Below are 143,337 nucleotides of genomic sequence, written 5' to 3' on the forward strand. Positions count from 1 at the left end.
ACATAAACACAATGACATGGAAAACAACTAAAAATAGATATGACATCATAAAAAGACCAAGCAGGGCTACAAAGTTACTGAAAGATGTGAAATTCTCAAAAATGACAGAAAACCACCAAAAAGTCACATAAATAAGTTAAAAAGGGCTACAAGATCATCAAAAATGTTTGTAAAGTGACCACAGCGAGACACAAATGATCATAAGGAGATAAGAAACAAACAAAATAAGTAAACAATAAAAAACTGATATAAAATGATCAAAAAGATGTAAAATTGATTGACGGAGTGACAACCTGTCTCTCCCTGTGGCTGCTGGGATGGGCTCCTTTTTGTTTTTTGTTATAAATTTGCTTCATGGTGATCTCCTCTGTTTATCTTCAGCTCTGCTATCACTGAAAGCACTGAGGAGAAACCTGAAGCAGGTGAGACTTTAATAACACTACTGAGCTCATTCACACACACCTGTGTGTTCATGGCCCTAGTGGCCATTAGAGGAACTGCAGCTTTAGAGGTACGTTCACTAGTGTCCCGCCTGCTCACTCAGGTATTGTCTCTGGCGTGGATTTGTTTGATGTCCTTTGGAGCAAAAGCGATGCACTAGCAGAGGAGATCCTCCACTCGTCCTCCTTCCTCAGAGAGCTGCAGTCTGGTCATGTGACAGAGCAGTGCTTCACCAGCTTCATGCAGCAGGAGGCGCTGTATTTGACCCGAGTGAGAAGCACTCTGGAGGTATGAGGTCGCCATGTTTATCCCAGAATCAGCGGCTGTGAATCCTTTAAATTCTCACAAGCTTTTTCCAGACCAGCTCTTTTCATAGATTTTCAGACTTCGGCTCCTTCTTTGACTTTTCTTGCAGGTCCTGATTGGTAATCTAGAGGAGACTGACGACATTAGGCCACTGCTGCTGGACACACTTAAACTCTACAGCAGCACAAACCAGGTGAAACCATTTTCCTGCAGCAGTCAAAAGAAAAACACACCACTGAAACAAAACACTCCATGCAAAATGAATTAAATTAATTGTGATTCACTTTGTCCTGTCCTTCAGAGCCTCCTGGCTTCACCTCCCCCACAGTGGCTCCATTATCCTCTCCAACTGTACCACTCTGTGGTTTTGGAGGAGCCGGTTTATTGGTTAGTGGCTCTGTCGGCCCGGCCCTGTCTACGTTACTTCCTGGCTCAAGAACTGCTTGAAGAGCCGCTGATGTCCAGGTCCATGACTAACAGCTTCTACCAGGAGTGGAGCAAAGACAGTCTGAAGGAGGTCACCTGGATAAACAGGTAGATCATCATTATTTTCACGTACTGTACAAACATCACGGATGAGTAAATAAATAGACTTAGAGGGACAAAGGGTTTGGTCCAACAAAGAAACAGAAAGACCAAAAAGAAACGTAAAACAACCAAAAACTTCAAAAGGAGTCATAATGAGACAGAAAATTATCAACAAACTAAATAAAGACAGCAAACAACCAAAAAAATGGACACGAAGCACCAAAAAACATCTACAGGCACAAATGATTCTAAGGAAATATAAGGAAAAAAAATAAAATCACCAAAAGGTGACAAAACAACCAAAAAGAGACATAAAACCGCCAAAAAAACATGTGAATGCGATCATGTCAGAAATTGGCACAAAGCAAAAAAATGTAACATGAACCCACTGCACACCACAACAAAGTTTTATTAGAATTCATTCAAAACTTTTCAAACTTTTTTTCAAAAATGTTTTTCGAGGTCAGCTTTTACCTTCGGCTCTAACAATGAAGGTCAAGACTAAATTATTTCCAACCCCAAGTCCTAGCACATGGTTGTGAAACAGGATCATATAAAGCTTTTACTGGTTTTCACATTTGGTGTGACCTTGATTGATTTTGAACTGATTTAAACCGAAGTTAACCCTCTCGAGACAGGCATTGCCGATTTGCAACAGTTAAAAACTAACAACCTGATTACCCCACATACATATTTTATGAGTTGTTTTTTTTTTTTTTTTTGATAATTTTCCCCAAATACCAGATTTTTCCTGTAACTAAAACTTAATTTGAGCCTGAGAGGGTTAAAGTACCTCAGGGTGTTATTGGTGTCTGCCATCACACAAAATTTGGACATGATGTCTTGAAAACTGTGGACACTAGACTGCTAACAAACAAACAGACAGACAAACAGAGCTGATTACATCCCTCGTCCCTTTGAAGGGTGAACAATGATGCAGAAAGGAACCACAGTGAGATCCTAAATGTCCCAAATTTTCCTTTTTTTAGTGTGTGTACCATCTCTGCTCTTCAGCTTTTGAGCTTTTGTGTTTTGCTTTCCTCCTTGTGATGACAACAAACAGCATTTTTTTACTCTCTCTTTCTCTCTCTCTGTGACACAGGTACAAAAAGGTGATAAAGGAGAATCAGGATCATATGGATGTATTTAAAGCCATCAATATCTTCAGAGAGCACATGATGGCACAGAAGGTTTTCTACAAGGCTCTGTAAGAACATATCAGTGCGCCTCTCTTTGTTTTCTGTTGCCTGGAGTTCAGTTTTTAATGTGTGCGTCTCTGCTGCAGGGTCTGTTCATCTGAAGAAGGCAAACAATGAAGGAGTAAAGCAAGGTGGGTCAGCTTCACTGTAGAGTCGGCAAACTGTAAAATGAATTACCTTGATTGTTCTTGTTTGGTTTCAAAACTCAGCTCAGTCTTTCTGTTTTCAGCAGTTTTATGGACAAGTGCATGTTTGTTTTGTTTTGTTTTGTTTTCTGCAGACAGACGTCACTGCTGGGATGAAGGAAACAACTTTAACTCTCTTCAATCAAGAAAGCTTGATCAAACAATCGCTGCGTTCTGAGAAGCTTGGAAAGAAAAGCAACTGGACTTCTTTGTTTCATGTTTCATGTCTGAGGTGAAACATCAAGAAACTCAAAGAAGTCCAGTCAGTATTCTTTCCAAGCTCTTTGGATTACTGTTGTGGATTTGTATATGATTACATATATACTATGTAATCATATATGCTCATATACACTGTATATATATATATATATATATATATATATATATATATATATATATATATATATATACTGGAGTGTTTTATACATTGGCATCACTGTGTTAAGCATCTAACCTACATGTTCAAGTCACAATACTCATATTTTTAGGTCAAATATTATCTACAATTATATTAATGAGGTTTGTGCCACTTGTTTTATGAGCACATGTTGGTCAATACTGCTTGAAATATAGTAATTAGGATCAGTAAGTAACCTTTGACCGTGTTATGGCCAACGGTGACAAGTCCAAACAGGGTTAGTCCAACTTGGCACTGCTAAGTGTGCACCTCTCTCTCTCTCTCTCTCTCTCTCTCTCTCTCTCTGCTCGTCTTCATTGCCCCACATTGTGAACAGCCCTACTATAGCCAATATGGTAAACACACCTGGCCCCACTGAGGATGCACCTGGGATTCTGTTTTCTCACCTCAGGTACCCAATGTCGAGAAAATCCTTTCCTTATCAAATGTAGTTGCCTATTGCTGGCAACAAAACCTGACAAAAGTGTCAGGATGATTAACTGTCAACTGCAGTTTTGCAGACTTTTGGACTTAGTTTTGCCAGAAAAATGACAAAAGGACACAATTAAAAATGATGGATGCTGGGAATAGTCCTCGGAAAGTTGTGGAAAGTTGTGTAACACAAATGTCAGAGATTAAAAAAAAGGAACAAAGTGCAAGTAGGATTGACAAACATATTACATCGATAATTGGGATAATATTGATATTTGTAGAAGAAAATACTTATTAGTTTAAAATTAATATGGTCCAAGTAAAAAGCAAGGAATGGAAAGTTACCCAGCAGCTGGGGGAGAGGTTGTGGACTCTATGAAAGGAGGGTCAGATATGCCCCGACCAGTTTTTTTTTTCCTGTCATTTTGTGTGTCTCTGCTGTTTGTGCTTAAAGGCTCTGTACTCCGGGGTTCACTATGCTTGTTTACTATGTGTGTCTTGCTGTATTGAACTGTCCTTGCTGTTTTAAGAATTCTATCCTTTTCCAGAGGATCTTTTTTTGTGTGATTTGATTTTAATTGGATCTGAAAAGCTGGACCTCCACATCGTTGGCGTGATAAGGTTATCATATTGGCTTCAAAATTTGTTACCCAACATTACCACGACCAGGATGACTGAGAACCTACACAGACAATAACTACATTTTCAATTCAATAAAATTCTATTCTATTGAATCGCACAGAATCACAACAACAGTCCCCTTATTTCGTAAGGCAGACTCTATCTCACAGAGGTGTGTGCTTTGTGGTGGCAGATTTCTTTTCTCATGTATTAATCACATATTTTAACCATTTCACTTTAGTATAGTAAGAACAGTCCTGTCACCAGTTTGTATGCATGTGGAATCTGATCACAAGTGGGGCCCAAGGTTTATTGCACCTTCACAGCAGACTCATTTTCCTCTTGAGGGCTCTGGACATCCTGTTGTAAAGTAGGTGAGTAATAATTGATCTGCTGTGGAAAGTTCTTTGTTTAAGAGTGTCTGTGTCTGCGTATATAAGAAGTAAGGGCAGTGGCCACAATTCAGAGACCACCCTAGTGTTTGGCTGGAGTGGGTCTCTCCATATTGCAATATGTTTATTAAATCATTTCAAAACGCTCACTGGGTATGTTGCAGGTTATTATTCAAATTTGCATAACAGCTTTTTCTGCATCTTGTCACAACCCTGGGTCGTTTGAGCCAGCATTTTGAGTTTTCATATATTTTGATGGTTTATGTTTAAGTTCATTTAGTTATCTTAAGCTCCTAGGTTGCTCAGTTATAGTTCATCGTTTGTTAGTTTCCCCTTGTGTCTTCGCCCCTGTGTTTAAGTCTCGCTTGTCCTTCAGGTGTTTCAGTAATGTCTTTGTCTCCCGTCTCCTCCTCTTGTTTTCATATTTCCCCCTTGTGTCCCGTTCCGTTTGTCACGTTTCCCCCCATTACGTTCTGTTTGTGCTTAGTTATGTCCATGTCTCATCTCCAGTCCCTTTTTCCCTCTGTGTGTAGTTATAGTGTGTGTGTTCCTCGTCAATTCATCATGTTAAGAACACGTGTCGTAGTCTGTCATGTGTTGTCATGTCTGCGTCCCATTATGTTTCCTGTTTTATTTTGAAGAGTCTGGTGTTTCCATGTTCAGCGTGTTTAGTTTTCCTCCCCCAGTGGCATCATTATGTTCATTCATATCAGCTGTTTCCCCATGTGTTTCCACCTCCCCTGATCACCTCCTGTGTGTATTTAGCCTCTGAGTTCTCGTTCGTTCCTTGTCTGCTATGTCTGTTATTTCGCCATGCTCATGCCATGCTTTCAAGATCTTCATGTTCCAGGTTTTTTTATGTTTACCTTTGGTCCTCCCAGTTTGGGTTATTGTTTAGTTTCACCTTTGCCCTTTTGTTTTGTACTGTTAACCAGCCTTAAATAAACAGCTTGCTTTTGTTTAAGATTAAAAAAAATTTTCTGCGTGTCAGCACTTGGGTCCTCCTACTCACTCCACTCAGTCAACTTTCCCGACTGTGACTGTTGAGTCTGCACTTCAGCAGGCCCGCCAGTTCAGACTTATTCCCGTGAACAAAGCAAGACAACAACTTAACCGGTTTTCACTCGCTAGCAAGGGGAGGATCTCAGGGCAGCCCCTCTGCCCTCAGACCACTCCAAAGAACCAGCCCCCCCCCTGCAGCCTTTTATTCTGTGACACACAGTTTCACAAACACACATTGTAAAACAATGTGTGTTTTACAGCAAAAACAGCAAAAACTTTTGGCAATTTAGTGGATGATCTCCAGGGTGTCCTGGGTCTAGCTGAGGGTCTTCTGTCTGCCTGAAAAACCTCGCCCTTAAGGCACCCAGGAGGCATCCTGGTCAGATGTGGATGTAGAGGAGCTCCCAAATGACTGAGCTCCTCACCCTGTCTCTAAGGGAGTGCCTAGACTCCCCGTGCAGATAGCTCATTCTGTTGGTCGCTACACACAGCTTGTGGCCATATGTGAGAGTTGAAGCGTAGATCAATCAAAAGTGTAAATTTGGCTTAATCACTCCATCAGAACCACCCTTACTGATTCTCAGTTCAGTACATGTGTAATTTGGCATACCTCAGCCTTTTGTCCTTGTTTTGCTTACTTACCAACCCAGCCAACCCTTCTGATGAGGCTTTGGTGAACAGTAGATTCACTGTTGTGAGTGATCAACTGAAGTTACAGTGAATCTTTGTCAGGTCTTCGCTATGTTTTCTTCTTATCTCGTAGGGACATGACTTTCAGATACTGTTCATCTGATAAATTGGGATATTCTGAGCTTTCAGCTAGTAGCTCTTTGGGAATCACCTTGATGTTATCCAAAATATATTTTTCTTTTGTCTCAAACTGTTATCTTTGGTATTTTTGTAGAGAACAAATGATGAGTTTTTGTGACAGGCTACTAGGAACAAATTGTCTAAAGATGGAGTTTAAAATTGGGCCTTACTTTTAAAGCAATAGTATTATATATTGTATATGTTCATTTTATTTACGTTGTTCTTTTTAAACATACCTTAACAAAAAGGCCTGGTTACCTTTGCATAAAAATCAGTGGTAGAATTTTCTTTCATTGAGCTATCTATACCTTCTTAATTTGAGTCCATTTCAAAACCTGTACTTTTTTACTTTTGCTCGGGTAACAAAGTTGCTTCAGTTCGTCAGCCTCCACAGGATAATTTCTTAACACAAGTATCTGTACTTATACTTAAATGAAGAGCGTCTGTACTTTTGCCACCTCTGCACAACACACTTGTAAGAGCCACAGTTTATATAAGTTACAAGGCTTTTTGTCAATTTTCCACCAATAAATTATTAAGTCAAGTCATGTCAGCTTTATTTATAAGACATCGTGTCGGCCTTGAAGACCTTGGTGGATGTAAGTCAAATTTCAACAGACTTTTGACATCACTCACTCTAAACCCCTACAAAGTTTTATCAGAATTTATTTAAATCTGTTAAAATGTTTTGAATGCTACCAAAAGCATAAACACTTGGGCAGAGATAACAATGTATAAAATGGCCAAAGGGGACAGACAAAAAGAGACACGCAAAGAAAAACTATCATGTTTACAGACAGAATGACATGAGCAGATCTTTTATCAGTTTCATGTGTTATGAAATAAAAAGTAGCACAAGCATTCAATCCCTGGCTGCTCCAGTCTGCACGCCAAAAAAGTCTTGGGGAAGATTCTGAACCCCGAGTTGCTCTTATGCATTCCTATGTGATGTCAGTTGCTTCTCCTTTCTTTTAGTTCTTTCATCATTTGCCTCCTGGAAGTAACCACTCCCAAAAATGACACCTGCAGATCCACATTCCAACAACATGGACGTGTGAAGCGCTGTCATTTCATTGTCAGTCAGTTTGTTTGTTTGGTTTTATTTTGGTTTGGTTTTTTTTGGTTTTTGGCTCAAGGACTCAAAAGGGGAAGGACCTGAGAGGTGCATGCTAGTAACGTGGCAGCTGCTGTGGATGACAGATGAGCGCTCGAGAAGGCTTTGCCATAGGAATTCTATCTGAACTCAGGTGAGCCGTGAGGTCTTATTCATATATATAGATGTAAAGCTTTGAATGTATTTTCAAACCAATCAATGCCACACTGTCAGCCTCTGTTTGACAGAAAACTTATTAGTGGCCGAAGTCAAGTGTGTTTAATTTCATTACATGAATGTTGTCTTTTTTTAAAAATTGAAACAGCATCAATTATTTCTGTAATCTGAAGCTAAAGCTGAATGCTGATTTGGACAATATGTGTTGTAATTTAAAACTTAATTACAGTACATTTTAATTACAGTACATTTTAATTACAGTACATTTTTAATGCAGACAACAACGAGGACTATAAGGTATGTCACATGCTATGATGTAGGAAAATGACACAACTGCCAGTTGGCATCACCTGGTTCTGTATTTAGCCTGCCAACAGTAAGAGAGAGACACACCTTAAAATGTACTCAAAGTTTAATTAGTCCAGAGATAGTTTGTTAGTCAAGTTGTTTGACTTGGAGGTATAATTCTTCTCACCTTGTGCTACTTGTTCTGTCTTTTAAATTACTCCTCTGTGTACGTTTGTGAGCACTTTCATAAACTTGCTTTTCTGTTTTTTCTCAGTAACCTACATTCGCCTTGTTATGATTACATTGTACTTCAACATTTACTGTTTTTTTATTTTTAACCTTTACGGTGTTCAGTAACTACCATCAGATGTGCCAAGAGCCCTTTTGTGAGTTTGCATATTCTCTGTGGTGGTGCAGATGTTATCAGGGAGCTCCAGTTTTTCTGGCTTGCTTAGAAAAAACATGGTTGCGTACACTCATTTGGGTTGGGTTTTTTTTCTCAATCAGTGATTTGTTATGTGACTTCAGTGAAGATATATATTCTTCAGTCTTTTGAGTGTATTATTATTTCTCAGTGCTTCCTATTTTAGTTATTTATCTTTCTAGTTCTGAGTTACTTTCTCGATATAGTTAGTTCCCAATCGTGTCCAATCTACCTTCGCTCTGTTTATCACTTATGGCGTTATTTTTGTGCCACTATTCTGAGCGCACGTAAAAAAAAAAAAATTGAGCGCACGTAAAAAAATTTGCTGGTGCAAGTGTTGCATTTTGAGGAGAAATTTATTTTGAGCAAAGAAAAGCTAAATTTGAGTGAACAAAATTCATTGCTGTGTGCAAAAAATGTATTTCAGTGTTTGCTATTATCCATACACACACAATAGCAGCCCCTCTCGCTCAGTTTTTGCATTTGCGCTCGCTCGCAATGTGTTGCTCGCGCTCTCAACATTTCTGCCCGTGTGCTCAACTCTTTCTCTACACCGTTATATTTGTGCCACAAAACCAGCCAATCACAGACTTGGATGCAAAAAAATCTGATTGGCTGTTTTGGTCTCCAATCAGCTCAAAATGACGAACTTCAATATCCCAGAATCCATTTCGTCCAAAACTCAAACGAGGCAGTGGCGGAGGAACACAGAGTGGCGGAGTTTGAAATATTACTCTTTCTGGGTCACAAAATAAAGTTTTGAGATATTTTCATGGGAGAATGTAGCTGTGTAAACTTCTAATATTTGCTCGATTTATCAAGACATCACATATTTGCATAAGTACTCTAATGTTTTTGGAGATGCCCTTTCCTTTTCCTGGACAGCTCTTTTAAATTCGAGAAACAGATCTCTTCTGTTGAATATCGTATCAATTTCAAAATTCTCTTGCTTACCTTTAAAATTTTAAACAATCTGGCTACAAGCTATCTATGCAAACACCTCCATTTGTATATCCCTAACAAGGCACTTAGATCTTCCAATGAAATGCTCCTGACGCAACCGAGGTCTTGTCTGAAGTCCAGAGGTGATCGGGCCTTTGCTGTCGTAGCTCCCAGTCTCTGGAATAACTTCCCTCCTTATATTTGTTCCTCTGAGTCCATCCAGTCTTTTAAATTGCGTCTTAAAAGTTATTATTTTAGTCTGGCTTTTGATTCAAACTGGTATGTTATTTCGTGGCTATTTTTTTGTTTTGTTTTGTTTTGTTTCAAACAATTGTCATATTGTTTCCTGCCCTCCTTTTGATTGATTCTTTTTTATTCTGTCTTATGCTATTGCTCTGACCGACTGTGAAGCACTTTGGTCAACTTTGTTGTATTATTATGTGCTATAGAAATAAATTGTGATTTGATTTGATTGTGATTTGATTACACTCAGCTCTCTCTTCATCACGACACAGCATCTACATCACTGCAGCCGCAGCACCAATCTGTCTGTCGATCTCCCACTCCCTTCTCCTGTCATGTGTAACAATGATGCAGGAACTCGTCCCAGACCCAGACCCTCTTGCAACGGTTGTATAAGGATCAAATGGTCGAACACCCCATACTCCCAAAGCACCTCCCACAGGGCACCCCAAGGGACATGGTGGAATGCCTTGGTGGAATGGTGGAAGTCTACAAAACACATGTAGACTGGTTGGGCAAACTCCCATGCACCCCCAAGTATCCTCTGGAGGAGCAGGTCCACTGTCCCACGACCAGGACGAAAACAGCATTGTTCTTCCTGAATCCATAGTTCGAATAATGAACAGCCAGTGCCCTGGCATAGAGTTTCCAGTGGAGGCTAAGAAGTGTGATCCCCCTATAGTTTGAACTCACCCTCCATTCCCCTGTCTTGAAGATGTGAACCATGCTGGTCTGCCAATCCAGAGGTACTGCCCCTGAGCTCCACCCAACATTGTAGAGGTGTGTCAGCCAAGACAGCCCTACAAGATCCAGAGCCTTTAGGAACTCGGGGCAAACCTCAAAGTATTTTGATGATTCTGATTAAAACTAAACGTTCGTCTCTTTTATCTTTGTCTATGTGTCCATATTCTCTTTCTTCTTTACTAACAGAGCCCACTTAAAATTGTGTAAAATTTGTGTGTATTTGTGATACAGGTCCATGATGGTGTGCGTGCTCCCAGTTGTCCTCCTGATTACATCATCAGCCTTGGTGTCCTCCTTAGGTAGAAAAAAATGACTTCAACTCACGTTAAAATGCAGGAATATGTGCACACGTGTGTTTTAATAGGTGTATATTTCCCTAAAATGTCAACAGGGACAGTTTCTTTGCTTTCATGCCATCCTCGGTGGTTCCTGTTCGGGCGGAGATGTTTGTCTTTCTACCCAGTGTGGAGCTCCTGGAGTGATGCCAATGTAAATAGGCTGATAAATATATCATCGCATCATGATATCATGTGTCATTTAAAGATTAACATGAGAATCAGACATGAATTCTGTATACGTTTCTGTGACTTTCTGAAATAGATTTGTTCAAAATTTAAATTCTAAACCAATTTTAATGTGTGTGTCTTTCAGTTTCTGTGCTCTGAGTCTGGAGGTGACCTTGTATCCCTCCACACGCCAGAGGATCTGCAGTTTGTTGCCCAGGTAGCAAACACAAGCGCTCCTCTGTGGCTGGGCGGTTACCAGGAACAACAGGTTAGGGATGGTCATTTTTGCCACGTGCTATTTGGGTCATTTATTGTGAACATCTCCTCCATTTGCCTCTCTGTTTTCTTTTTAAAGAACGGTTCCTGGTTCTGGACTGATGACACGCCCTTCAGGATCAGCAGCTGGATCAGTGGGGCAAAAACAGCAGGAGCAGCTGGGGCTTGTATGGAAATGACACCTAATGGTAGTTAAACACAACACAGATTCATAATAGAGATGAATTGTTGTGTGTTGCAATCAGGAAAAAACCCCAAAATGGAGACACTCCTTATTTTACCAGAAGGAAGGAAGAGAGCAAACTGATTTTTGCTTGTTTGTTCCTGTGCTGCTAATCTTTGTGCATTTAGCCAGCTGAATTCAACAACATATAAGCCAATGTTACACAAGATACCATGGCTGGTTTTCAAACCCGCATAGAGGTGGAATTCAAATGATTACTTATTGTCCTGTTACACTGACCATGAGCACCACAGCCACTGTGCACCAGTCCAACACAGTGATCTACTGTGAATTCACCACAGCACTGCAAACTAACTTGTTTATCCTCGACTAAACTGCAGAGTATTGTGTACTTAGTGTACTTAGTTTGTTTTGCATGTCATTTTACAATATGAACACACAGAACTCAAAACACGTCATACACAGATCCAATATGTGATTAAAAATTAAGATCCAGTCTTTAAAACTGCAGTTTATAAAGCATCACTGAGCACTCATTACCTTTGAATACAACCTCTCTTCTTTGTCTCCTCTCCTGTCCCGTCTTTTTTTTTTTTACATCTTTCTCTATATCTGACAGACATTATCTTGCACTCTTTTCTCTCCCGGGGAAATACAGCAGATAGACGTCTATCTAGCAACACACCGTGTGCTGCTAAATGCACATGTATTGTTGCTGATGTTTGTTGAGCTTATTAATCATATATTGTACGTCCTTTGCCTCTTTCTTGATTTGCAATAAGCATCAGTGATTTTTTTATGTCCATCCGTTTAGGTTCACATCGGTTTAGTTCATGCTGTGTCTGATGTGAGCAAGAAGTAACATAAACATCTGTTTTGACTGAGGAGATAACGTAGCTATTTCTGCCAAGGTTACTGGGTTGTTGTTTTTTTTTAAAGAAAGTTAAAGTAAATAAATCAGAATGTTTCTTGTGTTGCTTCGCACTCAGATGGAAAGCTGCAAAGCGCCCCGTGTGACGAGCTCAAGTTCTACATCTGCTCCATGAATGCCAGGTAGGCAATAATCAGGTTCTTCAAAGTAATTACTGTAAATTCCTGTATTTAAAAGAGTTTAAAAATTTTCCAAATTCAAAGTAACTATTAACATCGTGTGAAGACACACCAACAGGAGCTGAAGCAGGGCAGGGCTCTACTTTTGTGTAATTACAAGAAGGACCTTTAAGTTGACCTTACACTAAACCACAGTGCTGTTAAAGTCAACAAAGTACGGCAAATGAAATCCTTGATGTTTAAAATTTACATTCAGAGACGAGAACACATGTCACATGTACATTTTTTTCCCTAAAATAGAAACAAATAAAAAAAACAAAAGATTATATACTTTAAAACAATGCATAATGCAAGAGACCTGTACTGAAATACGGCCACTAAATGTACCGTCATAGAAAGAAACTCCTAACAGCAAAAAATGCAAAACAGCAAATTAAATCACACAAAAAAAGTCATACATGGACATAAATGATGTACCACAATTTTAGTGAGGCAAAAACAATCATGAACAGGTATTTAAAATTGAATTCTGCAAAAACATTATCAAAAAATAAATAAATAAATAAAAAAATACACAATACAACCTCAGTGACATTAAAAAAACAAACAAAATGAGACAGAAAACTAAAAAGTGATACAGATAAATCAAACAAAGCTACAAAGTTACCAAAATGAGATGCAAAATGACCTGAAGTAACATAAAACCATCAAAATCAGCTACAAAATCACACAAAACAGCCCAAAAAATGTGCACAAAAAAACCACAATAAGAGAAAAATGATCTTCAGGAAAGTAAAAATAACCAAAATGAGACTGAAAAGAATTAGAAAGAGATATGAATACACGAAACAGAACAAAAGTTCCCAAAAAGATGTATAAGATAAACAAAATATACATAAAGCAACCAAAAAAGACATAAAATAACAACAATAACACAGAAAACAACTAAATTATAAAAAGTGATAATAATAAGGTCAAACAGAGGTACAAAGTTATGAAAAGAACATGTAAACTGAATGAAAGTGACAGAAAACCACTAAAAGAGACACAAATAGACTAAAAAGGGCTACAAAAGCACCAAAAATGTTTGTTAAATGACCACAGTGAGACACAAATGATTGTAAGGAGAGGAGAAACAACCAAAATAAGATAGAAAACAATAATAAAGTGATATACGCACAGCTGGCTGCCGGCGGAGCTCACGGGCACATCACTGTAGCCCCCCCTGACCCCTCCTCTGGGGCTCTCCTCAGCTCTTTCTGGGATAGTGGCGCGGTTGCCCCTCCGTTGGTCTTCCTTGGTCTCTTGTGCTCTGAGGGCCTCTGGATGTCTGGAGCCTGGACATCCAGAGGCCTCCCTGTGGCCTGGACATACCTGCTTCATGCCCTGGAGGACGGGGCTGTGGCTCCCCACACCCTCTAGCAGATCATTACATGAAGAAACCTTTTGAATACAAGCGCGCTCATGCTCACAGGTGTACACACGGGTGCTCACAGTCTGTGTCTGTTTGTGTCCCTTTTTAGCTCCTACCTCAAAGCACACTGTGCGCTGTCGATCTTACGTACTGCACCAAAAAAAAAAAAATCATCAAAAAGATGTAAAATTGATTGACGGAGTGACAACCTGTCTCTCCCTGTGGCTGCTGGGATGGGCTCCTTTTTGTTATAAATTTGCTTCATGGTGATCTCCTCTGTTTATCTTCAGCTCTGCTATCACTGAAAGCACTGAGGAGAAACCTGAAGCAGGTGAGACTTTAATAACACTACTGAGCTCATTCACACACACCTGTGTGTTCATGGCCCTAGTGGCCATTAGAGGAACTGCAGCTTTAGAGGTACGTTCACTAGTGTCCCGCCTGCTCACTCAGGTATTGTCTCTGGCGTGGATTTGATTGATGTCCTTTGGAGCAAAAGCGATGCACTAGCAGAGGAGATCCTCCACTCGTACTCCTTTCTCAGAGAGCTGCAGTCTGGTCATGTGACAGAGCAGTGCTACACCAGCTTCATGCAGCAGGAGGCGCTGTATTTAACAAGAGTGAGAAGCACTCTGGAGGTATGAGGTCGCAATGTTTATCCCAATTCTCACAAGATTTTTCCAGACCAGCTCTTTTCATAGATTTTCAGACTTCGGCTCCTTCTTTGACTTTTCTTGCAGGTCCTGATTGGTAATCTAGAGGAGACTGACGACATTAGGCCACTGCTGCTGGACACACTTAAACTCTACAGCAGCACAAACCAGGTGAAACCATTTTCCTGCAGCAGTCAAAAGAAAAACACACCACTGAAACAAAACACTCCATGCAAAATGAATTAAATTAATTGTGATTCACTTTGTCCTGTCCTTCAGAGCCTCCTGGCTTCACCTCCCCCACAGTGGCTCCATTATCCTCTCCAACTGTACCACTCTGTGGTTTTGGAGGAGCCGGTTTATTGGTTAGTGGCTCTGTCGGCCCGGCCCTGTCTACGTTACTTCCTGGCTCAAGAACTGCTTCGAGAGCCGCTGATGTCCAGGTCCATGACTAACAGCTTCTACCAGGAGTGGAGCAAAGACAGTCTGAAGGAGGTCACCTGGATAAACAGGTAGATCATCATTATTTTCACATACTGTACAAACATCACGGATGAGTAAATAAATAGACTTAGAGGGACAAAGGGTTTGGTCCAACAAAGAAACAGAAAGACCAAAAAGAAACGTAAAACAACCAAAAATTCAAAATGCGTCATAATGTGAAAGTCAACCAACAATACCCCCTTTGGTCCCAAAACACAGTTGCGCACTGCGTGAGCGGCTATGACATGGGCATTGTAAAACTGCCACAGCGTCTACAAAAATGCAACGACCGAAATGGCGATTGTGTAGAAAAATAAATAAGTCGTCAAGCTTTAAAATGATGTAATAAACGGTTATTTGTGTTTCTTAAACAATAAGAGACCTTACTTTTGGGATTGCCCTCGTATTTACACATACTGTACAAACATCATGAACGAGTAAATGAATAGAATTAGAGGGACAAAGGGTTTGGTCCAACAAAGATACAGAAAGACCAAAGACAAATGTAAAACAACCAAAAAAGTCACTAAATTGTCAAAATGAGTCATAATGAGACAGAAAATTATCAACAAACTAAATTAAGACCGCAAACAACCAAAAAGAAAAAATGGACATGAAACAACAAAAAAACAACTGGAGACACAATTGATCATAAGGAACTCAAAAACAACCAAAAAAATATTTAAAAATATCAAAAACACACAAAAATTGACTAGAAAAGGCAAATAAAACCACCAAAAACACATGAATGCAATCATGTCAGAAACTAGCACAAAGGAAAAAGTAACAACAACAACATGAGATTTAAAATGACCTAAAAAAATACACAAAGTAACACAAAAGTATCAAACACCTGCAGTGAGACACAAATGATCACAATGAGTTTCAGTTCAGTTTTATTTATATACACCAGTCACCTCACGGCACTTAATATTGTAAGAAACTAAAAGAAGAAGCACTGAACACAAACCTCCACCATGCCGCTCATTCTCTGAACAGTATCTACTTTTAAGGGAATCGTTTTGTATTTCCTATTTATTCATTTTGGTTTTGGATTTTTAGAAGCGTACTACTGTACTACTACTATCTTATGTAATATCATCTAATATTATACTATACTGACATTGCACACGACACATGTAAGAATCATGGTTTCTTAGTTATCAGGCTTTTTCTCAATTCTCCACCAATAAAACGTTAAGTTGACCTTGGGGATCTCAGTGGATCTAAGCCAAGTTTTAATAGATTGTTAACATGAACCCACTCCACACCACGACAAAGTTTCATTAGAATTCATTCAAAGCTTTTCAAACTGCCGTTAAAGCCACCAAAACGTAAACACAGAGGTAATAAAATGACCAAAAGTGACAGACAAAAAGAGAGGTGTAAAGTCAAAAAACGGTGTAAAATGTTTAAAAACAAACTACAAAGATGAGCTACAGAACTAAAAAGTGTGCTGACATCACATTGTATTATCATTATTAACATGGGGATTGCGTTATTTTCACCCATCTTTGGCTGTAAAAACTTGAGCTTTTAAGATATATTTGTGAAGTTATAGCATCATCGTAGAGCGTCATAGTGAAAAATAAAGTGTGTTGCACAGCTCTCTCTATGCCATTTCATGTGTGACATTACTCGACATGGTTTCTTGAAATTTGTTTTTTCGAGGTCAGGTTTTACCTTCGGCTCTAACAATGAAGGTCAAGACTAAATTATTTCCAACCTCAAGGACTATACATGGTTGTGAAACAGGTCATATAAAGCTTTTACTTATTTTCATATTTGGTGTGACCTTGATTGATTTTGAACTGATTTAAATTGAAGTTAAAATGCCTCGAGCTGTTATTGGTGTCTGCCATCCAGTGTTGGTCAAGTTACTTAAAAAAAGTAATTAGTTCCTGAGTGCTTATTACTTCTCCAAGAAAGTAATCCCGTTACTTTACTGATTACTTATTTTCAAAGGGAATTAGTTACTTACCTACTTTTTAAAAACATGATACACAACCTGAATAGGTAATAAAGCAATAGATCTTTAAGCCCAATTCTATTTGTTCTGCATAATCCATCATATAAAAAAATCATATCATATATATCATATATAAATCATCATATGAAAAAGTCTCTTTTAAAACTTGTTTTAATCTTTTAACTTTATGCACATTGCACAAAAATTAAGTTATATGCAACATTCTCTGACTGGAAGAAAATCTTTAACATTTAAACCAATTCTCTGCATATTCCAGCATATAAAATAAAATAACTTTTGTGTTTACACTCACTTTTTCAAATAGATGCAAGTAAAACAGCAAAAAATAAATAAAGTCAAAGATTCAGTGGCACTAAGTTCTGTCACTCTTAAATCTACTGTCACATGTTTAGCAGGAGGTGGAGGTTTGCCCGGTGCCGCAGAGGTCATGTCAGTGGGAGGATCTGTGTGAATTTCACATGCCCGTGGCAGCGTGCTCAGTGCCTGCTCAGATTTGAAGTTTAATTTTTCGCTGTGAAAAGAAGTTTTCTTCCCACACAGAGTGTACAGCGGACGCTAATGTTTTTGTCACTTTTTACAGAATCAAACTCAAAGTAAGGTCAGTACTTCCACGCTTCAAACGCTGCACGGTCGTACTCTCTCCTGCACTCCATATTGTTGATCTGCACACAGCTGTTGTTCCCACAGACGTCGCACACTCGTATGTAATTGTCATGAGACACTCTCACAAACAAAACCACGGTTCAGTAGCGCTGTGTTCTTACGAGAAAGTAACAGTAATCTAAATACTTTTTTGCAATAGTAATCCCTTACTTTACTCGTTGCTTGAAAAAAGTAATCAGATTATGCGTTACTGCCCACCTCTGCTACCATCACACAAAATTTGGACATGATGTCTTGAAAACTGTGGACACTAGACTGCTAACAAACAAACAGACAGACAAACAGAGCTGATTACATCCCTCGTCCCTTTGAAGGGTGAACAATGATGCAGAAAGGAACCACAGTGAGATCCTAAATGTCCCAAATTTTCCTTTTTTTAGTGTACCATCTCTGCTCTTCAGCTTTTGAGCTTTTGTGTTTTGCTTTCCTCCTTGTGATGACAACAAACAGCCTTTTTTTACTCTCTCTTTCTCTCTCTCTGTGACACAGGTACAAAAAGGTGATAAAGGAGAATCAGGATCATATGGATGTATTTAAAGCCATCAATATCTTCAGAGAGCACATGATGGCACAGAAGGTTTTCTACAAGGCTCTGTAAGAACATATCAGTGCGCCTCTCTTTGTTTTCTGTTGCCTGGAGTTCAGTTTTTAATGTGTGCGTCTCTGCTACAGGGTCTGTTCATCTGAAGAAGGCAAACAATGAAGGAGTAAAGCAAGGTGGGTCAGCTTCACTGTAGAGTCGGCAAACTGCAAAATGAATTACCTTGATTGTTCTTGTTTGGTTTCAAAACTCAGCTCAGTCTTTCTGTTTTCAGCAGTTTTATGGACAAGTGCATGTTTGTTTTGTTTTGTTTTCTGCAGACAGACGTCACTGCTGGGATGAAGGAAACAACTTTAACTCTCTTCAATCAAGAAAGCTTGATCAAACAATCGCTGCGTTCTGAGAAGCTTGGAAAGAAAAGCAACTGGACTTCTTTGTTTCACGTTTTATGTTCTTCAAAATGTTATGTGTTGTTTCTCCCCCTTTTGTACCAAATCTTCTGTTTTTTAATATACCTTACCCAGGTTGTTTTTCATAATGAGCAAACAGATATGTATTAGATATGAAACATTTAATAAAAACACTGTAAAATGTTTAAGTTAAAACACAGTAATTTAGGCTGGAAAAATGTGAAGCATGAGAAAAGATAAAATCTGTTATAAAATATGTTATGGGTTAAAGCATGTAAACCTATTCTAACAGAAACCCTAAATAAATAAAATAAAATAAAACCCTCAAATTCTGAATTTGTGCAAAGCGTTGTGTTGCCATTTTAATCCAATGGGAGAAAAACCCATACTCCCTATGAATCTTGTGAAAATGAGCAAGAATACCTCAGTAGGCTGGCTTTTATTAATGCATTTATTCAAGACAACGATACTTACAGTATATATGTTTTGGGTGATTTTAATGCTGATCTCACAGACAGCAGTTCTCGGTTTGCTAACCACTTAACCCACTTTTGTGAAGTGAACAATCTTATCCTGTCTACCAAAGTGCTACTGCCTGCAGATAGCTATACATACATAAGTTAAGCCTGGCATAGTACATCATGGCTGGACCACTGTATCTGTACAGCTGATGGATATGCAGCTTTAGCAAACATAACTATTAGGTATGAGGTAACTGTGTCAGATCATATACCTTTTGGTTTTACTGTGAATGTGGAACAAATGCCAGCAACAACTGGAAATAATATTGCTAATATTGCTAACAGTGCAAAATTAGACTGGTCAGCCTGTAGTGAAGATGATTTCTTAGCTTATCATAGTAATACCGATATACATCTGAACAACATTTCTTTGCCCAAAAAGCTATTTTGTGCAAGGATGTCAACTGTAAGAATGCTGTGCATAAACATTTACTCTGCTCCATGTATGATGATATAGTGACTGCTCTGTATGAAAGTGGTACACTGCTTGATAAACAATATAAGCATAAGAAACCTAACATCAGACCTGGCTGGAAAGAACATGTATCCATGTACCATGATGAAGCTCGCACAGCTTATAAATGTTGGGCCATGGCTGGAAGACCTAAACAAGGCCCAGAATTTGAGCAGAAAAAATGTGCGAATGCGAGATATAAGTACGCTGTTCGCTTTATATCTAAAAATGAGCAAATGCTGAGAGCAGACTCTTTGGCCAGGAAAATGCTGTGATTTTTGGCAGATTTTTGGAAAGAGGTGAAAGCTCTTAATAACTGTAAACCATCTCTACCATCAACTGTTGAAGGTGTTTCTGGGGCAGATAACATTGCTGCATTATGGAGACAGCATTACAGTACGTTGTTTAACTGTATAAAAAGTGATCCATATGAGGACAATTTTGACATGAGTAATGACACAATAAGTGTAAGGACACATGAAGTATATGAAGCCATTCATAGGTTGTCTGATAATAAATCCTCTGGTTTGGATCACATCACTGCAGAACATTTAAAACATGCTAGTTTAAGGCTAGCTCCTCTTCTAGCACTCTGTTTCACTGGGTTTATGATCCATGGCATATTACCAGACTCAATGCTGTGTATTTTATTGGTACCAGTTATAAAGGACAAAGCTGCAAAAGTGAGCTGTTTGGATAATTACAGGCCGATTGCACTAGCCAGTATTTTATCTAAGGTGTTAGAAAGAATTTTGTTTGACAGAGTTAGTGTGTTCATCTCTTCTCTGGATAATCAGTTTGGTTTCAAACCAAAGCACGGCACTGACATGTGCATATACGCACTCAAGGAAATAGTCAGTTTGTATAGGGCTAAAAATTCATCTGTCCTCATGTGTTTCATTGATGCCTCTAAGGCTTTTGATCGAGTGAACCACAGAAAACTTTTTGATAAATTGAAGAGACGGGGAGTTCCTCAATACATCGTGAGAATTCTCTCTTACTGGTACGCTCATCAGAGCATGCAGGTTAAATGGGCAAGTAGTATTTCTGCCCCCTTTGGTGTCAGCAATGGTGTCAGACAGGGTGGGATTTTGTCTCCTTTTTTATTTAATCTATATGTTGATGATTTGTCCATACAGCTGAGAGCCTGTAACACTGGGTGTATGTTAGGTAAAACATTGATAAATCATCACTGCAGGACCCCCCTGCATGTGACGAATAAAGCCTTGATTGATTGATTGATTGATTGATTGATTGATTATGTATGCAGATGACCTGGTTATTTTTAGTCCAAGCAGTGCTGGGTTACAGGATCTTCTTAATGTCTGTACTGAATATGGTGTGCAATATGACATAGAGTACAATGCTGCTAAAAGTGCTGTTTTGATATGTAGAACCAAGCAGGATAAACAGCTAAATTTCCCTTTGTTTAAACTGGCCCAAAAAACTCTTGAAGTTCATAAAAAGGTGAAATACCTCGGTCACTTTATTACTGAGCAAATGAATGATGATGATGACATATACAGACAATGGTGTAAGCTCTATATGCAGGCAAATACTATTGCTCGCAAATTCAGCTTTTGTTCACTTCCAGTTAAAGTGGCTTTGTTTAAAGCGTATTGCACACCGCTATATACTGCCCCCTTGTGGTCATCCTACAAACAAAGTAGCATGCAGAAGCTGCATGTTGCATATAATGATGCGATGAGAATCCTTTGCAGGATACCTAGAAGGGGTAGTGCCAGCCAGATGTTTGTAGCTGTGGGTGTTTGGACTTTTAAAGCACTTTTAAGAAAGTTAATGTTCAATTTTAGAGAACGACTGGATGGTTCGAGTAACAGCATAATTTTAGCACTTACAGATCCGACAGTGAGTGGTTCCCGTTACTCATCCAGTCTGAGAAAGCACTGGTTAAAGTGTTTGTGTATTTATTGATTTCTTTTAAGTAATTGTGTTTTATGTATATTATGTTTTTATATTTTTACTAATGCTTTATATGTTTATATGTATATGTGTGTATGTATGTATGTGTGTATATATATGTATGTGTGCATGCTCGCACATATGCATGTGTATGTATGTATATGTGTGTATATGTGTGTGTGTATATGTATATTTAAGGTTTATACCTTGTGTTGGGGGGGGGGGGGGGGGGTTGTGTGTGTGTTTCTCTCTTGTTTTTATGGACATGAAGTCTGCCAATAAAGATTGAATTGAATTGAATTGAAACCATTGAAACTCTTTATTTATGTGTGTATATGTTTAAAGAACCCTGCATAGTAATAACAGACAGTTTCAAACGGCTGTCTTTGTCTCCCCCTGCAGGCTCAAATAGGATATTGCACCCTTTTAAAGACCTGTGCAAAGTAATTGAGTACTACTACTAGTACTACACTTATCCAACTTTACTACTACCTTACATTATTACCAATGCTACTATTTAGGAATACTTTCATTGCTGTCATATCTAATACCGCTACTGCTTCTACTCTACATTTGCAAAAATGTTTGAGCAAACACCTACAGACCAAGGGCGGATCTAGAGAAATTTTCTTAGGGTGGCATGAGGATGGCAAAGAAATCAAATGGGGTGGCAAAATCAAAGCCTTTTTTTCCCACCAAACACACGCAGTTGGTTACATATGGTTAAAATGATTCAAATGCAGTAAGTATACATGTTTTTCAAATAAATATAGTCTATAACTTAATTATTGTCTGTAGCCCACATAATTACACACTTTAGTTACATAAAACGTGAGTTTTGATGTTATGTACTGTATAGCCTGTATAATAAATAAATATGTAGCCCAATAAGTATAAACTCCAGAAAACTACACAACATGGGGTGGTTCATTTACAAACACAAGTCTAACTTAAGTTTCACTGTTTTTTGTTAGAAAACAATCACATTGTTACAGCTTAAATTACACTAAATGTCAGAAATCTGCACTGTCATGAACAGAAATTTAAACCTAATTTTTCATGATTTGTTGGATTCACCCACTGACGTCTGAAATACAACCGGACATTTTTGACTCCTTTTGAGTTTATGTTTGTATTTCACCCTCAAATTATTTCATTTTATTTTTTCCCCTTGCCTTGTTTGGTATCATTCTTTTCAGCTCAACTGAATTTAGTTGTTTTTTTCACTGACATACTGCATTAGTATTACTGATCTGAAATCACACAAAGAACTTCAAATCCTAGTAGTATTTTTTACTGTAAAAAAAACAAAACACAGACATGTTGAGTAAATATTTATAGCGTAAAATGCAAATATAAATTGTACATTTTGTAAACATATACAACTATTTATCTAAAAATGCAGCCAATACACCTGCCGGTTTTTTTTTTTCATTTTCTACAACCATTTAAAAATATTACTAAAACTAAAATGAGAGAACAATCAGGTTTCGCAATAAGATGCCCCACAAATGATGTGTGCCAGTAAAAAAAAGTTTGTCCACTAAAAGACAGAGGAGAGCAGCACAGGGATAAACCTGCAGGCCTGACAACAGGAGGTGTATCACTCCGCTGGTTTTCTACTTAGTGACAGTGTTTACATTGCAAATGTGCCTTTGTGACATTCATCAGTGCCCTCACTGACACACAAAACAAAACGACTACACAACAGAACAACTACACAAGACAACACAACACACTAAGTATACACTCCACACTAAACGCCAGAAATCTCCCACATCTAAAAACTCTCTCTCTCTCTCTCTCTCTCTCACTCACTCGCTCTGTCTCGCTGTCACTCCCAAAACTTTTCCCTCTTCCTAAACAACCAAATCCCACGTGTTGACTTTTTTTTTTAAATTGGTCGACATGGCACATTTTTCCGCCGATAGGAAAGAGGTGGCTTTTTTTCCCCTTTCTTTACTGTTTTCGCGCTGTCCTTAGAAAACGCTTAAAACACACATACACAAAAATGTGACGACAGTATTTAGAAAAAAGCGTGGCTTATATATATTATCATAACTCTGGATTTACTGGCCTGTAATTAAAATTTAAAAACTTTGAAGTCCGAACTTTCAGTGTGGGCTGAAATAGAGACTCAGCGTGGCTGCAGCTTGTTGCTATGTCAGCTTAAATTAGTCATGTGATTTGGGGTGCAGCGTGTCCGTGGACCACAGAGGGTTAATAACACTCACCTTCCTTCCATTTCCAGAGTGTAACAACCGACCACCTGTGTAAAATCTGTAATTCCCATGGTGTTGTTCAAAATGTGCTCTGGCACAATCATAAGCATCGCTTGCTACTGAAAACAAGAAAAAAGCCGGTCCTGCTATGGGCTGAACCATTTGTTAATGGTGGAGGGGGGGGGGAACACTATGCAATATATTCAGTTTTAGCATTTATATTCACTGTTGATTGTAACTATGCTAAAACTGTTAATGCTATCTTATTTTAATAAACAACACTGTCATATGCAAAACTGGGGTGGCACGGGGTGGCAAGGGATCATTTTAGGGTGGCGCTTGCCACCCCATGCCACCCTTCTAGATCCGCCCCTGCTACAGACAGAAGAGGATACGAAACAAATAACTTTGAATCTCTTCAGGAGTATTCAAGACTGTTGAATTTGATGCATATTTTTAGTTTGAACTGTAACCTATGAATTAAATAATTTTCTTTTTTCTGATATCTGTATGTCAAAATTTCCACTTAACTCAAAATTTGGAGTTCGGTATCTCGAATTTTCAACTTAACTATAACTAAACAATAACTAAAGTTGAAAATAAGCTGAAATTTTATCATAATAACATTCCATTTTGAGATAACTTTCAACCTAACTCTGATGTTTTTTTTACAAACTAACACAGCAATGTTGCAGTAACAGTGTATAAAAACGAAACTAATTGTGATAAGGTTAGTATGCTGCACTATCAAATATCAAATAAAATATTATTTTATTATAGTCCGTTTGAACATGTAATATATTCACAGTGTTGTTGTTTTTTTATCATCGATGTGATCAGGTCCTGGCCTAACATTTTTTATTTAGGGTTATAGAATTTGAAACATCAAGCAGATGTAACAGAACACCAGAGGATTATCCGTCCTCTACTGTAGGGAAATACTTGATAGCTAATTAGCATTCTGCGTCAAAGATTTTGCTAGGAATAACATAGTGTGACTTAGAATACAGTTATTTGGCAATAGCTACTTGCAGCGCTGGCTGTTAAAGAGGTTTAAAAATGGACAAACCCTGGATATTTGCATGAAATTGCTTAATATTAAACACAGAAGTCAGGGTTTTTCTACAGGATGACAGGTTTATGTTAACAGACAAGCTAGCATTAGCTAACATTGAATAGAAAAAACACAATTTAGGGTTAGATTACCTAAATTAAATTATCCTTTTTGCTAATGTTGATCATAATTTCCACTGATGGCCAAATTCCAGTTAGGGCAGATGAGCTTCATTAGATGAAGCTGTTTTTCTTCAAGCTAATCATTACAATTTAGATGTGGTTGAGGCAGCATAGTGGTAATGGCCTTTATTGATTTCTATATCTACTTCACTTCATGTAATACTAACATTAAACCATCGTACTTTCATAGCAAAGATTGAAAAAGAACATTGTGAATACCTTATTATTAATAACATAAGATAACTTTGACTTAATTGCTCTGTTTGAACCAGTTATTTGCAACTGTTTACTTAAAGCAGAAGCCTTAGTTATACGTATTGAATCTGATACGTACGACAATAAAAATATAATGTATTCATGGCCATTTTGTAACGTTATTGCGATAGGGCCCCCTTCTGATGTTTTTACGTAATTTGAAGATGTCAGAGACATTACGTTACATTAGGGACCCCAAGCAAATGTTATTTCCATGGGCATCCTCTGTTGGTGTGTGGTGTCTATTTAACGTTTCATATTAAGTAGTATTAATACAACCATCAACAACCAAGTATGGTGCAATGAATGTTTGTATAAGTTTCTTGTGAGACATCGTGTACACATTGCTCAAGAGTTGTCACTGAATGTGATAGAACTACAGGTCGTAAGGGGAAAATGTGCGTTCCCCGACTGGTTAGTGACTAGTTTATGGAGGTTGCTCACTGTCCCAGGGCGAAGGTGATAGCTAAGAGGTTGCTGCACCAAAAACCTCACGGCTATGGTCACATGGTTTTCTGTAGTTTGGATGGAAGATGGTAACTTGCTTGCAAAACTAACTGCAAGCCAAGTGGTAGATAACTAGAAAAGTTAACTACCGCAAGATGGTGACGCAAGCTGTCGCAGTGGCCCGCGCGCTGCACAATTTAGCAGCTTTCTTTTTATTTTGAGTATTTTTATTTCACTTCTCCTCTGATTAGCAAGAGCACATGTGCAGTACAGTAAAACTGAACAGCTCATGGTTCTAGACCACACAAACCTGCACACTTTTGACAACAATGGCTGGGACTCAATCCCCCCTGATATCCGAAGGAATACGGACTCCAACTTCACGATACAACCGCTGAAGTGGCACAGGTGATGGAGGCATAGGAAACAGAAGATGGGGAAGAGAGCGGGGCTAAGAGCTAAGTTAAGTGCTAACCCACAAAGACCTGCTATTCCGAGTCTCTTCCTCATCAACTCACGGTCACTAAACAACAAGATGGATGAGCTATGACTGCGGACCGCCTCACGCTGTTTGGATTACTGTGCTATGATCACAGCAGAGACTTGGCTGGACTCTTTTACCCCAGACACTGCAATTGTGCTAGCGGGCCCCACTACATTCAGACCGGACAGGAACAAAGAGTCCGGTGTGACAACAACAAAGACTGGTAAAGTGTTCCCGAACCAGAAGCCATGGCTCAACAGCGAGGTGCGAGCTCTACTAAGAGCACAGGACAGTGCCTTCAAATCAGGAGACCAACAAGTCTACAAAGAGGCACGCCAATTTCTGCTTAAAGGGCATAACAGAAGCCAAGCGCAAACACACTGACACCCTAAACCAGTTCTTTGCCCGCTTTGACCAACAAAACAGGGACACCATCACCCATCCTGCTGTTTCAGAGAGGGACAACGCCCCCATCCAGCTGGAGCAGCATCAGCTCAGAGCCACACTGCGCAGAGTCAGCACGAGGAAGGCAGCTGGTCCAGACGGTGTGGCAGGAAGAGTGCTTAAAGCATGTGCAGACCAACCAGCAGAGGTTTTCACCACCATCTTCAACCTCTCACTGTTAGTCTGTAGTACCATCCTGCTTTAAGTCAGCTACCATCGTTCCAGTGCCCAAGAAGAGCATGGGGAGCTGCTTGAATGACTACCGTCCAGTTGCTTTAACATCTGTAATTGCTAAATGTTTTGAGAAACTCACCATGTTGCACATCAAAGCTGTCATCCCTGCAAACCTCGATCCATACCAATTTGCATACAAGGCAAACAGGTCAACAGAGGGTGCCATAATAACAGCTCTTCACACAACCTTCACACATCTGGACAGTAGTAACACTTATGTGAGAATGCTGTTGAATGTAAAAACCTACAGCTGCAAATGGAGAGATGCCAAACTGTGTTTCATTGTTCTGGTAACAGTGACAATAAATATCTTATCTTAGCTAATCTTATCTTAAACAAACAAAAAAATGGAGGTGGTACATCTTAAAAGTAAATGTTGTGCCTCAGCGCTATAGCCAACACACTGTAAGCAAATGGTTTTACTTTCTTGCTTGTATCACACACTTCAGAGTTTCACCACTGCTTGGAGAGGAGTTGCCAAGTGTTTGCAGACAGGTCTTCCATGCAAACTACAAGCACCAGCAGCAATCTGCTTCCGACCGTCAGCAGTCAGGTCTTTTCCTCGTGACCAGCAGTTTCCAGAAGGGTCACTGACCACTCTGGAGCTTTAGCAGTCAGTTTCACAGCAACTGGCGTCAACCACTCACCAACCAGTCAGGGATTGCAAATTTTTTCCCGAGCAACCAGCGGTGGTCTATGGCAGCCCAGTGTCACAGGTCCAAAATGGTGCATAAGTTAATGTCACGTGGTTAGTAGTCAGGTTACTGCAAAAACATGTGGCTAAACAGTTATGGCCACGTAGACTTGCCAAAATTTTAGGTTAGGTATGTAAAAAAAAAAAAAAAAAAATCCAAATTACTATACGTCTAAAGTCGGACACACCTAACTAAAATCTTGAAATGTTGAGATAATAAATGAAAACTAAAACATTTTAAATAATAACCTGAAACCCAAAATTTTGAAATAACAACCTAAAAGTTCATCTTCCTTTGCAAATATTAGCACTACTGGTATTGGTGCCAGCAGTTTAGGCATCGTGTGCAATCTGAGCTGGGAAAAAGTTACTGCTAATACTGCATGCAGCCAACCTGATGCAGTATGTGGAAACAGGTCTGTTAGATCAGTATTCAGTGAGACGGTGGAGCAGCTGAAGGATCATGTCCTCCTTAAGAGTATCCAACATGCAGGTTTCTCCTCATGGTTCGTGCTGATGGAGGCTGTTAACATGTTATGTGCCCTGTGCAGACACACGCTGCATCTCCCTCACACACACACACAGACACACACAGAGAGAAAGAGAGAGGGAGAGAGAGAGCAGGAGGAGGAGGCGGAAACCTCCATCTGCCCTGCTCGGTGACCGACCCGTCATCCTCGGGCTCGGGGAACAGACGGATCGTCTCCTCGCTGTTGTCATTTTTTAATTTTAACTTTCACATCTCTGGATGAGGAAACCGCGGGGGGGATGATGTGACCACGGGAAAAGGGAGAGGGAATTTAACACGGAGCAGATCTTCAGTCTATATATAGGCTATGCCCCGGACTGCACCACCACCACCACCTGCCCCCCCTGGTGCCGGTAAGTCACGGAGGGAAGAAGAGGTGGGAAGCTGGGAGAGAACCGTGGTGTCCCGGGGCGGGTTGGTGCTAGCCGTGCCTGGGTATCGTTGGTAACTGACCCGTGAAAATGACTTTTGAGGTCTCGTGAGGTCGGGTTACCGTTCAGCCATGTTGCAGGAGAGCGATAGGCGAGGGAGGGAGGGAGGAGGTGTGTGTGGGGGGGCCGTTGGACTCTTGACACCTGCCCTTGTTCCCCATAACTGAAGGCAGCGCGAGGGAAAACCGTTAAAATGTGTAAATTGGCAGTTAGGCGGCTCTAAATGGCGTGATGACTTTCTGACTCGGTGTGGCGGGGAGTCGGAGTGCCGTTCAGCCATGTTGCGGGGGGGGTGGGGGGCTGTACAGGAGGAGGAGGGAGGTAACTAGCTAACAGCGGGGCTCCGGGGGCTCTGACTCCGACCGACCGACCGACACCGAGAGGAACGTGAGGGGAAGGGGAGGGGGTGTTGTGGAGAAGCTGGTGCCCGATGATTGTCGCCCCCCTGCCGGATGCGGCGGCAGCAGCAGCCCGCGCGGTGTCGCTTAGAGACGGAGGCAGGAGGCAGAGCGAAACGGGGTCGACGGGGGTAGTGAGTGAACCGAGGCAATGAAGAGCCTGCCAGCCACATTTGATTTATTAAATAAAATTATTTTGTGCAATTTTTTAATTAACAAGGACCTAAATATTAAAAAGATGAAGCAGTGAATTTAGCAGGATTTTTTTTTAATTATAATTTACTATTATTATTTAATTGCTATAAAAAATAAGATTTTTATACACACACACACAAATATATATATATATATATATATATATATACATATATATATATATATATATATATATATATATATATATATATGTATTATTTGCACTTATTAATATTTTTGTGTTTCTGTCTGACTCGATTATTGACTTTTTTGATGTAGTTTTGAGTCATCATGGCGCTAAAATATTTTGATTTGGGGGTGATATTTTGACGGAGGTTTTTTTTGTTGTTGACATTTTTAAAATGAAATGTGATTTATTGTTTAAAATAGTTTTTTCAACAACAATCACGTTCATTTTATTTTAAGATTTAAATTACGTGTGTTGCAGAAAGCCTGTGTTCATTCTTTTATTTTTATTTTGCACATTTAAATTACGTAGATATTCCTACAGACACAGGCATGTTAATTTTTAAATAATTTATTTTACTTTTTCATTGATCTTTATTTTAATTACATTCCTACAATGGGACGCTGATAGATTATTATTTTTTATTCATTACATTTTTATTTACTTATTTATTTGTTTATCTCTTTATTGTTAACCTTCAAATTAAAGTATTTTCCTAGGATGCAGTCAATTTTTTTCCTTTCAGGGGCAAAAAGTGACCAAGGCTAACAGGCGGTGGTGGGTGGAGTAGTTATTGATGATCACTGATCACAACTGACGATTATTTTTTTCAACAGGAAGGTCAGGGCAGGAGGTGACGAGGCAGGGTCCGTTACCATGGTGATAACAGATGATGATTTATCCCCTTATTATTGGGCCTTATCCATTCAATAATTTATTATTCACAGATTCACTTTGTTCCTTTTCTTCTCCTCCTCCTCCTCCTCCCTTTATCTTCCTCTCCCCTGTCCTCTCTCGCCCTTCATCCTCGCTGCTTCCTCTTCCTCCCCCTCTCTCGTCCCGTTCCCCTCCGTTCGTCTTCCCTCCTCTCTCTTTCAGGTCACCAGAGCCAGCAACAGCTCGCTCTGAAGATCAAATCCTCCCTCGTTTCCTCTCTCTACGATGCTCTGCTCACGTCCATATGTTGAAGAACACACTCGTCTTATTTTAGCACCACTACCTTCCTCCTCCTCCTCCTCTTCCTCCTCTCTTGCCCTCCTCTCTTCTGAGTTTTGACTCCCCTTTTCACTCTCTCTCTCTTTGTCTCTCTCTCTCTTTCTTATTTTTTTCACACACGGAAAAAGAAAATGAAGCGTGGGTCGAGTGTGTTGCAGCCTCACTCTGATGCAGCCAAACGACACGCACACCCTGCAAACACACACACAAAGACACACACAGGCGATGACGCACAAGCCGCAGGTTCGAGCCCCTTCCCAGCAGCCACCTCTCTGTTCAGCCCTGATGTCAGCACCAAGATGGCGTCTGACCTCCTCATCAGGCTGTCAGGTAACACACACACACACACACACAGTGGGCTCTAGAGCTGCCGCCTAATGACTAATCAATCAATTGATTTGCAGATTATGTAATAATGAAAAGGATGGTTAGCTCCACCCCTAATGTCCAGAATTTCATCTTGTTTCTGTCATTTTTGTGGATGCTAATTTGTTCTCACAAACACTACAAAAGTATGTGGACAGATCTTTCTACTGTCCTGTCGTGGGAAACGGAGTTGCATGGGTGGAGTGAAACAATAATTTATTACACAAGAATAATACAGTAATACAAGAATAAATGAACAACAAGCCCATTTCCCGCGTGTCGTCCACGTTCCTGTCACTCCCTATACTGTCTTACCTAAGGAAGGCAAAGAATGGCCAAAAATAAAAGAATATATATGATAACTTGCATGGTGTTTATCCCAAAGTGAAACGCTTTATAAAGAAAAATCTAAACATAATACAATGACAAGCTTAGAAAGTAAACCGACCTCCTTCTTCCCGGCCACCTACTCCACCTGTTCTGGTGGGACACAGACGTGTTCACAACCAAAACCAGCTCATATACTATATCACCAAATGTATTCAATCCAAATCATTGAATTCAGGTGTTCCAGTCACTTCCATGGCCACAGGTGTATAAAGACAAGCACCTAGGCATGGATACTGTTTCTACAAACATTTGTGAAAGAATGGGTCGCTCTCAGGAGCTCAGTGAACTCCATGGTGGTAATGTGCAGCCCGTTCTCATTCCCAATCCTTAAAATACTGACAACTTGTCACGTCATGTCTTATGGGAACACAACAGGTAACCTTCCGTGTCCTATGATACGCGCCGGATTGTGGATGAAATTCAGTAGAATGACGCTCCTGGCGGTAACTGACGTTCCAGCTGTGTATTCCAGCCCTAACCCTAACTTTAATCCTAACTCTAGCCATAACCTTAATGGTGTTAGATTTTCCAAAGCGATTAAAGTAAAATAAATGTACATGTGCAGATTGAGTCCAAACGGTTCTCATGTTTCCTCCTTTTTCCGAACGCATAACATAGGAACATGTTGTGGCAGAAAGCATAATATACCGACGATTTGTCACATACAGTAATATGCTATGCTTTGGGAGTGGGAACGTGCTGAGGTGCCTAGTGCACGGAGATCGCCAACTTTCTGCTGAAGGTATCAGTACTGACCTCCAAACTTCACGTGCCCTCCAGATAAGCTCAAGAGCAGTGTGCAGAGAGCAGCTGAAACGTGTTCCCTGGGGTGACGAACCGCCCTTCTCCGTCTGGCAATCCGATAGGCGAGTTTGGGTCTGGCAGTTGCCAGGAGAACGGTACATGTCTAATGAGTTGAACCCTTATTTCCAGTGAAAGGAATTCTTAGTGCTTCAGCTCACCAAGACATATTGGACAATTTAATGCTCCCAACTTTGTGGGAACAGTTTTGGGCATGACCCCTTCCTGTTCCAACATGACTGCATACCCGTGCACAAAGCAGGGTCCATAAAAACATGGATGAGCGGTTTTGGTTTTGGAAGAACTTGACTGGCCTGCACTGAGCTCTGCCCTCAACATGACAGAACGCCTTTGGGATGAATTAGAGCGTGGGCCGACTTCATGTTAAACCCTATGGATTAAGAATGGGATTTGACTCAAGTTCATGTGTGTGTGAAGGAAGTCGAGGAAATACTTTTGGCAATTTAGTGGAAGATCTCCATGTGTCCCCTCTCTATAGACATACCTGAAACACCTCACCCTTAAGGCACCCAGGAGGCATCCTTGTCAGATGTCGATGTGGAGGAGCTCCCAAATGACTGAGCTCCTCACCCTGTCTTTAAGGGAGTGCCCAGACTCCTCATGCAGATAACTCATTCTGTTGGTCACTCCACACAGCTTGTGGCCATACGTGAGAGTTGAAGCCTAACTCAATCAATCTTCCCTTTCACACTGTATTCACTGGGATTGGGCAGTCGTCCCCCCCCCCCCCCAATGTTCAGTACAAAGTTACGCTCATGGGGCAGTCATCCCTTTCCTGCTGGGAATCACATCCTCAAACTTGGAGGTGCTACTCTCATTCCCTCCACTTCACATCTGGGTGCAAATCACCCAGCTGGTTCAGCTCGTTCGATAAGCCCAACTGAGCAGGGAGGTGATCTGGATACAAACCCACCTTCCACTGTGTTTGTACAGGGACAGAATAGCCTGCAACAACAAGACGTGATATCCCATACTCCTGAAACACCCCCCTACGGGAAATAATGAGGGCCACGTTTGGATACCTTCTCCACATCCATGAAACACATGTAATTATGGCTATAATATATGGGTTATTCCACAGGATGTTTCAGTAATTTTCAGTACAAAGCGGTATACTGTGCCTCCACCTAAGACTGAATGCATTTTCACTATCTTCCACTCAGCTCAGGTTTAACATGAAAAATAAAAAGAAGGACGAGGCTGTCTCACCCCGAGTTTTCAAGGTCTGCTAAGGCTATTGGTGCATACTCAAACACACCAATCAGAGAGCATACTGATGTAGAGCCACTTCAGAGATCAGAAAATGTTATTATTAAAAAGGAATTTTTGACCTAAAAGAAAATACGTATTCAGCCGCAGAACATATCTGAGCCTTATAACAGTGGTGGCACAGCCTGTAAGGTATAAATTAGCCCATCAGCATCACTAATAGGTGCAAATAATTATATTCTTTTACCACATGTGAGTACCCTGCAGGCTTTTTATGATTATTTGCTACTTTAACTTTGGCTTTTTAATACAATAACAGCATGTTATGTTGCACTTATGAAATCATAGTACTAAAATAATGAAGATGATTTTGCCTTTATTTTATTTAATACAAAAAAATAAAACAGCTGTGAGGCAGAAGAAAACATTTTGGCCTTGACAGAACGGTAGCATTCAACATCCAAGGAGTGATGGCTAAAAGCCAATGCCAAGGCACTCGGGAAATGAAAATGGTTGAAAAAGAATAACGATAATGACAGTAATAAAGACAAATAAAATTAGTAAAAGGCAACATAAGCAGAATAAACAGTCAGGTTTTAAGTTTCTTTCACGGCTGTCCTCAGGCAGACTGAGGTGTAAACACCAGAAGCTGCTTCACCTCAGGTTTTTGTCCTGCTCTTTGGAGAAACTGAAAGCCCAGAAGACCTCAGAGACCATCGTCATTCACAGATCTGAAGCAAGTGGGCGGCTGCAAGAACATGAAGTACAAGATTTTTTAAATCAATAAAAAAACAAGCATCCAATAGCAGGACTTTAAAACAGGGTGATATGTCACTCTCCAGTTGAATACTATTACTCTGGGTTTAACTCCCATTGCAGTAAATTCCTGCTGCAGGTTTTATCTGCTGGAAATGAAGAGACGTGAGCGTGTAGGTGTCCGCGTACTTCGGGCATGTGTTGCAGGAGCCTGTGCGCTCTCATGAAGGCTTGAGTGCGGTTATCAGGCTGCAATTTGACCTCTACTGTAATCTGTTTACAGTTAACTTGAATCAAATCACTCTCTCTCTCCAGAGGCCACCCAGAAGGCCCAGATGCATCCTGGGAGCCGAGAGGAAGCGGAGCAGCAGGATGAGCCAGGCGTCGCTCTCTCACCGGACAGCCCCGGGGCGAGTCCCGAGCCACCGTCCCTCACGCACACGCCTGACGGCAATGCCGCTACGGACACGCTAGCTTCAGATCTGCTCCGGAAGCTAGCAGGTACGAGTTCGCCAAAACAGTGATGAGAGATACAGCACTGTGTAAAAGTCTTGAGCCAGTCCTTATTTTTTCATGTTATGTAGGGAAATGGATGCAGTGATTTACTGGAACATGTGCAAACATACACAGCAATACAGTATATAAGGCAATAACAGAGTTTGTACAGTTCTAAGAACTTTGGAATGACCACAGTTATTCTTTAAACTCTTTTAGGCACCTTTCTTGTCATTTCTTGAAGTAGTCTTCAGGAATAGTTCTCCAGGACATTCAAAGCTCTCCTTTGGATCGTTCTTCTTTTTGTTCTGTTCTGTTTTCTTCTGGTCTGAGCTCTGAGGAGGCCAATCCATGACTGATAATGTTCCATTTTGTGTTTTTATATCCAAGTATACTTTGAATGCATTGGAAGTGTTTTGGGATTGTTGCTGACAAATGAAGCTGCTAAATTTTGATTAATTATCTCATTACACACAGTGCCACTGATTTTTAGTGCAGTTCTTATGTAGTTTGGCATGCCTCAGCTTTTCTCACTGTTTCTCAAGAATTTCTTCTTGAGAGCCACGCTAACACTGACACAATTTCTGATGGGGCTTCAGTGAACAGTAGATCAATCAACTGAAGGTCCAAGTGCATCTCTCAACTCCTATGTCAGGTCTTTGCTGTTTCTTAAGGACATGACTTTCAGATAAGCCTGCCATTTCTTTTTTTGTCCTCCACTTTTCCAGATTTCCCAGATTTGTTTAAGGATACACTGCACACCATGTCTAGACATGCCAAGATTTTAGATAAAAAAAATCTTTGGGTATGATCTTGTTAGCGCAAAAGTGCTATGTTACGCCTGTCAAACTGTGTTATTTTTAACATTTTTTATAGATTCAGCTAAAAAAATGGAAACAAATAATTGTGTGTTCTTGCAACAGGCTGCTGGTAGCAAAGTGCCTAAAGACACTGATTAAAAATGGTTATTTGCCACGTTGTCTGTTTTGTATTGGCACAACACTGGTTCATCCCTTGAGTTAGGTGCCTTTTTATGCTTGAATGATTCACAGGTCTGCGTTAAGTGGCTGAACAAAAAACAAAACAAAAAATGCTTCTGAAAATGGTCAGGAACAAGGACTGGACTGAAAATGAGTGTAAATGCAGACAATGTACAAAGAAACACTTTGAAAGACCTTCCGACAGCCTGGAGAACTACTGTCAGCACCACAAAATATAAGAAAGTCTGACTTTGAGGCAAATATAGAGAGAAAAGAGTGGTGGTTCAAGACTTTTGCACAGTACTGTAAGTCATTTCTGACTGTTGGCTTTGCGCTGGATTCCAGCCCTGCACTCCCAGTTATAAGCCTTCTGGTGTGGACGTCTTACTCACTTGTATTGGTGAACAACACAAAGTAGAGGTTCTATAGCTTGGAACCAGAACTCAGGTACCAGAGTCCAGTTGAACTGTCTGTTTTGTTTTGGGTTTTTTGTTGGTTCAGGTCAAAAACATGTTACCTCCTCTAGCTTTGAATGAACTTTCACACACTGCTTCTAATCATTTATTATTATTTCTTCCCAATCACAGAGCGTCAGGAAGTGAATGGCCATGTGGTGAGACTCAAAGAAGAAGAAGAGCCCATGGAAGTCGACACAGTAGCCCAGAGTCAAGTAGTAACAGAAGACGTTACTCTGCCTGCCCCGAAAATGGTCAATCATCACATCTTCAGTGTTAAAACAGAAGATCGGGGCCTCACTGGGAACAAGGTGGTTGAGGAGTTGCACCCCAGAGCCAAAATGGCGGATCGGTGTCTCTTTGGCCTTAAAGTAGAAGGCAAGTTCTGTGCTGAAGGATGCCCGCCTGTCTCCGCAATGGCAGACAGTGCAGTCGCTGGAGCCAAACAGTTTCACTTTCAAGTGAACATGGAGGATGTCTCTGGAACTAAGATGTCGGACCACCTTCTAACTGGAGCCAAGATGGAGGACCAGCTTCTCTTTAAAGCAAAGTTTGCCGAGCGGCCTTTCTCTGGAGTCAAGGTGACCAACAAGTTTCTCTCTGGAGTCAAAACGGAGGACCAGTTTGCTTCAGGGGCCAAGATGGAGAACCAGGGTTTCTCTGGGGTGAAGATGGAGGAGCAGCTCTTCTTTGGAGCCAAGATGGAAGACCAATTTACCTCTGGAGCCAAGATGGCTGACCAGTGCCTCAGAGCAGTGCTGTGGCAGGACATGTCAGTGAACCTGGCGTCCACACTGCTGCACCAACTGTCAGGTAACCACACAATTTTTCATGCTAAACTACAGGAGCTTTAAGATTAACCTAGATTAAATCTAAAGTTGATTGTCATGTTTTTACTGGTGAGAGTTGGTCCTTGATGCCGAAACATCAAATCTAAGAATACATAAAGCTGTCAAAAAAACAAATAAACAGAAAAACACAATCTTTCTTGAATATTTGTGAGTTGAATTTCAGAGATATTCTTTTTTTTTTCCTTGAAAATATTTATATGCTCAGTTTTGTGCAGGTCTTTGGAGGTTTTTTCACTAGTAATATAGTGAAAACCCCAATGATTGCCTGTAAGCGAGCACATGGCATCAGCTGACTTCCTTTAAACAGGAAGAAGCAGCTGTGTGAGCCGACGGGCTGCTGCAGAGAGAACAGACTGAGACTTTAGGAAACAACAGATAAGAAACCCTGCGTATCAGAGACGTGCAGCCTCAGAGGTGGAGGTAGCTGCAGAGAGAAAAATGCACATTGTCCACTGTTTGGGTTTTAGCCAAACACACAGGTTGCATCATTTTTTTCGGGTTGTACTCGAATGCGTTTCTTTTTCTGTCGCTTGTCTGCAGAGAGGGTCAGTAAGTCCAACAGTCAGCTGGTGGACAGGATGACTCCACCCATCAGAAGCAGGTAAGTGCACACTTCCATCCATCAATCAGCGGCACATTTTGACCTCTGACCTCAGTCATGACGGTATCCTGTATGTGTGCGTGTTGCTCTCTGTGTAGTCCTGTTTTGAAGGGTAACGACGACCAGCGCCGCTCTTCCCCGGCAGTGATCAGCTCCCGAACTCCTCCACTTGGTAATGCACTTTCAATTTTTCACTTTTCATTTCCAACAGCGTTTAACAACAAGCCCAGACATTTTTATCCACGCACTGCAGCACATGCATACCATTCAGGCTTCTAAATGCTGCAGATGACTTCTGCAGGCTCAGCTGGGAGAGGGATCAGAAACAAGGCGAAACGGTCTTACTTTTAGAGCTGTGAAGAAACAGAGTTTTACGTTTGTGTCCACAGTGTAATCGATTTTTGGGGGTTAGCCTCTCCACTATCAAGGTCTCACTATTCGTAGAGGCCCGAGAAGAGTTTAAACCTCGATTATACCCCGCTCCTGACGCAGACACAAAAACCAGGAGACACGCCAGAGCGGCAGTCATTTCTGTTTTACCTCTGAAGTCTGCTTGAAGGCTGCTGGCGTAGTTGGTGCATTGTAATGCAAATTATCCACAGATGAGTCCATGCAGTCACAAAAACTTGGCTCCAGTGGAACTGCAGTCCCTTAGCGGACTTAGGGATAGAGAAATTATGATCAAGGCTTTAGTCTAGGTGAAGTTTCGAGAAGTTAGATGACCTCTGCTAAAGATCCTGAATGTAACCACAGCCCAGCTGCTTTTATATAGCACAGGGGTGGGGGAACTCCAGGTTTTAGATGTGTCCTTGATCCAACACAGCTGATTTAAATGGCTAAATGACCTCCTGAACATGTTTTGAAGTTCTCCAGAGGCCTGGTAATGACCTAATCATTTGATTCATGTGTGCTGACCCAGGGTGAGATTTAAAACCTGCAGGACACTGGCCCTCGAGGCCTGGAGTTGCCTACTCATGATATAGTGCATGGATGTAAAGTCTCTCTTTATTTGGAGAGCTGACGTAGAAAATTGAAAACTTGCATCTTGGTCAGGCTTAGCTACTAAAAATACAGCTTGGTTAAGTTACGCACTACAACTACCTGGTAAATTTAAGGCACTAAAACAAGTTTAATGACATAATTTAAGAATTACATGTTTTTTGACACTTTATTTTGTAGGTTTCTGTTAATTAATCACACTGACATAATAACCTGGTTTGCACACACAGGTTAAGATTTACATGAGTGTCACAGTGTCTACATGAAAATACAGAAACTCTGCGAGGATGCTCTGCAGCTGGAGGCGGTGTAGCTCCTTGATTATTAACCGTCTCCTGGAGGTGTTTTTCTTTTTTTTATTAATGAGTCACGGCGTTATGGGTTGTTGTCATTGATGTGTTTGCCTGCCAGTCTCTGGGTAATTTGCAGTGATGGAAACTGACACTGTCAGTCAGAGTAGAAGGATTAAAGGAGCTGACGGCTGAAATAGTGATCCAGCGAAATTTACAATGAACACTGGCACAGCAGGAAGGATGTCAGGTACAAGGATGCGAGCTCCCAAACCTCCAGCTGCCTTTTTAACAGCGCACACTTCAGCATTTACAGATAAGCCCGGTGATGTTATGAATTTTTAATGCATTAGTCTGACTCTAAATACCTTCCCTAGTCGGAGAGTATGAGGCATGACTCTAAAAACAAAGCTTCCAAATATAAAGTGTCACTTTTAAGTGATGGTCACTGTTGTTTCTATTAAAGATTAATGAAACAAGGGGAAACATTTGCATGCGTTTGATACGCACTTATTCAGTGTTTCTGACAGACTAAGTGAATATTGTTGGTTGGTTATAGAGACCATCACCAGATTTTATATTTGAAGTCGGATTTTGTGAAAATTTGAATTGGAGCTGCTGATAATGAGCTGACAATCAATTATTCACCATTCAAATCAAAAGCGATGAAGTTTAACGATGAAAGGTGTTTATTTTGGGGTTAGCTGGTGACGCCTTTGATTACATATCAGGATAAAAAGTGTTCATGCTTTTATTTGTGCATCAGTATATTAGTAACAGATTTTTATTTTCATTTTAATTGAAATCTTGATTCCAGATGTAAAACACTGTTTTGTGCAAAAACTTGTTTACCTGAATTTCTACTTCAGAGGTGGAGAATGATAAAGTTTATCTAATAGTCTGTAACAACTTCAAACTTCTAATGACAGAGATGTGGAGCTGTGGCACTAGTCTTGCAGTATTAATTGTAAAAATATGAAGGTAGCTCCATCGATTGGAGTAAGCTATAAACCACTGAGAAGGTCTTTTGTCCAATTGTAGACCACCTGTTCATGGTTTCTCTGTTAGACAGACTGGATTTTAAGTATCATCATAGCTAATTCTGTCACATGCTGGTTTGTGGACCTGTTTTGAAGCCTTGAGTTTGGTGTTTTGGCGTCACCAAGAGCCAGAAGTACTTAGATGTTTGCTAATCTTTTTTAGCTCGATTCATATTCCCTGCTCGTTAGTGCTAAAATCCAGACCAAAAAAACTAGAATTTCACAAAAAATGTCTCCAAGTAACCACCGGTTACAAGTAACCACAGAGCCGGCCATATTATTTGTCAGATAAGTTCATTTAGAAACCAGAATCCAGTTCAGTTATTTAAGTTAGTGGGGGTGAAGCAGAGACTGTTTAAAAGGATAGACGTAGCTTTGGGGTTGGAAAAATAAACCTGCATTCTGCCTGAAGGCCAGCAGGTGGCGATCGCTGTGGTTTCAAAACTGGTTCTCCGATCCGACCTCTGTCAAAGCTTTTCTCTTATTTTGGGTTGTGTTTAATAGAAGATGAAGTTTTTTTGGTAAATCCTGTAATACCAAATGCAAGATTATGAAACCATTAAATGGTAAATGGACTGATTCTTATGTAGCGCTTAAAGTGTGTGCTCATTGGCTAACAATTTATAAAAATCACAAGTCATTGCAAACAGCTAGCCACTTGCATCAGATCAGGTATTTAACTTTAAGCCTTAATAAGAAGCATATTTTGATGCAATAAACGTGCTTATTTCTAACACGAATCTATGAGAATTTACTCACTTTTAGAGGCAGCCTCAAGTGGCCATTTGAGGAACTGCAACCTCTGAGGGTTTTTTTTTTTGTTTTTAAACGTTTTTTATGACCATCATAGCAAAAGTTTAAAACTTGAACTTGTTAAGGTGCTCGACCAAAAATGAAGTCTGAGCTCGTGACTTTATTTGGATCTGATTATCACCCTCTGTGTTCTGCCTGGCTGGCTCTTAGCCACCACAAACACTTTTGATCTCCTCCACTGACAGCTCTCAGCAAACACTCTCACTGAATGTGTGTGTTCAGTTTGCCTGCATTGTCTCTGTATCATTATTATTATTATTATTGCTATTATTATTACTTTTTAATGACTGCATGCTGCCTTTGTCTGCGTTATGGATGCATGCTGCTACCGGAGTGCCCTTTGGGTCTATAATAATAAAGATGGTGGTGAAGTGCGCTGACAGAGGCTACAGTCACACAGAGGTTTAGCAATAATAGCTTCCAGAGGGGCTCATCATTAAGAAGTTCTGCTGTGTATAAAAAGCAAAAATCACGCAGAATAATAAACGAATGCTCTTCTTTTTCCTCACAGAAACCCAAACCAGCCTCAGCAGACACCAAACCACAGGTTGCTCTTACTTTTTCAGGTAACACACACACACACATGCGTGTTTTCACATCTTAGTGAGGACATTGAATTGACATAATGCTTTACCTAGCCCCTTACTCTAACCATACCCTAATTGTAACCTCACTCTAAAACCACATTTTTGAGCCTCAAAAATGCCTTCAAATTTGTGAGGACGGGCGTTTGGTCCCCACAGGTATAGTGGCATGTTTTGGTCCTCACAAAGATGCTTAAACAAGTACACACACACACACACATACACCTTTACTCCTATATCTGTGAGGACCCCCTTTAAGTGCACTCCCTCGCTGACTCTATATAGCTATCTCTAATCTTTGAGTTTCAGCCTGTTTTGGGACTCACTCTTGTTTATAGCTCTGTGAGCGGTGATCCTAAATGTCACAACATTTTATCCAGCAGTAAAGCTTTCGAGCTGTTGTTTTCTGGCCTTCTGGAGAGACTGAAGTCCCCGCTTATCTTCCTGCATAGCTGCAGCTCTGCTGGATTCTCCATCTCAGTGTATTCTGCCAGCGAAGGCGTCTTTGAACATTAACTTTCTGGAGATGTTTAACAAACCGGTGGGAGATTTTTTTTTCATTGGCAGGAAGAAATTAGTACAAAGATTTCAAATCTCTGGATTTTTAAAAAAGTTTTTATCCATGCTCGGCTCGATTTTGGAGACACAACCTCGGCATCCTGGAGGCAATTTTCATGGAGAAAATTATGGTGGATTAAAATGGAGTGTGTCTGTGATCTGCAGGAACTCAAGTGTATAAAACGACACAAATACTTCTTAGTGAGTGTACGTGTTGTTGGTGTGCAATAAGGCTTTGGTCAGAAAGTGGCTCGAGAATGAAGTACGCTCTGTATACTGTAAGCAGGCTAACACACATACTATTTATAGTGTGTTAAACTAATTGAGTCCTTTTGTATTATTCTAGGGCCTTTACTTCACAATATAAAGCACCTGTTTTTGAAGTGTTGTGATTTGGCACTTTAAAAATAAAATTGGAATTGCAATTTGAAGAAATCCAAATTCAAATAAAAGATTGCCCATAAAAGTGTTTTTGGTGAGAGTGGGCTGACTTCATCTACAAAATAAACCTTACACTCACACTAACAACTCAAAAAGATGCTTTTAATATAAAAAATGGCTTCATTATAAACTAACAAAACCGTTACTGAGAGTGTGAAAAGCACTGAATGCTATTGTACTCGGCGTCCTGCTCCTTCTTCTTCTTCTGTTGTGATTTTTATCTGTGAATCAGGGTCCACAATTTTGCGTGAACTCTTACATCAGGATGTGTGACTCGATCAGGAGTAGCGTGCTGCGACTTTTGGGAGCAATTTATTGCATCGTTTTTACAAAACTTGTAAACTACAGCGCTTTTATCTGACAGAGTTAAACCCGAGCCTATTTTTGAGCGCCAGCTCTCAGCCATGCTTCATGGCGGTGGACTGAATCAGCACTTTGACATCCTCGATGGGGTTTTTATGGTCATTTTTTCACAGTTGCAGTTTACGTTTAATGAGAAATGTAGTTTTTCTCTCAGCTTTCCACATTAAAGACACCATCCACTGTGAGGTGTCAGCCTGGAGAGTTTCCCATCGTTTCAGGCCCAAACACTTTTGTCCTCCTGTTACTCTTTTCATGACGGGACTTGTAGTTTTGAGCGCCTCTCTCATAGAGAACCATCATAAAACTTCCAAAACCAGGAACACCTGTCTCCCAGAACTAATTCCACATATGAAACACTGAAACACAGATGAAGAGGTGGGTTTTAAGAGGACATGGAAAAACGAACGAGGTCACCGCTCGTAGTGAAAGCTTTTCTTTGTGGCTCCATTCTGTGAGTTTGTTTAAGGGATTGAAGAACCAGGAAACTGTTAATACTGTTCACCTGATATTTGTCTACCTGTGTCCTCTAATCACGCTAATCACTCATTGTTACATAAACGAGGTTCACTATGATCTGATTATCTCCAGCTGTCATGTATTTCACCTTCTCTTCATGCTAAAAGTGAGAAATGAAATCATTTCCTGGTGTTATGTCTCATTTCTTAAACCCTCTAAGATCTGAAGCCTGTATATAAAGCCAAACCAGCTTTATCCATAAAACACTTTAAACAACAGCTGAACAAAGTGCTTGAGGTTAAAGATAGAATAAAAATACAAAAATAAAATAAAATACAAAAATAAATAAACTAATAATAATGTAATATAATGCACTTTTGAAAACAAAAGTGCATTACAAGCATAATTACAACAAAATAATAACAAATTAAGACCAACTCTTATACCATACATAAGCGGTTCCCAACCCCCGGGCCACAGACTGGTACCGGTCCGTGAGTCGTTTGGTACCGGGCCGCGAGAGTTGAGGCTCGGGTGTGAAATTTATGGTTTTCAGGGTTTTTATCATTAATTCGGTTTCCCTGGACCTTTACCCATGTTGTAGTTGTGTATCTTACTTTGAAAGAAATATTTACGTGTTACCATAGCGACCTGAGAGCATTAAGGGGCAGAGAGGAGGCTGTTACTCTGAATGTTGTTGGCGCATTTCAGGAGGATGCTGCTAATAAAGTTACACAATTACACAGTGAATTCACGTTTAATATCATATTTACAAAATACCACCGTTTTTGTCTTGGTCGTATCGTTTTATTTTGTTGTATTTGTCTGCGACACCTTAAAGGCCGTTCCATGACATTAAGCCGGTCCGTGGCGCAAAAAAGGTTGGGGACACATACATAACCGATGAAGAGGTGGGTTTTAAGAGGTGACTTAAAAATGGACAGTGAAGAAGAATATAAAGCACCAACCCTCCCAGTTCAGACAAGTTCAAAGAGCACGCTAGAAAAACCAAAACCTGCACCTGATTGGTTGCTGTCCTCTCCCACAGTGAGTCCCGCTTTGACCGCTTGGAGATTCATAGACAAACATCTGTTACCGTCAATTATGTGTTACAAGCTTTTGTCGTGTGCTCGCCTTCCAGGTGTCACGTGTGCGGCTTTGAGACCGAAGGACAGGCCCTTTTCCAGAGTCACATGACCGAACACCGCCAATGGGAGCACAGATCCTTCTCGCTGCACTGCTGCGTGTGCGACCACTCGACCAATCAGGAGGCAGAGATGAGGGCTCACGTCTGCACGCACATTCAGGGCAACGCAGTAGAAGTGAGGTAGGTGTAGGGATCCCTAACGACACCCCCCCCCCCCCGGATACGTGACCACACATCCACGTGTCAGCACATGATCACATCGTTAAATTAAAATTTACTATTTTTTATTGTTTTTAAGCAAAACAACCCCAAATCTTATATGACAAATGACAATAATGATATTTTATCTTTTGGACAATCTTTTTACAACAATCTATCATATCAATAGTAAAAATAATCATGTCTGCAGTCTGACAGTACTCCTTTGAGGCATTAATACGACCTTACAAAAAGTTTTCTGTGTATGACTTATTAAATAAGTGGAAAGAACATCTAATAAAACGTACTTTAAACGTAAAATAAAACCTTTAAGGTGAAAGTCGAGGCTGAGGAGAATCAGTTTCTAAATCTTTGCTCAGTTACTGTGGAAACAGACTATAAACTCTGATATGAAGAAGTAAACTGAACTAACCAGTAAGATTGTGAAGACACACAGGTAGAGCTTTTATTGATACATTTAAATTCTTCATTGAATGGATTTAAAACTAATTTGTTGATGTTACGTGTTGATGTTACATGCAGGTGAGTGTGCTTTCTGTCAGCATCCTCGTGTAATGTGTGGGTCATTAACTCCTCCCTCTACCTTTCCTGACTCCCAGATGCCCTGTTACCCTTCCTGCTACAGCTTCCACCTCCAGCAGCGGTGCTCCGGCAGTTGCCACGGCAACCCAGCCAGAGACAAGCACCTCAGAGCATCGCTGCCGCATCTGCCAGAGGTCGTTTCCAGGGCAACAGGAGCTGCTGGTTCACTTCCAGGGTCATCGCCAGGGCAACCAGTACCGCTGTGACCGGTGTGGCCACCTGACCCGGACAGCCAACAAGCTGGTGGAGCACGTGCGCGTGCACACGGGGGAGCGACCGTTCACCTGTGACCTCTGCCCCTACAGCGCCAAGCGGCGGGACAGTCTGCGCCTGCACTGCAAGGTCAAACACGCCGCGCACTTCTTCAACGGGGGCGCGGCGGACGCACCCGCCGACGTGCACACGCACCGGTCATACGTGCATGCAGACAATCAGCGCTCGAACAAGCACGTCCAGCGGCTGCACACACCGCCAAGCGCTCACACCGCTGCATCCTCCTCCTCTGTTCCTCCTCCTCCTCTTCTTCTTCACCCATCGCTGTCCGACCGCGCCGGATGGAGGGATTTGTCTCCTCTACTCCCGATCACGACCCTCATCTCTCTGAAACAGCGCTCTCCTTCATCTTCCTCCTCCTCCTCTTCATCTTTCTCTACCAAACACTCTTTTCTTGGTTACCTCGGCCTGACAACTTCTTTGTAAAGCCTCCCTGCTTTTGGTCCTCCTCTCTTCGTCTCCTTCTCCTCTTCCTCCTTTTCTCTTCTATCCATCCTCTGGACTCTTAAAGCGATGGATGTAAAGCTCTGTAATGTATCCAAGGTACTGTCACTCAGCACTATGTATTAGAATGTCAAACAGCACTGAAAACACACCGATAAGGAACGTTTTTGAATTTATTCAACTTTTGCATCATGCTCGTGATTTTTGCTGCATTCCTGCCTGCTTTAGCCCGTCATATAATCACTGAACTCTTAGCTATTTAACCGTGTGACATATTTATTGCCTGTCTCTCTTGTCCTCCAGAAACCTTGAACTTAAAAAGTCTCATTTTATTATAAATTGTTCTAATCAGAAACACGAGATGCTGTGAAGTAAGGGTCATTTATTGAGATGATGAGATAATGTTGAGGGTGAGATAGTTTGTTTTTCTTTTAAAACACAATGTGTTTTTTAGACATTTTTTTTTAAAAAAAGCAGCTGACTTCAAAAAAACATGATTAAAGGAAGAAAATAAGAGTTGACAGCATTTCTAGCAGCTCTTTAAGGCAATATCTATATGAAGGTTTACTTAACTGTTTACTTTGAGTTCAGCATGCTAACTGTTCCACAGTACAATGCTAATATAGCAGGTATGATGCTAATCGTATTCTATGTTCTTATTTTGTTATGTGAACATGCTAACTTTTGCTAATTATCGGCAGTGAGAACAAACTACTGCTACTACTGAGAATGTCCTTAGTTTGGTATGCTTATATATTAATTTTTGCTAATTAACCACTGAGGCTAATGGGAATGTCTTTAGTTTTATTGTTGTATTATTTGCTTATTGCTGCTGAGACTTCTTTTTTTACTTGGTATAAATGTCTTTAGTCTAGCTTTTTAGTATGGTTATGATGGCGATTTAATACTAAAAAAATGCAGTTCAGCTAAGGGTTATATATATATATGTCTTTAACTTAGATTGTTACTGCGCTAATATTTGCAATTTATCACAACAAACAATGCCGCTTAAATTGATGAGAAGGGTGTTAGTTTAACATGCTGTTTAGCACTAAACACAATATACAAGTGAGGCTGATGGGAATGCCTTGTGCTGATTTTTAGCATTGATAATGTTGACCATATCTTGCTGTGGCATGTGAACATGCTAACCTTTGCTAATTTGCACTAAAAGAAATCACCACTTAGGCTGATGGGATATTATCAGTTTATCATGCTAATTTGCACGAATGATGCATTCCAATTGAAGTCGGAATTTCCAAGTTCCCAGTTGGAATTGGACCGCCCTCTCAAGTTGGATTTCCTGTGTTAATAGTGATGCACGAATGGCTCTACTTTGCTTAGAAGCAAAACTAATCCTGGTATCCCTTGCTTTTCTGACTTTAGTACTGGAATACATTCAAATGAGGAGTGACATCACTCCCAGCATCGACAACCGACTTCTGAGTTAAATGGATTCACCATAAAAATAAGCTATTGATGCTACTGGGATTGAGAATGTCTTTAGTTTTGTGTGTTACGTGCTAACCTTTCTGTTTTGTATAGGCTGAAAGGGATGTCTGTAGCATGTTAGTATCTTAAACTTTCTAAGTTAGTACTATTCACACGCAATATTCCTGAGGGGGTTTGAAATTACATTACTTTAGGGTGCTAACATGATGATTTCCACTAAAGCTAATGAGAATATAATTATGGTACATTCCAGATTAAGTCAAACTTTCAGAATTCCCTGTTGTAATGTTCATCTCAAACACCCCCTGAACTTGGAGTTCCAACTGATAAAGTGGGAGAAACCCCTATATAAAAATCGAAAATGGTGGCAGTGAATGGAAAAAGTAGTGAAACTGTAATACTTTCTATCTGTGCCACTACTGACTTGCTAAATAAGCCATACACAGAGCAGTGAGAACGCTCTGTCCATGAACGCGCTGCAGCTACATTTTTAAGCACAAAAACCAAATATTATTCTGTGTTCCTAGTGATGACATGAATGACTCTGCTTTGCTAAGAAACAAAACAAATCCTGTTTGTCATGCTTTTCTGACTTTAGTACTGAAACACACTAACTCCGGAATAACTTCACTCCAGAGTTCTGAATTAACTGGAATGTGACATTACCTTAGAGCACAGGTGTCGAACTCCAGGCCTCGAGGGCCGGTGTCCTGCAGGTTTTGGATGTGTCCTTGATCCAACACAGCTGATTTAAATGGCTAAATTACCTGATCAACATGTCTCGAAGTTCTCAAGAGGCCTGGTAACGAACTAATCATTTGATTCAGGTGTGTTGACCCAGGGTGATATTTAAAACCTGCAGGACACCGGCCCTCGAGGCCTGGAGTTCGACACCCCTGCCTTAGAGTATTAGCATGCTAACACTGGCTAATGAAAGAAAAAAAAATGCTCACGGCAATTGAGGCTGATGGAAATGTCATTAGTTTTTATTGCTATTTAACACAAATTAAAGCAATGGCTGATATTATAGGTTTAGCTAAAGCTAGTGGGAAATGTCATAAATTCAGCTTGTTAGCTTGTTATTATTTAATAGCTAGCAGAAAACACACAGCAAGGCTAACAGTCCTCAGCTTATTGCGTAAACATGCTAACATTTGCCATTTAGCATTAAACAGAGCATCTAGCTGAGCTGATGAAAGTGTTACTAGCTTTATTATTATTTTATCCTGAATTTGGTTAAAGTCATCAGGATGTTTGCGTCAAGTCTTTAATGCTCCATGTAAATCCATCCAGCCAACAAATGTGGAGATATTTCCAACAGACCAATTCAGAGAACCACACAAGGTTTAAATCATTGGTGTTTTACTGTCTGAGGTCATCTACAACTGTGAGTGAAAGCATTTTAAACCAGATGCTGCAGCCGAAGTATGCTTTTTATAATCTGCTGCTTATTGTCTTAGTCATTCTGATCGTAAAGTCTATATTTTCTGAGAGACCACCTTCACTTGTTATGTCTGACTTTGGTATTGTATTACTGCAGAAAGCTCACAAATACTCACATTTGATGAGAACACTTTATTTTATTTGACTGGTTGCATGAATTATTTAAAGTTACCATCCTTCAGTCTGCTGCTTCCACTTCAGTATTGGAGGATTTTTGGGGTTATTCGTGGTTTCTGGAGGACAGTGATGATACTTCTAATATTTGTGTTGTATATTGATAATGTATTTGTGTTTACATGACTACATGGGGCTCCTGGGAGTCTGAAATGTCTTAATTTAAGGTTGCACTATATGTAGACAGAAGAAAAGTCAGTTTAGAACACTTTAGCCTTTTTTAAACACTTTAAGTGTTGGTTTGTTTTGTAATGTCGCCGAAGGAAAAGTCGAAACCCACAGCCAAATAATTACTCTGCAGATTCAGTCCAGGGGATCCAGTTTTTGTTAAATTATCCAGTACTAACAGCTGATCCACAACTGGTATGGGGCAGGGATAGCTGTTCAATAAAGTGTCGAAAATATGTTTTTTCAATGAGTATTATTTATTAAAGTTTAAAGCCCAAGAGCATCTTTCTTTCCTGAGGCAGGGAATGACTTTAGCTTGAAGACAGTAAAAACCCGAAGTTGTATGACCAAACGCACAACACAACCTAAGCTAATTTAAAAATTCTTTTAAAAGGAAGAATAATGCCCACTATGATTATTTGGTGATTGTCCCTTCTATCTGTTCCTACTTTGATAATAGCATAGCCACAGCGGCCTCACAGTGGGTGAAATGTCTTGCAGATTACAGGATTCAATCAAAATCTTGTCCTTGATTTTTATTAGTTATGACAACAAAAGCTTATTTTATTCATAAAACATAACATTCTTGTTAAAAATTAAGACTTTCCTGTAGATTGTCGGGGCACACAATGACTTCTTTATACTCCAAATCAGAGCCAAATTTCATTGCACATGATGTTTTTGTTATATTTTCCACTGTTTTAATTATTTTTATGACCTGGTGGAAGCACTCACCATGCCATTTATCTTTAGGAAACAATTAAATTCACAAAAGTGATTGTCCTGGTCACAACAAGACAAAGTTTGAAAAGAGTAATATACACTTGCCAGACACTTTACTAGGACTATTTCACAAACCGCCGATCTGCTGGGATTTCCCTACACACCCATCTCTAAACTACGGTTTACAGATGGAAAAGAGAAAATATCCAGTGAGCCTCAGTTTTCTGGATGAAAATGTCTTCTTGATGTCAGACATCAGGGGTGAATGGTCAGACTGCTTTGAGCTGATTTGAAGGCAACAGTAAGTCAAAGAATCACTCATTACAACTAAGGTATGCAGAAGAACAGTGGCTACTGTAATCACACTACATTTTTCAGTAAAGTGGTGTATTACTGCACGAAATTCAATAATATGTTTGCAGTGATGTTGTTACTTGCGTTAAGGTCTTTCAATTATCTGCAGGTTGGGTGGATGGAAAGAAAAACCAACTGCAAACTTGAGCTACATTGAGGTGATTTCAGTTCATGTGTGGGAGGAGAAAAATAGTGGGCCGGTCTGCTGCAGAGACATCGACATTACCTTTATTTTTATTGCACGAAAGAACGAGAGCACAATGGTGAAGTGCAAACTGCACCCAGGACAGAAACAATCACATTATGCTGCTAACACAACTTTGGCTCTTTGCAAACATCAGCGCAGACAGCATGCTAACACAAAGTTAGCAAGCAACCCAGAGTGATGACAAACCTTAGTGCATGCAGACTTCAGTCTAGCAGCCAGAGCCTGAACTTCAACAGAGTCAGTAATGAGCAGTCTGGACTACAGTCTCCATTTGTGTCTGTTCATGTTTTTATAGTAGAACCACGGTGGAAGTCGCTTTGGGCACAACATGTCAAACATGAAGCAGATGGGATACAGCAGCAGAAGACCACACCAGGTGCCTGCAAGATAAGAGCAGGAAAGTGAGGCTACAATTCATATTGAACAATACAAAACTGCAAAAGTGTTGCCTGGTCTGAGTCTCAATTTCTGCTTTAGCATTTGGTCAAAATTTGATTTAAACGCCATAAAATCATGGATCCATCCTGTCTGGTATCGACAGTTAAGATTGGTGATGTAATATAATCAACAATTTTCTGGATACACTGTGTGCTCCTTAGCGCGAACTGAGCATCATTTAAACACCAGAGTCTACCTGAGTATTGTTGCTGACTGTGTCCATCCCTTTATGGCCATAGTGTACTCATCTTCTGATGGCTGCTGCCAGCAGGGTAACACACCATGTGGCAAATCATTTAAAAGCGCTTTCTCGAACATGACAATGAGTCACTGCACTCACTGACCTCCACAGCGATCCAGTGTATATCCTAAAGGAGGAAATAAAGGAAGCAGTGAAACATCTATCCTCAGTATCTAGAGCATGTGACCAGCGCTCATTACAGATGGCATGCATACATGTTGGGCTCTCTTCCCTCAGAAACCTTTAGCGAGTGAATGAAGGCCAACAGGTGTCCTTTATAATTGAGCTCTGATCCGGCAGCTTGTTGAGGGGAGGTCAGGTCTAAGATCACGTTCACCAGCGCTTCTCAGTGAGGAACATTCACCTACACTAGTGTTACATAATGTGTTTGTAAAGCACTGCAGCACGTCAACAAGGCAGGAACCTCATCAGGGGACACTTGGACCCAGAAACGGGGTCGATACCTCATCACTCAGTGAGCAGATTGGGTCTGCTTCAACAGTTGAATTTCACACAAAGCAGTGTAAAATACAACGACACCCTGGAGCTCATCTTTGCCTCTTTTTTTCCTTTTTCTCTGCCGCATCCTGTCACTGTTTGCTGCCATGATCAATGAAGCTTAATTTCATCTGACTCGCCTTTGCCCTCGTGTCTTCCTCCCTCACGTGAGAGGAAGATCATGTTACAGAGGAAGCCGAACCTGTTAACTGGGGCAGGGATTCAGCGTGGCGCCTGGATCAAATTAAAAATAAATAAATAAAATTTCATGGAGCTGAAATATAAACTCTGTCAGATTGGCTGCGCAGAGAGGGAGAGGCAGAGGCAGAGTTTTTACACAGAAACCAGGGATGAAGGTCACACACCACACTCACCAGGCGAGTGGGAGGATAAGTGTCAATCGCCACAGGTCCTGTCCCCTCCTCGCCGGTTGCCACGGTTACCTGGCATGTTGTAGGTCTCCATGGTGGCGTGCGAGCGGCCCCTCTATTGGCCGGGAGCCGCTCTGGCCTCGGCGAATCGCGGAGAAGCGTGAAGGCCGCACTCACACAGAGGTCATTATTAGATTTGAGTAAATGGCATTAGAGGCGAGGAAGAAGAGGAGGAGGAGAAGCGTGTCAGTTAGAGGTGCAGTCAGGCTGCCAAGGACGCCTCACGCGTTCACAGAGGCAGAGAATGTTCACACGTGGACGAATACGAGCACTGAATAATCATTTAAAGGCACTTAGTGCCAATGAATGTGTTGATCTTTTAAATTGACTAAATCTGTCAGCAGAATGTGAATAAATAACTCCAAGGTGTCTGTGGTTGGGGCTGTAGAGATATCAGCTAAAGCTGAGCCAAAGCCAGGCTGTACCTTTCATGTATCACAACATCAGGGGTCAAAGGTGAAGTGAAAGCATAGACGGTGGACACAGATTCTGGCCTGATGGATAAGCTGTCTGTTTAAACATGCAAACAGATGCTTATTTTTCCTTCACTTCACCATTGTTGTGTTGGTATTTAAAATTAAAATTTAATTAAATGTAAACAATTTACTTTATTTCACTTCTATAACTTCATAAATGCAAAAACATGTTAGTAGTGCAACAAAAAATGCTAACTTAACGTACCAAATATCATAAATAGCCGGCTTCACAGTTACAGGATATGTTGCCATCATTATAGGCCCAGATATTCTTTTTTTTGCTTTTGTTTGCTTTGTTTTTTCAGTTGCTGACATTTTTTATTCGTTTAAGAGTAAAAGATGACCCTTGTGCTGCTGGAAGAAGTAAATTTCCCAATTTAGGGTTTTGATAAAGTCTGTGTCTAAAAAAAATTAGTTTTAAAATTTAAAAAAGGTGAAATATATAGTTAAATTGCGCAAATACAAAAAAGTAACTTTACATTTATTCTAAGGTTATTATAGTTGCCTATAACTAAATTAATGTCTGACTTTAATATGCTGAGAAAACACATGAAAATAACATCAAGCCATTGAGGAAATGTCACAGATAAAGACTCTGCTTTCTGACATGCCATAATATTAGTCACATAATGCATTAGAAGTGCTATAAAAACATGAATCACCTGCACAGTTTTATGAAGTATCCACAGAGACCAAAACTGTTCTTCGTGTCAGGCTGTAAACATGTTTATTTCTGCTCTAAAGTTACACATCCTAACATGGGAGTCAGTGGGGAGTGACTCACTGTTGCAGGCAGCCTCAAGTGGCTGTTAGGTGAACTGAACTGCTGTTTTTGGTAGTAAAGGCTTGGCTCTGGTCCCATTTTTTGTTTCAAACCAGCTAGTTTTCTGCTTGATCATTTCCTTTTTCTTTGCATGAAAGTTTTATGGTACAAAGTTTGAACATTTTCTGTGGAAACAAAAAGGCTTGAAAGTGGGTTGATGGACCATTTTTCAAAAGTGTATATTTTCAGAAATACTTTTGCCTCACAGCAAGAAGGTTGTGAGTTCCACTTGACCATGTGGCCTTTCCGTGTGGAGTTTGCATGTTCTCCCCGTGTTTGCGTGGGTTCTCTCCAAGTACTCCGACTTCTTCCCACAGTCCAAAGACATGCAGTTAGTGGGTTTAGTTTAAATGGTGATTCTAGATTGCCGATAGGTGTGAATGGTTGTCTGTATTTCTGTGTTACACTTGTCCAGTTTGTATCCTGCCTCTCACCCCGTGGTTGCTGGGATAGACTCCTAACGGTAAATATGCAAGGCTTTAATGTACTAACTGGGATTCCTGCTAAGCCTGAGAGGTTGGAGATATGGTGCCCCCCGCTGGCTGGTGGAGTTGAGCACCTACAGCATGCACTGTGGTTAGCATTAACTAGAATGCGTATTGTTAACATGGCTTTTAAATTAATGCTGCCTAAATAAGAGGCATCCTTGGGCTGGAATGGCGATCTGCAGGCACAGTCATGAACAGAGTGCCAGTCAACATGCAGCCTCTCTCCGAGCGCTCTACTGGAGTGAAATCGATACCACAGCGAGTCACAGGAAGAGATGAAGAAACGCTGAGGGTTGAAAAAGTGAAAGGGGGACTCAAAAGGACTGAGAGAAAGAAAATAAAGAGTCAAGTGACTGAGGCGCTTCCTGCTATTTCTATATACTTTATTAAGACTATGCTGAGCTGCTGAGATCTGCACATTTTACATTTGGTTCAGGTCATAGATAAATACATAGATAAAATATGATTGTAAAACGCCCTGGAGAAAGCTGAATACAAGACAATAAAAATGGTTCTATAAAGGAAAAGACAGGTTTTAATTTAAATCAAACAGGATGAAATAAATCATTTTCATATGAGTATTTTGTTTATTTATTTATTTATGTATTGCTAATAGCTTTCTAAATTTTTTTTCATAAGAAGAGTTTGAAACGAAATAATTTTAGGCTTTTATATATCTTTCTTTTTAAAAACAATAAATCAATTAAGGGCTCTAAAAACTTCACACCGTGTAATCATACCCACCGTCTCAGTTCAGAAATTACATTAAAAAAATACCTTCATGGGTTTTTTTTTAAATTATGTAATTTTATCACCTCATTGATCAAAGTTTAATTAAATTATAAGCAAGACGATATGAAGCCTCTGTGTGTTCTTAATTCTGCGTTTTGTATACAGTCAGTGAATGCAGGTAAGGATAGATGACTCAAGTACTTAAGACATAAGTAAGCTGAACCTAGTCCAGTAATAAAATAAAACGTGACTCTGAAAGACTCCGTTTTCCTTTGAATTTATAAAAAAAAGGTTTTATTTATATTTACATTTTAATGATTTAATTAAATGTATTATTATTATTATTATTATTATTATTATTATTATTATTATTATTTTACATTTTATTTTATTTCATTTCATTGGTATTTATTGAGTTTGTTTATTTATTTATTTATTTTTTTTAGGTTTCCATAAATGTATTCTGTATCCTTTTATTTTGATAGCAACTGTGGAAGTCTTTGTTTTATGATGAATTATGTCAGAAAAACTGCGAACAGAACTTTTTATTATGTTGTACTAATGTACTATTATTAAATTCATCACTTCAGTAACAAATTTTATACACCGAGGAGTCTTAGAGTTAATTTCACGATGAATAAATCGAGTGTTATTGACAAATGGAGGCTTTTACTTTGTAGAATCTGTTCCGTTCAAGTTTGACAGTGAAGGGGGCGTGTTGATAGCTGTTAGCCTGCGTGCTAACCGTGAGAGCTAAAGTTGACTTTCACTTTCTGAAGCTGGGATTCTGTCAGCGGGATGAACCGGGCTTCCAGGAAAACGAAACTGGACGCTGTCACCGCTGACGCTAACTCATTTTAGCTCGTAGATGTCGTTATGTAACTCTTTTTGGTGGCGATATTGACAACTTTTAGCGCAAAGTTTCGCCCCGCTTGACGTCCAAAACACGCAGGTATCTTTAGCGGCTAGCCCCCTGCTAGCATGGACGGCGGCGGAAGCATGCAGAGTATTGACGAGAGGGGTGTCGAGAAATTAATGGATGACTACTTGAAATCGATCGGTTTGCATCGGAAGAAGATAGCCAAAGACGGGTCCTGTTTGTTTCGGGCTGTCGCCGAGCAGGTAAAACGGGAAAACTACAGAAAATGCTAACGTTAAGTAAGTTTTTAGCTTAGCACAGGTGTGAAGCTGGGCTTGGTCTGTTTGGTGTGCAGCTGCGATGTCCTAATGTTAGCCGAACAAAAGTTATGCCCACAAACTCTGGTTTCAGCTTAGACTCAGACCTACATGTACAAATGAATAAACTTTAAATGATGAAAATTTTTTTAATTGCGGCTTTTTTAAATCGTACTTCCGGCTTGTTTACCCAAAAGTGTCTCTGCTAGGCTTCTGACTGCAAAGGTCAGCTGTTTACAACTTCTTAACGAATTGTAAATGTAATATTTCCACAATATATGTGAGAATATTGATATTAAGTATGTCTGTTTGTGTTTATTGTTGACCTTTGACCCCTCCTGCGTAGGTGCTGCATTGCCAAAGCCTTCATACTAAAGTCAGGGCGAAGTGTGTGGAGTTTCTGAAGCAGAACAGAGACACCTATGAGGCGGTATGTACAGTGTCACCAAAATAAAACAACATCATGGGAGAGCGAAGTGGTTTTACTTTTCGAACTAGAAAGTAGATTTGTGGTAAAAATAGCTGACAGGGAGTATTTTTTTATTTACTGAATTAGAATTCATAGAAAGGAGGAGAAAATTGTATTAAAAAGAAACTGAAACCATATTGTGTGGTTTGAAAAGTAACTAAAGGGAAATAATAAACAGGTTTATTGGTTTAAGCAAATTTGTCAACCCAGTAGTCATCGGGAGGCTTTGGTGTTGATGTTTATTGACACTGGGATGTCCATGTGTCGTGAGATAATCTATTTTCTTTTGTAAACTTCTTAAATCTGCTCCTGGAAAATGACATTCACACAATGATGACAAAACACGACTACAACGAACACTGAAACTAGTCAAACTAAACTGAAACATGCAAATGCTCTGGAAACTGAAGTGAAAGTCAAAGGGTAAAACTTCAATAACTGCACTCATACCTATGAAAAGACATCAAAAACCACAGAATTTAGAGTCAGTATATCATATAGGTTGGACACTGTATATTTTTGTACATTACGGACAATTTCAGTTCTTTATCTGTACATTTACCCATGTATACACTTACCGGCTGCTTTATTTGGTAGTACAGGGTTGGATCCCCTTTTGCCGTCAAACCTGCTTTAATACTTTGTGGCACAGATTCAACAAGGAGCAGGAAACATTCCTCAGGGATTTTGGTTCATGTTGATATGATGGCATCACCTCCTGCTGATTTCCTGCTCAACCGCATCACAAAGGTGCTCTACTGGATTGAGATCTGTGGAGGAAAAATGTTGAGAAAATATTCTGAACCCACTATCTAAATGTTGCAGCAGAAATCAAGACTCGCATTAGATCAGGTGATATTTCTCCAGTCCTCTGTTTACCGTTTTTGGCGAGCCTGTGTTAATTGTAGCCTCAGTTTCCTGCTCTTAGCTGACAGGAGTGACACCCAGTGTGCTTAGTATGGTTTCATGTGTTCTGCATACAGAGATGCTCTTCTGCATGCCTTGGTATTAAGGGTGTCATTTGAGTTGCTGTTGCCTTCCTGTCAACATGAAGCAGGCTGTCCATGACATCATCAAGGCATTTTTACCAAGAGACCTGCCGCTCACTGGATATTTTCCGTTTTTGTTTTCGTTTTTTCGGACCTTGAAACCACAGAGATGGTTGTGCTGAAAAATCCCAGCAGATCAGCAGCTTCTAAAATACTCAGACCAACAACCATGCTGTGTTCAAAGTCACTTGAATCCACTTTCCTCCCTATCCCTGGGCTCAGACTGAACTTCAGCAGGTCATCTTGACCAGTGTGCATGCCTAAATGCACTGAGCTGCTGTCATGTGACCGGCTGACTAGATAATTGTGTTAACAAGCAGGAAACAGGTGTACCTAATGAAGTGGCCAGTGAGTATAAATTCAGCTGGTGACCCGTTCATACTGATTACACACAGCATTCAAACAAAGGTGATTGTTAAACATTATATATATACTTCAATGAGGCGGCTCGGTTTTGTCCCACCTGAGTGTTATAATTAATCCTGGGAGGTGTAAACATCCCCTCTATGAGCTCTGAGACTTCTAACTAATAAATTACATGAATAATAAATATCGATGTAACAGGTGCTTACACCATGTTTGCTCAGCACTGAGAATTTGAACTTATATTATATTTAGAAGTAATTTTCACTAAGCATGTGATTGCATTCTCCATCTGTAACCTGTTACTGTAACTGAGAGGTTGTTATATTTTTTTAATGTATCTAAGTTTAGTTAATAACGTTTTTTTCACCTATTCAGAGACGTTCAGTTGTAATTTATCTTCATGATGGTGTGGCTGGTGGTTGTCGGGGACTTCACAATAAATCAAAACAAATGCGTCCCGAGTCTCAATAAGCAGATGTACCGAAGCCTCCCGACACTGTTTGTTTTGACAAATGTGACGACGCTGAGCGAAACGTTAATATTTCTGGTACTTTTAGGGTTTGTTTTTCCTCTTAAAGAGCCAGACCGAGCTGTTATTCAGTTGCAGTTAAGTTAAATCATCAGTCTGTAAAGTAAGACAAGTAAAAACATGAATAAAAATGGAAGTTAAGAGAATTTAAAAGTTTTTTTTTTCTTTTTTTGTTTAGTTTAGCTTTATTCTCTATAATGATGTCACCCTGTGGCCTAACATTGAGAAAAGAAGCTGGTTTTGCCTCTCACACGAGCCGCAGCTTCTCTATTTATAGCAGAAAATGTGTGAAAGCTCGAGCTTTCGGTCTTGTTTTAATGCATGAAAACAGAGCTGCAGGTAATCATGATCCTGCTCATTACTTTTCACACTAATCGGTGCTTCGTTTAGTCGATAACTAATATAAACTGCCAGGTTTTATTTTTTTTAAATGTCATGTTTTTGTTTTCAACAGCTGAGAACTGAAAGTTAGTGAGTTCACACCAAATGTGAGACAGAAAAGGTTCAAACGTTTCCTGTCTGAGAGCAGATTTTTGGCTGGTTTTGGACCCTCAAACTGCTGTCGAGGAGTCGATTTACTCTTCTGTGAATCACAGATCACGGTTGAGTGACTCTACAGGTTTTCACTCCCTGAGTGACACATGAGGAGGAAATGAAAGCAAAAGCTGCTGCTGGTGGTTTTTTTTTTTGTTTGTTTTTTTATAGTGGTGATAAACTCGCTGTGCTGCAGGGCTTTACTACATTTCCCAGGGTGCCTTTTGGGCAGCTGGCAGAGCAGGAGCTGTGAGCTGCTGTCAGAATGGGGCACAGAGGTGGATCAACAGCATTAAAGCTCCAGCTGTCATGTTGCTGTCTTCACTTCCTGAAGGAGTGGAAATGTTTTAGGTCCCTCTTCATGTAAAAACTTTTAAATAATTTCTTGTGTGTGTTTGTTTGTTTGTTTGTTTGTTTGTTTGTTTTCCACTTGTTTACTTCTTAAATACCTTCATGGAGGGAGTACAGTCTGATAGATTTTTTTTTTTTAATTCATTTTTTTAAAATATCTTTCGACAGCATGTCATTGGCTAAACGGATAAGTTTAGTTACCTCTGACTTCGGTGTTTTAGGTTTTGTGTGGCCTGGTCGGCTGTACACATGTTTATTTCTGCTGCAGAGTTAAACATAGTAACACTGGAGTCTGTGGGGACGGACTCGCGTATCCTTTAGACTCTAGAGGAAGTGGCAGTTTTATTTTGGCTTCATTTTCAGCCTCAGACATCACGTTTTGTTTTGTTTTTTTACTGGGAGAGCTGAGGAAAAAATTGCCTAAAAAAGTCACTGTTGTTTTTGTTTTGCAGTTTATTGAAGGTGACTTTGAGGATTACCTGTGCAAGCTTCAAGATCCACAGGTAAAAACACCACACGCTCTTATTGTTCTCACATGCTGGGTCATTTTAATATGAAACCTCATAAAGTTTTCTCTGTTTTCCAGCAATGGGTGGGAGAGGTGGAGATCAACGCGCTGGCCGCCATGTACAAGTGAGTGAGATCAGAGGTCTCTGAACAGAGAGCTGTGCTTTAACTCGACAGAAAGCCTAGTGGGATTTCCCACAGTTTTTGAGATTTATTTAAGTATTCACTGTGGATAATAAAGCTTTACGCTCACTGGCCACATCATTAGGTACCTATTTAACTGCTCGTTTACACAAATGTCTAATCAGCCAATCACATGAAAGCAGCACTGTCTATTTATGTGTGGAGAAATGGTGAAGATGACCTGCTGAAGTTCAGTCTGAGCATCAGAATGAGGAAGAAAGGTGATTTATAGACTTTGAGCGTAGTGTTGTTGTTAGTCTGAGTAGTTCAGAAGCTGCTGATCTGCTGGGATTTTCCCTGACAACCATCTCCGTGGTTTACAGAGAATCATTCAAAAAAGACAGAATATGCAGGGAACGCCTTGTTAATGTCAGATTTAAGAGGAGAATGCTGATAGGAAGGCAACAGTAACCCAAATAAGCACTCATATTCCAACCAAGGTATGCAGAAGAGCATCTCTGAGTGCACAACACGTTAAACCTTGAAGCAGCAGAGGCCCACACTGGGTGTCACTCCTGTCAGCTAAGAACAGGAAGGTGAGGCTGAAATTCACACGTTTGTCTGGCCTGATGAGTCTCAGTTTCCCCTCCAACATTGAGATGGTACTGGTTTCTTGAACCAGTTTATTATACTTGGTGGCCTCCACAGTCACCAGACATCCATTGGAGGACCTTTAGGATGTGGTAGAAGTGTAGATTTACACGTGGAGTTGAAAACTCTGCAGTAACTATGTGATGCTGTCATTTCAATATGAAGCCAAATCTCTGAGGAATGTTTCCAGCAGCCTTTTAAACCTCTACCACAAAGAATCAAGGCAAACAGGGGTCCAACCTGGTACTAACAAGGTGTATCTAATAAAGTGGCCAGTAAGAGTGGGATACTTGGATATTTTATTCAAATAGTAACAGTAATCACTAATTTATGAGACATTTATGGTTGTTGTTTTTTTAGAAGCTAAAATCACCGCTGTCAGCATCCAGGTTTCAAACTCAGTCTTTTTGAGAGTTTGCTGCTCAGAGCTTTCTTCCTCCTGTTTCATTGGTGCAGGTTTTGAACAGAGGACCAATGCCATGTGAGGTGTTTTTGATAATATGGCAAGCTCCGATGTGTGCAATGATCCTAGTGACACTGTACTGCCACAGCTCAAATTATTTTGATGGAAATGGTCGTAACTCGTTGTCTGTGTCTGTAAAGAGGCGCCACATTTACTTTTAGGTTTTGATGATGTGTTGTTGACTCCAGAAGCTAAACTTGATGAAAATATTTTGCCCCCATGACCTGGACGCAAATGAGCAGAGGAGAATGGACGGATTATATTTGGGTTTTTACCCCGCAGCGTGTAAAAGACTGATGGGGTATTGTTGTCATGATGAGTCTTGGACGAGCTTGTATCTCAGTGACCTCGACCTCAAGGTCAGAGGTCAAGTTTTCTGAAAATCTTGCGATAACTGAAGGAGGAGTCACCAAAGATTTTCACTTTCATACGACAGGAGGATCTAGAAGGAGGCTGAGGGGCAGCGCTGCCGGCTGTTTGGGGAAACTGCACGTAATGAGACAAATAACGTTTATTTAGTTTAAACATGTGCACTTACGTTTTTTTAAGACACCCAGACCTTCATCTTCTGTTTGAACGCACAGTCTGAGACGTTCACAGAGTTTGACGATGATCTGCTTGTGAAATGTTTGTGAATGAGGCTCCAGGATCTTAACAGGTCGGGAACGACCATCAGTCTGTCGACACGGCAACACTTAAAGCCCGAGTTAGGCTTTCAAGGGCAACCAGTCAGGAATGCTCATCTCAGTCAGATATGAAGCAGCATCCTGAGGTGGCGGTGAAATCATCCGAGGTGTGACAGCTTTGACTCTCTGGGTCCAAACATGCGGAAGCTCGTCCTCATTTATAGTCGGAGGAATCTGCGTTCCTGCCCCCGAGTTTAGCATCAGATGGTGAAAACGATGAGTCACCAAAGCTTCGTCATCTCATTTCATCCTCTCCTCTCTCTCTTCGTCTCTTTTGATCTCTTCCTGCAGGAGGGATTTTCTGATCTTCCAGGAGCCCGGCAAGCCAGCCGTCAACATCACAGGCAACAACTTCAAGGAGAAGGTGAGATGGACGCGTTCGGCCAAACATTTAGTTAGAGACACGATTTGCATTTCCTGTCGGAGGAAAACTTTCAGAAAATACAACAAGCTGTCAGGCGGAAGCTTGGAGACGATAACAACGATTCTTCAAATGAAACTGCTCGTTATTTTGTCTTTACTGGACATTTTAAAGCAGAAAAAAAAGATCGGTACATCCCGAAGCCTTTCAGGCTCTTCTCGCTTCAATTTCCACTCATTTATTTACTGAAGCCGAAACGTTTGTTTGCCTCTACAGGTGCAGCTGTGCTTCCTGAACGGGAATCACTATGACAGCGTTTATCCCATCAGCCGGATCAAGAACACCGCGCTCTGCCAGTGTGAGTGTCTGTGATTTCATTTGTTTGTAAAACAAGAAGACCGGAAAAGAGTTTAACTGATCCTGCAGATCCTCTCAGGGAGGATAATCATGAAGAGAAGTCTCAGTGAATTCATAACAAACAGATGAGAACATAAATCAAAATGTGGGCACACAGCAGAGAAAATGAGAGAACAGAGACCAAATTATAAACCAAACACCACATAGTCAGCATAAGGCTGTGGCTTACTGAGGAAACCCTTTGAGCTCAAATCTTCATAACACTTCCCTTAGTCAGTGTGCAAGAGGAGCAGCATGAGTCATTAACCACGGTGCACAAACTGGTTTTGTCTTAACTCTGCTAAAGGTGAACAATCACAGGAGAGCCTGGAAAGCCTATCAGATTAATGGTGCTGTGTGTCCAGCGTTTAACACTGATGTCTCTGTTTGACATCTCTAACAGTAGCTGTCGTCTAATTACTGGCAGTTAATTTGATGTAACGTAAGCTTATAGTGTTTCCTGTCATGTAAATCTGGGTTTCTGAAGTTCAGCGACCCGACAAAAACGACACTTTGTCGCATAAACACAGAAGTTAAACTCAGTCTGTAAACAGGAAAGCAGCTTTCTGCTCACTCAAAACGTTTTCTGTACTACAAACTAGAGATGGACCGATCCGATATTACGTATCGGTATCGGTCTGATACTGACGTAAATTACTGGATCGGATATCGGAGAGAAATAAAAAATGTAATCCGATCCATTAAATATCAAAAAAGTACCTCACAAAACTTGCTACACGGCGTAACTCGGCTCATAACCGTAGCACGTCGGAGCAGTGTGATCACGTGATAGAGCAGCTGTGTGTATTTGTAGCCTCGCTACCAAACCAGCATTTCATCTCCGAGGAAGTTATCCCAGAGAGAAGTAAAGCAAGTGTGTAAGTTCATCTCTGAATGTTTGTAAAGCGTACCCACGTTAAGCTTAACAACCGATATATGGAGCGACTGCCTCTTCTCTCTCCCTCCTGCTGCTACTTCAATTGTGAAACTGATCAATGATCAGCTGATCGGCTTTTCTGTCGCGAGTCCGTCTCTCTTCTTTGTTTTTGGCCCACTTTGCACCAGAAAGAGGAAACCAGCGGCTGAACAACAGCAGCACGTTTAACCTTGATAAGCTGTCGTTAGAATTTATTTAATATTACTTTCTAGACCAGGATCCTTTTCTGCGTAGCTGACGGCTGGTAACTGTGCAGGGGCGGATCTAGCAAAGTTTAGCCAGGGGGGCCGATAGGGCATTAACAGGGGAAAGGGGGGCACAAAGACATACTTTTCTTTCTTATTCTCATTTAAAATGTCTAGCTTTTAATAAATAATTATCTGAATCTTACACCCAAAGTTTTAATCTGATGTAAAATGTATAGAAGTCCATTACTGTATATAGTAACTGTTAAGTCTAATATACCCTAGTAAGCTAGTACTTTTTCCTTTGGGAAGATACCATCTGTGAATTCTGCAATTCTGTAGAAGAAAGATGTTGAATCTATTTAATTATTCTTGAAAAAAAATTTATTTCTGTGCATTTTTTTTCACACTGCATCAAATTAAAGTTGATTACGTCGATTAAGCATCATGAGGTGGAGGGTGGGGGTGGTTCCCTTTTTTTTTTTTTTTGCTGGGAGTTTGCAACCCTATTAGTTAGGTTGCTTAATATTTCTGCTAACTACTCTTTAAAATACCAGAATAGGAAGGATGGAGTAGGTTTAAGTTTATTAGATTGATCAGTGTTGCTGAACTATGAAATATTTTGGGTGCAGTGTATTTTTTACATACAGGTATAACAGAATAGCTTTAGTGTTGTTGTTTATTTCAACTTGAGTATGAACTTATACAAAATGCAGCAAGAAATTAAAAAAACAGTTTTATTGATTAAAAAACACACTATATCGGATTAATATCGGTATCGGCAGATATCCAAATTTATGATATCGGTATCGGACATAGAAAAGTGGTATCGTGCCATCTCTACTACAAACTTGATTCCTTTCACTCACCCTGTCACAGACACACATTCATACAGCACTATCTAACATTGCAACACAGTCAAAACGTGGGGGTTCAGGATACTTGGACCAAAGGAACAGATTGATCTTTCAACCTTCTAGTTTGTAGATGCTTTACTGCCTGAGCTCTTGTATCACTTTCCCCCTTAAATGTTCACGTCGGGATCTTCTATCAAACGTATTTGTTACCTCTGCCTTGAAGGTCACGTTTTTTATGTAGCATTCTGTCTGTAAACACAATATCTCTAAAAGTTGTGAAACCTTGTAGCGGCGTAGAGTAGGGTCATGGCTCACATCCACCCGGCTCAGTTCGTCTTAACTCTACTCGATTACAAGCGTGTCCCACTGAGTGCCAGCTCAAAAAGAGTTCAACATGGCAGCCCGAAACTCCCGTGACGTCATTTGTGTGTCACAGAAACACAACACAACAATGGAGGACATCAGGGTTAGGGCTGTTCGATATAACGATATATATCGGATGACGATATAAAAACGTCTATCGTTTCCTATTACGCTATCGTTTGTTTCGTGGTGTCGTAAAATAAACTGTTTACAGCAATATTTTTTCATGGTTTTGACGGTCACTGTAGTGGCTATATTAATGTCTTAAAGTTCTCTCTTTCTCTTATATTTAATATAAGCACACTACGGACGGACAAGCACCTGTTTTTACGTGTTGTCGTTAGCAACAACGACGGTAAAACCATCGCGGGGCTCCGCTGTCCGCTTGTTTGTTTTCCACATAAACCTTTCACAATAAAGCTCAAGATCCTGTTGAGACTTTTCAAAATAAACTGAATCGCGTGAAAGAGTATGCAGAGAGCTTACGGATGAGAAGCAAAAAAGAGCCGTCAGGTGCTAAAAAATAAACCTTAGACTCAAACTTTGAAAAAAAAAAAAAAAAAACGGTGGCCGTTACAACTAATGTCTAAAAATGTATCGTTTCATGCATCGGTTAAAACACTCGACTCCAGGTAAAGGACGCCCAGCTGGAAACACTTCACGCAAGCGGAGTTGCCCGAGATTCACAGAATTTACAGAAAACGTTACATTTTTATGATTTATATCGTTGTCGGGAAGATAAATGTCTTATATCGGGATATGAGATTTTGGTCATATCGCACAGCCCTAATCAGACTGTAAATCCACCTTGTTGCTGGACCACGATGTTGTGGTGAAACCCTGGCTAAGTAGGGTACCGGGTAATACCAGCTAATCGCCACATGGACCGAGCAGCAGGTATACCAATCCCCCAATGTCCTCCATTGTTGTGTTTGTGTCGCGTACAACGAGCTTGTGGGGCTTTCGGGGTGCCTTGCTATAACGACTTTGCCTACATTGAGGTTTCGCTCAGTTGTAATAGAAAACAACTGAAACAAAGTAGAGTGAAGAAGAGTAGACACCAGTGGAAAAGAGGCTATAGGCCCACAGTAGGGGTCTGATGCTTTGTTAAAAAGGTGGCAGTCAAAGTAGAGGCTCGCCCAACATGACAGTCTTTTATTATTATGTGATTGTCCATATTAATCAATGCATCCACTTAAATGCAGCCTATAAAGAGTGACAGTAAGTCAGCAATTACAGTTTAATGAAACTGAAAGAGCCCACCGAGCGTTGGTTATTTTAGTATTAAGTAAGTTAAATATTGAATTTCTGTCTTATCAAAAGTTAGACTTCAGTCTATAATTAGACCTCCTGTGATTCGCACAAACACGGCAGTAAACCCCATAAAACCCCCTAGCCCGAGTCTCTGTGTGATTCTCCTGCAGCTGTCCTGTACGAGCTGCTGTACGAAGGCGTGTTTAAGGTGGACCGCAGCTATTTGGGTTCCTGTCAGCGGATCGGCCGACCCGCCGACCTCCTGAGTGACGACTGCATGCCCGCCTGCGCCAGCAGCGACGACTCCGACCTGGATGTAGACGAGGCGCTGTGGTAGGAAACTGGCATCAAGCAACGGTTTATTCACCTGCTTGATAACTTTTACTGTAAAGGGAAAATAGTCAAAATCCTCAAACTTCATTTTTATTTACTGGCAGTAAATTTAAAGCCTTCTGTTTTTTGTTTACTTAGTTCCCTCGTTGTTATTGATTTACTTTTATATATTAAAAACTGATTGGCTACTTATTTGGACATATTGACACTTTATTTCCTTTTTAAGTGTTCTCAGTTCCTTTTATCAAACACAGTAAAACTTTAAGGCTGTAATAATCTCATGTCTGTTTTTATGGCTCAGGGTGGAAAATGGAACCAGCTCTACTTCCACAAAGCACAACCAAAGCTACAGGGTAACATGCGTAAAACTACCTTTTTATAACTACCACACTGGGTAGTACTGTCACTGAAGTGTGTGTGTGTGTGTGTGTAACAGGGCCGTGGGCGTGGGCTTCCTCCGAGGGTGAAGCGATCTTTGAACCCGACATTGCTCAGAAATGTGGAGTACGATGTTTGGCACAAGTCCAAGCGAGGTCTCACACACACACACACACACACACACACACAGGGTTAACAAACAAACAAAGCATGCATCTGAAAGTAGTCAGATCCGAGGGCGATGTCCAAAGAAACGACCTCCTTCAGTATCAGTTTTGTCGTGTGTAAGTTCACGCGAGGTCAACATTACAATGAAACATGTTTGTTGAGAGGAACATTTTCACACGATACAAATAACTAGAGCAACATGAGTTTTTAAAAAGTAAATACGCATTCTTGTGTTTACACATGTGCGTGGGCTGGGTGTGGTATGCAGCAATATTGCACATTAAAAATGTGACCGGTGTAAGCAGCAGTCAGGAGTCTGATGCTCACGTATGGGTCAAGAACACTTTCATAAATTATAAGAACGGCTGGCTCCTTGGAGGGGTGACTGAAGAGAAGCAGACCGGAAGATTGCTTAAAAGTAAAGGCTGGTTATAACGGGTGGTACTATTTCCTACAGTTATCTGACAAAAGCAAACGCGAGGACAGCTTTGTTGTGAATTTGGCTGAGCTGAAAGCGAGCCGATGTGAGCAGAGAGAGGAGAGAAGTCGACAGATACTGGTTCCTGTGGTGTTGCGGAGGACGCCGCTGTTAGAAATATGCTGGGAGTGCATGATGTGTACCAGTGCTGGTGCATCACACCTGAGTGAGTGCTGGTAATGTGTGGTAAGCTCCCACTGAAACCACAGAAAGCTGTCTGCAGGAAGTGTTTCAGGTTTCTCAGGTGTTACTGTGGTGCTGGATAAATGCTGGGAAACCCTGTCAGCTGCAGAGGTCACAATCAAACACGTTACGTATAAGTATAGACTCAAAGGAGACAGTTTTACATTTATTAAACTAACTGAGACTTCAAAGAGCAATGCAGACTCACTATTGAGATTTGGATTAAGATGATATCGTCTTCTAATTCATGATGTGAGCTTGGTTTCCTTTCGGGGCTGCTTCAAACTGCCCGCTGATTGTCAGACTGTAATGTTCAATGTGGACACTTTATTACGGAGTTGAGCATTTGGGACGACTTTCTGTTATGGACTTTGTATTTAACTCTCTGCACACCAATGGAATTCTGTTGGGATGTTCCAGATTTCTGAGAATTCCAAAAGACGGGAAAACACCTGAGGCTAAAAACCTGCTGTGAAGCGTCAGTTATGCTGACACGGTTTATAAAAGCTGTCATTCACTGGAGGTTGTACTGCTTTGGTAATCCTCTACTGACTTTTGGATTACGTCCTCTGTACGTCAGTGATTATAGGCGTAAACTGAACTCCTTCACATGCCAAACATGTAAAATTAGTGTGAATGTTTCATGCGTTAAAATCATTTTCACGCAGCTGATCAGCTGAGCTTAACTACAGCTGACCAATCAGAGCGCTGCATTTGGTAACAAGCCCGGGTCAGCCGGCTCTCTGAAATTTTTTCTTTGCCAACAAGAGTTCAAACTTCCTCACAGCACATCGCGGCTTGATGTCGACTACATTTTTACCCCTCGGCCGTAACTGATCTTGTATGGCTGGACACCTGAGTTTGTGAATGCAATAATGCGAGAACGAGGCATGAATCCTGATGAGGTCAGAGGGCAGAAGTGTGGAGGCGATGGACAGTTTTAATGTCTACTAGGAGAATGACTGGTACTGGCTCTGAGCGCCGTCCCTGCTTGTCGATGAGATGGACCAGAGTCCGTTTGTGCTCAGACTGATCGTTAAAGCGGAGGACCACTGCTCCACTTAGCTGGACACAGCTGTTGCTGGCAGGCAGCAGCAGCTGGATGTGATAACCTGTGTGTTTAAATATGCAAAACAGTGGCGGTGTAGCAGGTGGTGCAGAAGCTGAAAGTGTGACAATCAGCTGTGTTTTTGGATTTTGTAGGAAGATTGAAAGCAGACGTGAGGCTGGGGATAACAGATCTGAAGGGGAACTTTGAACACTTTTTGGACTCAAAGTGATCAGAAAATGATTTTTTAACAAAAGCAAAAAGTGAATATTTCACGTTTTATTTTCATTTTTTTCTTTTAGCCCAACAGAAGATGGATTACTGCATCGCTGCTGGGATGCAGTTCACTGTAGGAGACCGCTGCCAGGTGTGTGTGCCTGCGTCTGTGTGTGTTGGTCAATCCTCCTCGAGTGCATTTTTCACGCTGTTTGTGCGTCACCTGCAGGTTCGTCTCGAGGGAACCAATCGGCTCTACAGCGCCGTCATCAAGGAGGTGCCGGCCAATAACCAGCCAGTGACCGTTTACATAGAAGATCTGGGCAGGAAGTAGGTCGCACTAACAGCGCGCGCACACGCTCAGTGTCACGGAGGTTGCACAGATGTGACGAGTGTTCTTATGTGTGTTTGAAGGCAGGTGGTGCCTTTGTGGAGTGTCCGCCCTCCCAGTGATGACAGCGGGTGGAGCAAGGTGGGCAACCGTGACAAGAGGCTCAGCAACGGGCACGGAGGAGGTGAACACGCTCACACACACACACACACGTGTTATAGGTTTATTGCATGAGTGCAGTCTGTGGAAACTCTCTTTCTCCTTCAGAGTGGGAGGAGCGGGGCAAAGGCCGAGGAAGGGGGAAGTCCGTCGGGCCATCATCGTCCTCTGGTTCTCAGGCAGCGGCGCCGGGCTCAGGTGGCCGCATGCTGAAGCAGCACTCCTGGCCCCCGCAGGCCACCGTAGAGGAGCAGGGCGGGGCCAAAACCAGCAGGTCAGTGTGCGGACGTGTGTGTCATCTGTTTGTATACATCAGTGCTGGATCACACAATGACATGATCACAATGAAGCGATCCCGTTTATCTGTTCATGGTCGTAGTTATTTTTAATTTTAATACTGCTTCTTCGTAATCTTTCTGTTTTGTTTATGTAAAGCATAATTATCATTTGAATTTATCATTAACTGGTCTGATTTTGAGCTTTTTTTTTTTGTTCTTCTCATTTTACGCTGCTGTTGTTGCTTTTTTGCATAAATAAAGTTCTTCTGTATTTCTGTGTCTTTCTACAGGAAGTCCGTGGGCGCGGCGGAGGTGGCATTCGGCCTAACAGAGGAGCAGCGATTGGCCAAAGAGGAGGAGGAGAGGAACGTGGCGTTGGTGGAGATCCAGCTCAGAGACGAGCACAGCTTCCCCGCACTCGGCGTGAGTTCACATGAGGCTGATTTCATGATAGGTCCAGATAAACCTGAACGTCCTGCTGAGGCTGGGTCGGCCCGGTTTTAATTGGGTCCAAACGTTTGATCAGTTAACTCTTTGAAAAAGACAGCGAGCTGATGTTTAAACATCTGGGGCCAGATTCACTGACGATTCCCAGGCAGCGCAGAGAGGTGTGTTCAGTTTTAAGGCTGAACGCAGACGCGGCCTGTTCATTTTAATATCGAGCACAATAAGATGAGACATGAGACTTTTTTCTTTCTTTGTTTTTATTACATTAATTTATTTATTACATTTATTACATGTGTGATTTAAATATTCTTCACTGCTTCTGCTCCTCCTGTCAGCTCTGGCTTTGCTGTGTTACACATGTGAATAATAGTAAAAACACCAACAAGAGGAGCCTACAGAGAAAAGCACACCCAGACATGCATATGAAACGGGGTCAGTGCCTCTCACACGTGACCGTGTCACTGTGCTCTCTGTAAATACCAGCAGTATCTTGTTTTTGTTTGCGCTGATGCAGCATGTTACTAAACATGGCCGCTGGTGGTTACTGAAAACTTCAACAGCCAATTAAAGCAGAACAAATCAAAGTCTCCTACAGAAGCAAGGTCAACAGAAGACGTGGAAACTCACCTGTAAGCTGGAGAAACAGAAGCCAACATGGATCTGACCTGTCGTGGAGCATGCAGGCGCCATGTCGTAGTTTACTGAGGATTTTATGTTTATTTTCTACCTCGCTCACCTCTGACTGCCAGTCAGGAGCGTTACTCACATTTACAGACACTATTTTCACTGTTTCACTGCTTCGTTTCCTTTCCTTCATTTTCCTCAGTGTTGTGTTTCTTTGTCGAAGTATTGATGTGGACTTGGGGAATAGTGCATTGATGGGATACAGAGAAAACACACAGCAAGCGGCCCATATGGTAAAAATGTTTAATGAGCTCCAGGCTCGCTGTTAGGAAACGTAAAAGCCGGTGAATCAGAGCTGCTATTGGCTCTGTATCAGTGACGAAATCTGATAATGTTCCTCAGAGGCTGATACATGATGCTCCGGGAAGGATGAGAGTTTGAATTTAATTCTTCATGCTCACGCTGCTCTTGTTAAGCAGATGTTTTTAGTTTTGCATTTTTAATGTTTCTAATGTTTGTTTTTCTCCACTCAGTCTCAGCCGGGGACGCAGGGAGAGGGAGGGAAGAGGAAAGGAGAGAAGAAACGATCTCAGAGGAACAAGACGGTGAGTTCAGACCACAAACGGACACAAACAGGGAGAGATGTAGAAAACGCTCTCAGGGCCATTTCCTCTGGTCCGAATCAGCTGATGAGTTTGTAAACCTGCAGCTTTTCCCTCGCAGTTTAGTTTGTTTGCACACAGTGAAGTCCAAGCGGACCAGAATGCATCACTACAAACTACGTGAGAGCATTTCAGTCTGCTCATTGGCCTGATGCGTCTGGTGTGGAAGCAACTAAAGTAAATACAGGAAGAAGATGCTGTGTGAGAAAATGGAGAATTGACATTCATTTCCCAGCTAGTTGGTATCCCGCACAGACTGCTGCACATCTGTAGGACCTTCCAGCAGAGAATACAAAAGAACACAAGCTTACGGGGCGTGCTTTAGCTCAAGCTTATAGTAGTTGGTTTGGATTGGGGTTGGATCGCGTTCACACCATAAATGAACCGCTCTGTTTGTTTTGAACTGTACTTTGGAGGAAGTATTCTCTGTACAGTGTTCACATCTGCACAGCCTCATCAAAAGGGGAAAACTAACCAGAGTTTGATTTAAATAGACTAAACACCGCAGAGGTGCTAAAGCACCCTAACATTAATCACCAGCACAAAAAGGCACTGCATGGTATGTGACATTGTTCACATTCAGCTGTGAATGATTTAGCCTGCTCAGTTAGTGCGTATATGACTGTTAATGGGAGCAGCCGGTGAACATTCGTGTCTTCATTTAAGAGGTTTAAAAGCATCCTGGTGCCGAGGCTCAGTGATACACTGATGCAAACTTTATTTGTAAAGCACCTTTCACACAGACGACTGACAGAAGAAAAAGTGATGAAACAAAATAATTAGCAGTGACACGAAATTCAAATTAAAAACACAAAACATCAAAGAAATTAAATTAAAATTGAAAAGCCTGCAAGTAGAATTAGAGTACATGAAATTAAATTGAGAACAATTAGAAAATGAGATGAAATGCTAATAAAGAAAATCAAATTAAAAAGCCTATCGGGAAGCTTTGTAAGAAAATTAGATTGCTGAATAAAAATTAAAATACTTAGAAACTAAAAACAATAAAACAGAAGATAAAATAAGTTAAAATAAAGAAAATAAATTAAAATAAGTAATCACACGCTGTCAGCTCGTGAGGCGTTTGCAGTCCTCTGAACAACTACGTACACCACAGCATTCAGGAGCTTGTAGGACAAACTTTCTTTGAGACTGTCATTCTCTCACATCACTGTGGAGTCATTGAGGTTTGCAGACGGTAATTTTTGCAAAGCTCTTAAGTTTTCACCACAGCACTCCATGGACTTCATGGTTGCTTCGTTTTTTTAGCCATTTGGTTGTAATTTGGCTTGGATCATCGTCCTGTTGCATGACAGTGTTTGTGTGTCAGACAGCTGACAGGGGGTCCTACATTTACACGAGAACACTTTTGTATAAAGATGACTTCATGTATGACTCAATGACTGGTGCCCAAATCATCATCCCTCCACCACCGCGCTGACTTTGTTCAGATGTAACATAAGCTGTGCTGCCATGCTCTTTAAGAGAGACGGCAATCGTTCCAACGAGAAATGATGTGAAAGTGAGACCATGAGGTGATTTTTAAATCAATAAAAAACCTCTGAAAATTAGAAAACGCCTATGAGTGCATGAGTTCTCCAGAACTAGTTTGCTTCATACCTGGGACTTCAGTAAGGAAGCTCTATGAAGAATGTGGTCACTCAATATATGATCTATCAAATCTGAAGTTTCCACCTGACCCCAGAAGCTGAGCAGCTGTTTTTTCTGTGCATGTGCTCGTTGAAGTGTTACCTGAGACCTTCAGGGACCGTCTGGAATTTAAAACCTGGAGTCTGATCGCTGCTGCTCTGTCCTTTTACAGAAGAGCCCCGTTGAAGATGTCAGAGCTCCGTCTCCTTCTGCCGGGGACAAACCCAAATCCTCCACCCCACCTCTTACAGCAACCTCTACAACCACTACACCTGACACCATGACCAGCCCCGCCCTTCCTGCTGCTAAGCCTTCTGACTCCACCCCCTCGGGGCTGAATTTTGTCAAGGCCTTGATGCCAAATGCGAGCCCCTCTGTCAGCCTGCCACTCACTTCTGTAGCTCCGGCTGCTAAAACAAACACACCTTCCTACGCCTCAGCCACTGCTGCACCAGGCTCTCCTCCTCCTCCTGCTGCTCCTCCTGCTGCTAAACCTTCTCCAAAAGGCGAAGCACCGCTGCCTCCCTCTGTCCCATCATCCGCCTTCTCTTACAGCACCCCCGTTCTCCCCGCAGCTTCACCCACCTCCTCCTCATCCTCTAAACTCCCCCCTGCATCTGTTCTTCCTCCTAAGCCAACCACCTCTCCTCCTCCTTCCTCCTCAGTTCCTCCTCCCACTTTCATCACTCCCATCGCTTCCCCACCCACAGCTGCACCAGGCTTCCCCGCCGCCCGCTCCTCTCCACCTATCACTTCTCTCGTCCGCTCTCAGACTCCACCCTCCTCCACCTCCCTAATTCATCCTTCAGCTGAAGTCCGGGAGGCTCCACCTGCTCCAGCTCCAACCACAAGTAAGAAATCTGTTCAGTTTCAGGCTCGTGTCACAGTTTAGACTGCAGGCTGTCCACAGAAGTAAATACACAGATATTCCCAGACTGACACTGGGTAACAGATTTTCAGTTTAAACCAGTAAAAACTATTTTTAAGTTTATTTTGGGGGTTAAAATCCTTTTGAATCATATGTGCCGTTCAAAATAAGAGCTTTGTTTATTACCATTCCAGCATTTTTAGGGTTGCCCAGGTGTTTCAGGCTCTGGGTGTTTGGTAGTAAACAATTTAAACGGTGGCTATAGCCAGTGTGACTAGGCTTTTTGGGGCTAGTACCCACCCAGCTAACAGTGAAAGTGGCCACACCCCTTATAATTCTCAACTTTAAGCCTTTATGAAACTCCAGCAGGTGAAGTATGAAAGAAGAAAATACAGGTAGAGTTGTTCTGAAGGGTGAAATGATCCAAAGAAGCTGAATTGGATTTTTGTACTGTGCTGTAACAGGTTTATTTCTGTTGTTGGGAACTTGAAGATTGTTTTTCAGTTTTCAGCGAGATTTTAATAAACATAAAGTGAAAATCAGTAATGTGATTAACAGATAACAAATATATTTGAAGTTTAATTGAAAGATATTTGTTCTCACCCCTTAGTTTGTGCTTAATTTTGACTGTTTTGTATTTTTTTAGGCAGATAATTGGTAAATGTATCAGCAGCTGGCACGTCAGTAATTTACTTTTTGTCTTCATGTCTTCTCTCTTTCTTTCAGATTCTTTACCAAAATCTGGAGGCCCTCTGATGGAATCTCAGGCTTTCCAAAGTCAAATTCCTCCACCTGAGGTCCAGACCCAGGTCTCTGTGCCCTCAGCTGAGGAACAAGCAGAGTCTTCTTTACCCCAAATCCAGACTGAAAGTCAGGCTTCTCTACCACAAATCATGGGCCCACCCATGATGCTGAACGAGCCCCAGGATCAGCTGCAGTCCGGCACAGAGGCGCCTGTCCCGCCTCAGACTGACCTCCAGCCCCACATTCAGACCTCTTATCCCACTCCTGTGGCTTCCTACCCCCAGGCCTCCCTTCCCCACCCCCCCGCCGAGGCTCCTCACCCCTCCCAGGTTCCACATCCCTCCCTTTCTCTCTCTGCCTCCACCATTGTTCCCCAGACTCAAACCGAAGCCCCACCACAACAGCACCAGTCTGCACCCGAGTCTCAAGCTTCACCTGCCTCTGAGAAGCCATCCCCACCTCACCCCCCTCATACTGCTCCTCCTCAGCCCCTCCCCGGACCCATCCCCCTGCAGCAGATGTCCCAGCTCTACCAGGACCTCCTTTATCCCGGATTCCCCCAGGGGGAGAGAGGCGAGATAGCTGCGACTCCAAACTTTTCTTCCAACAAGTCTGGGGATGACCTGCCCACAGGTGAGCCACACCAAAGAGTCCTAAAATTATAAATAACCATGTCAACTGTCGCCATAGAAACCTGAACAATCAGATCAGCCATCAGAGCCATACCTGTGTCGTACTCTGAGACTCACAGCTCTATATTCAAAGACGCTGCTGACTGTCAAGCTAAAACGAAATAATGAAACAAATGAGGCATGACAGAAGTGTTTCAGCAGAATTTAAAAACATGAGAAAATATCCACATGCTTTAATTTAATCAGCACTGGATGTCCTACATGGACTCCCTCAGCAGAAAACACCTGTCCTTCCATAAAAACTCTTTTTGAACCATTTAGGCAAAGAAGATACTCTGTTCTGATCACAGATGTGCACGAAGGCCACCATACAGGCAGGGTTAGACATAAAGAACATGCTGGTGCTTCCCTGTGAGACGAAGCAGCTGAAATAGACTAGTGATTAGTTTTGTATATTAATGGTCAGTGTTTTCATGGAGCAAAAGTAGAGGCTGCGATGTGTCAGTGCAGTGAGCAACACCATGAACGAGATATCTGATCAGGATTTTGTGTCCTTGTGTTTTTTTTTTTCTCCTCAGATGTCAACATCTTGAGGTTTTTCTTTAACTTGGGCGTTAAGGTAAGACGTAAGCCTGGACCAACAGACACACAAACGCACACCCACAAGACACAGACCAGGTTTGGAGAAGAGGATGGAGGGTTGTGTTAAAATAAAAGCCCATCATCTCACATTTCCTGTTAACAAGTTGATTCATCGTGTGCTGTATTTTGGGAACATTTGGAATAAAAACAAAAAAATACAACCACGTAAACAATGACTTCTGATGCGGCATGCCCAGTTGCCTAGCAACAGGTATTGTTTACACAGATTTTAATGTGGTAAATTATGTAAAAATAATGCCAAGCACTACAAGATGTACTTAAGTTTTATTATTTTAATAAAATTATTTTTAAGAGCTAAAAGTTATTTTTGATGCACGTTAAAGTGAAATAACGAGGGGCTGATGCTGAGTCCTGCCTCTGCTCTCTTCCTCTACAGGCCTACTCCATGCCCATATACCCACCATACCTGTACCTCGTCCCCCTGCAGCAGGCCCATGCCATGCAGCCCAAGCCATCTTCCCGTTCCCCGTCCCCACAGTGCCTTCCCTCTAACACCCCCAGCAACACCCCCACCAACCCGCAGGAGGGCTACCCCCCTCACCAGTACCCTCCCACTGTAGCACCGGTGCCCTCTCAGTATGACAACCAGGCTGCGCTCGATGAGCCCCCCCGTCCGGCTGAACCCTCCTTCAACCAGGCCAGGTACCCCATCACCCAGCCACAACCCCCCAGGATGCCATGGCAACAGATGCCTCCACGAAACCCAAGCTACTCAGTTGGGTATCTTTCCCCACCTCCGCCGTACCCGGGTCCCCCGCCTTCATCTCAGGGTTACCACCCAAATCAGGGCGCGGGGGTCCCGGTGTACCCCACAGCCATGGGTCCGTACAGCCCCTCCTCTCTGGCATACCAAACTGCATCCACCCACCAGGAGCTCCAGGTGAGCCAGGGGGCGATGCAGCAGCACCAGCTTCAGCCGATCAACGGGGACACGATGCCTGGCCACGGGAACATCCACATCTCCAGTCCTCTGGAGAGCGCCGCTGCGCCTAATGTTCCCACTACCAACAGTAACCGATCAGTGATGGTCCCATCCAATTATAGTAAGCAGGAATTCTGGGAGATGAAGTCCTTACATTTCAAGCTGTTATGGCTTTCTTTTAACTGTCAGGTGGAAAATTTTTTAATTCATTTTGTTTTCCTGATAGACTTCAAGAGAGATCCGGGGGAGAGTTTGACACGAGCAGTGCTCCTGGTGGATCCGCCACTTAATGACATGCCCATAGTACGTATATTTCTGAGCAACTTGATAACCTAATCAAATTAACTTCGGGTTTTGATTTTGAAACTAATATCTAATAAGTAGTTAGAAGTGGCTTTTATCTTTAAAAGATCACTGAAAGGCATCCTTCAAATTCCTGTAGGTGTTGGCTTTTATTATGGAAATCTGACAGTTTCCATAATGTGAAAAGTGTCACATTTCTGAACTCCCTGGTAGCTTTTCATAACAAAGTGATTTGTTTTAAAAATTGTTGCAACGTCAAATCATCTTAATGAGATCCTCAGAAATTGTATGCTTTTATTTTATTTTGAGCCCCCCCCCCCCCCCCCCCCCCCAACTAAAACCCATCCTTTAACATCCTGTTAACTAACTGCCTCTTAGTATGTAAATCTGAGCGTTTAAAGAAACCACTTAAATTTCTCTACCTTGTGGCTTTTATTTAGAAAGTCTGACATTCCAGAGCGTCCTGGTAGCTTTTTATTACTAGGTGTTTTATTGTGAAAGTCATGCTGCATCATATCCTCTTGTAACAGGACCTCTTTCTGTCTCGCTCTCAGGTTGCTCTGCTTTCTGACCCGCACATTAAGGACGTCTCCATGGGAGCCATGAAAGGCAGCAGCAGCAGCCCTGGCTCTCCGTCGCAATACCGTCCCCGGAAACCGGTCCATGCCACCAACGTGTATGAACAGAGCCAGAGGGGCAGCTACATGAAGCCTGTCACCATGACGGACAATCATTCTGTGGGCTGCAGCACGGAGGATGACTGGGAGGAGGTGGAGGTGTTTAAAACGATGGTGCCAAACTACAGAGGGCAGAGGAGGCCCTACAGAGGAAGAGGAGGGAGAGGGGGCAGAGGAAGGGGTGGCTACGATCCAACCAGGGAGGTGTACAGGAGTAGACAGGAAAGAGATATGCCGGTGGGGTTTAACTATATTCAGCCTAACCCTGCCCACATGGGATGGCCTCGCGAGAAAAGGTATTAGCTCTGAGCCAATGAGAGAAGAGGACACAGGTGGTGATTTTTTTTCTTTCTTTCTTTTGCTTTTTTCTGGAGATCTGATTGGTGTAGACCGGCAGCCATGGAAATGCAGTCTGGACCCGAGTCGGAAAATCTATAACTCCATTTGTGTTTTGCTGCCTCTAAATCAACAAGCTTATTGCTTTGTATCAAAACATAAACACTATCCTCCTCTTTTCTTTTAAGTGCATTAGCATAACATGTTAGCACTATTTCTTATCACTCAGACGAATGGATTCAATGAATGTCGAGCTCAAAGTTTGTTTACGAGGATTGTGAATGATTTAAAAAAGTTACCCACTGTGTTGACATGATGAATGTATGGGTTTCTTTACTGGTTGTGTTTGAGATTTTGGGAAATATGTTTATTAGCTTTCTTGCCTGAGAGGAAACGCTTTCATGTCTGTGGCAGCTTAGCTTAGCTTAGCATAAAGCAACGGAAAATCAGCAAAGACTATGAGTAGCATTTTGCTACATTAAAAAAACAATCTAATGACACTGGCATAGAACAATACTCATTTCATAAAGATATATAGTAAAAAAGGATCAGTAAGGCATAAATTACCATTGCTATATAAATACATTTTAGTAACTCTCTTAAAACCATACTCTCCCCTCTATTTCTATTATCACAGTTTAATGCTAGCGGCGGGAAATCAGTTATGACTGTAAAGTATAATTTTCTATATGATGCATAAACAAAAAACTTGCATAAAACCATACTCTTTCACTTGTACATATAGTTATTTAGCACAGCTTAGCAAAGCTAGTTAGCTAGCTTAGCAAAAAAACCTTGAGGTATAAAGTAGCATTTTTCTATTTCCTATATAAATCAATCTTTTAGTAACTCTCTTAAAACCATATGCTTTTAAAAAAAATTCTTTCCACTCCTATTTTTACATCAAGCTAGTTAGTTGAGCACAAAGCAGTGGGAAAAGCCATGACTGTCGGGAGAAAGTTAACATTTTTGTATATAAATAACATCTAATAAGTTAAACCAAATTTTTTCCCACTTTAGTTTTTACACACAGCTAGCTAGCTTAGCACAGGTGAGCCCATCAATCCCCAGATTCAGTTTTTGCATACACTAACAAGCTTTAAATGGGCGTGCTCGGCTAGCTGTTTGTGCCCATGTCTCTATGCTAAGGTAAGCACAGACACAAAGCGCTCTGTCTGCTCCTCTCTCTAAAATTATTTGCATAAGTCTTCCTCTGATGAGTCAAAGATAAATTTGTCGTGTTTGTTTTTTATGTCGTTATAAATACTGGGAGCTCAGTGGATCAGTGCAGGGGAAAAAGAAGCAAAAAGCCAAGGGGAGCGAGCTGGAAAGGAGTGTAAGAACTGCTGCTGCTGTTAGCGCCCATCAGGCTGTTGGTCACTGTGAGTTGTGCTTGGACATTTTTCTTTCAGGTCCGTCTGCTGGTTTCTGGTCGTCTATCCTCAGATCCAGTGCCTTATGTTTGCTGAGTTTACTTCTCTGTGCTCAGAGAAACACTGCTGTACAGAACAAAAACGTGCTGTTTGGATTTGATTTTCTATGTGGTTGAATAAATAAACCTTTGGCTCAGATGCTGCCTCTGGAGCTGTTGGTTGGTTTTTGGGTGAATAAAGTTTCACAATCTTTTAGCATATTATTAGCATATCGTAGTAACTATTGCAATGCACAACAAACCTCTTTATAAAAATATTGGGGAAGGGGGGGTGATCACCTCAGAGGTTTCATGGGTTTTGATCATCGCCTGCAGTGCTGTGAAGAACTGATTCAGGTCATCAAACTTTATTATTAGACAAAGATATCACGAGTAAGTACAATGTGCAGTTTTTAAATGATGTAATTCAATGAAATCTCTGATTAACTACCTTTTTTTGAAAAGCTTAGCTCAATGTCACTTTTGGGCAGGCTCAACTTGAGAACAAGGGAACGTAGCAGTTTCATACTAAAAATCTCAGTGACCCTAACCTCAATGCCAAGTTTTCTGAAATTCTTGTGACAGTGATAAGTCAAGGAGGAAGTCGCCACAAACATTACCATTTCCCTTTCTCTGTTTGCCACAAGGCTAAATCAGGCCTGCTTTAAATCCACTCTGAGGCCACTGACTACATGGCGTCACAATAAAAGCTGAAATAACCCCACACATTGTTCAATCTCTGCTCTGAAAACATCAACATGCCAATAATAGGTCAGTTACAGCACCACCCAGTGGAAGCAGGATGATATATGTATCATAACATCATCCAGTTAACATGAAACAAACATGATGGTCTCTGCACACCATGTGCAGCAACATGACATAACTAGCGGGCTCAGGAAATGATAACTGGTAACAGGCATACACTAAATGATTGATCACCTCTGCTCTAAAGGGTGTAGAGTTCCTGAAAATGCTTTTAAACCATATTTCAGCTCCTAGGTGTCTGTACAGTGGCACTGCTGCCTCACCCAAGAAGGTTCAAATCCTGGGGCGTGTGTCTTAGGTACTCCGGTTTCCTCCCAGTCTAAAGACTTGCAGTGACTGGTTTGGTTAACTGGTGAATCTAAATCGCCTGTAGGTATCAAGCACAGTCTGAATAGTTGTCACTCTCTGTTCCTCCCCTCACCCCCAAATGGTCACAGCAGATGGCTGTCCCTCCCCAAGCCTGGTTCTGCTGGAGGTCTCTTCCTGTTAAAAGGGAGTTTTTCCTTCCCATTGTCACAAAGCATTTGTGGTCATATGATTGTTGGGGGTTTCCTCTGTATTATTGTAGGGTCTTCATCTTTTTTGTGAATAAAACTGAATTGAGTTGCGTTAGCCTCGAGTCTGTAAGGTGTTTACAAACAAAGACACACACGGAGCATTCCTGGTTGAGGAAGCATCAGTTTATTCTGATTGTAAATGTACGGGTGTTAAAATATTCTCGCTGCCTCTGAATTCAGCCGAGCGTGTTCAGCCTGACGCACGCACACACACACAACGCAATGCACTTTATTTTTAAACACTTCACAACATTGCTGGCTATTGAACGCAGTCCGGTACATATAGGCTGATGTTTCTTTGTTTTTCTTAAATGTTTTTTTTATTTAAAGTTTTAATATGTCTGCTGTTTGGCAGGCCGGCCATGAAATGTCAAGGTTATAACGCTTGAGCGTGCGCCGGCGCCGAGACGCAGCTGGGTAGTCACCGTTGGTCAGCTGAGACGCCGTCTTAGTCGTCCAAGAAGAAATAGTTCCCACTCTTCTTCTGTTCCGTGTCCTGCAGAGAGATGAGGCAGAGGTCAAAGGTTAGACTGATTCCTCACTGATATCACAGTTAAAGCCGTTCCCATTTTTCTGTCTACCCCCCTACATAAAGATTTCCATATTATATATGCAGCAGCATATATAATACTGGGAGGGCGACATTTTCTAATTATTATCTCTAAATAACCCCACAGCTGAGTGGACGACTGCAGCTCAGCACAGTAAAAGCTCTAAAATGATCACATGTAACGGTAGAAGAGTCTTCAGAGAAACCAGAGGAGCGCTGTGATGCCTCCTCGGGTTTGAACAGATTCAGAGAAAATACTAAATGCATCTGAGCGGGTCGAGGGACCTCAGGATTAGAACTGTCTGGTCAAATTCAAGGCTTCGGGCAAAAACAGTGAAACATAAAAAGGGGCGGAGCTAAAAGTGCTCAGTCTCTGCAAACTCGCAATCAAGAGGCGGCCACACGAGGTTCTTCAGCTGCTTTCACGCTGGCAGCCAGTCGCACGTCGCCTTGAAGCCGGCAACCGATTGCCTGAGAACATTCCAGGGTCCAGTTGCCTAGGTAACTCTCTAACACTTTTACTACCAGGTCGTATGTCGGTCAGCGGTGTTCTTCGCTCTCATTGGTTCGCCTGTAAGTTGAGTCAAGTCTATTTTGGTTCCCATCCCCCTCGTGTCACCAGCTGTTATTTCGTCGAAAGTCACTGACTTTATGGTCTCTGGTCGCCCTGTCGCTTCCAGCGTGCACACGGCTTCATCTTTATCACATATTATGTCATCTTGTTGCCTAGCAACCACCTTCCAGTGGGCTAAAATGACCCATTTGGAGTATTTATGCACCGGCAACACTTTATAACAGCATCGCATCGGTTTAATTTCAACAAAACTTGTTATGCATGACATATGTCATCATGTTGCCTGGCAACAATGGACTAAAACACAGCAAATCACACTGCAGCATGAGCATGTGTGACCAAGATAAATTAGGATTATTTTGACCTGCAAAGCTAACAGTCTCCAAGAAATAAAAACATGGAGCTGGAAATGAGCCTGAACTTAAAAATATTTATTAAAAATATATATTTATAATATATAATAATGCTTTCCCTCTCTATGGTGTACTGGTTTACATTTGTATTCTAGGTTGTTTGATTTATTTTTTAACAAATGGGTTTTATTTGTTAGATTCAACTTTAAAGAAACATCCTTTGAGTTAGTCAGGAATGTTGTAAATCAAAATAAATCGAGTTTATGGATCTACCCGCTGCATCTTTGTCATGTAAGACTCTCAGATCTGAAGAAAACTGAATTCAGCCTGGCTGAAGCACGGCACCAATCACAGCTGGACTCTCCTGTGTGGAGCTCTGTGCATCCCTGACACCTGTGAGGCAGGGCGCAGGTCACGGTGAAGTCACCACAGCTCTGGATCATTTATACCGGTGTTGACGGGCGAGGACTTTGTCATGTGTCACCACTGACATAAAACCTCCACATCACCCCGGAGGAGGAGAAGAAGCCTCACACTGGTGCCCCTCAGTACGATCATTGAGCGTCTGCACTGACGTCACTAAAGCGCCGATAAAAACAACTACAATCATAAACTGCGTCAGCAAACTGGCTGCAGCGGCACCTGTGACAGGTTACAAAAATCAGGAAATGCATGACTGGCTGAAACGACATCCAGATGGACAAGATGTCATTTTTGTTGTGCAGCGAGTATAAACAGGCTCTAACGAGGCTGTTACGTGTTTTATTTGTTCATGTCCCACGAGTCTCGCCGTGACTGCGCTGATGGTGGGTTGTTCATAATTTCATCACATTTCATCTCATGTTACATACATCTTTGACCGTGAAACCTTACGTGCCATCTGTCTGCGTCATCATGGACGCTCGTTTATACCTTGATGTTCACACAGACTCAATAACCATGCCTGAAGAAGCTCACAGACAGATTTAAACATCAGACCCAACTACAGGAACGTCTCTAATCCTCTCTGCTGTTGTTGGAAAAACCTTTAAAATTAACTTTTATGTTTCAATTAAACCTTGTTTGATGATTTGACTACACATACGTTTGAGGTGTGGTGAAAAATATAGTGTTAATGTGTCATTAAAGTTACTTTTTAATATTATTAGTTCAGTGCTGCGTTTTCGTGTCAAGAAACCGTCCGTGTGAGACGGTCAGTGTGTTTAAACAAAGGTTCAAACAAACATGGAGGTCGGGTTGCGGCGTTACCTTGATGGAGTTGAGTTTGTTGATTCTCGGCCTGAAGTTGTTCGGATCTCTCCTGAATGTGATCTCCAGCAGCGATAGGAAGCGGTTCATCCCAGCCAGCAGACTCTGAGGCCTGAAAAAACAAACATCATGTTACCGTGGCGGCAGCCGACGAGTTGACGAAGCAGCTCAGACTCAGCGGCTTCTCTTACGTGTTGGCCGAAGTCTTCTTGGAGGGAATCCCGTCAAACACGATGACTCTGTCGGCCAGGTAAGTCGCCATAATGAAGTCGTGCTCCACCACGAATGCTGTCTTCTTGGCGTGGAGGATGTACCTGCAAATAAAAGACGTGTCACAACAGCACCACACACGGGCAGAGACACGCAACTGCAATCAACAACGAGGCCTTCTAATTAGACCATTTCAGGTCATCAAATGTGGAAGTTTTCCTCCTTAATTACATATTTTGAGACATGACAGACACTTTTTACCATCTTCCACCGCTGCGAAGATTAACCAAGCAAATAACAAAGAACACAAAAATACTGTTGAGCTGTAAATCATGCAAAGCTACTCACAGAGTCCAAGAATGAAGCTGAAACGAGGAGATTACCTGAAATATGATTAAGATGCGCTCTCGTCTGACTTTGTATCAAAGTAAATTGAGAAGAAATCCTGACTTTTAAGCTGCTCGCTGCAGATTCGTTGACGCTTGTGTGTGAGGATAAACAGGAGGAGGGGGAGCGGAGCTGCTTGAGGAGCAGGGAGAGGAGCGCATACCTCTTGATGACTCTGGCGGCCATCAATCGCTGCTCGGAGTCCAGATAGGCGGAGGGCTCGTCGATGAGGTACACGTCGGCCGGTTTTCCCAAACAGAGCGTGAGGGCGACTCTCTGCAGCTCACCTCCAGACAGGTTCTGCACCTGTGGGCGGAGCAGAGGCAGCTTCATCACCCCGTCCTCATCATATCTCATTAGAAAACACTTTCTACCCACCAGTCGGCTCAAAAAGTCTCCTTACATTTTATTTTAATTACGTTTAAATCGAGTCTGATGACACACAAGTAACAAAATAAAATGGAAAAAGATGGATAGGCGCCTTATCCAGGACAAAGATCAGGTTAGTGTGTTTGTGTGTACCTGTTTAGACATTTTTGCGGGGATCAAAAATTGCAATGTTACTCTACTTGTGGTTACTTATGAGGACAAAGGTCCTGTCCTCACGAGTTTGAGGGCATTTTTGAGACTCCAAATGTGGTTTTAGTGTCAGGGTTACAAGTTAGGCTGATGGTTAGGGAAAGCATTATGTTAATTAGATGTCCTCACTAAGATATCCAAACAAGAATGTGTGTGTCTCTCTTACATCCTGGTCGATGATGCTCTCGATCTGCATCGGCTTCATGACGTCGGTGATAAACTGCGGGTGCGTGTAGGCGTCTCTGATCTTCTCGTGCAGCAGAGCTCGGACGCTGCCCTGAAAACGTAAAACACACTCGACTCCATCAGAAAACCTGACCTTGGTCGCTGCACACAGACTTGAAACGTTTAATCTGATGTATCAAATTTTAGTTTGTTTTCCATGATATGAACAATGGTGAAAGTCTGCTTCAACTTTATTTAAACGTCTTTGGACTCTGAACCCTGGATTTCTGTAAATTCACAGTTTGCTGACTAAAATCAATCAGCAGGCTGAAAGCAGTGAAACAGACGGATGGATGAGCCTGTAATGGGTCCGCGGTTAGAAAACGAGAGCTGACCTTGAACTTGGGGCTGATGGTCTGAGGCTTGTAGCTGACGTTCAGGATGGGAACCTCGCCTGAAAGACAGAGCTCAGGGTCAGTGCGTGCGTCCGGTTTAATCCAGTTTCATCTGAGAGGGGGAGACTCACCTCCTCCGTCAGGTCTGAGCCCACCGGCCAACATCCTGATGAAGGTTGTCTTCCCTGTGCCTGGAAACACACACACACATACACACTTTCAGACGTGCACGTGTCAACTTTTTCATTTCTGTGAGAAATGCAGTCGTTCTGATGTTAGAGAGAAACGGTCAGAGGAAACAAAATGATCCATATTTTTATTATATTTCATATCTTCATTAATCTCCTTCTTTAGTGTCATTTTAAATGAGCTCGTCTGAGCTACGAGATTTTTCATATTTTTCAACTTTTCTTCTCCAAAATTAAATAACTGACTAAGAAAAATTACAGGTTCAGACCCTTTAATTTAGATTCTTTTAAAAATTGGCTTGGAAATGATAAAATACGTGACGGCCTCTGAAGCTGCTTCTAAATGAAACATCTGAAAGATTCAATTTTAAAAAGGTGTTTAAACTAGAACCCTCAGCGCGGCTCACCGTTCTCTCCCAGCATCACCATGATCTCAGAGTCTGTAAACTCTCCTCCTTTGATGTCCAGCGTGAACTCGCCCATCGTCTTCGACATGTCCGGATACTGAACGACAGCAAACAATCAAACATTCAACAAAGAAGCGACTCAGCTCATTTTCCTATGCTGCTTTTTTTGCAAACTGTGCACAATAATATTTTTTTTCATTTTTCTTGCACTTCATAAAAATTAGTGTATCTCAATAATGAACGGACTTGGTCCTGTGGTGGGCTTTAAAGGGTTAATGACGACATTTCTAAACCCACAAGACCGAAAAAGCTCAAGAGAGAAAAGGAATCGGCAGATAGAACTAAAGCCCTGTGTGACAAAGCTTTTATTTTGAAAAGAAAAACATGACAGGAAATGAAAGTGGTGGGGGAGGAAAAACAAAAAGAAAACAACGAGCCAGAGCAAATGAGCGGTGATTCAGAGATTAGGCACATAAACTGACCTGGTAGTGCCTGAGTCTCTTCACCTCCTCCTCATTGGCTGTCTCAGCCACCTTGAAGACCAGCGACGTCTCGCGAAACCTGAGATTCTCCGTGGGGACGTAACCGTCCAGGAAGATGTTGATACCTGGAGGAAGGATGCAGGAAGATCAGGACATGCTTTGGGTCCATTTAGCGACGGTGATATTAAGGACAAATACCACCACTCGTTTCTTCACACTTTTACAGAGATGTGGTGCAATAATGTTTTTACCCTCTCTGACGCTGAAGGGCATGGTAACAACTCCATAGGCGCTCGGGACTCCGTACAGACAGCAGATGAAGTCCGACAGGTAGTCCAGCACGCTCAGATCGTGCTCCACCACGATGATGTACCTGCAACGCAACATCACGTTTAAGAGCGGCAGTGCACCTCCAGGGATCAAACCGAAGCTTTGAAGTGACAAACCTGTCGGGGGTGATGAGTGAGCGGATGGTGATGGCGGCCTTCAGCCTCTGTTTAACATCCAGGTAACTGGACGGCTCGTCAAACATGAAACTGCAGCAGAAGAGCAGAAACAAGAGGACGGCGGTCAGTCTGCGAGCTCGGCTCTCAGCTCACAGACGAAACAATACAACGTTTGTTAAATATTAAATAAATAAGCTTTCGGGCTGTTTCCTCACATGTCGGCTTTCTGGATGCAGACGACAGCACAGGCGAACCTCTGCAGCTCTCCTCCGGACAGATCCTCCACGTTCCTCTCCCGCAGGTGACTCAGATCTGCAGACAAACACGGAGACGCAATTAGAAATGTTGTTTATACACAGCATTTTAAAAATAAAAAAATCCCAAAACAGGGGGCAGATCCTTGGGATTAAACGCTGGTTTTGTGGGATTATTTTAAGAATAGGAATAGTTTCTGCACAAACTGGTCTATCAGCTCCACACTGAGACACACGCTTCCTTTAAATATGACCCATGAAATAAGTCTGTTCCAATGAATGGTCCTGTGATGTGTCACATGGTCCTCACAAGAGTAAACAGTGTGTATCAGCCTAAAAATACTAACACACGACTGTGTTTGTTCATAACGGCACTAAACCGTTTACAGTTGGGGTGTAAACGCTTCCACATGAAGGTTCTTCAGCTTGTAATTAAGAGAGAGAGAGAGTGTGTGCACCAAGCTGTTCGCAGACGAGGTCCTGTGTGTCTGTGTCATCTTTCCTGCTCAGGATGGCCCCTACTGACCCCTGCAGGTGGAGACGAACAATTACAACCGGCCATCAGAGCAAACGCCCATGTCAACAGGAACGATATATTCAAGGAAAAGTCGGGAACCTTGACGGTCTTTGGGATCTGGTCGACGTACTGCGGCTTCACGATGGCCCGCAGGTCGTCCTCCAGGATTTTGGTGAAGTAGTTCTGCAGCTCGGACCCTCTGAAGTAGGTCAGGATCTCCTGCCAGTCTGGAGGATTCTGGGATTTCAAAATATGGATCATTAAAATACAAAGCTTCCGATAACGAGGTCAATGTGTGGAAATGATCCCTGAGGGTGAAAAACTCTGGGGTCTGTATCAGATCCAGGATGATGAACTGAGTGTCTGCACTGAGGCCTAGTATAAGAAAAAGAAGCATTACTTTGAACGTGAATCATGCAAAGCTGGGCTGATAGAGTCCATGTAACCACAACTTGGTGTGTTGTCCTGCACATGTCTAACCTGCACAAGTTAATTTGTTCGCAGCTTTTCAAGCAAAGAGGTTTACTGTGTAAATGTCACTGAAGTCTGTTCCTTGCTACACATCTGTCTTATGAAACAGATGTGCAAATGGTTCTACTTTACTAACAGGAAATATGGGACTTGTAAGGATACTTACAGAAAATTAATAACAAAAGTACAAAAATTACGAAAAACTGCAGGTCAGTATCAGTAAGTCATGGCTTTACAATGAATGCGCTGAACAACATGAGTAAATGAGTCAAACTGAATTACAAGGGAGGAGTTTTGTTTTTAAATGGAACTTTAGAACCTAATCAAGAATTTCCTTTTGGCTCTGGCTAAAGATTTCAACCATCATTAGGAGTTAGAAGAGCATTTCCTGATAAAGTTACCCGACCGGTTGGTGGAGGCACACCTTAATCTTTTCCTGTTGCTAAACTGATGGCCAGCAAACCAAAAATGGCAACTCCACCCAAACATTATCTTCTCGGGCCAGCAGCAACATGACTGCCAGCCTGTGTGCATGTGTGTCATGTGCGAACACTCACATCGAACTTCCCCAGGTTTGGTTTCTGTTTTCCGGCCAGGATTTTCAGAGCTGTGGACTTGCCGATACCGTTGGTCCCCACCAGCCCCAAAACCTCACCGGGCCGGGGGATAGGCAGCCTGCACCACACACACACACACACACACACAATAAATATCTTGACCCACCATAACAGACTTCAACATAAGCTAATAATCAAATAATTTCATCATTTAGTGTCAGCTTTCCTTTCAGGTGTTTCTGCTTTGGTTTGAGGAGTTTTCTTTGCTGCTATGAAGAAAATTCAGCTCCAGATTTTTGACTCTAAAATGACTTCATTGCTGAGCAATAATAATAAGCTCTTACTTAAACCCAAAGTCTTAGCAGTGTTTCTTTACATAGATGGGCTACCTGGGTATGTAGAGACTTAAAGACTGATAGGTCACTTTCCATGCTTTTATTATGAAAGTTCAATTGCTGGTATTGAACTAGAGCTGTGCTTCCTGTCATGATGTGACGATCCTCGATGTCATTCAGCTGCCTCTCTTTAATCAGGAATTACTCTGTCCAGCTCCATCAGCCCGTTAGGGTCCGCTTACGTAAAATGAAGTAAATGTCATCATCAGACGGTTAAGATGAGGGTCCGTGTGGATGTTCAAATGCCGCTGTTTCAGTGACCACGCAGACTCGTCAGCAGAGAACTTACATGACAGCGCAGCAAATTCTCAGAAATGACTACATGGACAGCGGCTCTCCAGCTGTTCGCGTCTGCAACAGAGTATATTCAGAGTACGATGGTCGTACCGACAGCACCATCACAGCCCTGGGTTAGGACCTCAGTGGAGAGGCAGCTGATTATTGCTTTTATTTAAAGCATAAAAATCATTAACAGTTGAAACATTATTTTTATTATTTATGTGGCTACAGCCACGTTCTCCCCTCCAAGGTCAACCTCTCACTTTTTAAAGGTCCTCTTGTTGTACAGAGAATGAGCATCAACTTGTTTCAGTCTGACACAAACTTCATGTAGATGATCATCACTGCTACTGAGAGCTGGCTCTCCAGCTATGAGCAGTAGCAGGTTCTCAGTTGAGGAGTCCACAGTTTCCAGCCAGAGGGCATCAAGTGAGGAGAACACTCACAGGGTTGTAGACCCGAGTGGACGTAAACTTCTGTTTACTGTTGAGATCATCACCGTGGAGCTTGATCCCCTTTCACGGATCCTAAATCTCCTCCAGGAAATCAAAAGAGCGATCTTCACTTTTGTCTGTGAAGGTTCTCAGTCATCCAGGTCATCGTAGTCAAAGGAGTTAGCAAAGAAAAGCGTCTGGACTTCTTTAAGTTGCTTGAAGACGTTTCACCTCTCATCCGAGAAGCTTCTTCAGTTCTAAGGTCAAATGGCCGAGAGTCCCAGATTTAAACCCAGTGGGAGTTTCCCCCCCCAAAGAGGGACAAAGGACCCCCTGATGATCCTCTAATCACATGAGCCAAGGTGTGAAAGTGAGTGTGGGACCTAATCAGCCAGGGTTTCGGGTGAGCTCATTGTGAAACCTGGCCCCACCTTGTCGTGTGAATTCCTGAGGTCAGATGGCCCAGGATGTGAGTGGGCGTTAAGGCGTCTGGGGAGGGAACTCAAAACTGGATTATAGATGGCAGACAGTTGGTGTCGTAAACCACCGCCTCTGTTCAAAGATGGTCGCTCACAGTGGACATAGATGGCCTCTTTCACTCCTCTTTCAAACCATCTGTCCTCTCTGTCCAAAATGTGAACATTGGCATCCTCGAAAGAGTGACCTTTGTCCTTAAGATGCAGATGGACTGCTGAGTCTTGTCCTGTGGAGGTGGCTCTTCTATGTTGTGCCATGCGCTTGTGAAGTGGCTGTTTGGTTTCTCCAATGTAGAGGTCTGGGCATTCCTCGCTGCACTGTACAGCATACACCACGTTGTTAAGTCTGTGTTTTGGAGTTTTGTCTTTCGGGTGAACCAGTTTGTGTCTGAGTGTGTTGCTGGGTCTGAAGTACACTGGGATGTCGTGCTTGGAGAAAACTCTCCTGAGTTTCTCTGATACACCGGCTACATAGGGGATGACAACGTTGTTGCGTCTGTCTTTCTTATCCTCCCTCGCTGGTGTCTGATCTTCTTTTCTGTGCCTCTTTGCTGACTTTATAAACGCCCAGTTAGGATAACCACATGTTTTGAGTGCTTCCTTTACGTGTGTGTGTTCCATCTTTTTCCCCTCAGAAAAAGAAGGAACACAAAAATCTTCACTTTTGATTTCATCTCCATGGAGTAGTAAAGTCACAGGGAGATTTTCTTTATTTGTGTGAACAAAAAAAACTTGTTTCTCCTCAGATCCCTCGAGATGTTCCATCAGAAGTCCGTGTTGGACAGTGCTGCAAAACCACACCTGACCTGATGTGCAGCCTTCAGGCTAAGAATCTGTGGACCCTCCAAACGAAAACTGAAACCTGGAGGCACAAATCTATTAACCAGTAATAACTAAAATTAAAATCATAGCACACGGCGGAGGTTATCAGAACTAAGGGAGCGATCCAAGAATAACAGCTACGCTGGAATTTAATTCCGACCTGTTTCCCGAGGCTTTTGTAACATGTCAGAGGAAACACTGCTCAGCTGTGAAGTGAAGGTAAACAGACTGGAGGTTTATCGCCGTACCGGTGCAGTTTGAAGGAGTTGGCACAGTATCTGTGTGTGGTTTCCTTCTCCAGGTTGCTGGGAAGGTTGACGATCGACAGTGCTCCAAACGGACATTTCTGCAAGGAGAAAAAGTCATGAAACAAACTTCAAAAACACACTCTTAATAGTTTAAACGTTGTGACTAAAAGCAGTCTGAAAGGATCATTTCCTGATAGATATTCAGGCGCTAAGATTACCTTGATGCAGATGCCACAGCCTATGCACAGAGACTCTGAGATCCACACTATCTTACTCTGTGGAGTCACCTCAATACACAGTTTACCTGAAGACACACACGGTTCACATTTAGACACATTTCTCTTTAACTCTAGTTCGCGCCGTCGGTGCGATCATCTCCACACTCACCCATACGGACGACCGGGCAGCTCTTCTTGCACTCCTGACGGCATTTCTTAGGTTTGCATTTGTCATGGTTGACGATGGCAATCCTGGTGTTCTTATCCGCCATGATTGAGGGCGGGAATGATGGACGTTAGCGCCTGTGGAGCTGGAGAAACAAATCGATATCTGAGGAGCTGGTTTTGAGAAAATATGATTAAATGTACAAAGAGAAACAGGAACAATTTATAAACTGAGTCATGATTAGCATGCAGCTGCCCAAAACCATCCAAAAAGTCTCTAAATGTAGAGTGCAGCAGTCGGGGTCAAACCTGCATCCACATGCACAATGTTAACTCTGCTGAAACAACACATTCAATTCTGAACAAACGCTCTTTTTATCCAACAATAGAGTGCTGCAGATCTCCTGCCCTAAACCAGCCTCTGGCTGCATTTAATACCTGCTGTCTTTAATTCTAATCCTGGTCTGGTGTGTGCGTATCTAGGCCCCCAGGAGTCCGGCCCATTTGAGCTTTGCAGTCTTTTGTAAAGAAAGAGCGAGCCACACCAGGGTCCATTTAAAATTCTGCCCTTTCATTGTTACTTCACGTCAGTACGCATATGTCTGGAGATACCCGCTTTAACCCATTTAAACAATCTGTGCCCAACTTTCTTTTTAGTTCGGCATTAATTTAACTCATAATATTAATTATTTTAACTAGCTGTATTCTAGCTGCAGTGTAGCATGACGGGCGGTGGCGACGAGCATCAAGCTAGGGATTTCTCCTCCAATAACGTGCTGATCTGTGGTGTATACATATGCCGAATTAATAAACTACTCATAAACACTTTAAAAATGTCTTGGAATTATAGTCTCATGACTGTCTGCTACTGTGAGTGATGTGAAACATAACTTGGGAGATTTACGAATGGAGTTTGGCGCATGATCCTGTCGTTAAAAAGAAAACGTAATATTTTCAGGGCCTGTGTCTCAGCAATACGAGCCCCCAGGGGAAACCACACCACCTGACTCCCAACAAGCTGTAACCATACAATTACACTGGATAACGGACCAATTTTAAAGAGGCGCTAGTCCGGTGGAAGCGAAGTTTAGGATGTTCATTGGAGAATGCTAACGGCTAGCTTCACGATATTAGCAGCGGAGGCCCAGCAGCCGGACATATGCTCGCTTCTGTGGCAATAAAAACGTCAAAAGCAATAAAATCCAGGGCAATGAGTACACAAACTCACCCTTATCCGGCTCCAGCTACCCGGTTAAGAAGGGATTAGAAGAGAAGACACGTTTAGACACAAAAACTCTGGGGTGAAACTTCTGTTTTTTTTTCCAGCAACGTGTTCCTCTCACGGGCTGGAAGCCGGCAGGAAAGATGGCGGGAGCATCGCAGATCGCACGCGACTGCTTGCTCAGCGCTGGTGACGTGTATAAGAAGCGACGCTGAGGCGCAAAAAAGTGGGAGATTCGAAGTGTGTAAATAGAAACGGATTTAAACTATTTTGGACGTGCAGCCGCATTTCTGATGCACTGACACGACACCCCGGAGACCTGTACTAACGCGTCTGTGAGTCGGCTTCAATAACTGTGGCGTAGATTGAGTTTTAGTGGTTTTGAGAGCGTTTAGAGTTGAGAAATGTCAGCTGCTGGCGACTAGCTAGTGTCATAAATAACTCCCAAATAAGTCACTTTTTAGGTGAAATAGATGCGCTAGCTTTGTCATTTATACGACGAAGTTTACCAAAAGGTCCCCTTACTCCTAAACAGGACTTACATTTTCTATATTTTCTATTAAATGGAAATAGAGCTCGAAATGTTTAAAATATGCATAAAGGTTTGCGTCTTATTAAAATCTAGTTAAAATAGATGGTACCAGTAGTGATATTTATAAGCCGAACTTTACCTAATTGTCAGCTTATTATTAAAATACAGTTATATTGGCTTCGTTGATTAAGTTGTATTTACTAAGTGTGAATAAACCTTAAAATATCGAAAACATGAATAGACGTTGGTGTTAGGTTACTGATCTCCATGAACCTTTTGAGAAAAACGCGTCAGATTTTCCATCAGAGTGTGCTGAACTTGTGTTTTTTGTTTTAAAGTATGGCGACACCGAGCAAGACACCACCTGGAGCTGACCCGAAGCAGCTGGAGCGGACCGGGACGGTTCGGGAGATCGGCTCCCAGGCGGTGTGGTCCCTCTCTTCCTGTAAACCTGGTAACTACTCCCTCACTCCCATGCATACAGTCTGCTGTGTGTGCAGATGACTGTAAACATCTTTCAGAAGTGGACACAATCTCAGAAATTGTGTTATTTTTCTCTTTGGAGCTGTTCATATGCATATCCACATTTTCACAGTGTAGTAAGCAGTTTGCCTTACTGCACAATTGCCAGGTTTGGATCAATTTCAGAGGCCGTTGGGAGCAATTCTAGTCTGATGTGTTTGCCCTCTACGTGTCCAGGTTTTGGAGTGGATCAGCTAAGGGATGACAACCTGGAGACCTACTGGCAGTCGGATGGGTCGCAGCCTCACCTGGTCAACATACAGTTCAGGTAACGTTTTCCAGCTTCTGTACAAGAGAAATTAAAGTAAACCTGGAAAATGTACGTTATCTTTAACTGGAATGTGTTGTTCATTTTATTTGTGTGTGTGCTGCTGCTGACAGAACTTTACTCTTTTGCTTTGTCATTAATTCACTTTCTTTAATATGCGACCTGTGGAGTAAAGGAGGAGGACGACAGTGAAGATGTTGTGCATTTATGCTGATTATAAATCAGACGAGAGCTACACCCCGAGTAAGATCTCGGTGCGAGTCGGCAACAACTTCCACAATCTTCAAGAAATCAGGGTAAAGCTTTGTGTATATATCTCAATAAAATGAATAATGAATAAAAATAATCTGGTTAATAAATTTCATCCAGAGGTTTCAAAACCACTCAGACCCTCCTCTTCCTCGTCTTTCCCTCTGCAGCAGCTAGAGATGGTGGAGCCCAGTGGATGGATTCACATCTCTCTCATGAATCCGGTAAGAATTAATATTTTTCCAACCTTTAAATGCTGCGTTTGACCAAAACAGGACTCTGTAACATCCTGCTCTGTGGTCTCTGTTTGCATTTCTGATTGTCTCTGGTCGACAGGGTGTAAGTGAATGTAAAGCCTTCGGTCAGGGGACAGAATCCAGTCATTTACTCACTGTGGAACATTTGCAGGCTTACCGTCTGTATAAACGTGTAGATGTAAATACTGACACCCAGCCACAGTGATTGAAAGACCGAGAGAGACATTTGTTCCCTCTTTTTGCACTCTTTCCCATAATGGCCAAAGTCAGGGAACTGCAGATAACTACTACACCTACTGATTAGGAAGTGTACAGATTTCTCTCCACAGGCGACTGTTCAGTGTTTCTATAGAAGGAAACAACAGTACTGCACCGTTTAATCGCTGCCTTCATTGTCTGTGCTGAGCCCATGTGTAGTTGGCATTCAAGGGAGGTGCAGGTTGTAGAAGTAGGCTTTCAGAAGGGTTTGTGGTTATGATGATGTACAGCGGATAACAAAATTATTCGTTCATTGTGCAATGAACATTCATTCGTTAATTCATACCTTCCTTGCACTTTTTATCCACTTTAAAGTTTGTGTTGTGTTTTGTTGTGTTTAGTGCTGACAGGGGACAGTTTTCTAATTTCACTGTATTTTTGTACAAAGTGTGACTGTGCAATGGTAATAAGAGTTATCTTATCTTAAAATCAAGAGAACAAAGAAGTTCTGTAAAAATGTGTAAACAAACAAACAAACAAAATTAAAAATGACTGAATTCATGTTTTTGTACCTAAACTTGAGCTGGCACTCAGACATGACATTTGACCACTATAACAAAGTTTTTATGTTCATGAATGCAAGCAAATAAATGTAATTTGGAATTTTGATTCAAAAATAATATTGTGCTTTACACTTTTATTCTTTGTTTTTGGTAAGACAGTAAATTTAAAAAATGCATGGATAACAGCAAAAATTATTTATTAGCATTAAAAATGAACATTTTATGAGCACTGGGTGCTTCTGCTTGTACACATTGTTGACTTAACCATTATAGAAACATAAAAAGTGAATTTGATAATTATAAATACTGTTCATTTAGGGTGGTATAAACCTTACACTGGGCGGTGGTGTGATAAATTTGTGAAGCACTGTTCCTGCAAAATAGATGTAATGCAGAAAAATAAAGCAGCGCTTCTCCACCTAAGACTTGTGGGGGGTCTTTACATGCCACCAAGTGCAGTAAACTACAGCTCTTATGATTGGACAGTGAAGATAAACTTGAGTGTTTTGTTTGTTTGTTTTTCATCTCAGGGGAGCTAGAGATACGTTTTTGCAAATTCTTGTGTTTAAATATGGTTAAAAATGTTTAAAATGTCACTACAACATTAACAGAATGTAAAAGAAAAGCATCTGTGTTGTTGTTATGTAATACCAGTTTGTACCACAAGATGGAGCAGTGAGTCAGTCTAATGAATGCAGCAGTCCCCAACCCCTGGGCCACCGACTGGCACCGGGCCATGAGAGTTGAGACTCAGGTGTGAAATTTATGGTTTTCATAGTTTTTCTGGTTAGCTCAGTTTCTCTGGGTCTTTTCCCATGTGTTATGAATAAATCTTCTTTTTTCTTTTTTTTGGTAATGGGACTGCTTTTATTTTGTTGTATTTATCCGCGACACCTTAAAGGCCGGTCCGTGAAAATATTGCCAGACATAAACTGGTCCGTGGCACAGAAAAGGTTGGGGACTGCTGCTGTAATATTTATTTAAGCAGCACATTCTTCTCAATGGGAGCACCTAAAACAGAAACATTGAACTTAAACAGAACAGCAGCTGCTGGTAAAACACTGTCTCCCGGTGGTGAAAGTTGTAGTTAAAATTGGCAGATTAATAAGTATCTTTAAAGAAGTGGCTTGATGCTCGGTCACTGTGTGTGTGTGTGTGTGTGTGTGTGTGTGTGTGTGTGTGTGTGTGTGTGTGTGTGTGTGTGTGTGTGTGTGTGTGTGTGTGTTTTTCAGCGCACAAACGAGCCCATCAGCACATTCATGATTCAGATCGCCGTGCTGGCCAACCACCAGAACGGGAGAGACACGCACATGAGGCAGATCAAAGTTTACACGCCCGTGGAGGAGAGCTCGATCGGCAAGTTCCCACGATGCACCACGGTCGACTTTATGATGTACCGGACCATCAGGTGATCTGGACGTGACCCAGGAACCCCGACAGACTTATATCTGGAGCTGCTGCAGATCATTATCAATGAGAGGAACACCAGTGAAGCTGCCAGTGTTGAATATTTAAAGATGTTCAGTCAGAGTCATTCACCCAGTCAGTGTTGGTTTACATGTTTTAACAATGAGTTTCCACACAGAGTGAATGCTTTGATATGAATTTGGTTCCTAAATTTAACCTTTTTGTCTCTCGCAGTATGAAAAAGAAAAAAAAAAACAACTTTTGTGCCTACACATTGTTTCCTGTTGTGGATTGTTAATAAAAAGGTAAAAATAAATGTTTCAAAAACCCAGAATGTAACTGTGTTCGTGTAGAAAACTATAACTTTATTCTGTAGCTGTGCTCAGTCTTAGGCTTCTTGGTTTAGTCGCAGATGTTGTTGCTTTACTTGAAGAAAATGAGGTTTGAAAACGGTAATACGTTGATGATGCAGGAAAATGTTCTGTTCTGCTGATGTTGGACCTCACGTCGGCCTTTGATATGGTTGACCACCACTTTTCTGTGGCGGTTCCTAAGTGCAGGTCATCCTTCACTTCCCTTACCTATGGTGTGCCACAAGGTTCTGTATTGGGGCCCTTATTGTTTCTAATATATCTACTTCCTTTTCAGCATATTTTGAGGACATTTGCTATCACTGCTATGCAGGTGAAATTCAGTTATACATTTCTTTTTAGCCCCAAGATGTTTCTAAGCTGAAGATTCTGAAAAAGGGCTTAGACTCCATTAAAGGTTGGATGACTGACAACTTCCTCCAACTTAATGAAGGAAAAACTGAAGTCCTTGTATGTGTTCCTGACAGACATGCACTTACGATGATGAAAGCTCTAGGTCCCCTTTCGACATTTGTGAAATCGTCTATCGGGAACCTTGGGGTAACTTTTGACTTTGCTCTCACTTTGGATGTTCAAATCTCTGGTTCGGTCTTTCTTTTATCACTTATCACTGCTAAATTAAGTCCTATTGTGTCACACACTGAACTGGAGGTGGTTATACATGCATTCGTTTCATCATGTTTGGACTATTGTAACTCACTGTTTATATGTCTAAACAAAAACTCCTTGGAACATTTGCAGGCCGTTAAAAACTCTGCAGCAAGGCATAAACTTAAAAACTCAGTTTTTTATTGTCACATAAGTGGTTGCCTGATCCACATGTTGCTGTAGTTTGTAGTCACAGCAGTTGCTCTAGCTTTACTTTTACTAGATCTTGCTGCAGTTTAGCTGCCTAACTTTCCATCTGTAGTTTCAGATGTTCAGTAGTTTCAGTGTTTGATTAAGTTGTGGAAGTTTCCATAACTAGCACCAGACGGTGATGTAGCTTGGGTATTTCATTTAGTTGCACCAGTTTCAGCTGCTGGTATAATTTATTTGTATCAGTTACTCAAGTTTCAGTCATTTCAGTTTCACTGACTTGACAATGTTGGTGTTGTTAGTTGCAGGTATAATGTCAATGGTTGCTTCATTGCAGTGGTACTTTCACCCGTTTGCGTAGGTGCAAATCTTGAGATACTTGCCATGTTTAGTTTTAGCCATTACTGTAGATACAGTTTTATAATTCCTGCAGTTTCAGAGGCTGACTCATTTGTAGGAGTTGCAGTTGTTGTACGTATTGCTGTGGTCTCATTGGGTGCAGAATATATATTTATTTGCAAGTGTTGTTTGCATTTGCTGATTATGTATTTACAGATTTTTAACTGATTAGGAGGTAACGGATAAAAATGCAAACTACAAACAGACCTATGTTGTTTAAAGTTACTAAACAGTGTCTACTTCAAACTGTTCTTCCTGGTAAAAGTTAAAGTCTGTTAACTCCTCCCTCTTCTACCTGAAGCACAGCAGCTCCAGTCTGTCCACATATTTTCTGAAATAGTTTCACCACTATGTAACAGACACTCACAGACTCACTCTTACTGAGAAGGAGAAATGGCGCAGAAAAGAGATCAGCTAGATCGAGAAATGTTCTCTTGTTGGATCTGTTTGGATCTACTGAAGAATACTGTGACTATTCCCTGTGGACACAGTTACTGTATGAACTGTATCGAAACCCACTTTGATGAAGAGGACAGGAAGGGAATCCACAGCTGCCCTCAGTGCAGGAAGACTTTCACACTGAGGCCTGACCTGGAGAAAAACACCATGTTAGCAGAGTTGATGGAGTTACTGAAGAAGACTGGACTCCAAGCTGCTCCAGCTGATCACTGCTATGCTGGACCTGAAGATGTGGCCTGTGATGTCTGCACTGGGAGGAAGCTGAAAGCCATCAAATCCTGTTTATCTTGTCCAGCCTCTTACTGTGAGAAACACCTCCAACCTCACTATGATGCAGCTCCATTAAAGAAACACAAGCTGGTGGCCCCCTCCAAGAAGCTCCAGGAGAACATCTGCTCTCGTCATAAAGGCCATGAAACAGTCCCAGCTGCAGCAGAAAGGACTGAGAAGCAGAAGGAGCTCGAGGTGAGACGACTAAACATCCAGCAGAGAATCCAGGAGCGAGAGAAAGATGTGAAGCTGCTTCAACAGGAGGTGGAGGCCATCAATGGCTCTGCTGATAAAGCAGTGGAGGACAGTGAGAAGATGTTCACTGAGCTGATCCGTCTCATCCAGAAAAGAAGCTCTGATGTGAAGCAGCAGGTCAGATCCCAGCAGGAAACTGAAGTGAGTCGAGTCAAAGAGCTTCAGGAGAAGCTGGAGCAGGAGATCGCTGAGCTGAAGAGGAAAGACGGCGAGCTGGAGCAGCTCTCACACACAGAGGATCACAACCAGTTTCTACACAACTACCCCTCACTGTCAGCACTCAGTGAGTCTACACACTCATCCAGCATCAATATTCGTCCTCTGAGCTACTTTGAGGATGTGACAGCAGCTGTGTCAGAGACCAGAGATAAACTACAGGACATTCTGAGAGAGGAATGGACAAACATCTCACTGACAGTCACTGAAGAGGATGTTTTATTGTCATCACCAGAGCCAAAGACCAGAGCTGGATTCTTAAAATATTCACATGAAATCATACTGGATCCAAACACAGCACACAGAGAATTGTTATTATCTGAGGGGAACAGAAAAGTGACATTAATGAGACAAAAACAGACTTACTCTAATCATCCAGACAGATTCACTGATTATTATCAAGTCCTGAGTAGAGAGAGTCTGACTGGACGTTGTTACTGGGAGGTGAAGTGGAGAGGGGGTGGAGTTGATGCAGCAGTCGCATACAAGAATATCAGCAGAGCAGGAGAGTCAGATGAATGTGGATTTGGATTTAATGACAAGTCTTGGTTATTGAGCTGTGACAGAAAAAGTTGCAAATTTTTACACAACAAAGTCCAAACTGACCTCTCAGGTCCTCGGTCCTCCAGAGTAGGAGTGTACCTGGATCACAGTGCAGGTATTCTGTCTTTCTACAGCGTCTCTGAAACCATGACTCTCCTCCACAGAGTCCAGACCACATTCACTCAGCCGCTCTATGCTGGACTTGGTCTTTTTATTGATCATGGAGACACTGCAGAGATATTAAACTGAAATAGACAGAAGTCATTGAGGGACAGCTAGTTCCTGTTTCTTTGGTCTCCATGATTGTTGTCAACAGATTTTGAAAAGAGGTCAGAGTGACACCAGAAACTTTTTTGAAAGTAAATTCTGTTAGACCTAAAACAATTTCTAATTAGCTTGTATGGAGAAGATCATAAAATCTAATAAAAATGAACAAACATTAATGAACTTCCGTTTTTATATCAAGAAGACACTAGTATTATAAATACAATTGTTTTTAATGAATAGTATTGTTTAAGCTCACAGATGAAATGTTACACTCTGAATAAGTCTTTTAATTTCAGTCCTTCCAGCACACAAAGTCACACGTATTCTACTAGAGAAGATGTGGATTTTATAGAGACTCAATCTGAAGACTTGCTTAATGTAAACCCTCCTGTGTGAAGTTTGTTACATGTTTGAACTGATACATGCTGATTTTCTTTCTTTTTGTTGTTCTTGATTTTTGTGTTTTAACACAGAGGAGTTATTTGGTTATTTGAAGAAATATTAAAATTAAAATCTTGATTTGAATCATCTGCTGCTGTGGCGTATGTAACTCATTACTGGTATTTTTTTCATCAGGTGTGGCTATAACTCAGACTTTCTGCTGGTCTGTTTTCTGTGTTCTTATCCCTAACCTTAACCACAACCTTCATCATATTAGATAGTGTTTTCCAAAGCAATTCATGATTAAAAAAAAAAAAAAGAAAAGAAAGAAAAGTAAAATAAATGTACATGTGTAGATACAGTCCAAACGGTTCTCATGTTCTCTCCTGTTTCCGAACGCATAATATAGTGACGTGTTGAGTGGCCGAAAGCGTAACATACCAACAATTTGTCTCAAAGCGTAGTATGTTACGTTTTGGGATGAGAACATGTTGGAAAAACCAGCAGAAGCCACAATGTAGTGTTTCTGACATGTGATTGGGTGAGCAGCCTACAGCCCGCCTCCAAAGTCTCCCAGTGATTACGCAGATGAGGAAACTGATGTGTTTGTCAGAGAGTACAAAGGTGTTCAACCATGAACTCAGCACAACAAGTGAAACACACACACACACACACACACACACACACACACACACACACACACACACACACACACACACACATACACTCTAAAACCTGATGTGACTCATGCAGATGATTCAGTATCTTTCTGTGTCCTTCCTGTTTAGCTGCTTTTGGACGTATCCTGATTCTCTTTCTCTGCTTTGGTTAAGCAAACAGGTTTGATTTGTTGGTCATGAGTGATGTGTTTAGCAAAAAACAAACAAACAAAAATATGTTGTTGGAGATTGTCCCTCATTTACAAATTTCCTCTGGCTGCAGAAGTTTAAGGAGAGACTGTCACTGCGTACTTGTAGGATTTTTTTTTTCTCGCCACACAACTGTTATATCCAGGACTTTTATGGTTACAGTAGTTGCTGTATCTTATCATAGATAGATTTGTTTGGTTGCAGTTCCAGTGTCAACAGTAGTAGCAGATGTTACTATATTTGAAATTATTAACTTAGTTGCAGAAGTTGCTGTGGTTTTAGGCTTGTTTAGTTACAGTCACTCTTTGCTGCTGGTGTGGCTGTAGTTTTAGTTCTAAATTTAGTTGCAGTAGTTCTTGTGTCATATAGCAGATGTTGTTATACTTGGAGTAGCAGAGTTGCAGACATTGCCATGACTAATAGCAGATATCGCTGCAGTCTCCTTCATTCGTTACAGAATTATCCATGCTTTCCTGTAGGTGTTATATTTTCAGCCCCTGATTTAATTCCTGAAGTCACCATGCTTTCCTGCAGATGATACTGTAGTTTCAGTCATTCATTATGTTAAAGTGAATTGTTAAATGTTGTCGTTTTTATGCTTACCATCTCTACATTGTTTTAACTCTGTGCTGAAAGGAATTCCTTTGTCTCTGACCACTGGAGAGGCTTTTATTGCAGATACATCCTATCTGGAAGATCTGTTTCTTGTGATGTTGCTTCCTGCTTTTATGACCCTTTTGGTCAGCAGGAGGTCACACACACACATTCTCACATAACACACACACACACACACACACACACACACACACACACACACACACACACACACACACATTCTTACCTGTATACACACACACATATACATACAGTGCCTTGTCTTTGTAACCATTTGGGGGTTTTACGTGGGCGGTGCTTTTGCTGTGATGTGTATTGTGTGAACTGTTTTCCCAAAAAAAGGCAGCAAGCGGAGGCCGGATTTGGGGTCATTTTGTGGTAGATACCAACGAGGTCTCCCTTGCAAGTAAATCGATCGATCGCTGACTGTCTTGTTTTCTTCATGATGAATAAGTCTCTAAACCAGCGGGGCTTGTGGAAACACAGACCCAACACATTACAGGAGATGTTGTAGTCTGAGGTTTGTTTAGTTGCAAAAGTAGACAGTACTTATAGCAGCTATTGTTTCATTGATCCATTAAGTTACGGAATTCTTCATTGTTTTCTGCTGATGTTCTTATAGTTTTAGACACTGGTTGAGTTGCAGAAGTAGCCATTCTTTACTGCAGATGTTGTGGTATCCATCTGTCCATCCCTCCTTCCTTCCTCTTCCGCTTATCCAGGCCTAAATAGAGAAACCCAGACCTCCTTCTCCCTAACCACCTCCTCCAACTTGTCCAGGGGAACACTCAGCTGGCGTTCCCAGGCCAGCTGAGAGATATAATCTCTCCAGTGTGTCCTCGGTCTGCCCTGGAGCCTCCTCCTGGTAGGACATGCTGGGAACACCTCACTCAGGAGGCGCCCAGGATGCATCCTTGTCAGATACCCAAACCACCTCAGCTGGCTCCTTTCGATGCAGAGTAGCAGCGGCTCTACTCTGAGCCCCTCCCGGATGGCCAAACTCCTCACCCTCTCTCTAAGGGAGAGGCTAGCCACCCTTCAGAGGAAGCCCCACATGCCCTTGTTCATTCAGTCACTACCCACAGCTCGTGACCATAGCTGAGGGTATGGGTGGGTGTAGATTGACCGGTTAATGGAGAGCTTCACTTTTACACTCAGCTCTCTCTTGACCGCAACAGACCAGTCTCATCTCTAAAAAGCAGAGATGAGATTCTCAGACCACCCAAAGTGAAAGTCTTCGGCCACTTGACTACTGTGGAGTTCTTTTTTGCTAAGAAAAGTTCAAGAGACAATCTAGACAACCTAGCAGTTCACATTATTTTATTATCAGGCAGTTAAGATTCGGCTTGCAAAGCTGTGGACTTCTCTATGTCAGGAGTCAGGAGAACTCCCTGATTTGTTCTCCCGTGGGTCCTTCCCTATGGTAATGGTCAACAACAAAACACTACTCGGATTCAGATCCAGGAGACTCCAAGAAGGGACTCCAAGAAGGCTGGCTACTCTGAACCATCGTTCGGCGCATAATGGCAAACGGCAGTCAGGACTAATTCCCCAACCCAAAGATGGAGGGAACAAACCCTCTCGTTCACTGGGAGAAACCCTAACCTACAGGCAGCAAGCCAAGGGGATACTAGAATACCCACACCAGCCCGTCGTCTCTCACCAAGGGCAACTCCAGACAGAGACAGAGTCCAGCCCCTCTCCAGGAGTGTTGGAATTATATATAATAATTCCCCACTCGACCCTGTGGGCGGTTAATCCTTCAAGCTCGGGTCCTCTACCAGAGGCCTGGGAGCTTGAGGGTCCTGCGCAGTATCTTAGCTGTTCCTAGGACTGCGCTCTTCTGGACAGAGATCTCAGATGTTGTTCCTGGGATCTGCTGGAGCCACTCGCCTAGCTTGGGAGTCACTGCACCTAGTGCTCCGATTATCACGGGGACCACCGTCACCTTCACCCTCCACATCTTCTCGAGCTCTTCTCTGAGCCCTTGCTATTTCTCGAGCTTCTCGTGTTCCTTCTTCCTGATGTTGCTGTCATTCGGAACCGCTACATCGATCACTACGGCCCTCTTCTTCTGTTTGTCTACCACCACTATGTCCGGTTGGTTAGTCACCACCATTTTGTCCGTATGTATCTGGAAGTCCCACAGGATCTTAGCTCGGTCATTCTCTATCACCCTTGGGGGCATCTCCCATTTTGACCTCGGGACTTCCAGGTTATACTCGGCACAGATGTTCCTGTACACTATGCCGGCCACTTGGTTATGGCATTCCATGTATGCCTTCCCTGCTAGCATCTTGCACCCTGCTGTTATGTGCTGGATTGTCTCTGGGGCATCTTTACACAGCCTGCACCTGGGGTCTTGCCTGGTGTGATAGACCCCAGCCTCTATGGATCTTGTACTCAGAGCTTGTTCTTGTGCTGCCATGATTAGTGCCTCCGTGCTGTCTTTCAGTCCAGCTTTGTCCAGCCACTGGTAGGATTTCTGGGTATCAGCCACCTCCGCTATCTGCCGGTGGTACATACCGTGCAGGGGCCTGTCCTTCCATGATGGTTCCTCGCCTTCCTCCTCTTTCTTGGGTTTCTGCTGCCTGAGGTATTCACTGAGTACGCTGTCAGTTGGGGCCATCTTTGTGATGTATTCGTGGATGTTCCTTGTCTCATCCTGGACTGTGGTGCTGACACTCACCAGTCCCCGGCCTCCTTCCTTCCGCTTAGCGTACAGCCTCAGGATGCTGTCAGTAGCTTCTATCTCCTCCTCTGGCCAGCCTATTACCCCAGCAGGGTACCTGATCACAGGTAGGGCGTAGGTGTTGATAGCCCGGATCTTGTTCTTACCGTTCAGCTGACTCCTCAGGACTTGCCTGACCCTCTGCAGGTACTTGGTGGTTGCAGCTTCCCTAGTGGCCTCTTCCTGGTTTCCATTTGCCTGCGGGATCCCCAGGTACTTGTAGCTGTCCTCTATGTCTGCAATGTTGCCCTCAGTTCTGACTACCTTCCCTCTCTTTGTTATCATCCGACTACACTTCTCCAGCCCGAATGACATCCCGATGTCATTGCTGTATATCCTGGTAGTGTGGATCAGTGAATTTATGTCTCGTTCACTCTTGCATACAGCTTGATGTCATCCATGTACAGGAGGCGGCTGACAACTGCTCCGTTTCGTAGTCGGTATCCGTAGCCAGTCTTGTCAATTATCTCACTGAGGGGGTTCAGGCCTATGCAGAACAGCAGTGGTGACAGAGCATCTCCTTGGTAGATCCCGCACTTGATGGTGTGCTGTGCTATGGGCTTGAGGTTGGCCTCCAGTGTTGTCCGCCACATCCCCATTGAGTTCCTGATGAAGGCTCTCAGGGTCCTGTTGATCTTGTATAGTTCTAGGCATTCCAGGATCCAGGTGTGGGGCATTGAGTCATAGGCCTTCTTGTAATCAATCCAGGCAGTGCACAGGTTGGTCAGCCTGGTCCTGCAGTCTCGGCTGACTGCTTGCAAGCTATCCCTTCTTTCGAATGTTGGAACACTGAGCTACTAGTTGTTTCGCCGTCATTGTGGATGTTGGGTATCGAAGAATCCATAGGTCCCTCATCCTATTCATGTAACCCCTTCCGCCAGGGTTACTTGTGTAGTAGCATTCCAACAACGCCCCGTTTTCATCTCTTGCCCACCGATGCCTTCTTGTTCCAGTAGCCCACTTCTCGTCAGGGTGCCCTGGTTCCTCAACACCTGACGCGGACCTTGTTGATCCGGGCGACGTCCGAGCCGGCATGCCTTCATATTTATCTGTCTCGCTCATGTCTGCGGTAGGCTCGCTTAGCATAGGGCACATGTGTCAAAGTCAAGGCCCGCGGGCCACATCCGGCCCGGCGTACATTTATATCTGGCCCGCGAGATCATTTTATATAGATGTATTATTATTGTTATGCATGGCCCGGCGATGTGAGGCACTAATAATATACAAACTACAGATCCCATAATGCAGCGCTGCAGCCTCCTTGCTGAACGCTAGGCTAACTGGGAACATTCCCGCATCAATCAAGTCAAACTTCTGTTATTGCGAAGCTAGCCGCTCACAATGGTGGAGAGAAAAGTTGATTCTGAAAGCAGAGCCTTTCAGCGCCAGTGGGTGACTGAATATATGTTTACAGACATTGCCGGTAAACCCGTGTGTCTTATTAGTGGAGCTAATGTGGCTGTAATTAAGGATTTTAATTCTAGGCGGCACTACGAGACAAAACGTAAGCTGAAAAACCTAAATGCAGAGCAGAAACTACAGAAAGTAGAAGTCTAAAGAAGAATCTGACATTTCAGCAGACCTTTTTCACCAGAGCAAAAATCACAAAGTGAAGCTGTCGTGAAAGCAAATTTTATTGTAGCAGAGGAGATAGCCAAATCAGCCCGGTACCACTCTGAAGAGCTGCATGATGAAGGTGTGCGACGTCTTGTGTCCAGACAAAACGCAGATTTTGGCAAATGTGAGCCTGAGGAGAAATACGATTGCTGATCGGGTTTGTGAGATGGCCACTGATTTAAGAATACAGTTGTGTGAAAGAAGCAAAAACTTTATTGCATACTCTCTTGCTGTGGATGAAAGTATAGACATGATGGACATTGCACAGCTGGCCATCTTCATCCATGAAGAGGAAATATTGAACATTAAATCGATGCACGGGACAACGACAGGAAAAGACATTTTTTAAAACGTATGTCAAAGTGTAACCGACATGAAACTGCCCTGGGACAAACTTGTTGGACTTAGAACAGATGGAGCGCCGGTGTTGTGCGGTGAAAAAAGTGGACTAGTCAGCAGGATGCGAGTAAAGATGCAGGAGGAGAACTGTACCGTTGAGTTAACAGCATATCACTGCATCATACACCAGGAAAGGCTGTGTGGTAAAATCCTAAAAATGGAGCATGTAATGATCACCGTAACGCAAACCGTAAATTTTATCTGAGCTAAAAGTTTAAATCACTGTCAATTTCAGTCTTTTATGTGGGAAATAGATTCAGAGTTTGCAGACATTCCTCATCATACAGAGGTCCGTTGGCTGAGTTGGGATAAAAATTCTCAATAGAGTTTTTGAGCTCAGCAAGGAAATCTGTCAGTTCATGGACATGGCATGTATGTTGCGGTGAAGGCATTTCAAGTGAAGCTGTCACAAATGCACCAGTGCAACTTGCCTCACTTTCCCTGTTGCCAAGTAATGTTGAACCAAGTCAGCGGACTTTGCTGAACTGCACCTGTGCAGATTCAGATGGAGCTGCAGTGTAATGATACACTCAAGGGAAAGTACGACACTGAATGGCCCGCACAGTTTATTAGTTCCATTCCTGAAGCAATGCCCAGCTCCGTCTACATGCGGCTCGAACCTTGTATATGCTTTCATTTATTTTTTTCTGGGGTTTTTGGCAGCATGTTCATATTTCTAACTTGCATAATTTTGACAGGATATAGTTTTATAAAGAGCAAAATATTTAAAGTTAAAGTTTATTTTTTTAAGTTTATTTAATCTGGAATAATATTCCTGTCTGTTTTTAATTCATATTTATGTTTAAAAAACATTCTTTTAGTGTGTTCAATAAATGTTTATCTTGTTTGGCCCGTGACCTAAAGTGTGCCTTGAGTTTTGGCCCCCTGTGCAATTGAGTTTGACACCCCTGGCATAGGGGGTCTAGCCTTAGGACCCTTACTGGATACAGACGCCCCAGGCGGGAATCGCTGGTGTCAGGAGTGGGAGGATATATATATATGTATATATATGCATATATATCAAGACAGAAGCTAAGCTCGTTGCAACATGGCAACTGCCTCAACGCTACCCGAAACTGAACCTCCCCCACCCTCATTCAAATCTGGCGCTTCGAACTATCTTGGTTTTCATGTGAAGTATGACCCTGATGGTAAGCGCGTCATGTACAAAAGTAAAACAGTATGTCGGATGTGCCACGCAATGCTCAATTGGTGGGAACTAGTGTGTTAGCGCAGTTAGCTTGTTAACATGTTGATGCCGTCCAGCCCCACACACGGGGCGATCCGCGGTAACTCGTTAACGCACTAGCGGGAACACAACGAATATGACTGCACATTTACGCCGACATCATCCTAGTGCAAAGACAAGTGGAAGCAGACAAAAACAACAAGCACGCATGCTACAAACTTTACCCGAGTCATTTAGACAGCCGTTAGCACATGATTCTCCTTATGGGGACCTGATATGTTTAATATGCTGCTGAGAATATAGCCCAGAAGAAGCGTATAGTATAGCTTTTATTTTGGAAAGAGCCATTTCTCTGTAATAAACTCTCTTTTCCAAAGAGGAGTGATTTCTCGATCAGATAGATTTTTTTTTTATTGTTGTTTCAGCAACATTAAATTTAAAAACTGTACTTTTGAGTTAAAATATATATTTATAATTTTAATAAATGACAAATTAAAAAGGCATGAACATTTTTTTTGTATCGAAAAAATATCGAAGTGTGACACCAAAGTATCGAACCGAACTGAACCGTCAATTTTGTGTATCGTTGCACCCCTAATATATATATATATATATATATATATATATATATATATATACATATGTGAACTGAACAGTGATTATGAATGTTCACTTATTTCAGTTAACTTTTCTGCGCTGCTTTTGCAAAACGAATGAATGATGTCACCAAAGTTGAGAACTCAAAAAAAAAATAAAAAAATACTAAATTCAATCTTTACCTGTATCTTTTTGTGTCACCTCTGTCTTTATGTCACAACTGCCCAACACACGGTGTTCCACCCACAGCAGAGAAAATTCTGGATCCAAAGCTGCTGCTTTGAGATACACTGGATCGTAAAACGGGGCAGTGATCCCATCTTCTGCTCTAGTCACTCACACACTGATAAAGATTCCAAGAAATCTTTTGTTCAAAGATGCTTGGAGACTCCTGACCAAACCATTCAGGAAACAGACTTGAGGGTTCGGTTTCTCATGGTGGTGATTGAGCGACAGCACAGATGGAACAACAGCACTGATTGTGACTATTTTCTCACCTTGTGTCAAATCTGTTGCTTCTCCGAAAGGCTTCAAGATGTCCACCATCTCATTCAACAGGTTCCACTCTTGTGCTGTGAATAATAACTCCTTGTGCCCAGCCATTTCAAGGCACAAGGAATTATTATTCACAGCAAAAAATGCATTATGCATGTTTTGCATAAAGCATTTTGCATTCTTGCATATTGCATTTCGGATACATAAACTACGACATAGAAAGAAATTACTATTGGGAGTATGTTTGGCTTGAGCATTTTTTTTTTTTTAAACAAATCTGGTTAATATGATGGGCTGTGCTACAGCTCATGCACAGGTATTTATGGAGTGTGGTATGACTTAATGGTGCACACCTTTCATATAATATGCGTGTTAAATTTTAGATTTGGGGTAAAATATCAAGTCTTTTCAAGTAAACAGGTTCAAGTTCAATTCAAGTCCCAAGTCACTGGTGTAAAAGTCCAAGTCATGTCACAAGTCTTAGAACATTTTTTCAAGTCATAAAATGAATGACTCGAGTCCACACGTCTGACAAGGAGTCATGACATGCAGGTTGTATCATCTTTGAGGAGGTTTCTGAGATATGAGAGTTGTAGAAAAGTTGTTGTTGTTGTTTTTTTTATTCAAACTGAAATAACAAGTTTTTTCAGGTTTTTTTAACCTACACATTCACACACAGCAGTCAACTACAGCTAGACTAGACTTGTTATATTTGGAAAAAGCATCACATAAAGCACAAGTACGTTTTCTGACATGTGATTGGGTGAGTAGCCTACAGCCTGCCTCCAAAGTCTCTCAGTGTTTACTCAGAGGAAGAAACCGATGTTTTTGTCAGAGAGTGCAAAGGTGTTCAACCATGAACTCAGAGCAACAAGTGAAACCAACACACACGCACACTAAAACTTGATCTGACTCATGCAAAAGAGTATATATCTGTGTCCTTCCTGTTTAGCTGCTTTTGGACATATCCATATCTCTTTCTCTGCTTTGGTTAAGCAAATGTAACCCGTTTGTGTGTGCTGCGTCTGTCGATGCGTTGTGTTCTGGAGGCAGGAGACAATGCTGTCTCTCTAGGCTGTTTACTGTAAATTGCAGCAACTTCTGCAATCTGCAACATATAGAAATACAGAGCTGTGATCTGTGTGCGTTGCGCGCTTGCTAGGACACCTCTCCTCCGGCCATGCTAAAAGGAGCTGCGCCTTGCAGCTTTATCAACTCCACAATACTATAATTAATCAAATACAAAGAAATATTTTAAAATATCAACTTAAACTCTCAAAAAAAAAGGAAAAAATTAATAACATTGCGCGCATGCTAGCACGCCTCTCCTGAAAAAAGAACACAGTGAATGCTGTTAACAAAACTCAGCAGCGATTTCTTTCACCTGCCACTAGCGACCAGGCTAACTTAGCATGTGAGCGTTGCAGCTGCATCCTCGGGCTAACCCTCATTAAAAATTTTGATTAGTGAACTCAGCCCTCTACAAGACTTACACCGAACGAGTTTGACATCAAACACGTGGCAGTTCAGTCATATTCAGATTACAGCTTACGGCCTGAGGAAACTTTCATTAGCTGAGAGCAACGTGACAGTGACTTACCTCCGGCCATGCTGAAAGGAGCTGTGACTGGAGCACACATGCACGTGCCTACGTCACCACGCAGCGCACAAGCACACAAACACACACGGGCTCAAAACACATAGGCAGGAGATTAAAAAAAATAAATTAAAAAAATTTGTGTTTCAAAGGAGTTTGATAATATTCGTAAGCATTTAACACAAAAGCTACACACACATTTGATTTGTTGGTCATTATTGATGTGTTTAGCAAAAACAAACAAACAAAAATACCTTGTTGGGGATAATCCCTCATTTGCACATTTCCCGTCTGGCTGAGGAGTTGGAGGAGAGACTGTCACTGCATGCTTGTACGAACTTTTCCACCAGACGACTGTTATATTCAGGACTTTTATGTTTATAGTAGTTGCCATGTCTAATCATAGATAGATTCGTTTGGTTGTAGTTGCAGTGTCAACAGTAGTAGCAGATGTTACTGTATTTGAAATTATTAGTTGCTAAATTTTGCTTCATTGCACATGTCGCTGTGGTTTTAGGTCTCATAAAACTCATAGATACATGGAAGGGGACACAGGGGGTAAATACACGAGGGTAAATCAAATAAACTAATTGAATAACCTAGGAACCATGGAGTAAATAATGAACAAAATACAAAACACAAGAAAACTAAGAACACTGGGTCAAAATGACCCAGGACCATGACATTAGGTTTGTTTAGTGTCAGGGACCTGGGCTTGAGCAACCCAGGGTCCCTGAGCAGTTGTGGACCTTTTTATATTTTGTGAAGATGTGTGTGCACTGTTCTGCTGTCTGGGTTTTTTTTCTCCATGTGTGTATGTATAGGGAGGTGTGTGTGTGTGTGTGTGTGTGTGTGTGTGTGTGTGTGGCTGTAGCCGGGACGCCGGGCTACAGGCACCGTCAGGCCTGAGGATGGCTGGTCACGCCCGAGGAGGATGCCACACACCTGCAGCAGATCAGCGTCGGAGGAGGGAGCTACTTAATGGTGTGGTGAAGCCTCCACCGACGCGGGATGATTGCATGAGACTCCATGTCAGTGTCTTGAGAGCAAGTAAAAGTTAGTGTATGCCCGCAGGGGCTGTGTGTCTTGATGGCTGGATCTATTGTTCCCCCCCAGGAGGAGTGTGGGAAGCTTGAGAGCAGCAAGCACTGGGAGTGCTGACACACAGGAGCGGAGAGCACGAGGAAATTGGGAAGAAGACACAGCACGGGAGTCAGGGGAGAGCACGGGGGTTTGTGTGAACTGTTTACATCACTGTAAATAAACGCACTGCTCATCATTCAGAGTCCTGCATCTGGGTCCTCATTCTCCACTTCCCACGGTCTGCCACACTGACCGTGACATTTAGCTACAGTAGTTGTCACTCTTTGCTGCTGGCATGGCTGTAATTTTACTCTATAATTTAGTTCCAGTAGTTGTTGTGTCTTATAGCAAATGTTGTTATAGTTGGAGTAGCTGAGTTGCAGAAGTTGCCATGATTAATAGCAGATGTCGCTACAGTCTCCTTCATTAGTTTGTTACCAAATGTTTCATGCTTTTCTGCAGATGTTGTGGTTTCAGTTCTTTCTTTATCTTCTACCAGATGCCATTTTGGTTTCATATGCCAATTTGGTTGCAAAACTTCCCATTCCCAGTAATAGGTGTTGCTGTAGTTTTAGGCTTTGATTTTATTGTAGTAGTTGCCATGTCTTATAGCTGACGTTGTTGTAGTTGTAGTGGTAGTTGCAGGCTCAACACTTGTAGTGGATGTTGCTATTTTATAGTCATTTATTTAGTTGCAGAAGTTGCCGTGCCATATAGTGAATGTTGCTGAAGTTTCATTCATTCATTTACTTACATTAGTGTCCTTGTGTTATAGGTGATACTGTAGCTGGAAGTTTGCTTAGTTGAAGTGGTTGCCATGCTTTGGTGATGTGTGGTTGACACTAATTTAGTTGAAGATGTTGCCAAATTTACAAGCAGCTGATGCTCTTGTCTCGGTCAGTAGCTCAGTATTAGAATTTGCCATGTCTTACTGCAGATGTTGCTGTAGTTTACCTTGTTTGCTTAGCTGAAGAAGTTGAGATGAAGAAGTTGTCATGTCTATTAACAGATGCTGCAGTTTCTTCGGTTGACATAGTTACCATATATAGCTGTTGGTAGTTCTATGGTTTCACTGGTTGGTAGATGGAACAAATGTTACCATGTTTTATTGCGAATGTTGCTGTAATGTAGTTGTTGGTTTAGCTCCAGGTGTTGATTTACAGTTTTTTATACTTGCAGTGTTTGCTTCCCTTCATTGAATCCTGAATTGAATTCAAAATCCTGCTCATCATATACAAGGTCTTAAATAATCAGGCCCCATCTTATCTTAATGACCTTGTAGTACCATATCACCCTATTAGAGCACTTCGCTCTCGCACTGCAGGCCTACTTGTTGTTCCTAGAGTAGAAAAGTAGAATGAGGCTCCTCTTCTGTGGAACCAGCTTCCAGTTTGGATTCAGGAGACAGACAATATCTCTACTTATAAGATTAGGTTTAAAACGTTCTGTTTTGCTAAAGCATATACTTAGAGCTAGATCAGGTGACCCTGAGGGTTCAGTTCTATTGACTCCTTTAGTCAAAGGGTAACATAAAAAAAAAGGGGGGGGGGGGGGGGGGGCAGGGATTGCTCAGTAGGTAGAGTGTTTCTCCTTTAGTCACCTTTTTCACTCATTGTGTTTATACAACTCTCTGCATTTAGCTATTTGTTATTATTAATCTCCGGCTTTCTTTTACAGCGTGAAGTTTGTCCTGTCTTCCTCAGCTCTCCCCCAACCGACCGAGGCAGATGGCCACCCGTCTGGTTTAGCTGGAGGTTTCTTCATTTTAAAAGTGAGTTTTTCCCACCGTCGCCAAAGTGCTTCCTCAAAGGGGGTCACATGCTTGTTGGATTTTTCTCTGTATTATTGTAGGCCCTTACAACATAAAGTCCCTTGAGGCGACTGTTGATGTGATTTGGCACTATATAAACAAAATTGAATTAAAAATTACATTTAATTAATATTACACATTTAAAACACATAATGGCGCCATAATGAGCTTTTCATTCAATATATTTTGAGTTTCAATCCAAATAATTGAGGTTTCATTCAACATTTTCAGATTTTCATTCTAAACATTGTATATATATCTATCTATATATAAATATATATAGATAGATATATATATAAGAAAATATTAAACCACTCCATTAGCTTCCTGTCTTGAAACACAGCACCTCCTCTCTGTCCACACGCTTCATTGCCCCCCCCCCCCCCCCCCACACACACACACACACACACACACACACATATACACATCTGCCATTTTAAGATGGGTGTAACCAACATGTGCTGACGTGTGACAGCTTTTTTTCCTGTTCAGACTACTTTCATTTCTCTGTAAGAAAAAGTCACACAGCCATAGTTACTGAGAGGTGAAATGGAACAAAAACGGATTAAGCTGGACTTGGACGCCTTCTCATGTTCAATCTGCTTGGATTTACTGAAGGATCCGGTGACTATTCCCTGTGGACACAGCTACTGCATGAACTGTATCGAAACCCACTTTAATAAAGAGGATGAGAAGCAGAAAATTCACAGCTGCCCTCAATGCCACAAAACCTTCACACCGAGGCCTGTCCTGGAGAAAAACATCATGTTAGCAGCTTTAGTGGAGCAGCTGAAGAAGACTGGACTCCAAGCTGCTCCAGCTGATCACTGCTATGCTGGACCTGAAGATGTGGCCTGTGATGTCTGCACTGGGAGGAAGCTGAAAGCCATCAAGTCCTGTTTATCTTGTCCAGCCTCTTACTGTGAGAAACACCTCCAACCTCACTATGATGCAGCTCCATTAAAAAAACACAAGCTGGTGGCCCCCTCCAAGAAGCTCCAGGAGAACATCTGCTCTCGTCACGATGAGGTGATGAAGATTTTCTGTCGTACTGATCAGCAGAGTATCTGTTATCTCTGCACAATGGATGAACATAAAGGCCATGAAACAGTCCCAGCTGCAGCAGAAAGGACTGAGAAGCAGAAGGAGCTCGAGGTGAGACGACTAAACATCCAGCAGAGAATCCAGGAGCGAGAGAAAGATGTGAAGCTGCTTCAACAGGAGGTGGAGGCCATCAATGGCTCTGCTGATAAAGCAGTGGAGGACAGTGAGAAGATGTTCACTGAGCTGATCCGTCTCATCCAGAAAAGAAGCTCTGATGCGAAGCAGCAGGTCAGATCCCAGCAGGAAACTGAAGTGAGTCGAGTCAAAGAGCTTCAGGAGAAGCTGGAGCAGGAGATCGCTGAGCTGAAGAGGAAAGACGGCGAGCTGGAGCAGCTCTCACACACAGAGGATCACAACCAGTTTCTACACAACTACCCCTCACTGTCAGCACTCAGTGAGTCTACACACTCATCCAGCATCAATATTCGTCCTCTGAGGTACTTTGAGGATGTGACAGCAGCTGTGTCAGAGACCAGAGATAAACTACAGGACATTCTGAGAGAGGAATGGACAAACATCTCACTGACAGTCACTGAAGTGGATGTTTTACTGTCACCACCAGAGCCAAAGACCAGAGCTGGATTCTTAAAATATTCACGTCAAATCACACTGGATCCAAACACAGCACACAAACGTCTGTTATTATCAGAGAGGAACAAAAAAGCAACATTTATGAAACAAAAACAATCTTATTCTGATCATCCAGACAGATTTTCTGAATGGGAGAGGGTCCTGAGTAGAGAGAGTCTGACTGGACGTTGTTACTGGGAGGTGGAGTGGAGAGGGAGAGGAGTTGATGTAGCAATCGCATACAAGAATATCAGCAGAGCAGGGAGCTCATATGAGTGTGCATTTGGTGGAAATGACAAATCTTGGTCATTATGTTGTGAGACAAGCAGCTATGTTCTTTGGCACAACAATGTCCACACTGACCTCTCAGGTCCTCGGTCCTCCAGAGTAGGAGTGTACCTGGATCACAGAGCAGGTATTCTGTCTTTCTACAGCGTCTCTGAAACCATGACTCTCCTCCACAGAGTCCAGACCACATTCACTCAGCCGCTCTATGCTGGACTTCGGCTTTTAGATCATGGAGACACTGCAGCGTTCATTAAAGTGAAATAGTCAGAAGTCAGTATTGGACAGTTGGTTAAAATATGTGTCTGACTTTCCAGTTTCTTGGTAAGATTTATTTATCTCATGTCAAGAACAAAATTCACAAAGTGATTTACAATACAGAAATAGGTAAAGACCAAATTAAAATAGCATAAACAGATGAAACTATATAAAAACAAACCAGCACAGGCAATTTTTAAGTTTCTTTTTAACAATATCAACAGTGTCCACAGATTTTAGCTCTAGTAGAAGCGAGGTACACGGTACCACTCATTGTCACTGAGAGCTCATTGTTGTTTCCTCTCTGCAGATCACCTGTCAGTCACACTGCACTTGCTGTGTTTCATAGCTCATTTTTTGTTGTTGAGCTTGATCACATAAATCTATAATTACAATCACATTCTTTAAAAAATGTTCTTATTGTACTAAATGAAATTGTCAGACATTGTAGAATGACGTCAAAGTGACACCAGAAAGTAAATTCTGCCTAACCAGAGAGTATTTGTACTCTGCAGAAGATCATAATGTTATTAAATGAACCTTGGCCTTTGGGGGCTTTTTGTTGTTGTTGTTGTTGTTTTAGCATTGTTTTGTGAAAACTAAAACACATGAAACTCAGATACACACTGAGTAAGACAAATGATTTCACACAGAGTTACACGTATAGTGATGGAAAAAATTTCAGTGTTTGTTGTTTCTTTGTAAAGGATTTTATAGAGAGTCAGTCTGAAGAGTTATTAAATGTAAATCCTGCTTTGTGGAGTTTGTTACATATTCTGAACAGATGCAGGCTGATTTTCTTTGAGAAAATATTTTTGGGGATTTTTTTTTTAAATTTTAGGGATTTTTGTGTATTTTATCGATGTTGGTGTGGTTATGTAACTCATTAATCTTGTATTTTTGTATCATGTGTGGTATAACTGACTTTTTTCTAAAGTGTGTTTTAATGATCAGTTATAAGGATTTAATTAAGTCAGGTGTGGCTGTGAATGAGGACAATGAATATGTACGCTTTACGGTAATTTAGGGGAAATTACAGACCTGGACAGTATGTTATGGAACAACTTTAATGTAATATGAGGCTTGTATTAAAAAGGTCCTCTTGATTTTGTTTTGATTTACGCTGAAATGAAAATTTGTTTGTGGAAGATTTTGTCTGCTACACATGACTTTCAGTCACAGAAACCTGTTGCTAAGCTACTTCTCATAATCTTTACAATCTAATCAAAAGTGCAGAAAAATAATAATTTCTTTTTTTCAGCCAGTGGATGAAAATTCAGCTCAGAAAAGACGAGTACATTTTCTAACATCTAACCGAGTCATCAGCTTAGAGCCTGTCTCTGAAGTCTCCCAATGAACACACTTTTCATGGGATCAAATGTACAAACTAACTACTGTGCGTATGTTCAACTATAAACTCAGAGAAACAAACACACACACACACACACACACACACACACACACACACACACACACACACACACACACACACACCTGTTCTGACTCATGGATAGTCAGATCAGTATATTGATTGTGGTTTCTTTCATATTGCTGTTCATTTGTCGTTGTTGCTTCAGGCTTTTTAGATTCCCGATTCTCTGTTTCTCTCTCTGCTTTGGTTAAAGAATCATTTTTATGTGTCAGTCATTATCGATGTGTTTTAATTTCGTTATTTCAGTTGAAGATTTCCCCTGATTTGCATATTGTCTGTTTGGTTGTAGGATGTTGATACAGAACCCGTCACTGGGTGCCTTTATTAACTTTTCCATTGTGCGTGCGTTATGGTGTTGAGCTGTTATTTACAATGTTTTTGTGGACTTTTCTACTGTTTTAAATGAGCAGCCTAACAAGATGGAAATAAGGTATATAGGGATTATAGAGGGTGAACACTAAGTTCCTCAACCTGAGGGACTCAAACCAGCAACTAGTCAGCTGCTCCTAACTCCTGTGTTCTCATTAGCTGCCCATTTATTATTTCTAGCTGCCTGCACTAACATAGTAATTAAACTCTTCTGAAGCTCCTTTTAAATAAACTCTTATCTGGGAGTCCTTTCTGATTGTGTTTACTGATGATTTTACTGATTCAGGTGAGACTACCACAGTGTGACATGTTGAAATTCCCACCTATTGTCTCTCCAGTACAGGTGTAGCTGTTTTCCTACCATTATTATCAAACAGCCTTTCACCTACTGACATGTATGACCACTGTCACAGTCGTGCTATGCCTAGTTCCAAATCACTTATTCTCCTGATACAACAGTTTTCCAATCCCTGTAATTATAAGAAATTATAAATCTTCTGTGTTATGGAGACTTAGCTGAAACCATAGGGCTGCTGATTATAAATTCTTGAATGCCCAGAGGTCCTCAGGCTGTGGTGGGAGAATAGCAGTTGTTTTCAAATGTAATTTAAACTGTATTACAGCCAGTTTGACTTATTATTGTCTAAAATTACATTTGTGAAAATCCAGGTTGGTGTGTTAATATCTACCAGCCTCCTGAATCCTCGACTGATCTCCTACATGAGTTCTCCAACCTGCTTTCATCTGTCGAGTTTGACAGGCTCAGTTGGGTACAGGTGACTTTAACCTAAGAAAATGATTCCTGTAAATGCACTGCCTCTAAATTTCTTGATATTAGAAAGTAATTTAAAATGTTGGTCATTTTCTTAAATTCATTCGAGATTTCATTTGCATGATTTCTCTATGAGAGAGAAGCTGTCACTGTGTGTGCATGCATCAACTTTTCCCTTTGATGTGCTTTATGGCGCTGAATGCATAAAATTTTCATCTACTTTACATGATATTTTGTTTCTGTCACAGGTGGCCGAAGGCCGGTAACTGAAACTGAACCCAAGCACAGAAAACCAAGAGCAGAGGCTGAGGGAAAGTCCTAACAACGTTTTATTGATCAGCAATGACGAACAACACAGGGGCTTGGTAAATGTCGCGTGGCAACGTGGCTGAGGCAAAACAAAGAGGCAGGACTGAGAAGATTACTGTAGTGGGACTGGTACATAAGGTCACATTTAATGGAGGGAAATGGATTAAATGAAGGAGAGGGTGCATAGGTGCGGGTGACTTTGATGATGTGGATTTGGCTGACCTGAGTTCCTTTGGTTCCAAGGCCGAGGGACAGCAGGAGGGCAGGCAGGTGAGGCAAGGAGTGAATCCCAGAAAACAGAGAGGTAAATCCAAAATCCAAAAGGATTCGTTGTTCAGAACCGTGGCGCGTCAGGGAGCAACTGAAGCACAAAACAACAAGGTAAGTACCTAAAGTAAAGCACCTCAGGTAAGAAACATGACCCATAAGACCTGGTTACCAATGTATAGTAGTCTATACCTGGCAGAGAAGGGATGTCAGTGTGGAGCTTAAATCTCCCAGCCTAATTGCCTCAATCAGCTCCAGGTGCAGGGCTCTAGACTAACTTTTTGCCACGGTTGCACTGGTGCGCCTAGGCGCACCAGCACAAAAGTTAAGCACACCCAAACTTTTCAACCGCATCGCTTAAAACCGCAGTTTTATATGTGCACTTTTTGGGGGGGGAAATTGCTGTCCATACAGACAATATTGATTTGTAAATGATTAACTAACAATCTTGTCAACACAAAGTTCTTTATTTGGAGCACATTTCTACAAGAAAGATAAGTTACTGAAAAACTGCTTGTGCTTAAAGTGCTTTGGCAGTCTTTGTCAATATTGTAGACAATGTTAAACTTAATCATGATCTCGGCCCCCTCTGACGACCTGGTTGCTGCTGCCTGCCGCTGAAAGGCAGTGGGGTGAGGGGACACTTGGGCAGTGCATTTATTGCAGCATATAATGTGTTTTCTCGATACACTGCTGCTTTTTCAGCGTTCAGAGACTGATGGCTCTGTGTCAGAGCACTGGCTATGAATTTCAGACGGATCAGGCCTTAACTTAAAAAAAAGTTAGCAAAAGTTCTTTTTATCTTTTCTCATTACCCACAGCTACATCCACTTCTGTCGGGCCTCACTAGGGCTGGGTATCATCAGTGATTTCTATAATCCATTCGATTCTGATTGACAAGGTTGCAATTTGATTCGATTCAATTTTGCCTCAGACAGTCAGAAATATTATAATTCTGATGATTTATCAGTACTGAGACTTACTGTGAGACTTTATCAGAGGTGTGAGCATCACAGCACATGCCTTTGTGTCGAAGTAACTGAGAATAAAACACAGAAAAACATAAAGGAGATTTTCCTGGCCTGTCTTTTTATAGCAGATAACCTTAAAAATATTCTGCAATATTGCACAATTTTAAAAAGTTTAAACTTCTTCATTATTGAACAGCAGAAATTAGGCTTTCTTGTCCGAGGTCATTTAAGTTAAAAAAAAAAAAAAGACAGCGGCCGACAGCGCTGTAAACAACGGTAGACTGGTGGGTAATAAGCAAATGAATAATGCAAAAAACAGAGATTTGAGACGGGAAACTGTTCTTGAAGTACAGAGAGAGAGAGAGAGAGAGAGAGAGAGAGAGAGAGAGAGAGAGCTGTGCATGAAGTGTGATTTTATCGTGTTGGAAGCAAAACAGCAAAAGTAAGAGGGAATTCATTACGACATTTATCAAATGTGAATCGTAGTTTAGATCTTCTTTTGCTGCTGGTTCAGTGAATTTTGGATGGAGAGAGACAAAACCTGCAGCTCAGAATCTAGCACAAAAAAGACCTAAACACAAAGCCCAGACCCGCCGAAGCATCACAATCAGTGAGCTGTCGGCTTTCAGCCCTGACAGCATGTCCGTGTATGTGCCGTTGGGTGAGAAAGTCGAGAAAGAGAAAGCTGATTCTGATGCGTCCGGTCCGCGCTCTGTGTTTATGTCTTTGTGTGTAATCCGTTTACTTGCTCTATCTGGATGCATTTGGTGGTTGTTGAAATAGTTTTGTGAGCTTTAACCTGAGATTCTGGCGTTCCTGCAAAATACATTTATATTTAAAAGATATCGCTTTATTCAAGCTACTCACCTCCCTCTATCTGCCTACACTTTCCAACGTACACATGCATAGATCTACAGGAATATCTGGACCACGGCCAATCAGAGAGGTTTCGCCCCTGGCTATCTCTGATTGGTTTAGACCATGATTAGACCATGATATAGGCATAATGTGTGTCAGTTGTTGACCACATGGAGACTTTCAGAGTTGCGGAGAATTTTATTTTATTTTATTTTATTTGATCGAAAAGTTGGTCGCACCAGTGCCACCTAGGATTTTTTTTAGTCGCACCATTAAAAAATTTGGTCGCACTCTAGAGCCCTTAAGAGAAGAGGGTGTGACAGCCCTGCCCAATGGCAGATACCAGGGAAGTTCAGGAACTTAGTAGAAATTTCCAGCCACTCACCCAGACAATGACAGTTTCAGTGAAAATTTACTTCACCCTGATTAGGGCTGTTCGATATAACGATATATATCGGATGACGATATAAAAACGTCTATTGTTTCATTTTACGCTATTGTCACAAAATAAACTGTTTACGGCAATATTTTTTCATCGTTTTGATGGTCACTGTAGTGGCTATATTAATTTCTTAAAGTTTTCTCTTTCTCTTTTGAATATAACCACACTATGGACGGACAAGCGCCTGTTTTTATGCGTTGTCGTTAGCAACAACGACGGTAAAACCATAGCGTGTCCGCTTGTTTGTTTTCCACATAAACCTTTCAGAATAAAGCTCAAGATCCTGTTGAGACTTTTCAAAATAAACTGAACCACGTGAAAGAGTATGCAGAGTGTTTACGGATGAGAAGCAAAAAAGAGCCGTCAGGTACTTAAACAATAAACCTTACGGTGTGTTCACACCGAACGCGATAGGCGCGAGCGAAAACGCCCCAAATGCCCCTAATTTGACGCGTGCACATTCGCACCTCGATGCGTGTCCAACAGAAATCCATCGCGCCTCAAAATTGCATATTTTGACTCGCGTGAACCGGAAATGTGGGAGGGATGTGGGAGGAAGTTGTGCCAGACGGTATCTTTGCTAGATGGCAGCTGCCGAGCTAGCGCTTGAAGAGAGAGTCTCCCTTCTCTATTTACTGTGGAGAGCAAAGCAGCGGCGTTAAGGACGTCCTCGCCGTACCTGGGTCCGGTCCTCCAGAGGTGTGAGCAGTTTGGTGAGTTTCACCTGGATGACGGCCGATTTCAGCGATATCACCATTTTTCACTTGCCCAGTTTGAGGACCTGCTGTCCCGCGTCGGTCCCAGGATCGCCCGCCTAGACACCAACTACAGGCGCTCAATCCCACCTGCAGAGCGCCTGTCCATCTGCCTGAGGTTAGTAAAAGTCTTTAATACGGTAGTCCTTTATTGATACCTGTGCTAATATATGCTAAACCATCCGTTTATACACTGCTAACATGGATGTGGTATGCTAACAGTGAATGCCGTCGGTGTTTACTGATAGCAAACTGGTACGGAGACGACTGTTTATAATATTTCTAGTGATACTCGAAAGGTCTCATCAAGTCCCGATTTAATTCGATTTATGCTGTTATCAGTGTTTGCAATGATAGCATGGCTGTGGTGTCTATCAGTGTATGCTCTCGGTGTTTGCTGATATCAAACTGTGGTACGAGAACCACTGTTGGTAACCTTTGTAGTGATACTCCTTTTTTTTTTTTTTTATTTACACCTGGTTTAATTCTGGTATAGTTGAATATTTGTATATAATCCCTGCAGCTGTCAGACTCTATAACAGGGGTCACCAGCATTTCTTAAAACTGAGAGCTAGATGAAATTGTGAACAGTTTGGTTCATCTTTAGTTATATGGTTCTATCTAGCATATTCTATCTTGATATGCTGTCTTATCACAGGCTAATTTTTCAAAAATATTAACAATGATTTAAGCAAGGAAAGGGCTACATCTCAACATACAACTCTTTATTTCTATTAATGTCTTACTTCATTCCTACCTCACTGACATGTTGAGGAATTATAAGTCATTGGCTCACTGCAGTGGTAAAAGTTGCTACCAATGAAATTATGATATTTGAAAGTTAAAATAAAACACAACTGACTGTTTTATATTATATCTAATATATATTATGTAATTATCCTTATAATTACATAATGTTTTATTTAAGATTTATGTTTTGTGATTTAAATCTGACATCAGAAAAGTATTTTGGAATTTGAATAATGTATTTTGTAACTGCAGTACACATAATACTAATTTTGAACAATTTTGTCCAGGTTCCTTGCCACCGGGGACTCCTTCAGGACCATCGCGTTCAGTTTCAGAGTCGGTGTGTCCACGGTGTGCCAGATCACCCCCCAGGTAGCGACGGCCATCTGGGACTGTGTAGTGGACGACTTCATGGCTGTGCCTTCACCTGGAGACTGGCGGTCCATCACAGAGGGATTCCAGGAGCGCTGGAACTTCCCTCTCTGCTGTGGAGCTCTGGATGGGAAGCACGTCCAGACAAAGGCACCCCATATATCATATAGGAGACACACACATTGATATACACTAAATATTTATTCCATTTCTTTTTTTTGTGGTGCCCAAATTTATGCACCTGCTTGATTTTGTTTAAACAATTATTGCACACTTTTTGTAAATCCAGTAAACTTCTTTTCACTTCTCAAATATCACTGTGTGTGTCTCCTGCATGATATATTTAACTGACCTTTTTAATTGTAACAGGAAAATAATGGCTATTAACAAGGTTGCCCAAACCTTTGCATCCCACTGTATTAGTATATTTTGTCATTAGTATAATATGAAATAAATTCTACATGTGTCAAGTCGTGTGCCAACATTTGCTGTGTAGTAGAACTGAGACATTAGTCATTATACAAATTTATTTGAAATAATATTAAAATTCTCAAACAGAAAAACATTAAACATATATATATAAAATATAAGTATTTGCAGAGAGACAGGAATTAAAAGGACCCAGCTGCTCTCCAGAGCAGGAACAAGGCTGAGGAGGAAATGCTCCATTGGAGACTGGCGTGGCCTCTTCAGGAACTCCAGGATGGCCAGCTCCACCGCCGATGGACCGTCCTGGGACCAGTCCCTCATCTGCCTCGGAGCTGTCCTCCTCTCTGGGCCTGTAAAACAGCACAAAACACAAGGAAAAGAGAAGGCTGATGCTAGATTTTCATTTCAACATTGAAAAGTAAAAAAAAAAAGGATATAATCAGATTGGTTGTATATATTTAGTAAAGGTGATCACAAGGGAATCCCACCGAGTAAAAAGCTATCAGTGCGTGCTGTACATCTGATGCTACAATTGCATATCTGTGGGTGCAGCAGCAGGAGCTCAGGGACTGGGGAGCCAGGAGAAGCAACAGGTGATGCTCTGCTGCAGAATCAGCTGGCTCTATCAAGACAATATTAAATGTTAACAGGTTTTAAACAATAGTCATAGAGAAAGTATATACAGTGGTCCCTCATTTATTGCAGCAGGGGTGTCAGAATAACTAGCCCCTCGCCACGCACTTTATACACTGTTTTCCCCACACACATGAACATTAGTCACAGTTCTCACAAGTTGATTCTCAAAGTGCAAACCTTTGTAGACTGCAAAACGTAAAAGTATTATTATGCCGTGTTTTGTCTTCGTCTGCCTGCCACTTTCATGCGCCTTTTTCCCTCGCGGTGCAGGTGTGTATTTCCGAACGAGGGTCATAGTTATGGGTGTTTTTGTGCTGTTTTATCTATTGGATGTGATGGTTATCAAAACCAAACATGATAAATTTGACAAGCGCAGGAGACACAGCACGGAGGAGATTTGTCAATCAGGCTGCAGAATGCAATGCTGTACTGTGCAAAAAAAAAATCAGCGAAAAAGCGAGGCAGTGACGGATGAGCGGGACCACTGTGTGCTGTTTATTAATAAACAAAATATATTCCTATATGACAACATGCATAAAAGCAGAACGGTATTTGTACATCAGTGGGAAAATAGCGGTGGCTTGCTAGCTTTTGTGCGGCTTCCCCGGGTCAGTGAAAAATGTAAAAAGAGAAATGAATGAACTTACCAGGTTGCCCGATCTCTTCACATTTCTTCCTCCAAGCTCGGTCCTTTATATTCCTGTCTCGGTACAGAAAGCAGCTGGTGTCGTACAGCTCCGGGTGGTTTGCTACGGCGTTGATTAGCCTTCCCTCCATATTGAATGAAGTATGAAGGGCTTTGGCTGGATCTGCCCCTTTGACCTGGTTACAGCCACGTCACCAGGCTCCTGATTGGTTGACGCGGCGCGATTTGACGCTGGAGTTCAAATTTTTCCAACTCGAGCGGTAGAGGCGAAACACGCGTATGCACAAAATGCAACACAAAAACTCACGCGCGTGGTTTTTTCCGCGAGTCAAACGCGGTACACTGACGCGCGTTTCACGAGTTTTGGCGTTTTCGCGACGCAAATATGCTTCCGAATTTTCGCCGGACGCGCAATCGCGTGTCATCGCGCTCTTTCCATTGACTTTTCATGTAAACCTGACGTTCTGGCCGCCTCTATCGCGTTCGGTGTGAACACACCGTTAGACTCAAACGTTAGAACAGGCTTTTCCCCGCAGCACGCTGTGTAATAAATGCTCACAAAGAAAACGGCGGCCGTTTAAAAATGTGTAGTTTCATGCATCGGTTAAAACACTCGACTCCAGGTACACGACGCCCAGCTGGAAACACTTCAAGCAAGTCGAGCTGCCCGAGATTCACAGAATTTACAGAAAATGTTACATTTTTATGATTTATATCGTTATCGGGACGATAGATGTCTTATATCGGGATATGAGATTTTGGTCATATCACACAGCCCTAACCCTGATTGTTTTCATCTTGCTTTGACTGCAATTCAGTATTAATTAATTGCAGCAGTATTTATAAAAAAATTTCTATATACACTAAAAAACTGAGCAGCTCTTGTTCTGATGGCTTACAGGGTGTCTGTCTTTTTGTTTGTTATGTGTGGTGCTCTCAAAGGAAATAAACACTCAGACGTTGATTCCAGTTGTTCTTCAGCCTGTAGAAGCCATCTTGCAGATGCTACATATGGACCAGTACGAATGAGTGTTTTTTTTTTATTAACTTGTCAGGTTTTTGTGCATTATTCTTATTTTTGTTAGGAATGTAAAAAAGCAGTCACCTCAGAGCTGTCAGTACCTGAACAGGAACTCAAACCTGCAACCTACAGGTGTCCTAACATCCAGCCTTGATTTCATCTATAACTTTTTTTTAACATATATGCATCACAGACACATTATCCATAGCAGCATTATCTCTTGGAGAGCTTTGATAAAAGCAGCTCCGCAAATGAAGAAGATGTAGCTGAATAACTGAAACATTTAAAAGCAGAACTGGAGCCTGAAAATAGAGAAAATGCTGAGATATGTCTCTCTGTAATGTTAATGTGTATATTTATTCTTTGACATTATCTCCTCCATTAACTCCTCTCTCTACATCTCAGAAACCAGTTGTCTTATTTAACTTGCACCACTCTCCTCTCCAGATTTGCTGAAGTCTTTGAAAGGTAACTTAATGGTGCAGTAAAGGATAAGGCACCACTGGAAGAAGTCAGACCTGATAATCCTCCTCTTTCTCACCGAAACACAGCACCTCTGTTCACACATTTCCTCGTTCCCTTACCTTCAGATCTGGAGTTTAAAGATGGGTGTAACCAACATGTGGTGACGTGTAAGAGCTGAGAGGCTCCATTCACTGCAGAAATCAGAGGTCAGACTGGTTTCAGTTGTAAGGAACTGAAACTCACACAGTCACTGACACTGAGAGGAGAAATGGCACAAAAAGCAGTGCAGCTGAATCAAGAAACTTTCTCTTGTTCCATCTGTTTGGATCTACTGAAGGATCCGGTGACTACAACCTGTGGACACAGCTACTGCAGGAACTGTATTAAAACCCACTTTGATGAAGAGGACAGTAAAGGAATCCACAGCTGCCCTCAGTGCAGGAAGACTTTCATACCGAGGCCTGTCCTGGAGAAAAATATCATGTTAGCAAATTTAGTGGAGCAGCTGAAGAAGACTGGACTCCAAGCTGCTCCAGCTGATCACTGCTATGCTGGACCTGAAGATGTGGCCTGTGATGTTTGCACAGGGAGGAAACTGAAAGCCATCAAGTCCTGTTTATCTTGTCCAGCCTCTTACTGTGAGAAACACCTCCAACCTCACTATGATGCAGCTCCATTAAAGAAACACAAGCTGGTGGCCCCCTCCAAGAAGCTCCTGGAGAACATCTGCTCTCGTCATGATGAGGTGATGAAGATTTTCTGTTGTACTGATCAGCAGAGTATCTGTTATCTCTGCACAATGGATGAACATAAAGGTCATAAAACAGTCCCAGCTGCAGCAGAAAGGACTGAGAAGCAGAAGGAGCTCGAGGTGAGACGACTAAACATCCAGCAGAGAATCCAGGAGCGAGAGAAAGATGTGAAGCTGCTTCAACAGGAGGTGGAGGCCATCAATGGCTCTGCTGATAAAGCAGTGGAGGACAGTGAGAAGATGTTCACTGAGCTGATCCGTCTCATCCAGAAAAGAAGCTCTGATGTGAAGCAGCAGGTCAGATCCCAGCAGGAAACTGAAGTGAGTCGAGCCAAAGAGCTTCAGGAGAAGCTGGAGCAGGAGATCGCTGAGCTGAAGAGGAGAGACGGCGAGCTGGAGCAGCTCTCACACACAGAGGATCACAACCAGTTTCTACACAACTACCCCTCACTGTCAGCACTCAGTGAGTCTACACACTCATCCAGCATCAATATTCGTCCTCTGAGCTACTTTGAGGATGTGACAGCAGCTGTGTCAGAGACCAGAGATAAACTACAGGACATTCTGAGAGAGGAATGGACAAACATCTCACTGACAGTCACTGAAGTGGATGTTTTACTGTCACCACCAGAGCCAAAGACCAGAGCTGGATTCTTAAAATATTCAAGTCAAATCACACTGGATCCAAACACAGCAAACAGATATCTGTTATTATCTGAGGGAAACAGAAAAGCAACTTTAATGAAACAACAACAGTGTTATTCTGATAATCCAGACAGATTCACTGTAATGTGTCAGGTCCTGAGTAGAGAGAGTCTGACTGGACGTTGTTACTGGGAGGTGGAGTGGAGAGGGAGAGGAGTTGAAGTAGCAGTCACATACAAGAATATCAGCGGAGTAGGCAGGTCAAATGAATGTGCACTTGGTGGAAATGACAAGTCTTGGGCATTACGTTGTGAGAAAAACAGTTACATATTTTGGCACAACAAAGTCCAAACTGTCCTCTCAGGTCCTCGGTCCTCCAGAGTAGGAGTGTACCTGGATCACAGAGCAGGTATTCTGTCTTTCTACAGCGTCTCTGAAACCATGACTCTCCTCCACAGAGTCCAGACCACATTCACTCAGCCACTCTATGCTGGACTTTGGTTTTTTCACAGTATTATATTGTACTCTGGTGGAGACATCGCAGAGTTCACAAAACGGAAATAGACAAAAAATTACTTAAGAACAGTTGGTTTGGATTACTTTTCAGTTTCTATGTTCTCCAACATTGTTTCTCAGAGCTCATTGTTGTGCTGTTTCTTCTCTGCACAGACGTCACTTGTCAGTCACACTTTGTGGGTGCTAAATTGACATCATATTATTTGTTGTCTAGTTAATAAATTAATTGGTTTTAACCGAGAAATGTCTAAATTATATTTACATTTATCTGAAATTTTGTTCAAATTAAAGGAACAGTTTTTCTCTGTTTTACAGAAAGAAAATTCAATCAATGTTCTGACTGTGTCAAAGTTGTTTACTATGAGGAATATGTAAATAAAATCATTTTACGTTTGAGTCTTCTTGTTTTAATTCCTTTGAGAGGATTGATTTGAGTACATTTGCATTCCTATGATTAATAGGACAATGAAATGAGACAGATGAGAGTAGATATGAACCAGGTATTTGCTGTCATCTAAACATGGAAGCCTCATTTATGTGACTTAGAGGTCATGGTTAAGAGACAGTTTAAAGATAAATCATATGCATTTGTTAGGTAAAATAACAAGAAAAGCTTTTTAATTGAAAACTGATTTAGTTCAAGAAAAACAACGGTGTTTTGATAACTTAGCACTTATTTCCTCGTAATCTCTGCGGTGCATTGAGCAGCCAATGCTTTCCATGATCAGAGGTAATTGCTTTGGCTTTATTCCAGTTAACCTCAGCATGTGTCACGGGCTGGGTCTCTGACCCAGAGGTTTGGGTTATTTGGCACCTTTTTTTGTAATTTAGGTCTGTCAAGCTTCTGTTGTCTTTGTGTCTCCATGTTTCCTGTTTTAGTTTGAAAGAGACTTTTGTTCCTAGTTCATTGTATCTAGTTTTACTTCCTCCATCCTGTCATTATATCATGTGTATCAGCTGTGTCCTCATGTGTTTTCACTTTCCCTAATCACCCTTGCGTGTATTTAGTCCGTGTGTTTCTGTTGATTCATTGTCAGGTCGTCTGTTTACCTCACCATAGTCTCAGTCATAGTGTTTCATAGGTTTTTGTTTTCACTGCGTCTCATCGTTTACTCAGTGTTCATAGTTTTTTTCACTGAGTTTCATAGTACTTTACTTTACTCAGTGTTCACAGTTTTCTTAGTTTTCTTGGTTTCATGTTTTCTCATTTGCCATCATCCAAATAAAGGATCACATTTTGCTCAGCCAGCAACTCCTCCCTTCAGTGTCTGCTCCTTGGGTCCTGTTTTCAAAAACACCGGCACACCCTGCCGTGACAGAATGCTCCATATCGTCTATTAGGGTCCGGCACCAGGTGGTTGTAGGTCGTCCTCTTTTGCGTTTCCCTCCACTTGGAAACCATGTCATGGCAACTTTGGTTGGCCAGTGGAGGGGTAGGTGTAAGGGGTAAGATGTGTCCCGCTAGGGGGAAAATGCGTTTCTCTTTGTAGCACGTCTTCATTCGTTATCTGGTGCCGATATGAGATTTTCAATATTCACCATGTTGTTGAAGCACGTTCAGCTGATGGATTGATGCATTTGTTGATCGCCATATCTCACTTGCAGTCAGAGTGGTTGGGATGACAATGGAGTTGAACAGATGAATCTTGATCGGGATTTTCAGTGAAGCAAAGTTCCAGATAAGTTGTAACCATCGGAGAACTTAGGACAGCATGCCAATCCTGGAGCAGATGTCTCAATCTGAGACACAGTCATTTGAAATAATACTGCCCAGGTAGATGAAATTTTCTACTTCTTCAACTCGTTGCTGTCTGATCATGACTGGTACTTGAATGCAAGCATAACCAACACAAAGTATCTTTATCTACTTGGTGCTTATTCGTAGTCCAGTTTTTACTGCCTCTCTTTCAAGTGCTTCTGTAAGCGCTCAAAGATCTTGTTGAGCGGAGCCCAGGAGTGCAATGCCATCAGTGAAGTCCAAATCGACGAGCTTCCACGCTTCTCTCCAGAAAATACCAGTGTGCATTTGATCAACCGATCGCTGGATGGTGAAATCAATTGTAAGCAGGAGAAGTAAAGGCAATAACACACATCCCTGTCGGATGCCCGTGTTGATCTCAAAAAATTGTGTGCAGCTATCTTTGGTTTGTACACAACAGTGGGATTAGGGGTAGAGACTTCAGAATACATCGACAAACAGCTGAGGTATACCATAGTGCCCCAGGATAGCCCAAAGCCCCCAGCCCCCTAATTACTGGGTACTTGTGACGATGTTCAGGAGGTATTGAGTAGTTTTGTGAGGGTGGTCTGTAGCGCAGGTTCACCATGTTTCAATAGCCTGATGGATATCTTGTCCAGCCCAGCTGCTTTGCCTCTTTTGAACAGCTGCATCGCTTTCTTCACTTCACTGACAGCGATCAGGCCGATGTCGAAGTCTACCACTGGCTCCAAGTCGCCCACATCATGCAGTTGGACTTGTTCGGGATAATTCAGTATGCCGCTGAAATGTTTGGCCCACTGTTTTGTCTTGCTCGGTTGCTAGCATACAGGGACAGTCCACTTCGAGCTCCTGTCAGTTCGCAGACAATGCAGTAAAGAGTCCTGGTATCATTCCTATCTGCGGCTTCTTGCACCTCTGTGTCTTTCAATTTTTGTCCATTCAGACTTGTCACGGTGTCAGCTGTGTTTGACCTGTCTCGCTTGACCTGTCTCTCACTATAAGTCATCTTTGAAATATTTTAAAGTATTCTGATTCTGATTCTTTGCTCGTCCACGTGCTTCTTTTGGGACATGGGGTCAAGGGTCATCTGGTCCTGGAATGACTACACCTGCTGGTGCTTGACGATAAGATTCCAGGAATGATCTAAGATCCAGAGTTCCTTGAAGGCGCCACACGGCTGGCCCACATTAAGAGTTTGCGGTGCTGGTTATCGTTGTCTTGAATTCATCCCAGAACAGATTTGAATTTTTGTCTGCCATTTCCTGGGTAAGGAGCTGATGGCTGCATCATGCAACCATCTAACATCGAAGGAGCACGGTCGCTTCAGACAGTCGGCAATTCGTAAGGAGAAGGTGATGATCAGATCAAATGTCTGCTCCTCATCGAACCCTGACATCACTGATAGTCGACTGTCTGATAGTAGGTGTGGAGAGCCATAGCCCTGTCCCCCAGGACATGAAGCAGGCATGGAGGAGATCTAGGCCCCAGACATCTAGAGGCTCACATGTGGGTTGGTCCACTTCCTGCTAATTCCTCACTGACTTGCTTTGTAAGGCTTAAATTAATTTATCTGACTCTCATGTTAAAAGCTTCAGCAGCACAAACTCTGCATGATATAAGGAATTTGCTGCTAAAAGACAGATTATTAAAACTAATCAGTTACATCTGAAGGATATTTATCACCAAGAACCAATTCAATAAATAAAATGAATTTCACTTTAATCCTCTAGGGTCCCGGATATAATTGGCCGTTTTTGACTACTTTTGAATTTACCTGTACATTTCACCTTTAAAAACAGTTTACCTTGCCTTGTTTGGTATCATTCGTTTGAGCACAATCTCATATGTCTGAATTTATATTTATTTTTTTCATTTTGACATACTATATGTGTATTGTGTATTATAAATCATCTAAATTCAGATAGAAAATATAAAATCAGAGTGGAAAAAAGTTATTTTTTTTACTGTAAAAAACAGAAACATGTTTAATGAATCATTTTCATAACTTGAAATGCAAATAGAAATTGTACATTTGAAAAAACTATGCACAGGATTTGCAAACAACAAAGTTACATGCAACTATTTACCTAAAAATGTAGGCAAGGCCTATATAACCATTTAAAACTATTCATAGAACAATCTGGTGTTCTGCACCAAATAAGAAGGTGCACAAATTGTTTGTGCCACTCCAAAAAATAGTTTCTGTCAAGACAGAGGAGAACACCACAGGAATAAACCATGCAGGTCTGACAACAAGAGGTGTATCACTCCTTGTGTTTTCCAACTGGAGACAATGTTTATACTGCAATCTGCCTTTGGTAGCTTTTTTGCAGCAACTGTGACATTCACTAGTATAGTAGTAGTAGTATAACTGACACACAAAACAAAATAATGACTACACTACATACTAACTACACAAGACAGACAGCACACTAACTATAGACTCCAAACATGGTAAACGTCACAAATCTCACATCTTAAGTCTCGCTATCTCTCTTTGTTTCGCTTGCTCGATGCAGTGTTTTCAGTTTGGACTTTTCGTCATTGTTTATTAACCCAGTCTTTAGTTCCGTGTGTGTTATATTTAGTTTTACTAAATCATATCTGTTATTAGTCTCTGTCTCTCTTCCACAGCATGTCTTTCATCCTGTTTTCCTTCTCTCACCCCAACCGGTCGCAGCAGATGGCCGCCCCTCCGTGAGCCTGGTTCTGCCGGAGGTTTCTTCCTGTTAAAAGGGAGTTTTTCCTTCCCACTGTCGCCAAAGTGCTTGTGCATAGGGGGTCATATGATTGTTGGGTTTTTCTCTGTATCTACTATACAATATAAAGTGCCTTGAGGCGACTGCTGCTGTGATTTGGCCTCATTAGATAGATTTATTCCAGCCATTGTGTCATTGTGTTTCTTAAATTTGTAACGTCTTGGTTCAAACTATATGATCAAAGACATTCCTTTCCTTTTTATTGTAGATACATCCTATCTGAAAGATCTGTTTCTTGTGTTGTAAGCTTCCTGCTTTTATGATCCTTTTGGTGAGCAGGAGGTCACACAAACGCACCCCCATGACACACACACACACACACACACACACACACACACACACACACACACACACACGTTCTTGCACATGCATACACGTGCACATACATACATATAGTGCCTTGTCTTTTAGAACCATTGGGGGGTTTTACGGTGGGAGGTGCTTGTGTTGTGTAAACTATTGTGTATTGTAACAGTTTTTCAACAAAAGGCTACGAGGAGGGCTGCTCTTTGAAGGAGTTGGGCTGGAGACAAGTGAGGAGCGTTAAGCTCCACAGCCTGGTTCTGACCAAGCCTTTCCTCGCTAGCGAGTAAAAGACCGGTTGAAGATGTTCTTTCTTGTTTTTGTTCTTCATGAGGAACAAGTCTCTAAACTAGTGGGGGCTGTGGAAGCACAGACTCAACATAAACCCTCAGTTTATCTCTGCTCCTGGTCACTTCATCGTCAACTCTTTATGTGTGATTCATGTTCATTAAGTCATTTGTGATCGATTCTCTCAGTTCCACTCAATATAACAGTGTATATTCTCAGCCAGGCTGCAAGTACTGCATTTCGGACCTCACTCTCTCCATTCTACACACATCTGGTCACGACAGTACGAAAAGACCCGTGACCACGAACACGGAATGGACTCAGTGGAAGCCATGGCTCCGCCCCAACTATGAGCTCTGGGGGGTCCCTGTTGACACCCTGCTCCTGCACCTGCTGTCTCGCCTGCACCTGAGTTTGTCCAGGAGAGTGGGCATCACTTGCCAATCTTCCGCCTCTCCACTCCTCGCTAGTCCATCTGCCTCCTCACCAGTCAGCTCTCCTGCCTCGACGTGACTAAGCAGCTTCACCTCGACAATGTCCTGTGGTTTGCCGTAAGCTTCCTGTGGTGTCCAGCTAGCTACTGCACACTGTGCCTGCTCCTAGGGTGAGTACAGCCAGGACCCAACCCCTCCTTGCACCCTGCACCTGATCCGAGGGAGAGAATGGCCAGCCCTCAACATGAGCTCCAGCTGCAGTCCAGAGCCTGCTGGGGGCTCTGCACAGCCCCAGCCAAAGCCACTTGAGCCTGCTGTGAGCACTGCACAGCCCCAGTCAGAGGTTTCTGCACTGTCTGGTCCTGCTTCGTCCAAGCCAGAGGTCCACACCAAGCAGCGCCACTGGCCATCTGCCAAACCACACTGCGGTTGGCCACCTGCCAAGCCACCCAAGGCCTTCGTCTCTGTTGCCGCCGGCTACCTGCCAATCAACACTGGGGTAGGCTTGCCAAGCAAGCCACCTGAGGTGTCCCATCACCTCTGTCGGTCGATGGTGGCCCCTGTGGCCAGCCTGAAGATTAGCTCTGATGCTGGCCGCAGAACTGTTTCTTTTCTGCTGCTGCACAGGTGCCGGCCTCCTGACCTGCTAGTTTTTTGTTATGGATCTTGTTTTCTATCCTTTCATTATCCTGTCTTTTTAAGCTCTCAGTTTGCCTCTGTTCCTGGTCACTTCGCCATCAACTCCTTGTGTGTGTTTCCTGTTCATTTAGTCATTTGTGTTCCATTCTCTCAGTTTCCGTCAATAAAATGGTGCATATTCTCAGCCAGCCTGCAAGTCCTTTGTTTGGGTCGTCTCTCTCTATCCATTCTCCACACACCTGACCCTAACGACTCTGGTCAGAGTCAAAGCTGAACACAGTGAGTAACCTTTAATGTTTAAATGACTGCAGTTCAAAATTTGCTGAAAGTGCAACTAGTGGTAATATACAAGGTGGGCCATTTATATGGATACACCGTAATAACATGGGAATGGTTGGTGATATTAAAGTCCTGTTTGTGGCACATTAGTATATGTGAGGGGGCAAACTCCTCAAGATGGGTGGTGACCATGGTGGCCATTTAGAAGTCGGCCATCTTGGATACAACTTTTGTTTTTTCAATAGGAAGAGGGCCATGTGACACATCAAACTTATAGGTAATGTCACAAGAAAAACAATGGTGTGCTTGGTTTCAACGTAACTTTATTCTTTCATGAGTTATTTACAAGTTTCTGACCACTTATAAAATGTGTTCAATGTGCTGCCCATTGTGTTGGATTGTCAATGCAACCCTCTTCTCCCACTCTTCACACACTGATAGCAACACCGCAGGAGAAATGCCAGCACAGGCATCCAGTATCCGTAGTTTCAGGTGCTGCACATCTCGTATCTTCACACCATAGACAATTGCCTTCAGATGACCCCAAAGATAAAAGTCTAAGGGGGTCAGATCGGGAGACCTTGGGGGCCATTCAACTGGCCCACGACGACCAAGCCACTTTCCAGGAAACTGTTCATCTAGGAATGCTCGGACCAGGCACCCATAATGTGGTGGCGCACCATCTTGCTGGAAAAACTCAGGGAACGTGCCAGCTTCAGTGCATAAAGAGGGAAACACATCATCATGTAGCAATTTCAAATATCCAGTGGCCTTGAGGTTTCCATTGATGAAGAATGGACCCACTATCGTTGTACCCCATATACCACACCAAACCATCACTTTTGTTGTTCCAACAGTCTTGGAGGGATCCATCCAATGTGGGTTAGTGTCAGACCAATAGCGGTGGTTTTGTTTGTTAACTTCACCATTCACATAAAAGTTTGCCTCATCACTGAACAAAATCTTCTGCGTGAACTGAGGGTCCTGTTCCAATTTTTGTTTTGCCCATTCTGCAAATTCTGTGCGCCGATCCGGGTCATCCTCGTTGAGATGCTGCAGTAGCTGGAGTTTGTAAGGGTGCCATTTGTGAGTAGCTAATATCCGCCGAAGGGATGTTCGACTAATGCCACTCTCCAGTGACATGCGGCGAGTGCTACGCTGTGGGCTCTTGCTGAATGAAGCTAGGACAGCCACTGATGTTTCTTCATTAGTGACAGTTTTCTTGCGTCCACATTTTGGCAAATCCAACACTGAACCAGTTTCACGAAACTTAGCAAGCAGTTTGCTAACTGTAGCATGGGAGATGGGTGGTCTCGTAGGGTGTCTTGCATTGAAATCTGCTGCAATGACCCGGTTACGGCGGCCACCAGATATCAACACGATTTCGATCCGCTCCTCACATGTTAACCTCTTCGACATGTCAATGGCTGTGAACACAGAGAAACTTGTAAATAACTCATGAAAGAATAAAGTTACGTTGAAACTAGAGCTGGGCGATATAAGATTTTTTCATATCACGATATGTTTTTTTCATTTCAGGCGATAACGATATATATCACGATATAAGCCAAATAACTATATTTGTAAGATTTAAATGTGCCGTTGCTCACAAGTAAAATGTGAAATAATCAGTAGCTTGTTTTGATTTAAATATTTATTTCCCATAATAAGTTCAACAGGGTAGATGTACTTAAGGAACATGAGACTTTTTCAGATAAATAGGCAAATATTGCAAACTACACAAAAGGCAGCCGCTAAAGCATTTAAGTTTCAAAATAGAACAAACAAAACAGACTACTAAATTGTCAATTCCACTTAGAAACAAAATATTAATTCTAAAAATAAATCTTAGTTTGTTTTACAGAAGAACAGACAAACTTTTGTCAATATCAAATAAACTGAGAACTAAAAGGAAATTCTCAAATATGTATGTATATATATATATATAAATAAACTTTAGTCTGACAAAAGCCGAATGATGAATTAGCGCTTTCAGTCAGAGATTGAGCATGCACCGGTTTATTGTATTTCCAGACTTGCTTTCGGCACAATTTACAGTGCGCGCTACTCTGTTTTTTGTCAGACTAGAAATAGCCCAGCGTTGGGAATGTTACTTTTAAAATGTATTCCACTACAGATTACAGAATACATGCCCCAAAATGTATTTTGTAACGTGTTCCGTTATGTTACTCAATGAGAGTAACGTATTCTGAATACTTTGGATTACTTAATATATTATCATGCTTTTTACAACTACATGAATGTACTATTGCTGTGTTATTTATTACTATTACTGAAGGTCCGCGGCTCCGAACCATAGTAAAGGGACCTCTGGCTAATATGTCGGGCTTGTAGCCGAAAAATAGCTTTACTTTGTTGTCTGGGTCAACTTTGCTAGCGAGAGACAGAGAGAGGCGTTGAAAGGCTGCTCCAACAGGAACGTATTGTTCCGGAGGAAAACACAAACACAGTGTACAGTCGAGTCTTAATAGCTTACTTACAACTGGGCTCGTCAGGCACTCTTCTTGGCTGCAGTGGTTATTATTATATTTACATGCGTCCAGCTCCCGTTTCTGCTCATTGACAGCTTGTACGTTTCCTTTTTCTCCCTCCTCGCGTTCACAGATACATAACGGGTATGGCAGTCCATTCTCCCTGCAGCACGGACTACACTGCCCATCAGGCTACATTTTTTAGGGCTATGCCTGTAGCATTCTGCCTATTAGCTTAGCACAACAACAACAACAAGAAAAAGGCGCTCTCTCACCCAGGAAACACACAGAGAGAGCGCGTCACCCTGTAACCATGGCAACCGTAACGCTGCCGCCTGAACAACAGGACAAACAAAACCCAAACAGTCCTGACCCGCGACAATATGAAACAGGAAAATACCGCCGTGTAATCCCTTTATTTCAGCAAAGTAACTGTATTCTGAATACCACCTTTTTAAACGGTAACTGTAACGGAATACAGTTACTCATATTTTGTATTTTAAATACGTAACGGCGGTACATGTATTCCGTTACTCCCCAACACTGAATAGCCGAAATACCTTCACACTACGGAACTTCTATGGCCCTTCCGTTCGACAATCTCTTTGGCATTGGAACCAGGGTTTCTCTTCGGTAACCTTCGGTCACGCTCTCGGTTGATTTTTCTCTAGTCGGCACACTCATTTCCTCCATTACCGGGGCGGCACGGCGGCTAGCTGCTTCCCAAACAAATACACATGTGCGGCTTGGCACTTGTGCTGTACGTAACAAGTCACGTGACGTGATGCTGCGGCTGTGATTGGTTCGGCTCTGCACTACTTAATTTGGATTGGCTGTTCTTTTTTTTTTTAAGAGAGCAAGAGAGATGAGGTCTATCGCAATAGTTTAATTTTTCTATCGAGAAAAAGTTATTTCGCAATACGTATCGTTATATCGCCCAGCTCTAGTTGAAACTAAGCACACCATTGTTTTTCTTGTGACATTACCAATAAGTTTGATGTGTCACATGGCCCTCTTCCTATTGAAAAAACAAAAGTTGTATCCAAGATGGCCGACTTCTAAATGGCCACCATGGTCACCACCCATCTTGAGGAGTTTGCCCCCTCACTATAAAAGACACATCTCCTGGATGCACTGGTACGCATCTTCAGTGATGTATTCTGGGGTCATCAGGTGTTTCGGGTCTCACAACATCATACACCCTCGCCCAGGCGACCCAGCCGGGGGTGATCAGGCCCCGACTTGCGTACCAGTAGCTACCCACGGATCAGCCCTCTTGATCCACAGCCACCTTGTGGCTTTCTCTGCCGCTTCACTCACAGCCTGGATGGCCCTCTTCTTGGCTGCCCCAGCCACGCCCAGCTGGCCTAGGACTTTGCAGAGTGATCGTCCTGCAAAGCCCCTACAACCCACTTCTATGGGCTCATAGAAAGTCTTCCAGCCCCTTCCCCTGCACTCCTGCACTAGTTCCTGGTACTTTCCTCGTTTCCTTTCATTGGCCTCCTCGATCCGCTCTTCCCAAGGCACTGTGAGTTCCAGCATGATCAGCTGTTTTGAGGCCTCAGAAATAATTATCATGTCTGGCCGGAGGGATGTTTTTGCAATGTTCTGAGGGAACTTTAGCTGTTTACCCAGGTCAGCCTGTAGCTGCCAATCAGAGGCTGTGTTGAGGAGGCCGGATGTTAAATTCGGGCGCACCTGGGGTTTCTCTCCAGCCTTGATGAAAGAGATTGCCTTCCTCGGAGCATGATGATGCTTGCTGGTGCTGATTGCTGAGACAATCTTTTCAGCAACTACTCTGAGCACCTGGTCGTGCCGCCAACGATACCGACCATCGGCCAGGGCCCTTGGGCAGCTGCTAAGGAGGTGTTCTAGGGTCCCTCTTCCAGAGCACAGGGGAGAGACAGGTGTCTCGCTCTTCCCCCACAGATGGAGGTTTGCTGGGCTTGGCAGAGTGTCGTATACTGCCTGCACTAGGAATCGGATCCGGTGGAAGTCTGCCTGCATGATGTTTGCCCAGGTGACCTTGCGCTGCAAGGTGCTCTCCCACCTTGTCCATGCTCCCTGCCGCTTAAGGCCTACAGCTCTACTTACTCGCTCCTCCTCCACACCTGCTCGGACCTCTTCCTGGAGTAGCTGGTGTCTCTCCTTTCCCTGTGCCCTGCTGACCTGGGCCTTTGGGAAGTACCCCAAGCCTGCTCCCCCTGTTGCTAAGACCCCCACCAGTGTTTTCTGCCTTAGGCGTGACTCTGCCACCTCAACTGCCTTCTCAGCCTTCCACTTTCTTCCTGTCCTTACCTCAATACCTGCTGATGCCACCTTGCAGTCTTTAGAATCTCTGTACTGTAGGGCTTCTCGTGTGCGAGCCACCTTGAACTCTTCTGTGAGGCCACTGAAAGGTAACTGCAAGCTGTTGCTTGCCCCATACAAGGCAGCGCTGGTGAGACTGCGGGGAAGTCCCAGCCACTTACGAAGAAAGCCACTGATCTTCCTTTCAAGAGATTCCACAGTAGTTATTGGAACTGTATAGACAAGCAAGGGCCACAGGATTCGGGGCAGGATGGAATGCTGGTAGATCCAGGCTTTAAATCTTCCAGGCAGGCCGGACTTATCCACCTTAATGAGCCACGCTCCCAGCTCCTCATTTGCCTTCTGAATGGCAGTAGAGTCTTTCAGGCTGGAGTCAAAGAGTTTCCCCAAGCTCTTGACTGGTTGTTCCGTTATGGATGGAATAATGTGGACTAATGTGCCACAAACAGGACTTTAATATCACCAACCATTCCCATTTTATTACGGTGTATCCATATAAATGGCCCGCCCTGTAGATCCATTCATATGTTTAGGCTTATTCTACCATTTTATGCACTGTGATGATCAAATGAACAAACCTCTGCAGCATTATTCTCTTATATTATTGAAAGCAAAAAGATTTTGTTTTTGCTTTTTATTTGTAGATCTCTATCACCCATTCCTCTAAATTTTCTCTGACAGGAACAGGTAGAAAAGGCCTTGTTACACTGGTTGTGAATACAGATCACAGTCCTCTGCTATGTGAACAAAGCAGTCCTATTGCAGGCACAAACCAGTAAATGCTCACTGTTATGTGAGCGAGCACAGATCCTGAAGCAAAGAGGCCTACAGCTCTACTTACTCGCTCCTCCTCCACACCTGCTCGGACCTCTTCCTGGAGTCCAAAGAGTCTTGTCAGTCATTGTAATTATTTTCCTTGATTATTGTTGTTCATGTATTTTTGGTTCCACGTCTCTGTGTCAAGTCTTCTAATAATAATAATGTATACTTTATTAATCCCGTAGAATATTACTTCTCTCATTTAACCCATTCACTCAGTGATGAAGTGGGCAGCCACCAATCCAGCACCTCGGGAGTACTGTGTAGAGACGATACATTGCTCAGGGGTACCTCAAGGTACCAAATTTCAAAATTGGTGGTTTTGAACCCCTGACCTTCCAATCATGAGGCGAACACTCTACCTACTGAGTTACCTCTGCTCTTTTGTCTCTTGCGTCTTTTATTTTATAGCCCTTGATAGTCCTCTATAGATAGAGGCTAACAGCAACGCAGTAGGAGGCATGCGTTAGCCCATCAGGCACTGAACTCATTTGACCTGACTTTGACCTCCCCAACATAAATTGACGCAATTGGGGTACCTAGAGGTGTCAATGTTGCAGTATGCTTGTGTGACTACTAGATAACTATAGGGGCAGTCCCCTTAAGGGAACGCCTTTATAATGAACAAACTGAGAAAGTGCTCCTCAGATCCACTTAGTGCTTGCCGTGGCTGCATGTAGTGGGATCTCCCAATGCGCACTGGTAATAAAGCTTTGATAAAAGGATACTACAGCCTCATCTGACTCTTCTTCTCCAGCTGTGATATTAAAGGATCGGTGAGGTCAAGAAAGTTACCTTGACAGTCCCCACAGCTTCCCCAGAGGCTGAAATGGCCTGATAGCCTGGGAGCTCAGCCTGGCCGTCTCAGCTTCCCATCTCCCCTGAGAGCTCAGGCAAATCAACCCAGCGAACTCCATCTTCTGCTAGAAGCTTTTGTGAGTTTATTCAGCCAGCTGTGGACTTCATTTTGCTGTTGCTGCCTGAGCAGAGCACATGCTGTTCAGTCCTCAGGGGCTGCTGTGCCGCTGTCTGGTCCTGCGCCGTCTGGTCTGTGTCCAGCATGGCCTGCTCATCTACGTCCACATCCAGCACGGCCTGCTTGTCCACGTCCACAACCATCGGTTGGCATCTGCGACGCCATGGGCGGCCACCTGAACTGTGGTGCCACCACTGTTTCCTGTGTGGTCGGCCTCCAGACCTGTTTCCTCACTGCCGCTGCTTTCCACGTGGTCAGCCTCCAGACCTGCTCTTGCCTGGACTTATGTGCTGTTGACCTCTGGGTTGGCCCCCTGAACTGCCCTTTTATGTATTGTGCCGTTGGCCTTCAGGTTGGCCTCCTGATTTGATTTGTTTTGCACTCCTGTGCCGTCAACCTCTGAGTCGTCCCCATGAGCTCTTCTGTTTTGTACTGTTTTGTTCGAGCCCTCCTTCCTGGACTCCCCACCACCAGCCCGGGTTGGGTTGGTATTGGTGTTTCAGTTATTGTAATTATGTTCCTTGATTATTGTTCTAGTTTTGATTCCCGTCGTCTCATTATGTCTGATTAGTCCCAGCTGTGTTTCCTCCTGTTCCCCATCCTCTCGTTATCCTGCCTGTGTATTATAGTCCTCAGTCTTCACCTGCCTGTTGTCGCATCATATCCTCTCCGTGCTGTGTGTTTCCTCCATGCTCCGAGTATTTTCGTAGTTCAAGTTTAGTTACCTAGTTTTTGTTTCTAGTTGCTTGTTTCTGTTTAAGTTTTAATTGAGGAGTTTTTTTTTCCATCAAATAAAGCTGCCATTTCAAGTTTACTTCCCCGAGTGTGTTGCAAACATAACAAGCCTGAGTTAGAAAAGAAAGTTGCTAACCGCCATCTGGGGTCAGACTGATGCTTTTGGTTTTGTTAAGCCAGCTAACTCAAAGAAAGCATGGCTGTGCTGAACCTCCGTCATAGCGCAGACCTCCGACCCTGGTATTGCTGAACTTTTACTGAATACTTTAGTTGGAGTTGGTTGGTGTTGGTACCAGGTGTTAGGTCAGAAGTTTTCACGCTTCATCACAGGTATTGCTAAAATTTCATCGGTTTTACTTTGAGGAAATATTTTTTGCTGTATCTGGAGTCAGTAATTAAGATGCAAGTCTATTTGTGGATGTTGCTGTAATTTGAGCTGCCGTTAGATTCAGTTGTTATCTTAGTTGCAGACAGTGCTGACTTTTACAGAAACTAGGACAGAGGACACAACAAAGTTTAAACTGATAGTAACCTGATAAATTAAATGTTATAATTGCTGTCAAAGTCCAAACTGCACCTTTTTATCTGCAGTCTATATGAAACAGAGTCTGACAGCAATTCTTTGTTTGAGACATTCAAAGGTGCTAAGAGGAAAAATGGAGCAGAAAGAAGTTCAGCTGAATTTAGAGACATTCTTTTGTTCGATCTGTTTGGATCTACTGAAGGATCCAGTGACTACAACCTGTGGACACAGCTACTGCATGAACTGTATTGAAGGCCACTTTAATAAAGAGGACAGTAAAGGAATCCACAGCTGCCCTCAGTGCAGGAAGACGTTCACACCGAGGCCTGTCCTGGAGAAAAGCGTCATGTTAGCAGAGTTGGTGGAGGATCTGAAGAAGACTGGACTCCAAGCTGCTCCAGCTGATCACTGCTATGCTGGACTTGAAGATGTGGCCTGTGATGTTTGCACTGGGAGGAATTTGAAACCCATCAAGTCCTGTTTAGTCTGTCTGGCCTTTTACTGTGAGAAACATCTCCAACATCACTATGATGCAGCTCCATTAAAGAAACACAAGCTGGTGGCCCCCTCCAAGAAGCTCCAGGAGAACATCTGCTCTCGTCATAATGAGGTGATGAAGATTTTCTGTCGTACTGATCAGCAGAGTATCTGTTATCTCTGCACAATGGATGAACATAAAGGCCATGAAACAGTCCCAGCTGCAGCAGAAAGGACTGAGAAGCAGAAGGAGCTCGAGGTGAGACGACTAAACATCCAGCAGAGAATCCAGGAGCGAGAGAAAGATGTGAAGCTGCTTCAACAGGAGGTGGAGGCCATCAATGGCTCTGCTGATAAAGCAGTTGAGGACAGTGAGAAGATGTTCACTGAGCTGATCCGTCTCATCCAGAAAAGAAGCTCTGATGTGAAGCAGCAGGTCAGATCCCAGCAGGAAACTGTAGTGAGTCGAGTCAAAGAGTTTCAGGAGAAGCTGGAGCAGGAGATCGCTGAGCTGAAGAGGAAAGACGGCGAGCTGGAGCAGCTCTCACACACAGAGGATCACAACCAGTTTCTACACAACTACCCCTCACTGTCAGCACTCAGTGAGTCTACACACTCATCCAGCATCAATATTCGTCCTCTGAGCTACTTTGAGGATGTGACAGCAGCTGTGTCAGAGACCAGAGATAAACTACAGGACATTCTGAGAGAGGAATGGACAAACATCTCACTGACAGTCACTGAAGAGGATGTTTTACTGTCACCACCAGAGCCAAAGACCAGAGCTGGATTCTTAAAATATTCATGTGAAATCACACTGGATCCAAACACAGCAAACCCACATCTGTTATTATCTGAAGGAAACAGAAAAGCAAAATTTATGAGTTATCCACTGTCTTATTCTCGTCATCCAGACAGATTCACTTATTACTGTCAAGTCCTGAGTAGAGAGAACCTGACTGGACATTGTTACTGGGAGGTGGAGTGGAGAGGGGAAGGAATTGGTGTAGCAGTTGCATACCAGAATATCAGCAGAGATGG

General features: G+C 42.1%; 8 protein-coding genes across 10 annotated transcripts; 6 read left to right on the plus strand and 2 right to left on the minus strand.

Annotated features, from left to right (window-relative positions):
* Positions 1–27,975: 27,975 nt before the first annotated feature.
* LOC134616900 (zinc finger protein 827-like) lies at positions 27,976–45,771 on the plus strand. 2 transcript variants are annotated; one of them, XM_063461970.1, is made up of 9 exons: positions 27,976–28,190; positions 29,928–30,374; positions 33,903–34,088; positions 35,650–36,330; positions 36,909–36,969; positions 37,068–37,141; positions 40,623–40,677; positions 43,655–43,840; positions 44,479–45,771. In XM_063461970.1, exons 2-9 carry the CDS (start codon positions 30,176–30,178, stop codon positions 45,158–45,160), a joined length of 2,124 nt encoding a protein of 707 aa, XP_063318040.1. In that variant the 5' UTR covers positions 27,976–28,190; positions 29,928–30,175; the 3' UTR covers positions 45,161–45,771. The 2 variants fall into 2 exon arrangements, with proteins under 2 accessions (XP_063318040.1, XP_063318048.1); XM_063461978.1 differs by having other exon boundaries at positions 30,173–30,374.
* An 8,802-nt stretch (positions 45,772–54,573) lies between these two features.
* Positions 54,574–78,749, plus strand: otud4 (OTU deubiquitinase 4). The gene is made up of 21 exons (XM_063469650.1): positions 54,574–54,949; positions 55,350–55,433; positions 58,754–58,804; positions 58,888–58,934; positions 61,023–61,095; positions 61,369–61,450; positions 65,255–65,417; positions 65,719–65,770; positions 65,854–65,950; positions 67,975–68,039; positions 68,118–68,218; positions 68,303–68,403; positions 68,487–68,652; positions 68,947–69,079; positions 70,261–70,332; positions 72,212–72,890; positions 73,634–74,284; positions 74,862–74,902; positions 75,323–75,989; positions 76,095–76,171; positions 76,726–78,749. The coding sequence occupies exons 1-21, from the start codon at positions 54,809–54,811 to the stop codon at positions 77,149–77,151; spliced, it is 3,969 nt and encodes a 1,322-aa protein (XP_063325720.1). The 5' UTR covers positions 54,574–54,808; the 3' UTR covers positions 77,152–78,749.
* Positions 78,750–80,021: 1,272 nt separating this feature from the next.
* abce1 (ATP-binding cassette, sub-family E (OABP), member 1) lies at positions 80,022–92,092 on the minus strand. Its single transcript, XM_063469651.1, has 19 exons — positions 91,969–92,092; positions 90,745–90,886; positions 90,576–90,661; positions 90,358–90,455; positions 87,704–87,821; positions 86,775–86,912; positions 86,617–86,686; positions 86,120–86,216; positions 85,905–85,994; positions 85,710–85,831; positions 85,459–85,583; positions 84,977–85,073; positions 84,513–84,572; positions 84,382–84,440; positions 83,988–84,098; positions 83,406–83,548; positions 82,837–82,959; positions 82,646–82,757; positions 80,022–80,416 (listed from the first exon to the last, which is right to left on the minus strand). The coding sequence occupies exons 2-19, from the start codon at positions 90,845–90,847 to the stop codon at positions 80,369–80,371; spliced, it is 1,800 nt and encodes a 599-aa protein (XP_063325721.1). The 5' UTR covers positions 90,848–90,886; positions 91,969–92,092; the 3' UTR covers positions 80,022–80,368.
* Positions 92,093–92,162: 70 nt separating this feature from the next.
* On the plus strand, positions 92,163–96,605 carry anapc10 (anaphase promoting complex subunit 10). 2 transcript variants are annotated; one of them, XM_063469653.1, is made up of 6 exons: positions 92,163–92,297; positions 92,833–92,948; positions 93,194–93,284; positions 93,460–93,580; positions 93,704–93,757; positions 95,784–96,605. In XM_063469653.1, exons 2-6 carry the CDS (start codon positions 92,834–92,836, stop codon positions 95,961–95,963), a joined length of 561 nt encoding a protein of 186 aa, XP_063325723.1. In that variant the 5' UTR covers positions 92,163–92,297; position 92,833; the 3' UTR covers positions 95,964–96,605. The 2 variants fall into 2 exon arrangements, with proteins under 2 accessions (XP_063325723.1, XP_063325724.1); XM_063469654.1 differs by lacking the exon at positions 95,784–96,605 and having other exon boundaries at positions 93,654–93,757.
* Positions 96,606–96,703: 98 nt separating this feature from the next.
* On the plus strand, positions 96,704–100,008 carry LOC134624637 (tripartite motif-containing protein 16-like). Its single transcript, XM_063469652.1, has one exon. It carries the CDS (start codon positions 97,920–97,922, stop codon positions 99,516–99,518), a length of 1,599 nt encoding a protein of 532 aa, XP_063325722.1. The 5' UTR covers positions 96,704–97,919; the 3' UTR covers positions 99,519–100,008.
* Positions 100,009–113,468: 13,460 nt separating this feature from the next.
* LOC134616913 (tripartite motif-containing protein 16-like) lies at positions 113,469–115,145 on the plus strand. Its single transcript, XM_063461991.1, has one exon. It carries the CDS (start codon positions 113,469–113,471, stop codon positions 115,143–115,145), a length of 1,677 nt encoding a protein of 558 aa, XP_063318061.1.
* A 10,753-nt stretch (positions 115,146–125,898) lies between these two features.
* LOC134623681 (tripartite motif-containing protein 16-like) lies at positions 125,899–127,590 on the plus strand. The gene has a single exon (XM_063468716.1). It carries the CDS (start codon positions 125,899–125,901, stop codon positions 127,588–127,590), a length of 1,692 nt encoding a protein of 563 aa, XP_063324786.1.
* A 10,079-nt stretch (positions 127,591–137,669) lies between these two features.
* On the minus strand, positions 137,670–140,704 carry LOC134623693 (uncharacterized). The gene is made up of 2 exons (XM_063468723.1): positions 140,566–140,704; positions 137,670–139,197 (listed from the first exon to the last, which is right to left on the minus strand). Exons 1-2 carry the CDS (start codon positions 140,702–140,704, stop codon positions 137,687–137,689), a joined length of 1,650 nt encoding a protein of 549 aa, XP_063324793.1. The 3' UTR covers positions 137,670–137,686.
* Positions 140,705–143,337: the final 2,633 nt, after the last annotated feature.

Source organism: Pelmatolapia mariae, linkage group LG3_W, assembly GCF_036321145.2.
Source record: "Pelmatolapia mariae isolate MD_Pm_ZW linkage group LG3_W, Pm_UMD_F_2, whole genome shotgun sequence".
Classification (NCBI taxonomy): Eukaryota; Metazoa; Chordata; class Actinopteri; order Cichliformes; family Cichlidae; genus Pelmatolapia; species Pelmatolapia mariae.

Excerpts from the sequence above, each read along its gene's own strand:
- anapc10 (XM_063469653.1), top strand. The coding sequence starts at position 92,834 with ATGGCGACACCGAGCAAGACACCACCTGGAGCTGACCCGAAGCAGCTG. Across the intron at positions 92,949-93,193 it reads CCTCTCTTCCTGTAAACCTG|GTTTTGGAGTGGATCAGCTA; the intron begins GTAACTACTCCC and ends CTACGTGTCCAG. Across the intron at positions 93,758-95,783 it reads ACATCTCTCTCATGAATCCG|CGCACAAACGAGCCCATCAG; the intron begins GTAAGAATTAAT and ends TGTGTTTTTCAG.
- otud4 (XM_063469650.1), top strand. The coding sequence starts at position 54,809 with ATGGACGGCGGCGGAAGCATGCAGAGTATTGACGAGAGGGGTGTCGAG. Across the intron at positions 68,040-68,117 it reads CTGTAGGAGACCGCTGCCAG|GTTCGTCTCGAGGGAACCAA; the intron begins GTGTGTGTGCCT and ends CGTCACCTGCAG. Across the intron at positions 68,404-68,486 it reads CAGCAACGGGCACGGAGGAG|AGTGGGAGGAGCGGGGCAAA; the intron begins GTGAACACGCTC and ends TTTCTCCTTCAG.
- LOC134623681 (XM_063468716.1), top strand. The coding sequence starts at position 125,899 with ATGGCACAAAAAGCAGTGCAGCTGAATCAAGAAACTTTCTCTTGTTCC.
- LOC134624637 (XM_063469652.1), top strand. The coding sequence starts at position 97,920 with ATGGCGCAGAAAAGAGATCAGCTAGATCGAGAAATGTTCTCTTGTTGG.
- LOC134623693 (XM_063468723.1), bottom strand. The coding sequence starts at position 140,704 with ATGGTTGTGGACGTGGACAAGCAGGCCGTGCTGGATGTGGACGTAGAT. Across the intron at positions 139,198-140,565 it reads ACAGCATGTGCTCTGCTCAG|TCCACATTATTCCATCCATA; the intron begins GCAGCAACAGCA and ends GTGGCACATTAG.
- LOC134616900 (XM_063461970.1), top strand. The coding sequence starts at position 30,176 with ATGAAGCGTGGGTCGAGTGTGTTGCAGCCTCACTCTGATGCAGCCAAA. Across the intron at positions 30,375-33,902 it reads CCTCCTCATCAGGCTGTCAG|AGGCCACCCAGAAGGCCCAG; the intron begins GTAACACACACA and ends CTCTCTCTCCAG. Across the intron at positions 36,331-36,908 it reads ACTGCTGCACCAACTGTCAG|AGAGGGTCAGTAAGTCCAAC; the intron begins GTAACCACACAA and ends GCTTGTCTGCAG.
- abce1 (XM_063469651.1), bottom strand. The coding sequence starts at position 90,847 with ATGGCGGATAAGAACACCAGGATTGCCATCGTCAACCATGACAAATGC. Across the intron at positions 86,913-87,703 it reads CAAACCTGGGGAAGTTCGAT|AATCCTCCAGACTGGCAGGA; the intron begins GTGAGTGTTCGC and ends TTGAAATCCCAG. Across the intron at positions 84,573-84,976 it reads GGTGATGCTGGGAGAGAACG|GCACAGGGAAGACAACCTTC; the intron begins GTGAGCCGCGCT and ends GTGTGTTTCCAG.
- LOC134616913 (XM_063461991.1), top strand. The coding sequence starts at position 113,469 with ATGGAACAAAAACGGATTAAGCTGGACTTGGACGCCTTCTCATGTTCA.